This window comes from Anolis sagrei, chromosome 2 (assembly GCF_037176765.1).
Source record: "Anolis sagrei isolate rAnoSag1 chromosome 2, rAnoSag1.mat, whole genome shotgun sequence".
Classification (NCBI taxonomy): domain Eukaryota; kingdom Metazoa; phylum Chordata; class Lepidosauria; order Squamata; family Dactyloidae; genus Anolis; species Anolis sagrei.
The window spans coordinates 127,565,243-127,687,138 of NC_090022.1; the positions used below are offsets into that span (position 1 = coordinate 127,565,243).

At 42.8% G+C, this 121,896-nt stretch overlaps 5 protein-coding genes and 1 long non-coding RNA gene across 12 annotated transcripts; 3 read left to right on the forward strand and 3 right to left on the reverse strand.

Moving 5' to 3' along the window:
• Positions 1-5,246: 5,246 nt before the first annotated feature.
• LOC132766623 (uncharacterized) lies at positions 5,247-8,166 on the reverse strand. Its single transcript, XR_009630520.2, has 3 exons — positions 8,003-8,166; positions 6,895-6,982; positions 5,247-5,956 (listed from the first exon to the last, which is right to left on the reverse strand). It is a non-coding gene; the product is annotated as an uncharacterized lncRNA (long non-coding RNA).
• Positions 8,167-16,105: 7,939 nt separating this feature from the next.
• CAMSAP3 (calmodulin regulated spectrin associated protein family member 3) lies at positions 16,106-66,702 on the forward strand. Of its 6 annotated transcripts, none has more exons than XM_060764406.2 (19): positions 16,106-16,453; positions 38,089-38,354; positions 44,097-44,231; positions 45,506-45,604; positions 46,252-46,284; positions 47,258-47,305; positions 48,956-49,094; positions 49,213-49,352; positions 49,889-49,982; positions 51,279-51,327; positions 53,497-53,573; positions 55,193-55,265; positions 56,471-58,199; positions 59,522-59,658; positions 61,892-62,118; positions 62,565-62,661; positions 62,914-63,032; positions 63,315-63,433; positions 65,028-66,702. In XM_060764406.2, the coding sequence occupies exons 1-19, from the start codon at positions 16,306-16,308 to the stop codon at positions 65,328-65,330; spliced, it is 4,032 nt and encodes a 1,343-aa protein (XP_060620389.2). In that variant the 5' UTR covers positions 16,106-16,305; the 3' UTR covers positions 65,331-66,702. The 6 variants fall into 6 exon arrangements, with proteins under 6 accessions (XP_060620389.2, XP_060620390.2, XP_060620392.2 ...); XM_060764407.2 differs by having other exon boundaries at positions 53,500-53,573; XM_060764409.2 differs by lacking the exon at positions 47,258-47,305.
• Positions 66,703-67,519: 817 nt separating this feature from the next.
• XAB2 (XPA binding protein 2) lies at positions 67,520-85,931 on the reverse strand. Its single transcript, XM_060764412.2, is given in 20 exon segments — positions 67,520-67,763; positions 67,850-67,959; positions 69,366-69,492; positions 69,579-69,750; positions 70,444-70,566; positions 71,298-71,488; positions 71,919-72,081; positions 73,206-73,319; positions 74,794-74,925; positions 75,545-75,676; positions 75,965-76,084; positions 76,673-76,824; positions 77,173-77,317; positions 78,472-78,636; positions 78,777-78,911; positions 80,905-81,102; positions 82,790-82,913; positions 83,490-83,638; positions 85,652-85,876; positions 85,878-85,931. Coding segments are annotated over 20 exon segments (2,793 nt in total). The 3' UTR covers positions 67,520-67,701.
• PET100 (PET100 cytochrome c oxidase chaperone) lies at positions 85,908-89,546 on the forward strand. The gene is made up of 4 exons (XM_060764416.2): positions 85,908-86,037; positions 88,092-88,178; positions 89,048-89,080; positions 89,158-89,546. The coding sequence occupies exons 1-4, from the start codon at positions 86,011-86,013 to the stop codon at positions 89,233-89,235; spliced, it is 225 nt and encodes a 74-aa protein (XP_060620399.1). The 5' UTR covers positions 85,908-86,010; the 3' UTR covers positions 89,236-89,546.
• A 129-nt stretch (positions 89,547-89,675) lies between these two features.
• On the forward strand, positions 89,676-92,109 carry LOC132768487 (jerky protein homolog). The gene has a single exon (XM_060764413.2). It carries the CDS (start codon positions 90,500-90,502, stop codon positions 91,898-91,900), a length of 1,401 nt encoding a protein of 466 aa, XP_060620396.2. The 5' UTR covers positions 89,676-90,499; the 3' UTR covers positions 91,901-92,109.
• A 648-nt stretch (positions 92,110-92,757) lies between these two features.
• Positions 92,758-119,328, reverse strand: PCP2 (Purkinje cell protein 2). Of its 2 annotated transcripts, none has more exons than XM_060764414.2 (4): positions 118,947-119,328; positions 113,190-113,316; positions 111,160-111,323; positions 92,758-93,491 (listed from the first exon to the last, which is right to left on the reverse strand). In XM_060764414.2, the coding sequence occupies exons 1-4, from the start codon at positions 119,103-119,105 to the stop codon at positions 93,303-93,305; spliced, it is 639 nt and encodes a 212-aa protein (XP_060620397.1). In that variant the 5' UTR covers positions 119,106-119,328; the 3' UTR covers positions 92,758-93,302. The 2 variants fall into 2 exon arrangements, with proteins under 2 accessions (XP_060620397.1, XP_060620398.1); XM_060764415.2 differs by lacking the exon at positions 92,758-93,491 and adding an exon at positions 105,341-105,506 and having other exon boundaries at positions 118,947-119,319.
• Between the last annotated feature and the right edge of the window lie 2,568 nt (positions 119,329-121,896).

The following is a 121,896-nucleotide window of genomic DNA, read 5'->3' on the forward strand; positions in this document are numbered from 1 at the left end:
ACGAATGAACAACAGAACAGACTGAATTTAATGGCCTGCATTAATGAGGCCACACTTTCCTTCTCAATTAAAGTGAGATTGTGCAGAGATTGAGTTTTTTTTTGTATTACAGCTCCCAGTATCTACAAGCCAGCTTGGCTAGACTGGCTTCAGTGGCTTGGAAACTCTGGGGGTTATAGTCCTAAAGCAGGTGTAGCAGGAATGGGCAAACTTCGGTCTTCCAGATGTTTTGGATGTCAACACCCACAATTCTTAACAACCTACTAACTGTTAGGAATTGTGGGAATTGAAGTCCAAAACACCTGGAGGGCTGAAGTTTGCCCATGGCTGAGGTATAGGCACCTTTTGGAGGATGCAGAGGGCACAGTAGCCCTCGGGTGAACAAGACCACATTTAAATTTTGGCCACCATTTGGCTCCCTTGAGCCATTTCAAGTTTATCAGAACACCCCCTCCCCATTTTTTTGCATCATCCTAAGGCCAGAGGTCTTTACATTAGGATTTATGCCAAAGCCTCTGAGTTGTCATCTTGGTGAACCTTCCACTTGCTCTCTTTCAAGGCATCAGAAACACATATCCTTTCAACTGCTGTAACATCCCAGTTTCTCTTGCCTTTTCTCACTTTCCTTGTCCTTAGCATACCTGAGTTTTTTTAAAGCCAAGTTCAATGTGCAAAAGTAATCCACTTAACTCAGCAGGGATGGGGATGGGGAGAGGAGAGGAGATTCAAGGGCAGAGACATGCCATTTCCTAGAGATTCAGGCAAAAACATACAGCTGCAGCACCTCCCTTCTTGTGAGTTCGTCCTCATTAACCTCTGTAGTCCTCTTGACCTGGGTTTGCTTGACCACGTGTCCTAGGTCTCATCTCTAAAATTTGGCGGGTATGGCATTTCAATATGACTATTTTAACCATAAGTCTGTTTAAATTAGTATTCAAAATGTTGTGGGACAGTCCACTACTGCAATACTGCCTATAATAAAACTTTATTTATATTCCACTCTATTTCCCTGGAGGGACTCAGGGCGGATTAATGTTTGAACCTTGAACACTACACAATCAGACATTTATCCAACTGGTCACTGCCTCTTCCTTCTGGTGTCAGCATGACATTTCCAGCTAGGATTTTGTTTGATTGATCCTGAGTAGAATAGAGGAGGTTGGACAAGATACTTCCAATTCTATGGAACCAATTTGGGGTTAAGACACTTCCCAGGGACTGGACATTACAACTGTCTCCTGGGAACTGCCATGCAGGGAATATTTAAAACAAATATGACATTTCTGGAAGCACAATTCTGCTTTATAACCATTCAAATGACCTCTGTGCACTTTCCGAATATATTTTCCCAATTATTGATGGAAAATTAGTAGCAGTTGTGAGAAGTAAGATAATAATAAAGAATGAAGTGCATGTGTCCCATTGGACTTGTATAGGCCACCACTATTCAAGGATGAGTTCATCCCTTTATAAGTCTGTTAGTGTTTCCTCCATACCACTTCTGTATGTAGTGTAAACAATGTGCCTGGTTGCAGTTCACAATCTATCTCTGCCTAGACCTAAAAGATCAATTAGGTATATGGTTTATTTGCCATTGCCACCACCACAATCCCATCCACACTGGGAATCCTACTTTCTAATAACGTTCTTGTCTTGCCTCAATATTACCTCAGTTGTAAGCTTGGTTAGCCACTCAAACTGCTTCAATTTATAAAACACGTCCTTAATCGAAATACCTAAGAAAAGATAAATCACAAAACAACCATATTATAATGAAAACTGTATTTAAAAGTTGCATAAACATGTAGACTAGCACAAAATTTTACATTGCTTCAGAATTATGCTACCGTCTTGAAATCTAGGCACTTCTGAAGACTTGAACAAATGTATTTAATGTAGTTTACCCACCACAGTCAACAAACTAGATTCTCTCTTAGTCTGATCTTGCAAGCTAGGCAGGGTCTGTCCTGGTCAGTACATGGATGGGAGACTTCCAACTAAAATCAGGTATTGTAAATTTAGTTATTCCTTCAAAACCCTATGAAAATAATGAGATCATCAGAAGTCTATATGGGACATGGAAGTGTGCATGCAGTTGAGCTGCAAACATTAACAGTTTGTAGCTCAACAGATACATTACCATTTATTTGTTGGAGTTCCTAAATCAGGAACTTCTGCTGAAGACATGGGATAATGTATATCATATCTAGTTCTAGGGGAAATTTAATGTTCTTTCCATATTGTGCTGTGTTGTGATCAAGGCTCAGTTTGGAAAGTGGGATTTTATGGAAGCTAAAGGGAGCTCTCACCAAATCTTTAGGTGGCCTAGCAACCCTTCTTTTAAGCCCGCAGTAGCAGTGTAATAACACAAGCTGGCTTTATGGGGTTCTGGAAGGATGACTGAAATAATGTTTACAAAGCTCTCTGAACACTTACCCTGTGCCTATGTGTTTGTAATATACTCACTGAATGCTCTAACTGAAGGAAAATGCAAATAAGTCCCCAGCCCAGCTCAGTTGAGGGGTTTCTTACTCATTCTGCTGAGTGATGTTCTGGACTTTCACATCCTAAGTCTAAGTTTCCCAAGTCTCTTCACCACCACTGGCTTTCATTTTGGTTCTTGAAACCTGCCCTTCACTTGCACTGAAGGTAAAATTAAGCAAGGACCTTTTCAAGGCCACCCTGAGACCAGGCAGTTTCAGCTCCCATGGGAACCCATTTTTTCCAGGCAGAGGCACTCCCTAGTTTACGTCACTGGAGTGTTCTAGCCTTTGAGAATAGGAACAACCCTCTGCAGCAAGATTACCGCCGACTCCATCCATTATATGAGAACTTCATGTCATGTTACTACACATAAATCATTGAAGATTGTTAGCAGGTCACTCCAGCTAGGCTCCTGGATTTTTGGTAACTTATTGAGTAGTAGTTCCACAGTACTCTCTGTCATAGAAACAGGTTGCATGTCATGGGATATACAGGGATGTGATGGCACACCTTAGCCTTTGGGAAAACTATACTGTCTGGTTTTACTCGGGGGCTATCTGTATACCTTCTGTTAAGAGTAAGACTCTTTAACACAGAGAGGCACTTCAGGCAAGGTGAATAGATAACCAAATGAGTTTACTGCAAACAAGATGAATAAAGGGTTAACTCCACCCAGGACTATCATAAGGCAACTTAAAACAATACATTACAAAAGGAGCCTTTGCTGGCTGCAGTCATCTCTCTGGAGTCTTCTGCCTCTGGTGCAAAGCGATGGTTATAAACTGTCTCAATTGTCTTTTTTGTGAAGCATAAGCTGGTCATAAGCTTCCGTTGTCCTTTGGACTGCTGGTATAAAAATACTGCTGAATGCAGGTGCTAAGGATGCTTGTTTTTGGGTTGCTAGGCCTAGGGTTACCAGACAACCCAAAGCCTAAGTCACAATAGCTCTGCTGTAGAAAGAGGAGGTGTCCAGCAAGAGAGCTCTATACAGGCAAATGGAATCGACCAACTAAATCCTTTGGGGGGATTTAAAGCTCCATTCAAAACTAATACAAAGGAAGGTATCTACACTATTGGGAAAACTTATTAACGGGGAAACTGAAGCAGAGCAGAGGAAAAGGCAGAGCTAAGACTTTACAGAGGAATATGAACCTGCCTAGAGCAGGCCATCCCTTATAGAAACAGCTGGAAAGATTGTGGATCCTGCTGCTGGTCACGAAGTGAGCTATTCTTCTGGATAAAGATGAAGAAGAGGGAGGATGAGCAAAATATCCATGGTTTAGGAATTCTTATAGCCCAGTGAGTAGCCAAGAGTTATGTGTCTAAATCTAGGGCAGTGGTTCTCAACCTGTGGGTCCCCAGATGTTTTGGGCTTCTACTCCCAGAAATCCTAACAGCTGGTAAACTGACTGGGATTTCTGGGAGTTGTAGGCAAAACATCTGGGGACTCACAGGTTGAGAACCACTGATCTAGGGAGTGGTGTGCTTCTTGCTTCAAGTCTAGTTACCAGTGCTCAAAGGCGCTACTTCTGGGGCAGTGTGTGCCTGCTTGTCCTGTTCCCTGCCTCTAGCGTAAAATCTTGTATTTAAAAAGCTGGAAAGAATTACCAGACATTTGCCAACAAAGAGCTTACCTGTATATGGGAGATACTATTAACTGCTGTTGGAGAAAAGTTTTAAGAACAATAATACAGTTCAGACAAGTCACTATATTCACATACAGTAAAAAGGGATGGGATGGGAAGACATGAGAGATGAGCTCACAGCAGTTATACTTGCCAGCAACTGCTGTTCCCTTGTCTTGCTTGGTAGAATTGGGGTTGGGGGGGGGGTGTATCTTGGCACCCACTAATTGGGACATTGTCACAGATGCATGTTTGTGCCAGAGGAGGTCCTGCAAAGTTACCAGGTAAAGGAGCACTCAGGTGTGCTTTCGGAGATAGGCAACCATGCAAGGCATTCTTTTCTAGCGTGAGTCTCAGAATGCAAAAGGAAACATAATAAGGAATAATCCCTACATGGTATTTTTATTTAGGAGTCCAATATCTTAAAATGCAGAGTACAAAATAGTAAGATCTCATTGTTATAAGCTAAACTGGTCCCCCTTCTAAAGGCCTTATCTAGGCTTTACCTCTGTTAAGAGGCAAAGCCTATTTTATTATTTTGGGAACTGACTATAATGAACACACTTAACAGAATGTGGTATTGTTTTTTAAAAACATATTTCCTTTGCCTTTTTAACATATTTTGTTTGGTTTTATTTGTGGTTGATCAAATTTTAATGGTAATTTTTGTATGTTTTTATCTATATTGTTTCTGTTTCAAATTTTAAGTGGCCTTCTGTTCCAATTTGCAAATAGGAAATGAGATATACAGTCAGCCCCCAACATTTGTGGGTTTTGCAGATTTGATTATTCACATATCAGATTACTTTGTTATCACTAAGAATACATCTGCAAATGCAACTCTATTAAAGACATCTGCCAGAAGAGATTCCCAGAGAGATTACTTGTCGAGGTAATCCAGCACAATTCTGTGATCAACTTTTGGTGAACTGACAATACAGTCACACTGAAGAACCGAGAGATTCCTAGAGAGGCTTTCTCTCTGGTAAAAAATACGGTTTTTTAAAATTTGCTATTTTTCCACTTTCACATGGCTTCTCTGCTCCTAACTGCTGTGCAAGCAAAGGGCCTATTGTAAACAAAATCCATGACCAAATTTATAAAATTGAGATAGATTTTACTTCTTTACTACTTCTTCAAAGCCCATCAGCAAATTCCTAGGTCAGATTTCTGGTTCCTCCCTTCATGTTACAGTTAAATATGGGATATCCACATTTACATAAAGCAAGGATGATTAGCTAGAGGAACTGTGAGTAGACAGCAGACAAGATGCCTAGATAGGAAACCGTAATTAGTGTAAGGGATTTATATATCAGGCTGAGAAACTGCAAATGGCTTCTGGTGTGAGAAAATTGGCCGTCTGCAAGGACGTTGCCTAGGAGACACCTGGATGTTTTACCATCCTTCTCTCATGGCTCTCCACGGAAAGCTGGAGCTGACAGACGGGTGCTCACTTCATCTTGCAGATTTGAACTGCTGACCTTCAGAACAGCAGTTCAGCCTGTGCCCATTGTGCCACCGTATAACTTAGTGATTTTGGAGATAGACCTACCTATATGTAGATAACAAGAATTAATTACACTACATTAATTAGGCACTGATAAATAATTAGGCAATCCATCTTCAATCCCATAAAGCATCAAATAAATCTAGAGTTTCATTAACATGTTTCAGAGATTCTGAACTCTCACAATCTCTAAATTTGCCACATCGGAGCCAATAAATATGAAAATCAATCTCAGGAAGTTTCTTGATCTCTTCTCAGATGAAGAACTCCCTCCAAGGCCTCTCTTCTTGTATGTATCTTTGGCCAATCTCATTGCTAATTCTTCTCCCTGGTGCCTTGCCTAGGAGCAAAATTTTGCAAGCTAGTTAAAAATGTCTAAATAGCAAATGGGAAAACTGAAAATGTAAAACAAAAAGTGGGAAATGTTGAGCCCTCTTCATCATGAGGCTTCTGACCAATTGGGACCACAGCCTTCATTATTTCAGTCAGTGTGACTGCCATTGCTCTATATCTGGAGCCCTTCTGCTTTTTCACCCCCAGCTGATGCACAGAACAGTATTTCGGTCATGGGGCAGATCTTGAACTCATCACCCAGGGCACCTGCGCATGGCCTCGGTAGGGATCCTACCCAGGGAAAAGTGAGGCTTCATTCATCAGAGGACTAGTAATCACGACCTTCTTTGCTATGTTGGAACAGTTGAAAGGTATGCAGATATTGTCTCCTTTGATTCTTACAAATTAGAAGGCATAAAACAACCTCCACCCAGTGCCCAGAAGAAGAAAAAGGTTATTAAAGGTAAAATTCAGTGCATACATACATATCAAAAGAAGTACCATTTAACTCAATGGGACCTCCTTTTGAGCAATCATAGGATGACACTGTAAACTACTTTCTTCTGTTGTCCTTACTGCAGTGTCACTTTAAAAGATGGGATATTAATATAAGGCAACATTAGCATTGGAATATATCAATAATCATATTAAGGCAGCATATATCCCTCATTAAAAATAATGATCACAGGGTATGTGTGGATAATACCATGACAGAAGTACAGCACGTAATTTCATTGGGAACTAAGCCACTGAAATGAAGATAAAGTGATAGGGATGACAGATTATCATTTAAAAAAATCTGGAACTGGATTAATAATTACTGGGAGGAAAATTCCCTTGCTTCCTGTGTTTTGTCAACACTGATCTAAACAGCATTCTTCCCTTTCTTTAAGGTGTAGCTGTGCTGATGTTCAGCTACAACATAATAATTTGAGACAGACATACCTTGGCATGTTGTACTTGTCTCTGCAAATGGCTGGCAGTCTTCCACAAGCCAGTTTAATATCCCAGGATAAACAGCTTCATGTCTGAGCTAGTATAAGAGGGAGAAATGTGTGAAGTCTATAAGGGAACTCGATCAACAGGGGGAGCTCTTCTCCCTTGCAGAACTGAACTACCTAGCACTTCTCCTACCTGAGAAAATGAGAGTTGCCTACCTCCACAAAACTATTCTATGCCTGGGTCAATCTTGGTCAGATTTGTTAATGAACTGCAGGTTCAACCCAAACATGCAGGATCCCTACCTTCATAATCAGATTCCCTCTCTCTATCCCAGATTATTTAACAGTCCTTTCAACGGGCTGTTTGTCCAAATGGGTGTTTTTGGAAGCCCATGAACAGGACATGGGTGCCAGAGCTTTCTGCATGTCATGATTGTGTGCCTTTAAGTTATTAATGACTTATGGTGACCCTAAAGTAACCCTATTAGAGAATTCAATTGGCAAGATTTGTTTTCAGTGGGAATGGCTTTGCCTTCCTTTGAATCTGAGGGAACATGATTTCTTCAAGGTCACCCAATAAGTTTCCATAGCTGAGCTGTAGTCCAGTGCTCAAATCACTACACTACGTTGGCTCACTTCTACTCCAACTCTTCAGGAATGGAAACTCTATTCAACGATATACTGTCTCTGATACCAGAGACATCATGACTGGCAACCACAATATCCCCATCCTTCATCCATTAGTCTAAAATGCCTTTATAACCATCCAAATTGTGGCCTTCACTACATCTCACACTAGTAGATTTCATTTTAGTTATGTACTGTAATGAAGTACAGACAGACCTCTATATCCACAAACTGAAAAAATATTCAAAGATTTTCCAAAAGGCCAAAGGCATCATTTTACCATACAAGTTTACATCATGAGACTTGAGCATCCATAGATTTTTATATCCACAAGGGGTCCTATAACCAAACCAGAGCAGCTAACAAGAGCCCACTGTACACCCTTTCCATCCATCCTGAATCTCCCACCTTTCAACTAAATAGGATGACACCGTGTTCTATTTTCAACTTTCAACTCTGTTTGTAGCATTCAAAATTGTGCATACCTCCACCATTTTATCTCCCCTTTGTTCCCCTGTCAGCCAAGGGGATGCAGACAAGCCACATGTGTAGCCTTTTCCCTTTGATGAGCTGTTTCAGTTCCAGTTTTGGCTAACCTTTTCTGCATCTTCCTCTACAATTTGCTTTTCAATAAACAGGCTCTCCTCCACATGTTCCTAGACACTTACTGTGAAGTGTTCCTAAATGCACCTGTGAGAGGGACTGAGTATTGTACTGTTTGCTTTGGCTAATTTCCTTTGACTAATTATTAACTGGCAGGAGCTTTGCACTGCATTTCCCCACAGCAGCAATGTCAAACTTTGCCCTGAAAAATGAAAGCCTCTTCTTCTCTGATTCAGCTAGTGAGGATTTGAAATTTGTTGCCAAGGAGGAGCGGAAGATCTTAGTTCAAATGTCTCCATGAAGGCAAAACAGGTGTAGCATCATTATTTCAGTCCGAGCAAGCTCACCTAAGTGGAAAGACGCAGGTCTGGAAAAGCTGGTGAACCTTTCCACACTCTCCCCCAACACCTGTTTTTCCACTCTCTTATCATATAAGAACTAAGGGTGTTTAGTCTAAGGCTCTAGGAACAGTAATAGACCACAATCCTCTCATCCCTTGTAAAAACGCAATAAATTCTAACTGGTTGAAACAAGTTTGGTAAGTTTTTAACTTGATCAGCCTACACCGGCTGAGTTTTTCTACATTGTGCCTGAATTAGATGGTTCAAACTGATATACAATAGCACTTTCCTCTTTAATATTTATAGAACTTGGCATTGCTCAGTGAAAGTGATTGGAGACAGAAAGTGTATTTATGCTGTAGAATATAAGTTGACACCACATTAACCTGGCTCAGTGCTATGAAATCACAGAAATTAGGCCTGCATCACACACAGTGGTTCTCAACCTGTGGGTCCCCAGGTGTTTTGGCCTACAACTCCCAGAAATCCCAGCCAGTTTACCAGCTGTTAGGATTTCTAGGAGTTGAAGGCCAAAACATTTGGGGACCCACAGGTTGAGAACCACTACACTAGAGTATCTCTCCACTTTAAATCCAGTAGTTGCCTCTTGCAGAATTCTGGGGTTTGTAGTTTAGTGAGGTCCAGGACCTCTCTAACTGAACAGTTTAAAGCAGTGGTTCCCAACCTTTCCTTGACCAGGGACCACTTTGACTTTTCCAACATGAATACCAAAAGGGTTATGAATCAGTTTTTGGTCAACTTTAAATTTGGTTTGGGGTGCTGATTCAAAAAATTGCATTGGATAGATCACATCATCTCTAGTTTCTGATACAGAACACATGCCATGGTCAGCAACAGGGAGGGAGTGGCAGGTGGCATAAAAAGAGCAGAAAATAAATAAATAAAATAAAGAGAAAGGAGGTTCACAGACCAGATTTTAGTCCTCACGGCCCACTGGTGGTCTGTGGCCGACATGTTAAGAACCACTGGTTTAAAGGCCTCTCTCTAAACTACAAACCCCAGAATTTTGCAGGAGGCAGCTACTGAATTTAAAGTGGATAGATGCTCTACTACAGTGGTTCTCAGCCTGTGGGTTTCCAGGTATTTGAATCTACAACTCCCAGAAATCCCAGCCATTTACCAGCTGTTAGGATTTCTGGGAGTTGAAGGCCAAAACATCTGGGGAACCACAGGTTGAGAACCACTGCTGTAGGGGATCAAGCTTGAGATCTTTTTCTCTTGAGCTTTTGGGCATCAGTGGTAATTTGTTAATTAGTGGTAATCTGTTCAACTGGGTGATCTTGGGCAAGTCACATTCTCTCAGCTTCAGAGGAAAACAAAAGTAAAGTTTCTGTGAAGAAATATTTCCAAAAATAACTGGTGGTGAGTAGAAACAACTTGATTAAGTGCAACAACAAAATTGTAAAGAACAGAAATAAAATGGGAAAATTTTCAATCAATCTAGATGAGTTCAAAATATGTTTGAATACTTACAATTAAAAGTGTTGGCTAAACAGATTTATCCAAGCCAATTGCTTAAGCCTGCAATCGTATGCATACTTAAAAGTTCCAGTCCATTCAATATATATTCAATAAATTATATTTAGGACTTGACTGTGGTTAGATGCCTTAATTCTAACGCCCAATGATTTAAAATAAAGCTTTGTCTCAGAAATTTCCCTAAATCCCAGCCATTGCTTTACAACTATATAATATATTGTATGTATATATATCTTGTAAGCCGCTCTGACTCCCCTTCTTGTGTGAGAAGGGTGGCACATAAATGTCATAAATAAATAAACTAATTTTCATGATATTAGTGGGGCAAGAATTTATATTCAGGTTTCAATGAGGAGAGAAGGCATTGTGGGGCTGATTTTAGGTGCTTGTTTTCTCACCTAAAAGTTGTTGAGATGAGATATGATTTCCAGAGTAATAAACAGGACTGTCTATTTCCCAGCCTCCCCCCTGTGGTGAGTGAATTGTACTTTAGGATTCTGACATCTGGAATTTCCCTATAAAAGTATCTGGCAAACACGTTATCAGATGCAAACAAGAACCAAATGCGATTCAGTGGAAATATGGGAGGTCCCAAAATATGTTCCTCATTGAAAAAGCATTTTAAACATCTAGTAGTCAAGGAGTCTTGTGGTGAGCAGGGTAGGTTGCCAGGCCCTACACTGCTCCAGGCAAGGTAGTGGGAAGAAAGGAGGGGTGAAATTGGTGTGTTTGCTCAGATGTCGAGAAATAGTTAATTAAAAATCATGCATAAAATCCATCTACATGTACACACAAGCAGACCAACCCAGACACTTAAATGTTCAAAGTGTCATGACTCAAGCCCCTAAGAGCAACTTCTGCCATTTGCCAACTATGAAAGGATTCTGAGCATACTACAAATTTGAGCAGCTGTCATTATTAGACATTTTAGTAACACCTGGGGCTTCATGGCATACCTTAAGCCAGGCAAACTTCAGCCCTCCAGGTGTTTTGGACTTCAACTCCTAGAAATACCAGCCAGGTTACTGGCTGCTAGGAATTGTGGGAGTTTTAGTCCAAAACACCTGAAGGGACAAAGTTTGTTCATGCCTGGCTTAAGCCATCTACTGACTACTGTTCCGATCAGCTGTGATCTGTTTAAGCCCCTGGCAGAGATGTGCTTAGGATCCCTTTATCCTACTTCTAGTTGTGTATAGATGAGGAGTGACTATTTCATACCTTCCAATTTCCTGGTTTGCTGGGGACTGTTTAATACAATAGTTTATTGTCCCTCATTCTCAGCTGTTTTAAAAATGTCCTGGTTTCTCTTTCCAATCATTCTTCACTGTTGTCTTGTTTCAGTTGCTGAAAACTGAGTTCAGAGTGCAAAATCTGTTTGCAATGAATTAACCAAGTACGAGGAAGGAGTGGAGTTTTCTGTTTCTAAACTCTGTACATAAATTCTATCCTGTCCTATAAAAATTGTAATTGTGTCTGCTCTTATCATTGACTTTTGCCCTCTTTTTGCCTGAGGACACCTTCTTGGCTCCACTCTGATGTGCCTCTGCTTCCTGTGTTCCAGTTTTCTTCTGTGAAATGTTGGAAGGTACACAATTTGGGTACCTTTTTCAGGCTCAAAGATAAAAACCACTAAGACTATCTCCTATTTTCCAGGGTTTGGGTGCTGGCACTGATGGCAGATGATGTACATTTAAAGCCTTCTATTCCATGATTATATAAGAGCTATTTCATAATTTATATTACACTAAAGTGGAAAGCATTTTGTGAAGAAGACAAACTTTTATATTCCATTCACTGCAGGGAACCATTACATGGAAGTACATCCATGTAATGTCCAATGTATATTTTATTGCTCACATAGAACCATGATAAATACAAAGCAGCTTTTGGAGACATTTTATAAAGGAACATGAACCACTCAGGGTAACAGGACGAGATTTCAGCCATAATCTCATCATTTTATTTTGGGAAAATGACTCCTGAACACAGCAGGGTTGGATTTTAAATACATACAAGATTAGCCTGTAAAAGCTTTCTATGGGCCTTCCACACACCCATATAACCCAGAATATGAAGGCAGATGATCCACAATATCTGCTTTGAACTGGGTTATCTGAGTCCACACTGCCATATAATCCAGTTCAATATGGATTTTTATATAACTGAGTTAAAGGGGGCCTTAGTTCATCTTTTCTGAACAGCCAGTTGGAGTCCAGAAAAGAATTGGGGTTACCGTTCCTTGATTCAACTGTTATCACCCAACAATAGCATTCAAAACTTATTTTATCAGAAAAACTTCCAGAAAGAAAGAAAGGGGAATCCAAATCAGAGTCAATTCAAGGAATCTCTTTAAAAAGCTCCCTTTAAAAACAAAATAAAATCAAAGTCAGCAGGGTGCCATACAAATGTCTCAGAGGCTTTGCTTATTTCTTTGAAATAATCAATGAAAACACTGCTGAAGGCCAAAACATGCACTGCATTTCCCATCTCCATGGTGCTTTCATCCTGTGGCTATCCTGAAGCTTGTGGATAAAAACTCTTTATCAAGCAAAACTGTTAAGCACATAAAAGGGGGAAGGGCTGCCTTCCAGTATTGCTGGACTCCACGCTCCATGATTCTCATCCAAGGTCAAGGGTGCAAACTTTGGAGGATGTATCTTACATTATACTAAAACTGCTTGCCTCCTCAAAGGGCAAGGATTGGGACAGAAAATATCCTCTTCTGTGGCGATGACGTCACATGCCTACTCTTCTGAGTCCTGGTTTATTTATTAGTCCACTCATCCAGTCCAACATTATTTTTCCAAAAGTAAGTAGACAGACGTTTCCAGCAAACCCTCAAACAGGTCAAGTAAAGCAACAGTCCTCCCTTGCTCTTTTTGGCTTCCCAAAGACAACTGGTATTCAGGGATATGTGTTTTCTGAACACAGAGGCTCCACTTGAGCTTTCACAGTTGTTGACAGGCCCACTCGCATTCAGGAATGTATCTGGTTCCCCTTTAAGCCACTTTGAGTACCCAACCACATTGGGCACTGGCAGATGCTGGGCGTGGAACTGTTTTCCACTACATTCAGGTCCTTATGAAATGTATGGGATAGACTAGTCAACTGCAATACAACACGTGCGAGTGGAAGTGAAATGATACGACCATAACACCAATATGGACAGCTACAACCAAGAGGAAAAACAAATCACCTTCTGGGTGGAAAAGAAGAAACAAACTGGAGAACTGTTTCCCATTTTAATCCCACCCAACTGGATGGAAATCAGCAGGAATCCAATTGGTCCCTTCCCGATACCAAATTGGCCAGCTTCAGCGAAAGCCTCAGTCATCAGTACACCTTTGGGCACCAAATCCTCTATCATCCATTTGTTGTCAATTATTACCAACCTGCCTTTGAGTTATGGTTAGTTTCTGTGAGAGACCTTCAAAACCTTGTGATTATAAAAAGCCCTGCTAAACACTTGCAAGCTCGGGGTTGTGGCTTCTTTGACTGTTGTAGCCCAGGCATGGGCAAACTTCAGCCCTCCAGGTGTTTTGAACTTCAACTCACGTAATTCCTAAGAGCCTCTTTGTTTCTTTGTCCACTACCCTCAACCTCATTGAACGTTATAGTCTTTATTATGGCAGTCCCATTTCAGCCTTCTAGGGAGACTCCAAGCTTGACTTTATCTTGAACAATTTCAGTCTTTTTGAAATTCTACGAGATCTTTAGAACCCTTTTCCAATAGTGAGTTTCATCTCAGTTGATTCTCTTCCTGTCATCTTGCTTCATCACCTGCCTTTCATAACCATATATAAACATTCCATACATCTCTCCTGTTTTCTCAGATCTGAATCTATCGCTAATCAATTACATTTACCCTAGTGCTATGGCAGAAGATAAGAATTAATTTTTTTCTCACTATGCCTAATCTTATAGATCTTTCAGTGCTGTCCTTCATAAGCTGTTTCAGGGTATGCCTTGGTTACATCCTGTTTGGATGACTGTAACACACTCTACTTGGGGCCGCCTTTGAAGAGCATCCAAAGAGCTGCAGCTGAGACTGGCTACAGGGGTCACAATACTTCCTTGTTACAATAGCTCCACTGGTTGTCAGTTTGTTTCCGGACATGGTTCAAGGTGCTGGTTATGACCTAGAAAGCCCTATATGGCTCAGATCTGGGTTATTTGACAAATTCTCTTTCCCTGTATGAGCTGGCCTGGACTCTGACCCTCATCTACATTGGCCACTGAATGCAGTTCAAAGCTACCTTCAAACTGTGGTGGCCAGAGAACAAACTCCTAGAAAAGCATGCAAAAGAAAGCCCTTAATAGCCATCAGCGCTGTGTGGTTCACATCATTGCCATCCACGCCTCAAACTGATCCTGCATAGCAAAACCACTTCCTTCAATACTGGTTTGAAACTGAATTAGTGTAGAATGGGCCTTTAAGATCGTAAGGAGGTCCTTCTCTTAGGCCTCATCTACACTGACAATTTAATGCAGTTTTGAAACAGTATTTAAGAAAGAGGTTTTGCTGTGATTACATAGGAAAACCTGTTATCAGTATGAGGCCTGGGTGGCAATGACACAAACCAGAGCACTGGTGCACATTAAGAGCTTTGTTTTACACAGTTTTGTGGGACGGATGCCGCAATCTGAACTGCATGAAATGGCCAGAATAGATGGGGCCTCAGGTCCACCACCATCACAACCATGGAAGGAGGGCAAGAGAGGGTCCGCTGGGTGGCTGCCCCAGGCTGGAAGTCCCTCCCCAGGGAAACCAAAATGGTCCCCTCCCTGTTCATCCAGACATCATCACCATCATTTACTGTATTTATATACCACCTTTTTAACCCCTGGTGGGACTCAAGGCGGTTTACAACATACTAATTACAAAAATTCAATGAGAACATGCAATACACAAATAAATCATAATAACTAATAACTATATAGAACCATGCTTTTGATAAAACTGCAAGATTTTAAGAACAGGGTTGGAAGTGTAGACTTGTTTCTGTTGGGATTGTTTTCAACGGCTTTTCCACTCATTTGATCATTGCAAGTTAACTGGATTGTTTTGATCATGAGAACTAGATTAACTCTATTTTAAATGTTTACCTTTTGTAGGCTTTTAACTGTATTGCTTTTAAAGCGGTGAGCTGCTTTGGGTTCCAGCACCGAGAAAAAAAGAGTAGGGTATAAACAAGCACAAGAATACCCCCGAGGTCCCTTCCACACAGCCCTAAATCCCAGAATATCAATGCAGAAAAGCCCACGATATCTGCTTTGAACTGGGTTATCCACACAGCCCTATACCCCAGTTCACAGCAGAAAATGTGGGATTTTCTGCCTTCATATTCAGGGATACAGGGCAGTGTGGAAGGGCCCTGAGTTAAAGCAGGGGGTGCCCCAGACATTTCCCCATCAGGAAGGACTCCCTCCAGCTTCACCATATTCTTGGTTGCGCGCGCACGCCGGTGGATCTTGTCTCTGTATTGGAAGGGGGGGGGCACTCCCAAGGCCTCTCCCGTGATTCATAAAAAGCTCCCCCTTAAAAACAGGCAAGGCTACGAGGCGGGCAGAGGAGTGTGTGTGTGTGTGTGGGGGGGGGGGGTCATGTTCTACTTCATCTTTTCCTTCTCTCCTCCCTCGCCCCCCATCCCTCCTCGCTCCGCCTGCCAACATGGTGGAGGCGTGCCTGCCTGGGGGGAAAGCCAGCACGCGCACAGACACGCGCGCGTCTGCTCCGGCTCGAGCTGCGGCTCCTTTGTGTGCGTGCGCGCGCGCGCTCCAGCCAGCCAGCCTGCCTTTTCTTCCTCCTCTCCCCTTCCCGGAGAAGCCATGAGGAGGGAGCGGAGAAGGAACATCCCAATCTCCTCCTCCTCTGTGCCCTCCCCACCGCCGTGTGTTTCAATGAGGAAGAGCTCAAGCTCGAGAGGCTGGGTTCCTTCGCGCACGCGCCCTTCCTGCTCCCTTGCCCGCCCGCTCGCTCTCTTCTGCGGCTCCATTCCACCCAACCCTCTCTCACCGCTCCTGCCCCCGCCCCTCCTCGGGGCAATTACCTGTCTGCACGCCCCGCCCCCACGCTGATTGACGGCCTGCGTCACGGGGGTGGAGAGTGTGAGGGAGGGAGGGAGGGAGGGGAGTGAGTGTCGGGTGGGGGCTGGAAGAGGCGGGCGCTCGCTCGCTCGCACCTGGAGCTCGCTGGAAGGAAAGAAGGAAGGAAGGGGGATGCGCTCGGCTGGGGCCGCCGCTGCTACCACCGCCACCGCCACCAGCTTGCTTTCGCGGAGCCCCTCCGCCTCGGAAGCCCCCGCGGGCCCACGCCAGCAACCTCAGCGCCCGGCGGAAGGGCCATGGTGGCCGCTGCCCCCGCTGCAGCCGCGGCCATGAGGAAGGGCTTCCTGGTGCCCGAGATCAAGCCTCTGGATCAGTACGACTTCGCCCGGGCGCGCAGCGCGGCTGGCCTGGCCTGGGTGCTGGCCAAGGGATACGGGGGCGCAGGTAGGCAGGCAGGCAGGCAACGGGGAAGAGGGAGGGGGAGGCCAGGCTGGGCTTGGGCTGGCGCCGCGTCCCTTTCTTTCCCTTCCTGATCCCTGAGCTGGGAGGCGAGGCAGGAACCCCTTCTCTTCCCTTCCCCTCCCCTCCTTGGCGCTGGGCTTGGCTTGGGAGCCGCATTCCCTCCCCCTCTCTCTGCGGGCTTCCCTCGCGCTTGGCGCCCAGGGATGCCCTCGACCCGCTTCGTGCAGCAGCAAGAGGAGGAGGAGGAGGAGGAGGAGGAAGAAGGCCCGGGGGGGGGGGCTGCCTGGCAACTCCCCTCCCGCCCCTGGCCCCCCGCGGCGCCAACAATGGGCTTGGCTCCGTCAGCGGCGCCTCCCCGCCCCTCCTCCTCCTCCTCCTCACACCTCTCCCCGCTTTCCCCCAACTGGGATGGCCGAGAAGGGCTACCAGGTGCCTCTTGGCTTAGCCACGGTTGGCAGTACCGGGATGGCTGTGGTCTGCCTTAGTCATCATCTCTGCAGCGCCTTTCTTAAGCCTTATTTTATGCCTGCCTTATTTCCCTCCCCTCCGCCCCCCCCCCCCCTTTCAGCGACTCTCATCTCTCCCTGGCTTTGTCTTGGCTTTTGTTATAATGTCAGCTCTATTATGACTAGGATGCTGCTAGGTGAGATCAGAGGCTCCTCATCCCTGCTTCGCTGATGTCCACTTGGGTCCCCGATGATGATGGCCGAAGGTGTTGTCATCGAAAGTGCTGCCCCACCCTCCTCCACGGCCTTGGCAGATGCTAGGAACAGGATGTTCATACTAATATGTTTACCTTTGTTCAGAGACAGCAGGGACACAAGCATGGCCCTAGCTGCTAAGCTCCCTTCTTTCCCTTAGAAGCAAACCCCAAGATGGGAGGCAGGAAGCTGTGTGCCAGGATGCCATGCGAGGGCTTGATCTTGCCTTGGCGCTGCCAAAAGGCCACTTTCATCCTTGCCTGGGTGCTCTTCAGCCCCCCCCCCCCCCCCCAGTGATGCCAGGCCCAGGAGCACCGTGCACCTTGGCAACCCTGCTCTTGAGCCTCTCTTCCCTTTGTCTCTGCCAGGCCTGGAATTAATGTCCTATGAGGATTTGCGGATTGCCTTTGCTCCCATGCATGATGGAGGCAGGGAAAGGAGGGGTGGCAGACATGTTTGCGGTAGCTTTGTAGACATGGGTGTTGTCTTCCCTGTCTGGTGTCCCTGCTGACCCAGGTCTTGCCTGCTTGGGTGCATCCACACTCTGCTGCCCAAAGGATGGTGACCAGGCCCCTGTGCTCCATATTCTTTCCAGGGCCCGTCCACACAGCCCTATATCCCAGAATATCTGCTTTGAACTGGGTTGTCTTCAGTCCACACTCAGATAATGTGGCATTTTCTGCCTTGATAGTCTGGGATATAGGGCTGTGTGGAAGGGCCCCCAGTCATACTGCTCATAGTGCTGCTGCATAACAGACAGCCATGTGTGGATGTAGAGAGTGGCAAAGGGTTGATACTAGGCATGGTTACCATTATGAACTGCCCATCTCTCTGTGTTGAAGTGGAGGACTCAGACAACGATAGAGCACTTGTTGTTTCTCAAAGCATAAGGGGTTACATGTATAAAGGCTTTCATCAGGCAAGGCAAACTACCAGGTAGAGTTCACAGGCCTCCTTCTCTCTCTGTGTGTATTTGTGTTTGTGTGGAGAGCATTCCTCTGAGACTGCTGACCTGGAAGTAACATAATAGGGTTTGAAGCTTGCTGGGCTGCAAGCCAGCCTGAGAGCTTGGAACAGGGGGATGGCTTGTGAAGTTAAGGGACAATGAACAACTCTTCTTCCTGCCCCATTTCCAGTCTTTTTCTGATCAGAAGCCCTTTCCTCACCACTGCTAAAACATGACTCTGCCACTATAGTGAAATGCAACAGCTGTTCAGTGAAACAACAGAAAAGAAGAAATGGAGTAAACTGGTCGATACTGAAAGTGCACTTTGCCTTTGCTGTGGACTCCCAAGGGTGTAGTTGAGTGTCCAGTTCCTTCCTTGGAAATTAGTGCAAATATGTGATCTGGTCAAATCAAAGGAGAACAGGTTCCTCTTGTCCTTGCCCTTCTGTGTCACACTGATGACACACAAACAGTATTCTGTGATGGAAGGGAGGGAGCCTTGTCATTTGCCTTGGACGGAGGCCAGCATGAGTAGCCCTGTTGAGCTGGTGCTGGGTTTAAAGTCCAGTCAAGTGTGGAGATATTTGCCTGCAAGGCCCACCATAGCTTTGGACTGGAGCGTTAATACCCTTTTTGAGCCTAAAAAATATCTGTTCCTGTACCAGTAAAGTGCACCTGCTACTATTAAGTACCGTTTCGGAAATAAATGGCTGGAGTTGTGGTGAAGAGGAGTCATCAATAGGTCCTAAACTGGGGATTTTGCAGTATTAGTAAAGATACAGAGTGGAAACCATTGATAATAAGTGTGAAACGCACAGAAAGGGTTTAAGTATAAAATAATTGAAGTATACTAAATATTTTCACATTTTTTTGTTATTTTGAAACATGGTTACTGTCCTTGCTGGTCATACCATTGTTTCTGATTAAATTATTAGAAGCCGAGTGGCACTTTGCTTTACTGGGTACACACTACTGCTGACCTTTTTCTTCTTCCACCAGAAGTATTTACTTACTGAAAGTTAAAAATTAAAGAAAGGGGCATGCTACATCCTTGGAGATGTGGCTTGTCTCTGTCAGCTCAGCTTGTGGCTATAGGCTTCAACACTAATGCTGGGCAATGAGGGCTGGGCCATTTGGTTTATGTGTCCACTGTCCAACAACTGGAGCCTTCCGTGTAACTGGATCAGGAAACTAGTAACATTTTGAAAGTGTTTCTGGTCTAACCTTTTGTGTGGGTGCAAGTATGATTACTTACTAATAATTATGTGTATTGTAAGTGAATCCCGAAGTTAATCCTCTATGTGAATTGGATCCCCTGTGGTTTTGGGTAGTCTCAGCCCTTAAGGGTTTGTAGCACAGGGTTGACCAGGAAGTGAGGGACTGGACCAATAGCTCCTGGTCTGGAGTAAGTGCTCAAGCCTGCTACTTTGTCAGGGGTGCATCTACACAGCAGAATTAATGCTGTTTGACAACACTATAACTGTCATAGCTCAATGCGATAGAATCTTGAGGAGTTGTAATTTGGTGAGGCACCAGCCCTCTTCAGCAGGGATCATTAAAGCCTTATAAAACTATAACTCCCATGATTCCATAGCATTGAATCATGGCAGTTGAAGTCACTGTTTCAGTGTCTCTGTTCTATGGGTTGAACAGTCATGGCAATTTAGGCACCTTACCTCAAGTGTGAAGTGTTTACTCCATCAAAAATATCAGAATAAAGCAATTATCTTGACAAAGTGGATCTCAATTTTGGTTCTTAGGGTACTTCAAGTCCCAGAACTCCCATCCAGCTTTGCCACCTGTCAGGAATTCTGGGAGCTAAAGCCCAAAACACCTGAAAACCAAATGTTGGGAACCAATGTTTTAACAGAACAGACAGCCTATTGTTTAGTGCAGAATCACTATCTGTGATATTACCAATCTGACAAAGGGGTAGTCAGGATAAAAGCCTGCCCACATGCACTGTTTGAACTTCAGGGAGATGAGGAAAAGACTGGATGAAAATATAATGAACATGTTGTCTTGCCTCCTTTTCAACAAATTGAACATGATTGCCTTCATCAGTAATTCTGTATATTACATTTTGCTATCTCTGCAGTACATTCCTCTAATCTTGCCTTTGCTATGTTTCCTACATGGTAATCTCTAAGATTACCCAGTGCTATAATGGCGTGCTTTTACTTTTAACTTGTGGCTTCCTTCCAGTAATGACAATAGCATTAACTATCAGCTCTTTCTTGACTTACAGTGATGACAAAAAATCTAAAAAATCTAAAGCCCCCTTTAATGCCTCTAGCAGTTAGCCAGTTACTTGATAGACTTTTATTTTAGTTCAGTAATTTTCTGACTCCGTTCCAGTTGCATGCATACAGCTGCATGGGATGTACATCCACATCAACATCAAAAGCCATATATCAATATGGCCTCTAGTGATGTTTTATTGCTAGCACTTCAGTGCTCCAATTTGTAATTGACATTCATTTGAATTCTACCCTCCGTGGTGTACCAAATCTCAGAACATTTGTGTTACCTAAAACAGGGATGGAGTATGTGTATCCCTTCAGTTATTGTTGTAGTTCAAGTCCCATATCACAATTACTGACTATTCAGGCTAGGGCTGATGGGAGTTGTAGTGCAGTAATATCTGTAGGGCCACATTTTTGCCCATCAGTGCTTACTAAGCTGAAGATATTTTGTAATTTATTTTGTAATTTCAGTGATTAATGAAAATAATGACTTATGCTGCCCCTTATTATTAACCTGATAGGAATATTACATTCTGCTATAATAGTGGTTCTCAACCTCTGGGTCCCCAGGTGTTTTGGCCTACAACTCCGAGAAATCCCAGTCAGTTTACCAGCTGTTAGGATTTCTGGGAGTTGAAGGCCAAAACATCTGGGGATACAGGGATTGAGAACCACTGTAGGATGCCCATTGGGTATGTTGGTAGATAGATGCAGTTAGAGTACCAGATTGAGGATAGCTGGTGTGGAATATTTGAATAGAAGATAAACATACAGCACAGTATAATGCTGTGTTACTCTCTGAAAATCCAGTTGGGTTGCTGCCGATTCCCTTGATTTTGTTTAGATGCTTTTGATTTTTTTTAAGAAGTTGAATGTGACCCAGCAATATTTTATAAGTAGAAATGAAGCCTCTAATTCTTGGGCCCTTCTATGTTCTTCTGCTAAATATAGAAATAATGTATTCCTTTTTTCTAGTATGTTAGAACCTTATCTGTTTTTTAAGATTTGCATTTTTAGTTTCTCCGGTATTTTACGGTATTGTTTGTAAAGCCATGGATACAGATTTGTAGCCAGATTTTCTCTTAACCTCATGGCTGCATTGCTATGTCTTGGATCTAATTAAATGGCAAGAACTATTGTTGGTAAGGAAGATGAGGCAGAGTGAGTACTAAGCAGTTTTGCTTTCTTGTGAGAAAGAAATGTGCGACCTCCCACCGCCCCCTTAATCCTCAATCCTTTGTGGTGAAGTATGATTCTTCTCCGTAACTATGAAGTTGTGACTTGGATTCCATGTCCTGGATGCCTCATCTGATCTCATGCATGTCTTGGTGGGGTATGCCCTGCTATTCTCAGGTTCACACACAATGGGTTGAATCCCCAGTTGAGTACTAGCAAGGCTAACTGAAATAGTGTCACTGTCGTTATAGATAGCAGTGGACCTGTCTGTTTTCTTTAATGCTTTTCTGAGATCTTCTTTGGTCCATTCCACACAGCTTAATCAAGTCCCATATTTTCTGCTTTGAACTGGACTGCTTTGAACAGTGTGGACTCAGATAATCTAGTTCAAAGCAGATATTGTGCAATTTTCAGCCTTGATATTCTGGGTTATATGGCTGTGTGGAAAAGCCCTTAGACTTTCTAACTCATCCAATGACTACCTACTACCAAAAATGAGAATCCAAGAAGTAGATCTTATGGTCATGTGCAAAGATATTAGTCAATAGTCATCCAACACCTTAGATAGGTGTTGGTGACTATTGACTAATATCTTTGCACATGACCATAAGATCTACTTCTTGGATTCTCATTTTTGGTAGTAGGTAGTCATTGGATGAGTAGTACACTTTTGTAAAAGACTCATCTGTTGCTTTATCTATCTTGGCTTAGAGTAGGGATTGGCAGGTCTCCTTCAGTATCTTAAGTATTATGTAATCCTGACTCTCCTGCATGGTCTTGAGTATGTACCTCTGTGTGCAACCCTGGCTATGGATTGCCCCACTGGTATCCTCCTATATTAGACCTAGCAGAATGCCGATACTCATTGTACAGCACTTTCCATCTGACCCTTAGATTGGAATGATCCAGAGATCATAAATAGGGGGAAAGGTTCTGAACCGAGAGGTTTGTAGTTTTCTTTCCTTTCAGGTAGCAATTGGCATAGGTACTCTTCCTTTCCTTTTTCATTTCATGCTTCCTCGCCCTTTGTACTTCAAATGCTTTGGGCTGTATCTCCCATCAGTGCCACCCAAAAAGATCAATGGTAAGGCACTGTGGGAATTATAATCCAAAATTTATGAAGGGACAGTAGTTCTCCAGTCCTGTTGTAGACTTCACAAAATATTATTTTCCTCATGGGATTCTGTGAAGAAGAAGAAGAAAACAGAAGTGGCCAAAACTATCAGAGGATAGGGCAACTCTCCTGTGAAAAATGTTGCAAACTTTGGAATGACCTTATTTAGCAGGGAGGGAAGGCGTATATAGTGGGAATTGATGTCAGGTGTCTACAGTTATGCTTTGTGTTTTGAAAGGGGATAGGGAAAAATGTTTATCCTTTTATCCCATGCTAGAAACTTATGTCATCCACTAAAGCTGCGTGGTGGAAGACAGAATCCAGTCTGGAATTTACTGTCATGGAATGTGGGAATTTCTAGCAATGTAGGAGGCTTTGAAAGGTATTTGAGAAATGTATATGGGGAATAAGGTTATCCCAAACAATTAGAGGGGATAAGTGCCTGTATGCCCTTGAAAACCAATTACTGGAGAACAACACTGAAATGGGCTTTTGCTATTATGTCCATCCTGTGGACATTTTTTGGGCACCTGATTCTTGATAAGATTAGGATTGTGTTTTCTTAAATACTTAAAGAATCGAGGGTTCTGTATATAGTCTTCCTTTGCCTTGCTGTTATCTTGCAATTGACAAACCTTTGGACTTCATAAGGTTGCTGCTGTAACAAGGGTGGGAACTGTCTGGCACTCCAGATATAACCCAGCTGCAATTGCCAGCATTCTTTTTTCTCCTTAGGACTGCTGGGAATTGCAATTCAAAATTACTTGGCGGGCTGCAGGATTTCCATCCTTGCCCTATAGGCATCTTTTTGTGTCCTTCCTTTTTGCTTGGCTGAGGCCCTGCTGTCCAGCCTGAGCAGTGACCTTGGCGGTCCGGGAGGGAGGGGGAGGGGGAGGTGACCGCTGCCCTGCTTGTTTTTCTCTCTAATCCGGCTGCTTGGCTAAGACTCCCACATGTGATTTTTCAAAACAGTTTCCTGGCTTCAGTCAAACCTCTTAGCCTAGGATTCTCAACCACAGTTGGATGATGATTGGAAACAAACACATTTTTGAGCTGCAGATTTAATAATTTTTAATGCAAGGTTTCCCTGAGAGCTGAAAACCTTTTCAAGGATTTTTCCAGCATAAAAATGTTGGGAATGATTGTATTAGCAATGAGGCTTGTATTCTCATCTCTGTTGCATAAAATACTGACCTCTGTTTAACCATACTTTGGCACCTTGTATGAAAATGACTAGCTGTGAATTTCCCAGATGAATCGCAGGAAGAGTGGTTTCAGTCCTCAAGCCGTGGGGTATCGTATATTCCGGCAAATAAGACAACTGGGCGTATAAGACGACCCCCAACTTTTCCAGTTAAAATATAGAGTTTGGGATATGCTCACCGTATAAGACTACCCCTATTCCAACACACATCAAATAAAAAATTTAAAAGCATCAGATTTGATTTCAATATGGTAATTTTTCCTATTACTGTACCTCCTTCTCTGCCTCTCAGATCTCGCACATGCTTCACTGCAGTCTTCAGGAGCGAGATCTGAAAGGCAAAGGAGGAGGCACGGTAATAGGATACAAGGGCAGACCAGACAGGTAAAAGAGTTGTGTTTTTCTGGGCCCAGAGCCACTCTATCTCTTTTTTCCATACCCTGGGCGCCCCGGACGCCTGCAGCTTGCTCCGCCCTTCACTTACACCTTCCCGGTGAGGCGCCCCTTCACCTCACCACCAGGACTGCATTAAGTCCACGAATCCTGATGAATGGATTTTCTTCTACCATACTTGTACAGTGTTGCCCCTAATGCTTTCATACAGTTGCTGCATACGGCAGGGACGTGGCCACTGCCATTTTTGATCTCCCCCACAATATGCAGCAACCACAGATTATCCAATTTGGATTGGAAGTTTCAGCACCCGCTCTATAAGACGGCTCTCAGCGTATAAGACTACTCCCACATATAAGGCTACTCAAGCGTATAAGACGACTCCCGCGTATAAGACGACTCCTGACTTTTGAGAAGATTTTCTTGGGTTAAAAAGTAGTCTTATATGCCAGGATATATGTTATTTCCCATATCAGTAGGATGTGAAAGTTAAAGTATTTCTCTGCTGCCTTGCACTCCCGTCCCTCAATACTCTTATTTGACGTGACCAGTAGTTATCTTAAAAATATGACCCTTCTTTTGGGCCTCAGTAAATATAGGCTCCATCTCCACAGACAGGCAGTCAACTGTGAATCTAAAGTAGGCCAAACTTCTTCAAACTTTAAGTGGGGGGAGTTTGTTCAAGGGAGAGATTTAACCTTGCTGTGTTTTCCTGAGGTCTGTAAGGTGGTACATGCATTGGAGGGGATCTCTCCAGTAGGCACAATATCACATGAAATTCTGAGAGAGGAGAGCATGTTCTTATTTGAAACCCTGGGTAAGAGAGCATCTGAATGGTATTTTTAATCACTGAAAAGGCAAGGAGTTTTTTGTAGCACAAATAGAGATGTTGCAGTGTTAAAAAACAAACAGGATACTCAGGAGAGGGAGACCCAAGAGATTTTAGCCTGCCACGCTACTTACAAGACAGTAGAGGTATTCAAAGATCCAGTTCCCGTGTCCATTCTAAAAGGGTCCACTTAAATAACCCAGAGTTCCATGTCCTACCCTTCTCCCTCTGACAGAGTCCTGCTGGTGTAAGTTACCATCCTTTCTGTTGATCTGTTTGGGCTATGAGGCATCCTTTCCATTGAACACAGGACCCCATGGCCTAGGGCTCTAGAGAGAGAGTATTCACCTTGCCTCTTCCCTCCCCAATCAATTCTGTGGTTGTGATGGCAAGGAGACGGATCCATATTTGTGTACTTCCTGGCGACTGCAGGTTTTGTCTCTTTCCCTCTCAGGTAGCCAAATGCTGTGTTTTGCTTATCTGAGTTTCTGCTTGTTCAAGCCTCTCTTTCCTGCCATTGACTAAGATATGTCAGTATTAGGTTTTGTTTCACTAGTCTGGCTGCTGGATGAGTGATTTAGAAAAGACCTGGGAAACTTGAGTTCCTCCAATTGTTTTGGGATTCCTAATTCCTATAATCTTCTTTATCTTAGACCTTATTGGTTAGCGCTTATGGGATGCAAAGTCCAAAGTTTCTGGGGGTCAACATTTCCACACCTTTGCTTTAGAGCAGGGGTTTGAACCTTTAAAGCTGAGGGCCAGTTCATGGTCCCTCAGACTGTTGGGGGGCCAGCCTATAGTCTGAAAGAAAAAAAACCCAATGAATGAATTCCTATGCACACTCCATATGTTTTATTTATAGTGCAAAAAACAACAACAACAACAAACAAATGAAAGAACCATACAATATTTATAATGAAACACAATTTTAACCAACATAAACTTACCAGTATTTCAGTGGGAAGTGCGGGTCTGCTTTTGGCTGATGAGATAAAGGTAAAGGTTCCCCCTGACATTAAGTCTAGTTGTCTCTGACTCTGGGGGTTGGTACTCATCTCCATTTCTAAGCCGAAGAGCCGGCGTTGTCCTTAGGTGCCTCCGAGGTCATGTGGCCAGCATAACTGCATGGAGTGCCGTTTTTTCCTGCAGAAGCGGTACATATTGATCTTCTCACATTTGCATGTTTTCGAACTGCTAGGTTGGCAGAAGCTGGGGCTAAAAGCGGAAGCTCACTCCACTCCCTGGATTCAAACTACTGACCTTTCAGCCAACAAGTTCAGCAGCATAGCAGTTTAACCCGCTGTACCATCAGGGGCTCCGGTGGCTGATGAGATAGTTGAGTTAATTACTATTGTTGTTGTGTGCTTCAAAGTCATTTCAGACTTAGGGCGACCCTAAGTCTAAAGTTTAAAATGTGAGACCGAGTAAACCTTGGAGGGATGCATCCGGACCCTTGCTTTAGAGGAAGAACCCTCTGCTGGAAAACTGGAATCCTAATAGCATGCTTGAGTGATAACGGGAAGAAAGTTTTATATTACTCAGTTGAAGTCATCTCAGGCCACAGTACTTACACCCTGGGGCTGCTGTTGCACGTTTGGACCTGTTTCCCTGGGAGGTGTGCTAAGCTGAAGTTACAGGTTTTGCCTTCACTCTTTTGGCTTAGTTCCTTGGATGTTTATATCACACGTGGCTTGGAACAAGCCCCTATAATCTCAGGCACTGGCAGACTTGCCGAGGCTTAAGGATGATCCATGATGGGTTGGAGAAGCTGTTGCTTTGTCAGGAGGATGGAACGTTGTTCCTTGGCTTATCTTCTTCCTAGTCATCTCAGCCTGGATAGCCATGCCTATGTGGCACTCAACCAGCTCCTTCTTGCTTGAGTTGCCTCATAACAAATAATTACCTGTCCTGGTGCCCTAGCAAACTGTTCACTTATCTCAGAATTGCCATTCAGCACTTCAGGGCACATCTTCATGCTTAAGTCATGACTTAACATGGATTAGTAACTGCTCAAGGTGTTTTAACCACAATTGTCTTTGCTACCTTAGGTCCAAATTATGCACTGACTTCAAAATGGATGGTGATAGCTCAGCAAACCTTTTAGAATAGAATCAACTGCTCCCAATGGTGGTAGCTGTGAGTAAAAAATAGCAGGATGGAGGGAGCTACCCAGATCTTTTGCCTGATTGTTGCTTCCCACTCCAAATCTCTACTTATCACCCAACGTTTCCTTCTTCTGTGGGGTGATGGTGTTCTAGTCAATAATTTTTAATGCAAATATGACCAACTGATAGAGGAAACATTTTTTTTCCTTTCTGTGATCCTGAGGGAAATCCTGTATGAGAAGTTAGTGTAGGAAAGGGGAATCCCCTCTATTGGCACTATGTGTACTTTGGTTCTGAGAAACACACACTTCTTCCAAAGACCAGATAGAAAAATTGGAGAAGAACAGTGCTGGGCAGGGAAAAGGCCAAGTGCACTTGCTTTATTGCTTCTCTGCATCTCATAATCAGCTACTTGTTCCAGAAGATCTATCTGACTAACTACCCTTATTGTCCATGCTGTATAAGTAGGTCGTTCAGGACTGAACTTAAACTGTGCAGCGTACATGTTTAAGGTTTATTTTTGAAACCTGTTTCTCTATTCTTACCAGTCCTATGTTTGTTCCCATGATCACAAATGCAGATTAGAATGAAATTAGCATTGAGTTAGTAGAAAACCTCCCATGTGGTACCCCACTTTTAAATGAACCTCATCTTTGGAGTAGTCTTAAGTCATCAGTTGAATTAACTCTTCAAATTAATCTTGCAGTTTTAGGGAGGACAGCAGTGCCTGCAGGATTATTGCAGGTGAGCTGAAGTTGAGAGCTCAAACTTCTTTTCCCAGGCCTGGGAGTTCCCCTTCTCTCTGAAACATGCTGAGGTTGACTTTCAAAAGGTATTCACTTTGTAATGTGGCGTGCCCTCCTGTGGTGATGTTTTCTGAAGGGATCAGCAAAATTCCTTTTTTTATTAAATTTTCAACCTGCATTTCCCCCAAAACCTGCAGGGCCCAAAGCTGTGTGTAATGATGGAATTTGAATGCAATATTCCTGCTTCTTGGCAGGGGGTTGGACTGGATGGCCCATGAGGTCTCTTCCAACTCTTTGATTCTATGATTCTATGAATTCCACTGCCTCTCACAGTATTTCAAACATTTTTGTATCCTTTATATTTATAATTTTTAAAACATTTTAATTGCTTTTTAATTGTTTGTTTTTATGCATTAGCCTCATTTTAATTTGTATTGTACCATGTTGTTATAAGCCACCTTGAAATAAAGAAATAAAGAAAATACATTATTATTATTATTATTATTATTATTATTATTATTATTGGTTAGTGGGCTAAAGACTACCTCTAGGAGCTTATATCAAGGTGCTGCCAAGTATCATCTTGCTATACATTGAGTATTAAATGCCATACCAGCTAGTTGTTGACAGGGGAGAGTGACTGTTGTGGATCTTACCGTTGGAATAGCCTGTTTTTTCTATTCTATGTACCTTGTTTAGATTTTTTTGTCAGATGCTCAGAGAGTTGAGTTGACTGCCTTCTGGCATTATGGCTGACTTAAAGAAAATCACATTTTTGCCAGGAGGAAGCAAGTTGGAATGAGACAGTGGCAGAGAAGAGGTACTTCTCTGAGGTCCAGGCTATTTGGCTGACTGCATCCCCTTATATGAACCTGCCCAGGCCCTGAGATCTTCAGGAGAGGTCTTTCTCTTGGTCCCACCTCCATCTCAGGTTCGGTTGATGGGAACGAGAGGATGGGCCTTTTTTCTAGGTAGCTGCCCCTTGACTCTGGAACTCCCTTCTTCCCAGGGAAACCAGAACGGCCCCCTCCCTGCTGTCCTTCTGGAGGCAGGCTAAAACCTTTTTATGTAGACAGGCTTTAAAAGATGGTTTTAAAGATCAATTCAGAAGGTGTTGTGGTTTTTAACTTTGAATTTGATTTAATGATCTTTAACTGGGAATTTTAACATACTGCTCATATTTAATCCTGTTTTAATGTTCAGATATTTGTATATTTTAAATGGTTATACTGATGCTTTTATGTTAAGCCGCTTTGAGTCCCCTTTGGGGGAGATAAATGTAACAACAACAACAACAACACCTCCTCGGATTGCTACTGTCCTGCTTGCAAGCAAACCATATAATCTGCTCTGTTTATTTACTGGTTAAGTTACAATTATTCCCTCTCCGCCGCCCCCCTGAACTCTAGGCAATGTTGTTGGCTATTCAGATCTCCATGTTTGTAAGCTGCCTTGCCCCCCTTGTCAGAAAAAAAGGCAGGATATAAATCAAATAAAAAAAATTATCTCCACAAGCATGATATTAGTCAGGCCAAGAGAGAGATATGCCTACGGCCACCAAGTGATTTTGGGACTCATAGACCTTAATCTCTAAAGTCAAAGTTCAAAACTCCAAACCACCAAATCTTACTGTCTTCTCCTACTTTTCATGGGGAAAAAAACAGACTTGGGTGCCAATTGTCATTTTTCTCATGTTCTAAAAGGAAGGTGTGAGTATTCCTGATTGGTATTGGGAAGGGGGAAAAGAACTCATGCTTATTTTATGCTCATGCAATTCTCCTAGACAGAAAGTAGGACAAGGATCGTATCTTGTGTGGCTCTGCAGGTGATGAGACTTCTCATCAGGCACCCAGACCCTTCTGTTGCAGCATTTCTGTAAGTGTAGGACAGTGGTTCTCAACCTGTGGGTCTCCAGGTGTTTTGACCTACAACTCCCAGAAATCCCAGCCAGTTTACCAGCTGTTCAGATTTCTGGGAGTTGAAAGCCAAAACATCTGGGGACCCACAGGTTGAGAACCACTGGTGGGCCAAGCTTGAGATCTTTTTCTCTTGGGTTTTTGGGCAGCATCAGTGGTAATTTCTACCTAATGTGTAGAAATTAGGTACCCTCCTCGCTTGCTGTATGTTTGATTTGTTGAAAGTTAATTCCTTAAAAGGTCCTGGAGGATTCATAATGCTGAGCCTTGCTTTGGGCTCAGCACTTCTCTTGACAATATTCCTCCTTCACCATCTGTGCTCATGTGATCAGACTTGTCTATTGTATTTCCAAAGTTCCTGCAGTGGACATTATTTAGTTTTGCATATGGAGCACATTGCCACCCTTTTAAAATTTCCAGTGTCTTCCTAATTGGGAGTATGGACATCCCTTCCTGTCTTGTATGTAGGAAGGGAATGACTGTTTCCTCCTCACTCAGCTTTTGACGGCTTTAAGAGGATCCAGTAAAAGCAGCAGTGTAAACACCGTTGCCACATATGTTTGCACATAGATACATTATAATCATGTATCTCCAAATGGCTGGGGCCTGACACTAGTTTATTTGCCATTATGACTAATCCGGCATGGATAAAGGGAAGAAGACAAAGCTGGGAAAAGCTCACTTTGGAACTTGGCCACCTCAAGGGAGCTCTTCTTTCAGAAGGCCTTCGGAGTCATATATGAAAGACCAAGAGAAAAAAATTCCCTCTTATGGCAAACCTGGACTAAAGAAAGGAAACTGTTCACACTGTTGTTCTTACCCTAGAGAAGAACACACATTTCTCCAGGATTGAAGAGTCCATGCTAAGGCACAAGTATCTATTGGAATGTCCAATCTTCAAGGGTTAGCTGCACTTCCAGCCCTGGGATATGAGTTTGATTTGATACACTAGGACTTTAGTAAGAGTTAACTTCTGTCAGCTCGTATTAAATTAAATGAGGTTGGGTTCAGGGCAAGGCTTTGGCAGCAGTTCTACACCAAGACCTTTCCTGTTTGGCCTGCTGAGTTAAATAAATTGGACTGCTGGCAGGATTTAGCTTCCTGAGCTCAGGTGGGTGGACTACAGACTTGCTAGATCAACGGGCTTCTCTTACTTCAACCCTGAGGCCCAGCAGGTAGAACAGGGAGGAGCAGCAGAATAAGCTTGCAGCTGAGGAACAGGCTTCTGAATGCATGTCTAGTCCATGAATTTCTTTTAATATCAAAGTTGTGTAACCTTTCTTTATTAAATAATAAGTCCAAAACCATGCCAATTTCCTTTGAATCAGTGAGATTTATCAGTAAATTCCAGTCTATCTTTTATCCACTTTTGACCTGAGCCAGTTTACATAGACCATCTTTTTTCTGTTACATCTGGAATGGGAGAAGAAGGGGCTGTTATAAGGGCAGAGAACAAAGAGCAGTGTGTAGAAGGTCTCTAAATAGGACACACGTTCTGCCTTCCAAAGGTCCAGCACTAACTACTGCACCATATCATCTTTTCTTTTTAAAAAGAGAGGGTAAATTAGTTTGGAAAATCTTGAAGGCAGCATTGTTAGTTTGCCTCATTGACTTTGGTGACTATGTAGAGCAGGGGTCCTCAAACGTTTTAAACTGGGGGCCAGTTCACTGTCCCTCAGACCATTGGAGAGCCAGATTATAGGGTTTTTTTAAAAAAAAATCAATAAAAAAATTCTTATGCACATTGCACATGTCTTATTTTGCTGTGTGGAAGGGCCCTTAGAGGGGGTTCTTTCTAGCCCTCTTTAGGCAGTAATTCCAGGAGCAGAGAATGGGAAATCTTCCTATTTCTAGTCTGAACAAGTTGAAGAGCCGGCGTTGTCCATAGACACCTCCAAGGTCATGTGGCAGGCATGACTGCATGGAGCGCCAGGGCAGCCTCCCTTGGCTGGCTCACACTGCCCATCGGGCCTGACGGATAGCGTGAGTCAGCCAAGGGAGGGGCACTGTGTGGGGGGGGCACTCCTCCTCCGCGGGCTGGATAAGTGCCCTTGGCGAGTTGGAAGTGGCCCGCGGGCCGTAGTTTGGGGACCCCTGATGTAGAGCAATGTGCCCACCATCTTGGTTATAGCGAGGGGAGGGGAGTCACAAGAATATATTTCTAGCCACATAATTTTTGAGATATTGTTGATGCTGGTTGTGGAAGAGGGAGAAACACAATGTATAATATTCATCTTGGAATTGGCATTTCTGCACAAAATCTGGGCATTCCGTGGCATGCTTGCCTCAGCAAGGATCTGTCTAATTATGCTGTTAGTATGAAGGAGCTTCATCTCAGTCTAGCCCTGAGGCAGCTGTTGTTTTCTGTCTGCTCTGTCTAAATTTCTCAGTTATATCTGGCTGAGATGGTACGTGGGAGCTGTAGTATTTGTAAGGTAAGTGTAGCAGGCTCCAACCCCCAACAATGAACACCCTGTGGACTTGCAAAGGTGGGTGTGATGGGCTCTCAGCCAGGGTGGGTGGACGGGTTTGTTTGGACTTGGAGCCATGGGGCGGGAAGGAGCTAGAGCTGTAGCCACAAGTCTGGTCTCGTGCAGTTGTGGTTGTGATCAGGTGATGCTGAATCAGCTGGTGAAGCCGCACCACCTGTTTCCCTTGCACCCTCCTTCCTCCTCACCCTCTCTCTCAGGAATGTCCTGGCCCTCCCAGCCAACTCACTGGCATGAGCTGACACGTAGACCTTGAATCTCGTGGCCTTGCCTTTTGAGGAAATGGGCCGCCATAGAGCATGCATGTGAGCCTTGGCAGTACCTTTACCTCCCCTCTCCTTTCCCCACTATTTGCAGCCCACATGTCAGAGATCTGATGGGAAAGGACTGTTGTTCACCTGCCCCCAAGCAAAAGAAGTTTTTTATTCCTGAGCCTGTGGGAGGGCCAGCTCTCACAAATACCCATTTCTTGTCAAAACAAATGGTGAAATTCAGAAGCACTGTCTCCTTATCTAAATTTTCTCCTTGAAAGTCAGGGGATTGGGCACAGGACCCCTACCACCTTTCCTCCATCCTCCTTTGAGCAAATGAATGTCAGATTCTGGATCCCGTTTTCTCTTGGAGCAGGGCTGAGGGAGAACTACTTTTGGACAACATCCCTCATAAGTTTGCAACCAACGTGTTAGTTGCTTTTTGGGAGCTGTAGTCAAAGTAATTTTTCCAGGCTTTGACTGGTCAGACAGGCCTGAAGCATATCAATCATGTTGCCAGGGTAGTTAATTAAGGTCTTTCTCTGGTGGCTGGATGCCAACTTGGGCAGTAGTATCCCTAAGCTGTCAGTTTGTGTGTACCATACTGATGTTTATGTTGGAGTACCACCACCCTAATTAATTAATGAACTTCGAGCGTACTCTTGTGGGGCTTTGCTTTTGGCTTCTGCCCCACGTATCTGTAACACCTCTTGAAGTATTCCTTTTTAATCGAATGCCCCACCATATAGCCCTACAGGTGGGACTAGTTGGTCTTAGTACCCTCTGAGCTATGTCTCTGTTAGCCTTCATCCTTCCTTCATCCTGGAGGAGAAACGTGCTAAATAGGGCAGAATTTCTGGAGATGAAGGTAAAAGAATAGGGGAACCCTCCATCTCTTTATTGTAGGTATTGCCAAATCCTTTGGAATGGATATGTTATGCCACTATGTGTTTTCCTGTATACTTGTGATGCCACTATCCCTGTATGTGGAAGGAAAGCAGGGATTGGCCCCTTGGATGTCTCTCTGTGCCCAGAGTGGACAACTGTCAAGGAAGAGGGACACTTGCCATGATTCTCTTATGACAAATCCTGACAAGTCATGTTATGTTATTGCCAATTCTGGAATCTGACAGAAATACGGTAAATATTTGGATTATGGGAATAATAGGGCCCAAGCTGCCATAAAGTTTTAATGGCTGTTTCTGTGCTTTCTGATTTTTTGTCTCAAATTATGTATAAACATCTTCATGCTTTTTGAACCTTTGTGGGGCTCTAGGGAATACACAAAAGGTTCTCAGGAATAGACCGTGATCTACAGGATGCATGTGCCATACTTTTGATCTGCTTTAGGATCCCAACTGGGGATATCCAGCAGCAACTCATGGCAGTCAAGGCTCTGACCATGTAGAGTCCGTCTGGTGAAAGAGTACATGCTCAGGAGCCCTTTCACATTAGAAAGTTATAGGACTTTTATACCATTTTAATTGCCATGGTAATATCCTATGGAATCCTGGGATTTGTAGTTTAATGAGGTAGCAGATCTGTCTGGCTGAGAATTCTAAACTACAAATCCCAGAATTCCATAGGACATTTTGGAGCTATTTATTTATTTATTTATTTATTTTAACATACAGGTATATGTGCAACTAAAGACAAACTATGATACACAGTAAGGTAAAGGTTTTCCCTTGACATTAAGTCTAGTCATGTCTGACTCTGGGTGGTGGTGCTCATCTCCATTTTTTAAGCTGAAAAGCCAGCGTTGTCTGTAGACACTTCCAAGGTCATATGGCTAGCATGACTGCATGGAGTGCTGTTACCTTTCCATCGGAGCAGTACCTATTGATCTACTCACATTTGCTTGTTTTCGAGCTGCTAGGTTGGCAGATGCTAGGGCTAACAGCAGGAGCTCACCCCGCTCCCCGGATTCGAACCGCCGAACTTTCAGTCAGCAAGCTTAGCAGCTCAGCAGTTTAACCTGCTGTGCCACTGGGGGCATAATACACAATACTAAACACCAATTAACTAAATCATCGAATGCTAACTAGACCTCACTATAACTCTGACCCCTCCAAATCCAAGCAGTAATGAAATAAGAAAAAAAATAGAAAGGAAAAGTATATTTTTCTACAATTATAGATTCAAATAAGTAATCGTAGTAGAGTTGCTATTGCCCACAACCACAGATTATTACATTGCTAACTTTCTTATTTTAAAAGTGCACAAATTATTGGTTTGGTTTATCATTTAAAACCCATGTTAGTTTGGCAATTTGAGCTAACTCGGCAACTTAACAGTCCATTCTTGTGTCATCAGTGCTTGGGTTCATTTCCAAGTCTGAGCACACAAGGATCTTGCTGCTGTTATCATATATTGGAGAAATGGTATTTACATATGTACCAGCCAGTTCTTAATCCGTAACACCCAACAAAAACATCTCAAATCTATCTTTATAATTTTTGAATTAACATGGAAATCTTAGGTTTGCTTTCCTACAAGTCCACCACATATTGAAAAAGGAGTCCTTATCTCGACAGTTCCAGCATTTATTTGAAACACTCTTGATAGCTAACACCTGCACGTCATTTTATACATGTTTTCTTTTTCATTACTAGACAAAGTGACATTTCTATTTTTAATCTACATTTCCTCTATATATCCTTTTGATTTTTGTGTCCAAAATCTGGTGCCAATCTTATCATACAATCTTTTGCTGGTTTATCTTTGTCTCTAGTTTCGCAAGTTATTTATACACTTTTAAAATTGCCATCAACCTTACACAATTCTGAATGAAACTCATTTTCTTCAAACTGTATTGCTAAATCTCTTCTGCCCTGATTAAGACTATCCTTAAGTTGCATGTAAGCAAACAATTAAAATATTTTCCTTCCTTGAGCAGCTGCTCTTGAGCTGTCTTTTCAAGCTATAGAACATCACAATAGAACAACTGTTTCTGATTTTGAACTTATTCTTTCCTTTAAAGAAGTTTCCTGCTAATATGCTTCTGGAACATGGCCATACAGCCCAGAAAACTCACAACAGCCCTTCTATGAGTTTGGCATAAATAGAGACTTTTTTCCCCTAAGTTACCATTCTAAGCTGAAAAGCCAGTGTTGTCTGTAGACACTTCCAAGATCATGGTATCTTAGGAAAAAAGTCCCTTCTTTATTTATGCCAAACTCATAGAAGGGCTGTTGTGAGTTTTCTGGGCTGTATGGCCATGTTCTGGAAGCATTCTCACCTGACGTTTCGCCTGCATCTATGGCAGGCATCCTCAGAGGTTGTGAGGTCTGTTGGAAACTAGGAAAATGTCCTGTGGAATGTCCAGGGTGGGAGAAAGAACTCGTCTGTTCGAGGTAGGTGTGAATGTTTCAATTGGCCACCTTGATTAGCATTTAATGGCCTAGCAGTTTCAAGGTCTGGCTTCTTACTGCCTGGGGAAATCCTTTCAAGGAAGAAACCATGAAAATGAACAAAACACTCAAAAACAAGGGAATTCCAGACAAGAAAAAACCAGGGGCAGCTAATCACCTCATAACCAGGGGCAGCTAATCATTAAGAAGCCAGACCTTGAAATTGCTGGGCCATTAAATGCTAATCAAGGTAGCCAATTGAAACATTCACACTTCCCTCGAACAGACTTTTTTCTCCCCCCCCCCACCCCCCTGGAGATTCCACAGATATATAAACCTCCTTTTCCTAGTTTCCAACAGACCTTACAACCTCCGAGGATGCCTGCCACAGATGCAGGTGAAACATCAGGAGAGAATGCTTCTGGAACATGGCCATACGGCCCAGAAAAAATCACAACAACCCAGTGATTCTGGCCATGATAGCCTTCGAAAATTCATAGAAGGGCCTTTCTAATACAGTAAATTCCCAATTATCCAACATCTGTGGGATTGGTAGGTGCCAGATAAATGTAGTTTCTGGTTGCTTGAGAGCCACTATTAAAGATAAGCCTAACTATACCCCATACCATATCATATCATAATTTCTGTATTGACTTGATATTAATATTGAACTATAGTAATTAAAAGCAAATAAAGACAAAGACAAACTTATTTCCACTAAAATTGTTTTATTAATTTAAATAATTAATTCTTTGATTTTTTGTCACTTGCTTGAGAGGTCCAGTTGCTTGAGTTCCAATTAATTGAGAGTCTATTGTACAATGCTTTTTAAATTCAGCATAAGCTTTAACTTTATCCTACCAAAATTAATTGTGCCACGCAAATCCTAAATCATGACCTCCAAGTTCCAAGAATCTCTCACCTTTAAACAAAATCATTTCGTACAGCCACACAAAACAATGGCCTCACAATATTGGGAAATCCCAGATCTCCCCTCTCTTTAGCGTCATACAATCTTTTCCATTTTATTCTCAGTTTCTTTGCCAAAATTCCCATGGGATGTTGTGGCCAAATGACATCATAACACTGTTTAGTAACTGTATACTGTGACCCAGATTCCTGAGATTTTCTCTCTCCTAAGATTAGTCTCATATAGACAGACAACTAATAGATTATGAAAAGAATATTAATTCGTATTGCATCAGCATATCTTTCTGGTTAAGTGTTCAGGTGCCTTCAAATAACCTTCTTGTTGGTATGTGAAAGAAGCATCTGGAACAGATCACTTTGTCACAACACATTTGTGAATACTGAAAATGGTTGAATGTTAAAATAGGTGTGTTCATCATAGCGTATCAAGTGGCATGTGTAGCTACAACAGCATGGCAGATTCCAACTTAGAGGGCCAAACTTCCCTGTAATGCATTTCTCTGCTCATGTCAGGGCTTTCCATTCTTGCTTGTCTACCCAGTTGTGTGTTTACATGGCCCTGCTGTTTTGGGGGACCTACCTATCATGTATTCATTTCCACAGTGTTCCAAGTAACTGTTTTGGACAGTGTGAGAGAACCAGAATTATGGCTAGTTTTCCTGACAGATTTGTTGCCAGCCCTGAAGTGGGAAATGTCAACCAGGCCAGCAGAGCACCCTTATTATACAGCTGCTGTGCCTTTTTGCAAATGCCCATTCCCAGATGGCCTTCTCTTGACAGCTTCCCAGCTGCTGCCATTGTTGCTACAGTACTGGGAAGAAAAGGCCAAGTGAGCCAGACAGCAGCAAATTTGTAGCATTACCTCTCCTGGCATTGGGTTATTTTTCATTGCAAGTATGTCTACTCTTCTTCCAAGGAGAGCAGGCAGGATTGTATGTTGGGCATCTCATTTTATTCACGCGGTACTCTTACGGCTTGAGATTAGACTGGTTGACATGCCTACTGAGTTCCATGGCCGAGTGGGGGTTTGTACCTGTGCTTCCAGCATTGAAAGCCAGTGTTCTGATCAATGGCTTGAAACAGAGATAATGACTAAAAAGCAATTGAGAAAGCTCTGGAATTTCCTATGTTAAAGACCTGGCTTGACTAGATGTGATATGTCTGAGAAGCTGAATGGACACAAGGAATAGTATAAATGTTTTATCTCCCTTTTAACAGAGCATGTCCCAGCTGAGTTACGTGAACCCTTCTACACAGACCAGTATGAACAGGAGCACATGAAACCTCCCCTCATCCGCCTCTTGCTTTCATCTGATATCTACTGCCGTGCCTGGCGCCAGGTCTTGCCCCCGGGCCCCGATGGCAACCCATCTCCCAAGGATAACGCTGCTTTGCTGCAACTTTTGACCCGTCGTGGCTTGGTGCCCACCTTCCAAGACAAGCCTGTAAAGGAAGCAGACCTACATCACAAACCAATCAGGCTGGTAAGTCTGCAAACAGAAAAACAAGAGACGTTCTTCAGGTTGCTCAAAAGATTATTGTTTATTGAAGAACACAGAGTAGTTGTTTGAAAATAGTTGTGGTGTGGAAAAAGAAAGGGCAGGTTGTTTTGTCAACATCCCTACCCTCCATTTTTAAATGAGAGGGAGATGCATCCAAGGAGTAAGAAAGGACAACAACATAAAATAATTTGTCTCATAGACAAAGCATTTAGAATAATTTATGGTATCGGACAGTTAGTGCGCTGAATGTATCTTTGTAATGTTTTCAAAATTATCAGCTAAAGCAGCAATAAAACTGAGGGCACAGTAACATCTTTCTTGGAATTACAGGGGTAGGTCCCTCCTAAATTTATTATAGGACCCTGGGGAATAATGCATGCGGGATCAAAAAGCTGGTGTCTTCCAGACATTTTGGACTATGACTTCACAAACATCAGTCCACATTGTCCAAAGGTCAAGAATAGCAGGAGTTCTGTTCTTGAGGACAACATGTTTTCTACTTTCTTGGGTGAAAGACATTGTCTCTTCAAAAATTCTGAGTTCTCTAGAAGTGGGATGAGCAACTTTAAGAAATTTAGGGGAGGCCTCACTAGTCTTCCTGAAAGCCTCTGATTTTTTAAAAACTCAGTAACGTCTGTAGTCTCCTCTGGGGTTGTTGGGGAATAGGGAAGCAATTTTGTAAAATTACCATGCTGTTTTAGAATTGGTGGCTTTTAAAAAAAAACTAGTTTCTAGTCCTTTGAGGACCCCATTTCAGGGGGAAGAACAGCTTTAAGAAAAACACATAAAATAAAAACATGCACTTATCAAGTCCCTTGTGCAGGTGCCAAAAAGCCCCAAGAGGGCTTATGCATGACACATAGGCTGCATCTGCCCACCTCTTCTCTAGAGCTACGTTCTGTGTATTTGGCCTTCCCACGATTACAACCAGCTCTACTTAACACTGTTCTAAAACCTAGCCTACAAAATCCAAATGTTTAAGCTATGAAAATATGGGAGCATCTTTCTCCTCTTCGAGTTGCTGGTTCTGGTAGGTCTATCATGCAGGTTGCAATAATAGTGAGGTTTCTGTCAACAGAGAAGTGTTGGTTGTCCCAATGTTGTGAATTGGGAGAAAGAAGTTTTCTTATGTAATGTTTCTTCTCTCCATCTCTTCTGCCGTGGAATTTTGTAAGAGCTATAGTTGATGAGGAGGATCAAAATCTAAAACCCTTCTTTCTGATTTTTGTGTAGGTATGACATTTGTCAGGAGTGTAGCGGACAAGAAGGGGATTGGTGGATGCCCTAAGGGCGATACTGTAGTGCCCAAACCTTCTGTCTTACTTGTCTCTAGCTTCTCTTAATAGTAGGAGTGCCATGTGGCGCCGCAGGTTCAGGGTTGGGCTTTTACAAGTTTTAAGATCCCAGCCACCCCGTGGGAACCCTGTTCCCTCATTTTCTCTTTCTCTCTTTCTCTCTCTCTGTGGGAAGGGCCTGGGGTGTGGTTGAAGTCACCCCAAGAATAGCTTTTCCCAGGGCTTTATATTATCTGTCAGGAGAGACTGGAGTCTGCTTCTGCTCTGTTGATGCACCGAGATGTTCTGAGGAGGTGGAATGATGTGTGCTACGTGTCACATGTCATCTGTTACCAGGACTGTGCCAGTTGTTGTAAACTTGTTCACAGTTGAAAAGAGATGAGACTTCTACCCAGTGGTCCCCAAACACCAGAAAAATTCAAGCTTACTTTCACTTTCATGGCAGGATTGTAGTTCCTCGTGGATCGGGGAGGTTAAAACAAGAGCATGACTTGTGCTGAAGATTTCTTAATACACCCTGTGCTTCATTTTACCTTGCTGCCATTGTTACTTTAAAGCAGGGGCAAACGAAAGGGCTGCATATCCTTCTGTCTTTAGAAATATTCATATACCAGGCCGGGGGGGGGGGGGGGGGGGGCTGTTTTCTTTTCTCACAATTACAATTCCATCACATCTGTGTTGAGTGCAGGCAGGTAGCAGACTGTAAGTGGAGTGGCATGGAAAAGGTTGAGTTCTTTGGGCAGGAATTCACAAGGCAATAAACAGGAAGAAGGGATGCAGGTATATTTGAGTGACAAGTTGGTGCGTTAGCGGCTGGAATTCCTTCATTCTCCTCTATGAAAAACAGAAACTTTGAGGTTAAAGTCCAAAATAACACAGCAACATCGCTGAAGCAGTGAATTTCCTGCTGTGATGAGGTCTGGTTCAGAAAGTGCCACATTAACCAGAGTTACATCTGCTTTCCTGAGGTCTTCCTGGCCTGTGCTGGGAATACTTAATGCACCTCATGTTGGGATTTCTGCTTTCAGTTCTCTGTAGTGCAGCAATTGCTGTTCTTCTGTCAATTGTGTGTATGTGTATGTGTGTGTGTCTGTCTGTCTGTCTGTCTGGCTATCGGTCTAGTGGGAGGAAGCAGGAGCCAGTGGGAATCCCAGCTGCTGTAGCAGCTCTGCCAACAGGTACCTGACAGGATTGATTTGTTCTGAGTGGGTTTCTCTGGTTGCTATTAATTTTGCTTTGCTGAGTCTGCCAGGGTTGAGAGGAAGGATGAGAGCTCTGGTTGGCTGCAGGGAGGGATGCCCTTTCCCCCTTTGCTTCCTGTTGTGCTGGGATATACTGTCCTTTGAGGATGTTGGAAAGGAAGGATTTAATCTGAGTCAGGGGGAAATGATGGTGGTGACGCTCTTGGTTCTGGTATAATTTCAGGAAGCCTCCCTTATGCCCTTATTGTAGGAAAGCATAGACTCATAGAGTTGGAAGAGACCACATGGATCATCTAGCCCAACCCCTTCCATGCAGTAAAAGAGTGTCTATGGACACTCTTTACTTGGGCCCTGAAGGAGGTGTGCCCAATAGAGCCATACCGCCTGCTTTGTGGCATACTCTGATAGACTAGCTATCAACTCTGTCATTATGTCTGGGATTGCTCCAAAACAGAAAGCCTTTGAATTTAGAATTCCACCACATAAGCAAAATCAATTGTAAAAAAAAATTGGCAGGAAGATTTCGCCCCTTCCCCTGCCAGCGGGGTCCTGTTCTTAAGCACACTTAAGCACAGCGGTAGACCCGGCACTGGTTGTGGGGCAAGATGCCTAGAGATTGTAGAAGGCTCTCTGCTGAGAGGGCAGCTGCATTGGAGCCGCCGACCCCCAGATGAAAGGATGGGAGAGCAAAGCTGTGGATTAGTTACTCTGTGGAGGGAGCTGGTAGTGGCAGCCACGTTGGCCCATTGCCAGCAGTAATATTGGAAAGCAGAACTCAGCCAGAGTGGAGCAGTGGCCATTATCCGACTCTCCTGGCCTTATCTGACACAGCCTGGATGTATTTATCCCAGAGAGCTTTTATTTATGTCCGTGCAATTTGGCTGGGTGTAGGATTATGGGGTGATGGCTGGGAGCCTTTATGCCTGTTTCTTAGTGGGAGTGGGCCTGTCCTTTGAAGCAATAAAGCAGCAGCAAGGAGCAGAGCTTTGTTAAGAGAGACCATCTCAGGGCTTGTCTTCATCGCTTTGCATGTCCCTGCATTCTCCTCAACCTCCCATTTAGGGAACAAGATGTTAAGGAAGAAGGAACTCACCAATAAGCATCCCACAGTCTCTATTCACAGCTGAATAGACACCTTTTTGCTGCTGCAGCTCCTTTTGCTGTGGTGTGGAATATCAAATTGCCAGGAAAGCCTGGGTGTGGTGCAGTAGTACCCAGAAACCTGCATCAGATTTCCTTGCTGGTCTTTCTGTCTCTGCATACAGGTCCTGGTTTGTGTTCCAGTTCTCACTGGAACCACTTGCTCTGGTCTAGTGCTTCCTGATGCATTGATGCTATGTGCTATTTGAATAATGGTCTCTCCCAGCCCCCTCACTATCAATATACATATATGGTAGTCGTGTAAAAAGATATAGACATACTGGGTGCAAATACATCTGGTTCTAGAATAAATGGTTGAAGTTAAATTTGAGATGAAACCTGAACTCCATTTGGTAGGGTTGTTAGATGATCAACTTGATAGAAAATGTGAACGACTAATGAGAATTAGTCATGGCAGTGATATTATATTTAAAGATGGAAAGAATCAACTACCTCGATGCGAGAAGGTTGGCTTACAAGTTTGGACTTTCTTCCCAGAGATTGTTCAGGGGTTTTAGCAGGAATTCATGACATGTTCTAAGTCATGCAACCCCCAGTACTAAAAGGTAAAGAAATTTTATTGGCTAGCGTTCTCATATCTTCTGCATGGAAAAAGCAAGGATTTGAAGGAGAGGAATTTAGCTTAAGTTTTGTTTCACCCTGCTCCCATCTAGTAAAGTCTAGACTGGGTGAGATTTACTATTTCATTCTTCCGGTTGAACTGGCTTTTCAGATAAATATGGGATGCTTTAGCCCTCTGCAGATATATTTAAAAAGGCTACACTTCTATTTAGGGAATCCACTCAGTGTTCTTGTTAGAAACATTAAGATGCTAGGTTATACCTTACTGCAGGCAATCAGGCTTGAATCTTATTTTTCTGTGTAAGTATTATTGCTGACCTTTAACATCCTGAATACTTGGTGCTGCTTTGCTAGATGTATTGTCTTTGATTGTGATTTTAGTGACTTTTTTCTATAATCAGAGAATAGGTTGCTTGCTAACCGAGGGAGATGTTCCTGCTTCAACAAGATGCCCTCCAGATACAAATCCAAAAATTTCAGAGCATTGTTCATGTTGTTTGCAGCTGATGAGAGTTCAAGTTAGAAACTTTGGGGGTGACATCAGCCTGGACTAGATTAGATTGTCTAGGTTTTGCTTGACCAGAATCTGTCGATAAAATATGAGCAGCAAATAATCTTCTATCGCCGCCCTCAGCCACTTTTTGATACCTGTATATCCTTAGTACAGACTACTATGCCAGAGTCCTCCCAGATATAATTGGCTTGTCGACTATCCTATTAGATCTGTCCAGGAGCTGAGGAGGCTGCAGATCTTGGCTGAGATGTTCTTGGGTCTGTCTGGATATTTTGTGTCTGCACTAAGAGAGTTTTCATGCAAAATTCGGAGTGGTGGAATAGACAGGCAATCTCCATACATTATGGTTAATCTGGTAATAAAAAATTGCCTTATATTGACAACAAGAGCTGGTTGCCTTTGAAGCTTTCATCCAGGTTCATCTTAACAGCATTAAAAGCTTATATCCACTAATCCAGCTCTCTTGTAGTATAAGACTGGGTTAAGGTGGGACGGAGCTTGCTTGGTTGTGCAAAAGGAGAATATTGTTGTGAACACAAGTAGATCCTGAGAGAGTGTCAGTTGTTGAGGGTGTCATATCTTCCTCTCTTCCAATGCTTCATCCAGTGTAAATTGCATCAGTCATTTCTTTTGATCACCCAGGACTGAGCCCATTGAGCACATGCTTTGGAGCTCTGCTTTGCCTGGGGAAAGGGGATATACCAAAGTGGGGCTAGCTGTATCACATTACTCACATAGTTGCAATGTAAGAGAGCAGTATGAAATACCAAATGTAACTTGGTAATCCTTAGGAGTGAAGGAATCAACGGGTTTCATCTGCCTCTATATTAGTGGGCAGATATATCTCCTTTCTCTTGTACTTTTCTGTACTGCTGGATATATTGTGTGTGAGAGAGACACTCCATTTAGTGAAAAAGGAAATCTTCTTGGCTGCTATAGTTTCTCTAACTTACCTCTCATTATATTTCATTCCTTCCTGCCACACCAATAGGGTGCACACTTGGCACTAATTGACTCACTGATGACCGCGTATGCTGTGGAAGCCACCAGCTCCTTGAGTGTTGCACCGGGTACTGATCCAGCTGCCATCTCCTGGGACCAGAAACTTCTGCATTGGATAGATGTGGTAATGTACTGATTTGCTTTATCATATGCATACCTTAAGCCCTTCCAGCAAGGAGTTCAGAGTGTGACATCTTGGAGTCCTTGTGGACAACAAGTTAAACATGAGCCAACAATGTGATACAGTGGCTAAAAAACCCAATGGGATTTTAGCCTGCATAAATAGGCATGTAGTGTCTAGATCCAGGGAAGTCATTCTACCCCTCCGTTCTAACTTGGTCAGACCACACCTGGAATATTGGTGTGCAATTCTGGGCACTGCAGTTCAAGGGAGATGTTGACAAGCTGGAATGTGTCCAGAGGAGGGCAACTAAAATTATCAATGGTCTGGAGAACAAGCCTTATGAAGAGCTCGGCATGTTTAGCCTGAAAAAGAGAAGGCGAGAGGAGATATGATGACTATGTATAAATATGTGAAGGGAAGTCATAGGGAGTAGGGAGCAAGCTTGTTTTCTGCTGCTCTGGAGACAAGGATGTGGAGCAATAGCTTCAAACTACAGGAAAGGAGATTCCACCTGAACATGAGAAATAACTTCCTGAATATGAGAGCTTTTCAACTGTGGAACTCTCTGCCCCAGAGTGTGGTAGAGGCTCCTTCTTTGGAGGCTTTTAAGTAGAGATTGGATGGCCATCTATCAGGGGTGATTTTCCTGCTTCTTGGCAGGGGCTTGGACTGGATGGCCCATGAGGTCTCTTCCAACTAACTCTGTGATTCTATGATATATAGGATTATCCCAAATTCCCTGTTCCCCTGACTTATGTGAGTGAGATTAAGACCAAGAGACTTCTAGACAGCCAATTCCAGCCTCAGGCATGCGAAGCGTGAGCTGCTCAGAAGATTGATGGGTTAAATAGCTTGTGAGGCCTTCAGATAGTGATGAAAATACAAGTTGCCCTAGGTTACCAGAATAGTTAGAGCAGTGGTTCTCAACTTGTGCATCCCCAGATGTTTTGGCCTTCAACTTCCAGAAGTCCTTATAGCTGGTAAACTGGCTGGGATTTCTGGGAGTTGTAGGCCAAAACACCTGGGGACCCACAGGTTGAGAACCACTGTTATAGAGTATAAATATGAAAATTTTTAACCATTATGAATATGACCTTACAATAATGGGATAACAGATATGTTTGAATAAGAGGACACCCGGGTTGTTGTTCTGTGACGTGTTTGTGGGTGAGAGGAGAGGAGAGAAGGATGCTTCATCTGTACAGGAATTTGTGAGGATTGAAAAGGTGTTGATATTGCCTGTTCACCACATTTCCTTGGTTGCCTCCCTGCAGATCATCCACAAGATACAACAACATGTTGAACAGGAATGTTCCCAGCGATCTGCTCCTGGGACAGATGGCCAGAGCCAGGCATGCACTAGCGGTCCCAAGGTGCGTGTGCCTTGCCACTAGGGCTTCCACCTGAGTGGAGTGAGGTGGGGCATTGGGATGGTGTTGGGTGGGACCAGTATCTGGAGGAGATGTTGGAGGTTGTTTCCAGGCCTTGCCACATTAACCAAAGTGGGATTGTGGGGAGGCCAGGAAAAGGGGTGGCTTTTTCCACACTGGCTTTATTCTGTGGACAAGCTTCATCCTTTTTCTTCTTCCTGTGCCTTAGAAAACATTGCTTCCTCTCTCCTAATCCTGAGGCTCAAGGTTGGGGGTTCACCTCTCCCACCCACCATTTGTCCAACCGTATGCCACCCTCACCTTCTTGTGAGATGGCTTTTGTTTTCTTTCTTTCTCCTGGCCAGGCCTGTGAACATTTGTTCATTCTCAAAGCTATTCTGTGGGGCTGGGCTTGTTGAATGTCTGGGTGAGGGGTGGGGTGAAGTGGGTTGGCTACCTGGATTGGCTACCTGGGAAGCCATCTCATTGCCATCTCTGATGGGCACGATGGCCTCTTCACAGCCCAAGGTGCCTCCCTGGCTGCCTATGCTGTGAGTGCTATACAGTCAAGGTGTGCTTTATGACAGAGCTGTCTTTTTCTGCATCTCTTTCCTCTTCTCCCCATGGCCTTTCTCCTTCCTCTGCTTCAGTGTCCCACAAGGTGGTACTGGAAACTGGTTCCTGTAAGTGGGTGGCTTTACTTATTATCTCCTTGCTGCCTCGGCACCTGTGCTGCATGCCAGGGAGACCCAGAGCAAAGGATGCTGGGGGTTTAGGACCGTGGAGCAGAGATGCATGCTGGTGCAGTGAGGGGCTCCCCTTGAGGAATGGATTGGGTGGCAATCCTATGAAATAACTGCCCCTGAACTGGGAGACTCTGGGGGTAGAGGGGGCTCCTGTCCTGCCCTTAGGAGTGGTACCCCTATGAGACACCAGCTGCTGGGATGCTGGTATATCCCAGCATCCTTTGTTCTCATCTCCCTTTCCTCCACAATCTGTGCCTGCTTTGGTCTCTCTTAGCTCCACAACTCCTCCTACAAGGGCAGTTGAGGGGCAGGTTGCTAGTTGTGTGGGGTGGTGAGGTTAATGTGTGTCTTTCTCCTCCTCAGATAAAAGGGCCTCCTTCAGGATTACACATTTGCCTTGGGGTCTGATGGCCAGGCTGCCTTGGGAGAGCTATGGGAAGCCCCATTTGTCTTTTGCGTGGAGGGGTTAAGAGACAGCCAGAGCAGGGCAGCTCATGCCTAGAGCTGCCGAGTAGGAACAGCATGCTAGTTTACATGACATGCCGTTATCCCCTTTCCCCCATGTGTTGCCTTCCATCCCCTTTTCCCTATGCTTGCTGCCCTGCAGTACTTGGTGCAGTCAAGGATGAGACCGAAGGATACTTTGTCCAGAAATTCTGGATGGGGCCCATGTGTTGGTGCTTACAGATGTGGGGGTCTTCCAGAAGAGAGAGGGTCTCTCAGGGGTCCAAGTGCATGCTCGAAGGCATTCATCAAGTTAGGCTATGAGGTCAACGCAGGGTCCCCCAGTGCCCCTTTAAATATTGTGCCCCCTTTCCCCAGTCTTGCAAGGCAGCACCCCTTCCGTCCTTTCTCCCCCTCTTGCGGGTGCATTGATCAGGCTCTCTCTTTTCTTTGCTATTGCATCCAGCATGCCATCGCTTTTTGTTTGAAGGAGTCGGGGAATAAGCCTCCTGTGGTAATGTATCCCATCGGCGCGCGCACTCGCCCGCCCGCCCACCTGCACCACCTTGCTATCCACTTGGGTTGCTGTTCTAGAACATCCAGCTGTTCCTGCTGCAATGGGCCTGCCCCAACCTTGCCAGTCCTCTTGGAGCTTCAAGTGAAAAACTCCTGTCCCCTTTGACATTTTCTCTGCCCCCTTCCCCAGCCTATTTGCATGTTTACATCACCCAGCAGTGTGAAAGTCCTATTGCCTTGAGAGAGCACCATGCTGTCCCTAGAACCCTGAAGGTGTCTGGACCCATTGAGTCAGTCATTGCCTTTTCAGACACTCAGGAAATCTCAGATTGCATTTCCCCTGTCTGTTAAACACCCTGTTTTTTCCAGATTTATGTTTGTCTGAGCTTCTGTTCGCTTTTCTTTTCAGAACTTTTAGTTTTGTCCATGTTTTCTCTTTCTGAACAGGTGGATATGGACAGACATAGATTAATGCATGTTCACCTTCAAATGCTCCTTTGTGTTGGCAGTGGGGACTTTTTGGTCTCTACAGCTCTCTCTCTCTTTCTCTTTGTTTGGGGACTTCCCTCATTTCATTTCCAGCTATCAATTGGGGAGCGGAAAAAATTACTGGGGGCCAAAATTTGCTGTGCAGTCCTTGCTGCGTATGGCAAAGTATTTTGTGCTCTGCACAGAGGTGCAACATTTCCCCTCTGATCCTCCCTCCAGCTCATTGCAGCAGGAATGGAGGTGCCACATTTGCCTCCTCTTGTTTTTTTCTTTCCTTGTTCTTTTTTCTTTTTTGCTGGCCTTCTGGTTGTTGGTGTTTGCGTGTGTGTGTGTTTGCGTGTACCTTTTCCTTTCCTTCCCCTTTGCCCTACGCACGGCCTGCCCTGCTCTGTGTGTGTCTCTCTAATGCGGGGGCTGCCTTTGTTGTCTTGTCTGCTGTGTCCTGGGGTGAGGACAAGCATGTCTGGAGGGGAAATAATAACATGCAGTGATTGCCTAGTGCTGGGGCAGGAGAAGTCATGGACAGCACCTTTGCTCTCTCTACTGTCGAGGGCATATTCTCCCCCTCTCATTAAACACCCCTCCCCATCACAGCCATTGTGGTGCCTATTGCCCCAAACTAAGTCTGAGGTCAGGGCCTCTTTTGGAACAGGGGTCGAGAGGAACTTCTGCTCTTTTTTGGGTCTCGGGGGGGGGGGGGGGGATATAGAAGGGAGAATGTCTCCTTTGCTATTCCTGTCATGGCTGCTTCCTTCACCCCCCTCTCCTGCTCCCCTTTCTTCTTGGCTGCTTCACCAAGGGCTCCTGCTGAGGCTCTGGCTTGCCTCCCTCCTCCCTGCTTTATACCCCTTTCCCCTCCCAGCATGCACTCTGCTCTTGGGGTCAGTGTGGGGAAGGGCGGGAGAGAGGGGCCACATTGCATATGCACATTGGTTTTCTTATTTAATTGGGGAGGACCCTATTCCCTGCTGGTCCTTGCTCCACCAGGCATCCATTCTCAGGAAGGGCTGCTGCATAATGAGTTTGGTTAAGGGCAGAGGAGTTGAATTTGGGGAACCACGGATGAGAGCTGGTTCATTTTTTTTAGATGCCCCCTATATGTGGGGCTTGCTTCTGCCAGTGTTGTATTGATACCTTCCTTTCCTTCTGTTCTGCTCAGATCCGCTATCGGAAAGACAAAGCCCTGCCCAAACAGACTCCCTGTTTCCCCCCCATTGCGGGCATGAAGGACCTCTCCAGCGGAGGCGCTGTTGCAGCCACTATCCACTACTACTGTCCTCAAGTCATACGCCTTGAGGGTGAGTCAACTTTGGATAGGAGCATCTATATGTGTTGGAGGAGAATAGAACCACCATTTTTGCCTCCCTCTTCTTGGTCACCATTAACAGCCATTGTGCCCTTCTCCCTGCTTGACAGATGTATGCCTGAAGGAAACAATGTCTGTGGCAGACAGCCTATATAACCTGCAGCTAATCCAAGGCTTCTCTTCAGACTACTTGGGTGGTGCCTGTTTCCTCTCTTTGGAAGACTTGCTCTACATGCCGCCTGCACTGAGGGTGAGTTCTGCAACTTGAGGAGAAATGTAGAGACTGAGTCTCCCAATGGAGAGGAACACCGATGCTGGGCCTGCAGTGAAGGAGATGGCCAGGATTCAGGCGGCAGCATCCACCTGGAAGCAAGAATATGTCAAGCCTTGCTGAAAGTCTGTGCCCCTGCCCCACACTGCTGCTCATGTGGAGCGAGTGGGGATTAGCACTTGGTGCCAGAGCCCAGCCTGCCGTGGCCCTAATGAGCTTTGGCTGGGTCCTCTAGCTGCACTAATTAGAGCCTGAGACAATGGCTCCTTCTGTGGTGGGTGGTAGAGTGACGCTGGCAATTCAGGGAGTGGTGTCGGTGGGAAAAGGTTCAGGCAGTAGGAAGGAGGTGTTATCCTCTGTGGCGGCTGCAACGAGGGAGAGACATGATTCAGGGTCCTATGGCTGGTGGAGGAGAAACCGCTAAAGAGCAGGGGAGAGAAGGGCCACCTCTGGCCCAGGAAAAGGCGTCTTCTCTCCCCAAAGTGGATGTCTAACAAAGTTTTCTGCTTCTCCAGATAAATGTGGGAGTGTTCTTGGCAGAGTTGTTTCTCTGCTTCGAGGTACTTAAGCCAGACTTCGTGCGCCCAAAGGAACTGCCTGGACTTCAAGGTAAGGAAATATCTCTGCATGGTCTAGTTTTGGTACTGACGAGGTGAACAGCAGATTTCCCTCAGCATGAGGAAAAGGCAGTCTATTCCCAGCAAGGGAGGCTATCATACTTTTACTATCTTTGCTATACAACAAGGAAGAAACATGTTAATGCAGTTATTAGGCACAGAGTTAGGTTCATTGTGCACTAGTAATTCCCAATAAGTGCATTAAGCATTTGATAGAATGTAGCTAGTGCACATCTTTTATTGGTATGATTCTTAATATGAGAATTTGGATTTCTAAAGCATTTGGAGTGTTGTAGAGGAAAAAAATATGGCATGGGAAGAGAGTGCAAACACCAGGGAAATAATCAGTGTTGTTGTTTGACATCATTAGTAGTTACATGTTTTTCAGATATTTGGTAACCTGGAGATCCAGTTCCTGTTTTTTAAAAAAGCAAACAATTTTTTTAAAAAATCTACGTTTCTCAGGCCTGAGGGGGTGTAAAGTGTCAGACTTGCACAGGAGATTAGATCCGGTTTCTCCAGATTTCTGGAGTTGATGATCAGAAATGTGGTATCCTGCTCTCACTAACAAGAAGGTGGAGAGTGGGATATTTTGTTGTTTAAACCAAACACTTTCAGATATGTCAAGTGTGAAGCGAATGGACCACAAAACACCTATTTTAGCATGACCGGACCAAGGGTTTCTTCAGCTTCCTTCATTTGTCTGTGGATTCTGTCAGTAGAGCTGCATTGCACTCACGTTTCTTTTTATCAAGTTCTGGATTAATAGGTTCATGTTGCTCAATCTTTCACAAATAGCATTTCTTAAATTTTTGGCCTTTCTTTGAATTTTTATAGTCTTGCCTTATGAATAGAGTACATCTTCTTGTGCATTCTGTATGTTTGGTTGGGACTTTTTATGCATCCTCTTTTACATCTTCTAATTTGTAATGAAGGAGCAGAGTGTGTATTTAGCTACCATTCATATAGCTTATATGTGCACGTACATACATTCATAATAATGGAGCTTTATTTTTGATAGCAAGCTTTCACAGCCACTACTTCCCCCAAATCAGTGCCTCCCTGTGTAAATGGAGCCGCAGCAAAGCCTGCTGGGATCTAGCATGTGCCAGTCCAGGAACAATGAGCTCCTGTGTGAGTGGAGATTGGAGCAGGTTTCTCTCCTCCACCTTGATACATGTGGCTGGCATTTCCACTCTCTCCTGACCTTTTGTTGGCTTAAGCCTCAGATCTTTTTCCTGCTCTTCCCCCTCCCTGCTTGTCCACTAAAGTAGATGTTCTCTTTCAGATTCCCCTGGGGTGAATGACCCTTTGACGCCAAACAGTGGGAACAACAGGTGAGTGAGCCTCTTGTAGTCTCACCACCACTTTCAGATGGTGCTGGGCCCACCCCCTTTCGCCTGTGCTGGGAGTGAGACACAGTTTCTCTGTACAGGGTTTTGCAAAGGCTGCCGTCCCCCTTGCGATTCCACTTCAACTTTAGTTTGTATAGTGTGGAGATGAAAGATGCTGGTCTACTGGGCTGTTGTATCCTACTGTTGATCTGCCCCCAGATATATTATTATTTTATTATTTATATCCTGCTTTTTCTCTCCATACGGAGACTCAAAAATGGCTTACACCTAAAAGCACTGTAATTCTTGTTCTTGTCCATAACAGTAAATTACTTTATATTGTGCAATTCCAATCTTAATGTTATGCAGGACTTAGTGTGAGGACTCAGATACTTCAGTTGGTATATGCTGAGGGAGTGCCTCCCCCCCCCCCCAAGCTCCTTGCTGTAGAGGAAGTTGTTCTATCACTAGTATTGAAGATTCAAGAGCCAACGTAGTCAGAATTTTTGTATGAGACAAGCATGTTGTCCTTCTGTCCAAGGAACAAAATATCCTGAGTCAGCCTTTCTGGCACATTCCATTAGCAGCTTCTCTGTCTGCCAAGGTTTTCAATGTGGGCCCCTCATACAAATGCTTGGAAGAGTACAGTGCCCAGGCCACAACCTACCGAGTCTGTTGGCCATAGTGATGTTTACTAAAAACATCAAGCCACCTCCAGACCTTTGAAGCTAAGCTGCTGGTGGCTTCATTCTCCTTTTCTAAGTCATCCTCAGATATCTAGAAAATTGACAAATAGGTTTGGGACATACCTGGCATTCCCACGCCTACGTCATTTCGTGACTAAACTGAAGTTGGCATACTTTGGTCATATCATGAGAAGACATGATTCACTAGAAAAGACAAGAATGTTGGTAAGATAGAAGGCAGCAGGAAAAGAGGAGGGCTGCATTCCAAGCATTTATATTCAATCATGAAGGCAATGGCCCTTAATCGGCAAGACCTGAGCAAGGCTGTAGATGACAGGGTGACTTAGAGGTCTCTTACTCATATGTTGCCATAAGTTAAAGATGAATTGATGGCATTGAACAACAGCTATAATGATGCACTCTACTTGGGGTTGGCTTAGAAGACTTTGGACACTTCAGCTGGTCCAATGAGCTGCAGCCACACTGTTGATGGAGTAGGTTACGGAGCTAAACATTCCTTAAAGGCCCTTCTTTTCCTATTTATGAACGTTATAATCTCTGGTCTCCTAAATAAGATATATGCCCTGCCACACCACACCGGCTGCAGGACTCTACTCGATGGCTGTGGTTGCTTCTTAGTTGCCTAAGGGCTCCTTTGCACTTTAGAAATGGTTTGGTGCAACCTGATCTGGAAGGAGTTATTCCTGCTATCAGGGTGGATAAAGCTCCTTGTATTTTTGAGGTGGCTTAGTTAGCGCTTCCTTATGATCCTCCTCTGCTCCAGGGGGAAAAAAAACTGGAGTCCTGTCTCTCCTAGAATGGGAGAGAGGCACTCCCTTTCCTGATCAGCTGTAGCTGTTGATCAAGAGAAACCCCTTGAGGTACCTGGATTGAGTTTCACTCAGCGGGAAAGAGGAAGGCGCCTCTGGATAGAGCTGTGGCTCTCAGATTGCCCTGGGACAGTTGAGAGCATGGTTCTTTATGGGGGGACAGGGGAAGCTTCGGATCTTAAGATTGGCACACATCTTGTTCCATTTGCAAGTTATGGGAATGCCTTTAGGCAGCACATTAGCGGAATGTGTTCATGCAAGTCTGTAAGCAGATGCGCATTTTATTTGCCAAATGAACAAATAGATTGACACTTTCGTCTTCACACAAACATATAGGTACGCCCATCCCCCATTTAATATTGTGCAGTAATTCTAGTGTGTAAATTCATCCCAAAATCTTCTGACTACCCCCACCCAACAAGTATTCCTTTTTGCTTAGGGTTGGCTTTAGTACTTACTTGTTCTTTGCAAGCACCTTTTATGTATTTGAAGGCTTGCTATATCTTTCTGGGGCAAAGCTTATGTGTGTGATCTCAGGGCTTAGCTTGTACCCCCCCCCCCCAACCACTTAGCTACCGTCTTCTTGTATGTGCCTACAAGTTTTGTAACTGTGTCCCTGTCTGGACCTGATTTCTGCTTGTCTCTTGTTCTCCTAGCAGCTCCCCAGTGTTCAACTTCCGTCACCCACTTCTTCCTGGGGGACAGGCGCAGTCTCCACTCTGTGGGTCTTTAGGTGAGACGTTTCACCTTCTGTTTTCCCCAGCATCTGCCAGTATGATGTAGAAGAAGGATTTACTTGATTCTGTTAGAGAACAAAGTTAGGCAAAGCCATTAAAACCCCTTGAGGCATTTTGATCCTATCAGCATCTCTTGTAGGTCTTATTTTGACTAAACTGGTGGTGTTTGTGGACTGGTGCCAATTCTTGAGCCATCAGCTGCTGGTCCCTGGCATGTTTCTAGGGGGGGGGGGGGAAGAAGTGAATGCAACCAATAAGCATAAATATGTTACTGGTTCTTTGTTTAGCTGGAGAGAAGAGTTCTCCACATTAGGGAGTCTGAGAGGCAGTGGACCAGACCTTCACTTGTTCCCTGGAATGTTAGTAGGAAAGGTAGCAGCAAGTCTGCTTCAAAAGGCATAAGATAAAGGGAAAGGTTTTCCCTTGACATTAAATCTAGTTGTGTCCAACTCTGGTGGGTGGTGCTCATCTTCATTTCTAATCCGAATAACCGGTGTTGTTCATAGACACCGCCGAGGTCATGTGGCTGGCATTACTGCATGGAGCAGTTATCTCCCCACAGAAGCAGTAGCTATTGATCTATTCACATTTGCATGTTTTCGAACTGCTAGGTTGGCAGAACTTGGGGCTTAACAGCAGGAGCTCAACCTGCTCCCTGGATTTGAACCACTAACCTTTGGGTCAGCAAGTTCAGCAGCTCAGTAGTTTAACTTGCTGTGCCACCAGGGGTTCCTGGTGTACTTATGGGAGGCATAGTTTTTATAAAATTCTTTCAAAAATGTGTGTTTTTGTTTGTGGCTCTTGACAAGGGATTGTGGTAATTGTGGGTCTTGGGGGATGCCATGTTTCCTATCAATTTATTAGAGAGTAGTCAGCCCCAAAAGGGCTCAATATCAGTTTCCTTCACAGCCTCCCTGAGTAATGCCAGTTCTGGATTTGGCTATTTTGCTCATAGACCAATGTATTTCATTTTACAGAGTTTCAGTAGATGGCCGGGGGGGGGGGGGGGGGGGGGACGGGACAGAGAGAGATTCCAACTATCATGTTTATGTAGGAGATTGATAGGTTTGAGCTGAAAAATTATCCAAAAAATGTAGGAGGCTGGAAGAAACTGTCAAGGAAGTTGTTGGGAATTAATTAACATGAACAAAATCAGCCTGAGAAACTAGATTTTAATAAAAATCTGATTTCAAAAGATTGTTCTTCAGTAAAAGCCAAAAGATTTATACAATCTGAAGAGAAACGAGAGTATTGTTCTGATATTAGTTTGAAATACAAAAAAGAATTGTAGTTTGTGTTCTTTGTTTGTGTGCTTGCAGCCAAAAATGTGGTTGCCTTCAATGTTGTATTTTTTCTTGCAAATGTATGCTTTGCTAAAAACTGCTTTTGCCAAAGTGGTGCACTTCTGAAGTCGAGTATTGTTTCACCTCTTATTTTCCTCCCCCCCCCCCCCAAGTATATTCACTTCCTTATTTTGATCTAATATGGGATGTCACTACGTTTAAATAGTGATCCGTATGAGTTGTCTACCCGCAGGCCTTGAATGTTGCTCACCTGCCTCTAAGAGTCGCCCTGCATAACCTCCTTTGTGCCTTTTTGTCTCTCTTGCCCATAGGCTCCTTGCATCATTCCACCTCCATGTCCCATGTGGAAGGCTTTGGTAAAGCATGGACCAAGAAGCAGCTCAGGTGAGGAGGTGTCAGGGGATCATGGGGATGGTTTGTGTGGGAAGACAAGAAGGAAGATCCTGAACTTCTTAGCGAGAGTATAGCATCCTTGGCGAGTTCTACATAATTAAAGAGAAGTGTTTAGGATAATGGTGAGCTCTTGGCTATAATTTGTGCACTGGTAAATTTAAATAATATTCCAAGCCAGTCTGCCCTCCTCTGAGTAGGAGGTGAAGGAAGAGAAAGAGGCAAGGAATGACTGTTCCAGGTTCAGCCATCCCATTCCACTGGCTCTTGACATATGATTAATTGATGCCTGCACCTCCCACATTCACTTTCACCCCCAGTGGTGCAGTGGGTTAAACTGCTGAGCATCTGAACTTGCTGACCTGATCTGAAAGGTCGTAGGTTCAGATCTGCAGAATGGGGTGAGCTCCTGCTGTTAGCCCTAGCAGGAGCTTACCCCAGTCTTTTAACCTAGCAGTTCAAAAACATGGAAATGTGAATAGATAAATAGGTACCGCTCTGGCAGAAAGGTAACAGCTCTCCATGCAGACATGTTGGCAACATAACCTTGGAGGTGCCCACAGACAACTCCAGCTCTCTGGCTTAGAAATGGAGATGAGCACCAACCCCGCCCAGAGGCAGACATGACTAGATTTAATGTCAAGAGGAAACCTTTCCCTTTACTACACTTCCTACAAGTCAGTTTCCATATATTAGAGCAGAGGTGGATAGCTTAAGAAAGTGTGGAAACTAATTAAAGTAATGAATGATAAAATAAATAATTACACCCCCCCCCCAAAAAAAAACCCTGACCCATAGTTCACTACTGCTTTTTTACAAAATCTGTATAAAAACGTTTTTGAATGGGCATGCAAAACTATGTACACGGGAAATGTACACATTATATAAAGAAGAATTGTGCTTCTTCTCTACCATTCAGGCACAAAAAGTGAGATGGGTGACTTTCAGGATGGAAAAAACAGATGGGAGATGCTTATTCTTTGCCTTTTAATATTAAAACATGAGCCACAATTCTTAGTACGCAAGGAAAGGAATAATAAGTCCAGAGGGGAAGTGTGTATCCCTGTCCATTCATAATTAAAATACATGAGTGTAGGATTGTGGTGGAAGGAAGTAATGTAAGGCTAGTGAGTGGAAAGTGGATGTGGGATACCCAAATGGCTCCTATGTAACCTTCTTCCCCTTTCCTGTCTTTGCAGCCACCCATTATCCCAGGCAGTCTCATTCAGCATCCCCTTTGGCCTGGACAGCGATGTGGACATTGTGATGGGCAATCCTGTGGGCATCCTTCGCTCTGTCAGTTCTGATAGCCTGGCCCCTGCCCTTTACTCCTCTTTGCCTCGCTCCCCTCGCCCACGGGCCAACGAAGTTGCTGAGACTCCCAATGGACTAGTGACCCCATCCCTTCATGGGGCTGGTGGGCACAAGAGCCAAGAGGGGCTTTCCTTGGAGAATGGGCTGACTGACGGGTATTCAGATCTACCCACGATTGAGGAGGCCCTGCAAATCATTCACAGCAGTGAACGCCTGCTCCCCGAGGGAGCGCCTGATGGCTTCTACTTGCACTCGCCAGAGCCACCTAAAGCCTCTGCGCCAGAGAAGGTGCCCATGTCCACAGTCTACCGTTGTCACAATGGACCACCTAATGGTGGAGAGTCAACTCAGGATGGCAGTCTGGATTCTGATGCTGAGGAGGCCTCACGCCCCCCAGGTGCCCCAGATGACTCCACCTCTTGTGTGAGTTCATTAAGCTCACAGCCTGACAGTACGGCATCGTCAACCTCTGGCGTGCGCATGACCAGCTTTGCAGAGCGTAAGAAGAAGTTGGCAGCAACAGACAGCAAGTCCAGTGGAATCAGTTCCGAGGGCTCAGAGACAGGACCAGTGCCACCAGATGAAAGCCCTGCCCAAAGCCCTGCCCTCAGCTCAGAGATGAACCAGTTGGGTGCCCGGCTGGAGGAGAAGCGTCGTGCTATTGAGGCTCAGAAGAAGCGCATTGAAGCCATCTTTACCCGGCACCGCCAGCGTTTGGGCAAGAGTGCCTTCTTACAGCTCCAAAAAGCGCCTGATTCCCAGGCCCAGTCAGAGGACAGCCGACTCACCCTGGAGGAGCGTCTTGCCCAACTGGAGGCGGAGGATGAGGCTGGTAGCCCCCGGACTCGTCTAGAGAATAAGCAGGTGACCTTCTCCCCTGATATCATGAAGGGAGGACTTGATGAGAACCTGGGCGATTACAACCGGGCAGTGGCCAAACTGAACACAGCTCTGAGTTCCTTGCAGATGGACATGCAGCGCCTGAGTGAGCAGCAACAGCGCCTCATGCAAGACAAGAAGCCCAGTGCCCAAGCCTGGGTGATCCCAGCCCCAAGGCCCAGCCGAGAGGGTGCTCCACCTCGTTCCTCTGTGGAGCTGTCTTCGCCTTCGCCTTCACCATCCCCTTCCCGCAAATCTCGTTCACCTCAGCCCACGCCCAAGAAGTCTCCAGCTCCTGCTCCCCCCAAGAGCCCCAAGCACACTCGACCGGTAGAGCTAAAGTTGCCACCCCTCACACGGGTTTTGACGCCTCCGCACAATGTGGATACCCTTCCACACCTCCGCAAATTCTCACCCAGCCAAGTGAACGTGCAGACTCGTTCTTCGATCCATTTTGCTGAGGATGAGGAACTGCCTGTACCAGAAGCAGAGGGTCAGAATAATCTGCGACCTGTGGCTTCAGTGCCTCCCCAGGGGGGTAATCCCCGTGTTTCAGGTGATGGCACCAGTGATGTTTCCTCACCCAGTGACCGCCGGAGTAGCCTGATTGAAATTCCCCTGTCCAGCTTGAAAGGGGAGGAGGAAGATGATGTTGATGGCGATGACTCTCTGGAGGAATCCATTGCTGAGACTCTGGATTCTGAGCCACGTTCTGGTCTCGGCTTCTTCTTCAAGGTGAGAATGAGACTCTTTGGCTATTTTGACCTCTGAGGTGGTTACCTGAGTTTTCCACTTTGGGCAGAATTGCTCCTGAAGAAAGTGAGATTTGGAAATGGTTTTTTCTGTGGGACCAGCCAGCCCTGAACTGGAATGGGGTAACTACAGGAAAGAGGGCTGATTTAGGTCTTAGCAGAAGATGATGGGAATGAAACTGTAGGTATATGTTTGTGTGTATACTAAATTCTTAGGTCCCAGATCTCTGGGGAGCCTGGACAGTGGGAAAAAAATAACCATTTGCAAAATAAATGTGATGTCTTAGCAGCCTAGACACCAGCTTTAGTCTTTTATATGAACCAATATGATGTCTTAGCAGCCCAGGCAGCATATTCAAGTTCTTTATATGGACCATATGTATTAGTATGATTCAGATATGCCGAAGTATACATAACAAACACTCTGAGACAAGAAGTCCTAGACTCCAGTGTAAACCACAAGAATAACAAAGTGTGAGTCACTTCAAAACTTGTTTAAAAAAATAGTCAGATTTGGTTTGTACGAAGATTGAGGAAGAAGGGCCCAATTCAGCATCTCCCCCTGCAGTCCATTTCTCAGCAGCCCTAGATGAGAGTTTGGCATAGGGGAAAGCTTTGAAGTGTACTAGGAAGTCTCCTGGCAGATTACGTGCATGGGTCTGACCAAAAACTACATCTCCTCCTCCCACTTTTTAAATTCTTGGGTTAAGAAAGCAAGGATACATCAGAGGATCTGCCTGTTCTGCCACTGACCGGCTTGGATCCCACCTGGAGAGTCTGCTGCTGCTGCTGCTCTCTAGTGGTGGCACACATTTCTGCAGCATCTTGAGCTAGTTGTAAGAGAGACGCCTGAACTCTGGAGCCAGCGCTGAGCCTGATTACAGAGTTCAATTTCTGGGTGTGCCAACCATTGCTGGGGCTGCTTGGGGGTTGGTTGAAGAATCCAAAGTGGTCACTCCTGAGACTTTGGCCCATTTAATTCTGTTTCAAGTCTTTATAATCCTATGACACCAGATCTTTATTCCTGAAATACTAGCCCCATCTGCAGATGATGCGAGCTACAATTCAATGGGGGCTTATAGCATGCAGGGACAATGCAGACCCAGCAAGAATAGCAGAAGTGGGGTGCAAGGATCCACTGCAAGATGCCATTGTTTAGGACCTTTGCATAAAAGGGAAGACAATGGCTGGTTCCAGCCTGATGCTGATCTGGGAAAGGGGAGTGTCGGCTTTTCTGGGGAATTGAAGATGATACTGTATTTGTCAGGACCTCTTGTTCCATGTTGATCATCTGTGTTTGTGTAGGATGAAGAGAAGCCTGAAGATGAGATGGCACAGAAGCGGGCCACCTTCCTAGAAAGGCAGCAGCGGCGCACTGATGAGGCCCGGCGCAGAAAACAGTGGCAGGAGGAGGAGAAAGAGCAGAAGAAAGAGGAGGCCAGGTGAGGAGAGATGGGGCCAAGTCACTATCCTCCCCATTATTGGCCACCTTAGAATGGCAGCAAAAGGGCAACGAGACTGTTTTGCTATGTTGTAACACTGTCCAGATCTAGCTAGGCTGTGTGCATTGGGACCAAGCAGATATAGTCATGCTGCATGGAACTTTCCATCTTGTAACGGCCCTTCCTCTGGTGTTACTGACAACAGGTTTGGAAAAGTCTGAGTAATTGGCTCTGATTACACAAATTAAGTGCTTGTATGCCTGGCACAGCTGTACATAGTGATACCTTGGAGAAATTGCTCACCTGCCCACATGTGTAGATAGCCTGGTTGGGGTTTCCTCACCATTGCAAAAAAGTGTTTTAGTTAGACTCTACCCATCGACTTAATACAAGCGGCCCTTCAGTAACTTGTGGCAGAGTGGAATGATTCTGTTTGGGGTCACAGCCAAGTCCCCCTCCATGGTACCCTGCCCCCAAAATGAGTTGATATCTCATGCTGATCAGGAGTATTTAGTCTTCCCTGTGTTCATTTGTTGGGTGAGTAGTAATTTCTACCAAAGTGCATTGACATTCATGGATTTGATTTCATCCATTCCATTGCAAGGGGCATATTGAAAGCAATTTTCCAAGTGAATCCTTTTTGATACCTCTGTTTATCATCTTCTCCCTTACCAAGTGCTCCATACCTTCCCTCCTCAGTTGTCAGTATTCCTGCCCCTCTATTAAAAATTCTGTTGAGTTCACAAGGCTGTTTCATTTAATACCCCTCAATTAAAACAAAAAAAAACTTAGGGGAAAGAAAATAAGTGTCTCATTGTGACATCTTTTCAAATATTTAAACATGACAATTTTAACCTTCCCTAAGCTAAACATGCCTAGCTCCTTGAGTTGCTCCTCATTGGGCATGGCTTCCAGACATTTGACCATTTTAGTCACCCTTCACTGTACTCATTTTAGCTTGTCAGTGGTGGTGCCCAGAACTGAACACTGTATCCCAGGTGAAGTCTGACCAAAGCAGAATAGAGTGGGACTATGACTTTCCCCAATCCAGATACTATACTTCTAGCGATGTAGCCTAGAATCACAATGGCTTTTTTAGCTGCTGCATCCCACTGTTTGCTTATGCTCATCTTGTGGTCTGCTAAGACACCTAAATCCTTTTCACATGTACTGTTTTCAAGCCAGATATCACCCATCCTTTATATGTACATTTCATTTTTTTCTGCCTTACGTTTCTCTTTGTTGGAATTCATTTTATTTTTGGACCAGCCCTATAATCTGTTCAAGTCATTTTGGATTATGATCCTAGAATATTAGCTATCCCTCCCAATTGGGGGGGGGGGGGGGGGTCATATGCAAATTTGATCAGCAAGCCTTTAATTCAATTGTCCAAGTAATTGATAAAGTTGCTGAATAGCACTGGGCCCAGGACAGACCCCTTGTGACACTCCACTGGTCATTCTCTCCATAATGAAGAGGAGCCATTGCTGAGCACCTTTTGAGTTCAGCCAGTCAGCCAATTGCCAATCCACCTAATAGTAGCATTGTCTGGCCCACATTTTATTAGCTTCTTTGTGAGAATGTCATGAGGAACCTTGACATTCAGCCTTACTGAAATCAAAATATGTTACATCAATTGCATTCCCGTCATTTACCAAGTTTGTAACTCTTATCAAAAAAGATATAAAGCTAGTCTGGCATGACTTGCTTTTGAGAAACCTGTTTTGACTTTTAGTGAACATGGCATTTCTTCTGAAGATAGACGGCTGAGAAATCCCATAAATCCCTTGTGAAATCTTCATGTATTGGTGAGAGATGCCAGCTGTAGGGCATGTATTCAGTTGATGCAGGGTACTTGCCTGACCTCTTGGGCATTGCTGTTGCCCTGCATGAAATGAAAATTTTGTATTTTGTTGCTTAACGCAGGAATGGACCGCTTTAGTAGAGATGTTTGTCTGTTATAGTTACTGCTGAAATTGCAATTATAACTCTTAATCTTATAAACAACTGATTTTTTTGACTGAGAAATCCTAGAAAGGCTTTTAGATTTCCAGGATTTTTTAAAGAATAGAGTTTGAAAGCTACTTCCTTAAGCTATGACAACAATTCTTGGTCAAAATTTTGATGGCATATTGGCAGGGTGGGGAAGGGCTAGTACAAAGATTCTTGCCCTGGATCAAACGTATATGTCAGTGCTTATAACCCCTGCGTGCATTTGCCTACTTTTCTTAAGGCTGCAGGTGGAGGAGCGTCCACGACAGGAGGAGGAAGTTGGGACACGGCGTGGCGACTTCACCCGCCAGGAGTACCTACGGCGTCACCAGCTCAAGCTGATGGAAGACCTGGACAAGGTGCTGCGGCAGAAGCCCACCACGGTGCGTGCCCTGAAGAAGGGGCGACCCAAGACGGTCTTCTGTGATGACTCTGCTCTTGCCCGCAGCCCAGTGAAAGGACTCCTTGGTAAGGGGCGCATCTGCCTTGCTTGGGAGGTGTGGAGGGAAAGGCAGGACAGGAATGCCCAGTAGACAGGATTTTTATTTTTGTATTTTAACAAGGCTGCACTCTTCTTTAAGAAACAAGAATAGAGGATGTTTTAGAAGTGGAATGGACCAAAGCTCAAGGGCAGAGGAGATGTTGTGATGGTCTTTCATCTCCTTCCTGCAGGACATTGGTGCCAGTGAGGGAATCTTTGATGTCCTCTCTGAGGCTCCAGGGGTAAAGATGGCCCAAATATTCATGGCTGTCCTAGTGACTTCATATCTGTTTCATTTGCTGTCTACTTGTCTGCCAAGATGGGCACATTTTGCACTTGGCTTTTACTGCAGGGCAAATGAATGTTTGTCAATTGAGTTTTATTTCAGGGTGTAGGTGCTAAGTCAACACCTAACTGTCAATATTTTTCTTAGGATCCAAGCTCAGCAAGGTGTACTCCCAGTCAACTCTTTCGCTTTCAACAGTAGCCAATGATCCTGGTAATTCACTTTCCATCAAAAGATCTTCTCGGTGAGTATGCCGTGCTCCTCCACAGCCTTCAGGAATTGTTCCTCTGATGCAAGAAGCCTGCAATGCAACTGGCACTTGGGTGGCTGGTGGATAGCCTTTAGTTCTGAGATCAGGGCCTTCTGCCTGCTTGTATTGTTATTCTTGTTTTTATCTTGCAACTAAGACAAAGTAGTTGAATGCCTTAGAAAATTGGGTTGGTTGTACAGCTGTGGGTTTGTGGAATCAAAGGTGAAATATTGATATTTTCTACAGAGCTGCATCCCCTTCAGGGCCAATGTCCCCCAGTCGGTTGATTTCAAACCAGAGTCGGGAGCGGGACTGGGAGAATGCCTCCACCGCTTCCTCACCCGCTTCCATTCCAGAATACACTGGTAAGTCGCTGTTGTTCCATCCTGCACTTCCCAAACCTCCCTGCTCCCTGGCTTCCCTCCTTTGTCCCTCACACTGCTCAGCTGAATCCCACATTTTCCAGATACCTCAATAAAACCACCTGACATTAGCTACTGTGGTATACCTAGGGGCCTTGGGGGACCTTCAAAACCCATCTTCATGCTGTCCAAGGGATTTGTAAATACACATCGACATATTTTCCTCTGAGTAAGAGGGAAGATTTTTCTTTGTTGCCTCTGCTGATCCTTCCCTTTTCTCTGCAGGGCCAAAGCTGTACAAGGAGCCCAGTGCCAAGTCTAATAAATACATTATCCACAATGCCCTGTCTCACTGCTGCCTTGCTGGCAAAGTCAATGAGCCCCAGAAGAACCGCATCCTGGAGGTAAGCTGGAGGCGATTAGGATGGTGGATATGTTTGAAATGGGGGAGTGGTTCTTAAAAGGGGCCGTGTACATAGCACGTTTGCCTGAAGGTCTGTAAAGGTTTGCTTCAAAGAAACAAATTAGAATTGAAACTCTTGCCATAAAAGAAACATTTTACCAGTGTCTTTGTATATAATGAGAACGCTAGGCAGGTTTGGAAGAGCATTCTCCCTCAAATCTCTGATGTAAAAGAAAGCATTATGAGAAACTATGCATTGTGGAGCCTCCAAGGGTGATTTTAAGAAGAAAGAAGATGACACTCCTTTGAGTAAATTATTTCTAAGCTTTTTGGAGATTTAAAGATTAGCACCATTGCTTGGAATTGGGCCCAGGAACTGAGTAGTAACTGCTGCAGTTAAACAATGCAGGAGGAATGCACTTGATACAACCAGTCTCAGCTGAACAGTCTTGTTGCTCTGTCTTGCAGCAGCTGAAGCATCTGGAATATCTATCTATCTATCTATCTATCTATCTATCTATCTATCTATCTATCTTATCTATCTATCTTATCTATCTATCTTATCTATCTATCTTATCTATCTATCTTATCTATCTATCTTATCTATCTTATCTATCTATCTTATCTTCTCTCTCTCTCTCTCTCTCTCTCTCTCTCTCTCTCTTTAAAGGTAGTTTGCATATACCACATGGGAATTTATCAGTGCATGGAAAACTGCAACCAAGCTATCTCTGACCAGGCCACTGGGGAGCAAGTTGTGATTTTCTAGATGCTGTTGATCTGCAGCTCCCAGATCACAATATGCCCATCCCAGTTTGAGTAGTAGCTGGTAGACCAGCTAAAACTGATGAAACACCATCTCTGCCATGGAGTCCATTTGGATCCATGAGCCCCCCCACCAGGCTACAGATCTTATTCTTTCACAGGACTGCAAACCTGGTTAGAACAAGATAAAACACCACTTAACCCGCAAGACAGACCACCACATCTCAATTACAATGACACTTGTGGTTAACCCTGAGACACTAATCCTGTTATCACTTAAAGAAATGCTGTGTAACTTACAAATCCTTAAATTTCCTAGGTATGATATAAGATGAAAATAAAGGACAGGTGTTTGGGCAGAATGCTGGTTGAGATGTGAAAGCAATTGAACTTTCTGCCAGAAGGGAAGAGATGCCACCTTTGTGGTGGCAGATCCATCATAGCTGAAAGTAGCACACATTTCTCCTTCTATCCATGGATATGAAGAAAACGTTGTTTTGCTTTGTAGTTATCCACAAGAACCTATAACTATTCTTCTAGTACTTGCAGGGCAGATGAGAGTCAGTGTGTGGTAGAGTTTTAAACTAGGACTTGGGAACCCCACATTCAAGTCACGTTGAGCCATTGAACTCCGTGACTCTGGGACAGTCACATGATGTCCTAAGAATAAGGTGGGGAAGCTCCACCTGCCACTTTCAAGCTCATTGGAGGGTACTCAGAATATCAGCGGTAGATAACGACATTTCAAATGCGGCAGGAATGCCTTTATACTTCATTTTGTTCTTACAAAACTGCAAATTACACCTTTCCTCTCTTTTCTGCCATATTAGGAAGTTGAGAAGAGCAAAGCCAATCACTTCCTCATTCTCTTCCGTGATTCAAGCTGCCAGTTCCGCGCACTCTACACGCTCTCAGGGGAGACAGATGAACTCACGCGCTTGGCAGGCTATGGTCCACGAACCATCACTTTGCCCATGATCGAAGGCATCTACAAGTACAGCTCTGATCGCAAGCGCTTTACCCAGATTCCCAGCAAGACCATGTCCATGAGTGTGGATGCCTTCACCATCCAAGGCCATCTCTGGCAGACCAAGAAGCCAGGCACCCCCAAGAAGCCCGGTACTCCAAAATAACCAGCACCTGCCAAGCTTGGTGTCTACTGTCTTCTCTATTTCTACATGAACTTTGGGCTGCTCTTAAGTTGCCAGCCCAGTGTAGATACATGGGGTCTTCCATGATGAGTGGCTTGAGTAGACAGGGCTTCCAAGCATGGGTGTACATTTTGGCATGGACCATTGCTGTCTGGCTGGATCAGAACCAGCTGAGAACCTTTTCTATAGTTCTGATACCTGCACTCAGCATGAGGCAACCATTGACTATCAGCATTGGGGTGGGAGAAAGAAGGAGAGGACAGATGCTCTGGAAACTGCCAAATCCCATGATAAGCTAGCGGCTAAGAGTTGCCATAGTGACGCTGCCCTACATAGGGCTTGGGGGGTGGGTGTGCGCGGTCTGCCTTCCTCCAGCCACCATCTGAATGTCAGGCCACAGCCAGAGAAACCACAGGGCTCTTTTTCTGACTCCTACTTGCCCAGGGACAGGTCCCCAGGCCCTCCCTGGTTCTGTGGTGGATTTCTCATTCCCTGGCTGTCCTTGTTTATATTTTATACATACTATACATATATATATATTGGAGCTATTTAATGATTTTTCAATTATTTGTATATAAAAAGGAGCAAATTGCATTTCGAACAATGGGATTGGGTTAATTTGTATATGAGGTTGGCATGGTGGGGTATCACAGCAGGGTGTGTGTATGTATGTTTCTTCCTTCAGTATCTTTCACTGAATGTCTTTTCCTCTTGAACATTTTTAGTCTCCTCCTTCTTGTGCACAAGGGCTATTTGGAGTAGGGGTGGGGAAAGGGGTAACTTTTTAGCAGGCATTTTGGGAATAAAGAGTCTGTCTTTCTGGTGAAGCCCAGCACGCTTTAGCTGGCCACTTTGCGTTGAATGCCTGGAAGCTGATTGTTGATATAGTCCCAGAGCAGGTCTCTGTGGATCCTAATTTGAGTTGCCAAAAGAAAGAAGACACCTACCACTCTGGGGAACAGTGCGCCCCCAAGTTATCTTCCTTCCCCAGATGCTAGGCACTAGTCTGAAGCATTGGCACCAAGGCTAGAGACAGTGAATGTAGGTTGCTCCTTTAATCCCTTTTAAGAGAGAGGACATTTTGGTCCAGAGTGCTGCTAGGTCCCATCACCACGTCACTCAAGCCCTTCTTTCCCCCATCCACCTCTGCTTAATCTCAAGGCAGAGCGTGTGGTGGGGGGCACAGTCACACAGCTTGGATTCCCTGCCCTGATTCCTGGTCTCTCGTGGTTGTTTGTTGCTGACTGAATGTCATGTAGGTGTTTGGGGGGGTTCAGTATAGTGCAGGGTTGGGTTGGTGTAAAAAGCAGGTGGGGACTTTGCCCTGGCTGCTTAATAAAGTAACTTAAATGAGTTTGTTTCTGGTCATTACTTGGTTAATTTGGGGGGGAAAAGAAGCAAAACACCTAACTTTTAAAAGGGTCCATGGCCCAAGAATGATCGGCAAATGTGATCTGTTCTTTCTGTAATTTGGCATCCAAAGAGAGAAGGAAGGACAGCCATGTCTAAATATTTGTAAGGATGTCATAAGGAAAGGGATTGGACTGGATGGCCCTTAGGGTCTCTTCCAACTCTAGGATTTTAGAATTCTAACACAGCCCTACACACACACTACTGTAATGTTCTTTCCACTTTATAAACTGGTCATAGGTGGCAAGCCTCTTCCTTAACTGAGGGCAAACATAATTTATGCTTCAAGTTGATGCTTATTGACCGCAGTACCTACTGCTCTCTTGTAAAGTCACCAGTGACAACAAAATAAGCTGATGCAGATACAGAAAATCAGTCATGCTAGAACTCCTTCCATCTTCCAGAAACATGGGCATGCTGGTTGCGGATGATGGGAGCTCCACACTTAAGAGACAAAAACTGCTCCAAGATACATAATTATAAGACTATAGCTGTGAAACAAACTCTTAAATATACAAAGTCATTCTATTACGAGAGCTCAACTTCTCACAAAGAGAGTAATTTTCTCATCTTAAGAGTAAGTTTCATATATAGCCTCACTTTCTGTTCCATGTATACTTAGCACCTTCTTTTTGAGGTTATGATTCTCACTGAGAGGCAGCAAAAAATCAGACAGAACTTATTGGCAATTAAGCTTATATATGCAGAGCACAGCAAATGATGTCATTTCCTATCTTTTACCACAAAAAACTACAACACCCTTTTGACAAAATTATTTTATAAATAACATTTTTGGACAGAATAGAGCAGTAGCTTAGGCCATTGCAAGAAAGCAGCTGCTTACATTATGGGCAAGTTTATTCACAGGACATAGTCTGTAGTCTCACTGAAAGCAGTTCATTCACTAAGGACATCCTTAAGACCTCCAAAGATAGCAGGATACTTAGTCATCCTTTAGTCCTCCAAAAACAGCTGAAGGGACGCTTTGCTGCTCCAGCTGAACCTCTGTAAGAAAGAAGAAATGAGAGTTGGTATGGAGGACAAGGAGGAAAAAAAGGATTAAGCCATACCCAGTACCAGCCTTCTCTTACCATCAGGCTCATTGTCCTCACTCTCATCTCCTTCGTCCAAGTCAATGTCAATTTCATCAGGGTTGGCCTGTTTGGTGAGTTCAGCCAATTCACTGCGGGAAGCATCGCTCCTAGAAATAATAAGGGGGAAACTAGTATCTGGCAAAAGGAACAGCTGTATTCTGAGATCCACTCATTCTTAAAGGAAAAAATTCACACATATAGCTTTCGCTAATAAGGCGACCAAGCTATCCACCCAGCTTCCTATCACTCTTCTATACCTCAAAATGTAATAATAATAGTAAGCATTTTTATATCCCACCACCATCTCCCAAAAGGGACTCGGGGCAGCTTACAAGGCACCCCAAGTGCAATATAATAACATAAATAGTACATGAGAATAAAACAATATCACATAAAAATTGCAAAAAACAACCACTATCAACACATAAAATAATTTTGAAATGCAGAGGATCTGTAGTTAAAACTAGCTGCTATCAAATCACAACTAAAGTGCCAGAGTGTAACTCCAAGTTACACTGGATATCAGAACATACAGAATAATTAGTTAAGCATTAACATGACAAGCACAGCTATGTGAGTGACCATAATTAATAAAATAACATTTCCAAGTGGTCTACATAGGCCTACAGCACATGGGAACAAAGGGAAACGAAAGCCTTACTCTTTAATCCAGGGGTCCTCAAACTTTTTAAACAGAGGGCCAAGTCACAGTTCCTCAAACTGTTGGAGGGCCGGATTATAATTTGAAAAAAGCATGAATGAATTCCTATGCACACTGCACATATCTTATTTGTAGTGCAAAAAAACCCACTTAAAACATTACAATAATCCAAGTGAAGAACAATTTAAACAAATATAAACTTATTAGTATTTCAGTGGGAAGTGTGGGCCTGATTTTGGCTGATAAGATAGGATTGTTGTTGTTGTTGTGTGCTTTCAAGTTGTTTCAGACTTAGGTTGACCCTGAGCGAGGGCCGGGTAAATGACCTAGGAGGGCCGTATCCAGCCCTCGGGCCTTAGTTTGAGGACCCCTGCTTTAATCCTTCCCGTATAGCACCTCTTACCAACAGCTTTCCAGTGGTTCTCAACCTTTGGGCCTCCAGGTGTTTTGGACTTCATCTCCCACCGTTCATAAAAGCTGGTAAGCTGGCTAGGATTTCTGGGAGTTAAAGTCCAAAATCTCTGGAGGCCCAAAGGTTGGGAACCACTAAACTATACCACACAGCCTTCACATTTGCAGGACTGATTGATACACATTGGTTTTATTTATCAACTTCCAAAAAAATATGGTCTCTAGGGTAGGTGGACCAGAGGATGAACCCCTGATAAGCTCCTGTGGGGGGCAAGGAAAACCACCAGCTGAGTGAGAGGCTGATCTTGTGATCTTGACCTTTACATCAGCAGATATACCCTGGGCAAGGGGCATTCGGAGGATTTCAGAAGAGCCCAGTTCCTGCCCTGGATGTTTTGCCAAAATAGAGGGAGGGAGTCTTTGGCCGACACTAATATATACCTGACAAACAGGATCTTCTCCTTCGCTCGAGGCTGATCTCTTTCTGCTTCAGCTGCCAGCTGCTCTGCCCGCTGCTCTAAGAGCTTCATGTCATCCATGCCACTCTGTCCAGGTGCCAAGTCAGACACTGAAAGCAGAAGAGAAGCAGAAGGGAGGAGTAGGAAGGAGATACAGCTGCCACTGCCTTCTGTCCAGTAGCACAGCAAAGCTTACCTGTGCCTGTGGCATTGCTGTAAACTTTAAGCATTTGAGAGGCCATGAAATTGACTTGAGTATTGTAGGTCGCCTGCACGCTTCTTTTGATGCGCAGCATCTCCCGAATAGTGTCTTCATTCCCATGTCGGATTTCAAATTCCTTCCATGTCTGCCAGAAGTTGGCAGTGGTCTAGAGAGAGGAAACAGGTCCGTGTTTCAGGAGCAATTAGTGAAGAAGCAGTAATGCTTGAGCAAAACCTTTCATTTCAGCATTTCTGCATTATCATGGCAAGAGCAATACAGGGAAGATGGAGCTAAATGCAGAAATGTAGAGTCAATTGCTGCTGTTCTACATATTCTCTACATCAGATCTGGCCAGTCCTTAAGCAACAGACTATGGAGAGAACAACTCCTCCCCCCCCCCCCTTTAAGTCTTCATCCCCAAATATATGAAAAGTTACAGAATGTTATATATTTGCAAAAATATCACTGTTACCAATCAATATCTGAAGGGTATAAAGAGCTAGGATGTCTAACCTTTGCTGCTGTTGTGTGCCTTCAAGTACTTTCTCATGGGAATCTTAAAATGAACCTATCACAGGGGTTTCTTTACATTTATTCAAAGGGGCCTAATATTTGCCTTCTTCTGCCAATGAGAGAATTTGGCTTCCCAAAGGCCATTTAGCTGGTTTCAATGGCTAAGCAGGAATTCCACCCTGGTCTCCCAGAATCACCATGATGCTGGCACCTATTTCCAACCTGTCTTCATTTGAACCTAGCTCATCCAAAAGAGCATCTATTTTTTTCTTTTTTTCTTGGAAATAAAGAACAATTGTGTGAAGATGCCTAACCAGCTATCTCGTACTTGTAACAGGTCACTTACACGGGGATCAGAAATCTGTGAACAGTAGGAATAAATGGCCCGAGCCCGATCTATTTCACCCAGCTTGCACTCCATATCAGCAAAACGCAGGCACATCTCCCGGGCATGTTCATCTGACAGCACCTGGACGACAAGGTCATTTGTTGACAGTTGTACCCCACCTTTTTCTACTTCCAAAGCAGCTAATAACTAGCAGTAACAGATAAAATGAAAATGCACAAAACAGTAAGACTACAGTATCAGCAGAAAAAAAGTGCCAGTGTTAAGAAATCGGTAAGCTCTTAAGTGACAAAAGAAGCCCAAGTGAGCAAGAAAATGAGCTCCCTGGGCAGACTGCCCAAAGCAAGAGGGTGGGATATCAATACATAAGAAATTCTCCCCGCTGCTCCCACTGCCCTCATCATTGAATGGGCCATAGAAAGGCTCCAAGGAAATGTTCACAGGAAAAGGCAGTCTCAAGTGAACAAGGGTTTATCAAATTGCACTCAACACTTGGAACTGTATTAGACAACAAGAACACATGGCACAATGTCCCCAGGCTGGTTAGTGGTGATGACACAAGGGTTACACTTCTTTTGTTTTAAGGCAAAGTAGGTATCGTGTCCCCAAGTGACATTTTTGGGTGCCTGGTTTTCTCCCAGATACCAACACACATACACAGTTGGGAAAGAACTGCCCCAAATAAAAATATCTGCTTCTGGAAAGCCCCAATTGTTGTTGTTATTTATTCATTTTTATTTATTTATTCTCATCTATTCAAATAGGGAATAAATATGGGACAAATTACTTTCTCTATAAATTGGGGGATGTAATCTGACCTGCAATTAGCATTGTTTGGAGAGGAAAAAACTAACCTCAATTGCCTTCTCATAGATGCTGCGGGTGTGTGTGACACCGTAGATTTCAGCGGCTCTCTTGATGTAGATATTGTACATGTCATACTGCTCTGAAGGTTGCACAGCCTGAGTGGCTCGCTCATACACTGCCATAGCATGGCGGGCCAAGCCATATTCCTCCTCCAGCTTTGCATACAGGAGATAGATAGCTAAGAATAGATAGTCAGATAGATAAGAACAGATAGCTAAGAAAATGCAAGTCATGCTATCTCTCGCTGGCTCTTTGGTCATTCTTTTGTCGCTTATGGGTGTAGAGTTATGGAACTCTTTATATCAGATCAAAAGATATAAACAAACCCTGCCTCCAGGGAGTTAGTCTGACCACATCGCTCTCCTTCAGTGAGGGAGGGGGAGATGGAGAAGCATTTTTTACCTACAGTACTTAAAAGATAAACATTTATTAGGCCCCACGAAAGACTTAATCCCCTCTAACCAGCTACCAAATGAAATTGCTCAGGACAGGATACAACTCTGGCTGCACTTTCACAAGACTCAGCTTCTTTGATCACCTATCAACCTCTGTCCACCCACTTCACTGGGATGGATTAACATCTCCACCCTATTCATAGAATCACATACTTTTAGCATATTTCTGGGGACAGCCATCCAATGCCTGTTCAAAGAGGTCCCGAGCACGCTCCAGCTTCTTGCCAGCATAGCGGTCGATGAATTTTGTTAGGTAGGTATTCCAGATGTCATACACATTTGGCCACTTGAAGAGTGAAATGCCTCTCTCATATGCCTGCCAGAAAGAATAGACAGTGAGAACTGGGAGTTTTGTCTCAGAAAGCTCCTGCCATTCCTTGCATGAATGTATAAAACTGACACACTAAATCAAATCACCATAGCATCTACTTTGACCACTAGCAGCCATCCAAGGTCTCCAGAACAGAGTAGTCCTTTTCTAGTCTTATTAACCAAAGAGGCATTTTAATCAGAGATGCCAGGAACAGTTTGCATGCAAATTGTGTGTTCTAGCACATAACTATGAGCCTCTGTTCTCCTCACTCTACCTCTTTTCCAAAAGTCTCAGCTTGTTCAGCATTTTAGCAACACACTGTAGAATATACCTGTATTTACCCAAGTCTGATGCACCATCAAATCTAATGTGCACCTCAAATTTTCAAAACTCTGAAACCCAAAAAGTATTTGCTGGGAAATGTAATGCACAGCAGCAAAAAGTGCATTGTTTGTAATTTGGCCAAAAAAGTGCATATTACAATCGCTGCCTATTAAGAATTCCTTCTTTAAAAACAAAAATGTTAGCGTACCAACACTTTCAAGAATGGAAAAAATAAGCTTGGGGAGAATCTATACGGCAGAATGAACCCACTTTAACTGGCCAGGTTCAATGCAACTGAGTCATGGGGGCTGCCAGAGAATGCTGATGCCTCATCAAACTACATATCCCAGCACTGAATAGCACCGAGCCATGGCAATTCAAGTACAAATGACGTTCCTTAAAGAGCAGCTCAAAGTGCAAAAGTTTCCTCTTTTGCTTTGGCTCAGTACTAAGAGTACCATAGCACACTAATCTAATGCACACCCTCATTTTGGGAAAGTAATTTAGCCAAAAAAGGAAAGCATTAGGTTCGAGTAAATATGGTAAATCATTCATTTTGTTGCAGTTCTGTTTCACTCAGCCCTTGTTGCATAACCTGATATATATTCCCTTCCCAGTTTGTCCAAAGATGCTAGAGTTGAAGGCTCTGCAGGGTTTTCTTCTGTTATCTAAGCAACAGTGCTAAGCATATTTTAGCTGCTTCAAGTTTGAAGTTTTCTCCTCTGCAACATCAGCAGCTCCAAACCAGGTACAATTCTATTATCCTGGCTGCTATAGAGCGCAGAGGGACACCATCAACTCACCTTGAAGCTCTCCTCAAAGTAGTTGTGCTCTTCCAGGAAGAGGCCATAGTTGATGATGATCTGGGGGGTGGCAATGCGGAGGTCCAGAATGCGGTCATACACAGCTTTAGTAGACTATGGAAGGTAACACAGAAGAAGCTTTGATACTAGGGTCACCGGATCACTACAATATCAGAATTACAGGCATTGCAAGATCCCCTAGTCCTGTTCCTATCTCCCAAGGCAGTGTGGAGACGACAAGGAAAGAATCCCTTATCATATCCTTGTGTCCCTGCTAACAACAGAGCATGTCTTTTCAGTCATAGGTTACTGGCACCAAGTCAAAACAACACACCTCCTTTCTGTTCTATCGGTGTATCATCTATACAAAGCAGCATTGCTGTGTATGTGTACTGTGATTTGCCCTGAGTCCCCTTCGGGGTGAGAAGGGCGAAATATATTATTATTATTATTATTATTATTATTATTATTATTGCCACTCATCACTTGTCAATGTAGGATGCTCCCTAGGCTTGTATGACACAAAAAGGGGGTCCCATAACAGCTCCCAGCTAGATTGTGGGAGCATTTAGAAGCAATGAATGTAAGTGAGGCACAGGCAGACCAATGACCCAAACAAGTGGGCTTCATGTTAAGTAGCTTGATATAATCAGACGTACAAGGGGAAATGGACACCAATTCTCTTTGTCTCACTACTCTCTGAAAGAAGCAGACAGCCTCAGTGTTTTACTGCTATCTCAAAACTACGACCAAAAAGGGATGGGAAGAGGAAAACATCTCTACAATGTTTTAAAGAGGGCAAAGAACTGTGAATGTGTCTTACACTGAATGGCTCAGATGAGCTATATGTCTAGTGGTAACTCACAAATTAAGAATTCACTATAACATCTAAGATTTGACTCAGTACCAGTTAGAAACAAGTTCAAATGCTTAATGCTGCCTTACGCATCCCTTAAAAGACTCTTTCTAGTCTTCAGAATTCTCACGCAGCAAAGGAATTCCCTCGGATGGCAGCTTCTCCCAATAGTAAATTTTTTGCCACTCTAAACCAGAAACAGATTTCTAATTTGTCTTTAATCTAATCTCCAGATGTTTATTCTCCCTTTATTGCCCAGGATTTACTTCCTCTCACAATTCCCAAACACACATAAACAAAAAAAGATTAAATATTATTAAATAATAAATCAGCCATGGAGTAGTGCAGTAATACTGTTAGGAACACACAATGAATGCAGGTTCAGTATCTCTTATCTGAAATGCTTGAGAGCAAAAGTGTTTCATACTGGAAACCCTTTTTCTCCCAAGGTATTGGAATACTTACATATACATATTTATAAATCTTGAAGATGGGACCCAAGTCTAAATACATAGTTAGTTTATGTTTCAAATCCACCTTACATACATGGTCAATATTTCTAATTTTTCATTTTGCATGGAACAATACCTGTATACACTGATCCACTACAAAGCATAGGTTCACTACCTCACCCACACAGGTGGACAGTTTTGGAATGCTAAACATAACTTGTACTTCTGCTGTCTGGACAAGGTGATTAGGAACAAAAGAAACCAAGAAAGCCACAGTTACCTTGAAAGTGCCCAGACTTTCTTCCAAATCAGCCAACATGGACCAAACTTTGAGGGACTTGTATACACGGTTTTGCACAGGTTCTGAGGAATCAAAATACTCTGCTTTCTTAGCTGGGATGGCTGTAGCTTTCTGACGGGACAAGGAAACATTGATGTTGGCAAAAGTGCAAGAAACAGTCTGTGATACAACAATTCCTAAAAGCACATGGTGAAGACTAAGAACTGGGCTCATTTAGAAAACACACTCAGAACTTGTGGACCCACACATTTGCCTTCCAACAGGAGGAAGACTAGGCTGCTTGCTTTATCCTTCTGGACAGAAAAATTCACGGGTCTTGGTGTCTGCATTTTTGTATCTATAATGTGCTATTTTGCTCGTGGGGCAATGGAGAGGCTTTTTCCATTCCAGTCACTAAATCCTTCTCTCTCTAGGACAGTGGTTGTCAACCTGTGGGTCCCCAGGTGTTTTGGCCCACAACTCCCAGAAATCCCAGCCAGTTTTCCAGCTATTAGGATTTCTGGGGGTTTAAGGCCAAAACATCTGGGTAACCACAGGTTGAGAACCATTGCTCTAGGAAGATATGCACAGAATAGAGATGACCTGTGCATGAATTTGAAAACGTAAATAGCTCTTCAATAAAAAAACAAAACAACAAACCAAACTCTAACCCTGTGAAGAGCTTAAAGAACCTCTCCTACTTTATTATCAGATCCTTTGGGCTGTTTCCATTGTTCACTGTTTTTCTTACCCGTAGGATGCGTAGCGCTTGGTCATAGTTCTCATGCCGCAACTCCATCTCTCCATACTCACACCACACACTGGCAAGTTCGTCTACTTGCTTGTAATTCACCTTGGTGGCCTTTTCAAAGATGGTTCTGGCCTGGGACAAGTGAGGCAGGCAAGGTTAGGATGTAATCCAGCCCTGAAAAGCCCCCTGCCCACCAGTTACAGCTTTTCTTTTATTTGGGCTAAGTTACGCATGAAAGGTAATGCTCTTTATTGGAGCAATGCCGCATCGCTAAGAACCATTCCCCTTTCCACAGCCCCAATGGTCTTATTAAGGGTTGTACAGATTAGCCTGTGGAGTATTAACTGCCTAGAATCCACTCCTTTCTGTTGTGAATGTAGGCAACAGCTGAAAAAAGGGCAAATGGAAGGCACCACTCACATCTTCTATCTGTCCATTGACCTCATAGAACTTGGCAAAAGAAACCCACAGTGTGTGGGTCTTCCCAGTGGCTTTAAATGGGTCAACCGTCTGCACTGCTTCTGTGTACGTGTTGATGATCTGGAAAGAGAAGGCAGAAGGCAGTAAAAGAAAATAAGCATTCATCTTCACATTTCTTCCTGCACAGCTCAATGGGCCTTGCTGTGAAGCACAGTAGATTAGTATTAAGAGAGATCATCTCATGTAACCAATTCTTTCTTCCAGGTATGAGTTTGCTTCTTTGTAGACAGAGACTCCCACTCCCCCATGTCATGGATCACAGAACAGCAACAAATAGGGAGAAAAGGTTCATTATATGTTTAGCTCATCACAACATGGTTGCCTAGCCTTCAAGCTAAAATCCCCTGTACAGCTATGTTCCACCTCTCTTTCTCCTCTTCTTTCACAGATACAAATGCTGAGCAAATACTTCTATCAGTCTGGTTGTAGTTGGGTTGTAGCAGTTCCCAGTTCAGGGATGGAACTCAGATCAACACCAAGACCTGAATTTCATTGTTCATGCCAGTCTCAGAAACATAACTTGTTATACAAGTACTAAGTCCCAGTACTTAACAGGGCTGTGTACTCCAACCTTGGCTATCCTAAGGATTCTGTAGTTTTCCCCTCCTGGATCCGAGAACGGGTCCTTCTTGCTAAGAGTTTTCTTACCTCTCGAGGCTTGCCTTCATACAGCTTCACTCGCTTGTGCCATTCATGCACATTGTGAGGATTCTGGCGCAGAAGGACACTGTTGAGAAGCAGAGGCCGGCGTGTGATAAGCTGCTCAAAGCGTGCCAGGCGCAGCTCCAGGTCGACATCATCTGTTTCCCCATGGAAAAAAGGAACAGGAATGAAGAAGGGTAGGAAGGCATCAATGTTCTTACCAAAATATTCTAGTGATCCCAAGTTCCATGTATCCATCTAGGATGTAGGGAACTAGGAATTGTCATAGTTGTTGGGGTGTGGTGGAGTTTTCCCTGTTAAACAGAAAGTTCTCTCAATGATGGCACCATCACAAGAAACATTCACTATAAAGTAAATGGTTTGGCAAGGCTCATGGATAACTTCAAGATATCTCACTGGTCCTGGCATATGTTCTCACTCCCTAAAGTGAGACATGCTTCTCTTCCTAAAGGAAAGGAGCAGCATCAACCTCCATCCATCCTTACCCTCCTCCTCACGCCCCATCTCTGATGTGGTCTCCATCTTTGCAGCAATCATACTCTCTTCAAACTGGGCATAGCTGTCAAAAACTTGAGTGAAATCCCGCACCGTCATCACTGTCTGAATAGCTTCTTCATACACATCACGAGCCTAAGAGAGACAGCATGAAGAGGTCACTGCCACTGGTCCAGCTCACAAAGGTGGGCTTGTTAGGTGCCTCTGTTCTCAGCAGCAACCATCCAGCAGCTTTTATTTGTCCAATAACTTTAAAAGAAACTGGGTTTAAGGAAGCAAAGTCAACAACCCACCTTTTGCAGTAAAGGAGGAATCAATGGTCCAAGGGTGCATCTACACTGAACAATTAATGCAGTTTGACACTACTTTAACTGCCATGGCTCAATACTATTTGTTGTTTGGAAAGGCACCAGCCCCCTTTGGCAGAGAAGGCTAAATACCTTGTAAAACTTCAACTTCCACGATTCCATAGCATTGAGCAATGGCAGTTAAGTGGTGTCAAACCACATCAATTCTAGTGTTGATTCACTCAAAGAGGAAGCTGCCTCTTGGTTGAGACTGAACAACGCTGATAGGTCACCCATCTCTTCCCAAAGCGATCACTGCCTGAGCTCAGAGCTCAAACAATTAAAAAGGGGGAAATAATGGGATTAATTCATGCCTCAAATTCAACATCCCCTGATTAAAACTGTATTTTTGATCCTCATTTCAACAGGAATTGCAGGATCACCTGAAGCTTCAACTGGAAGGCTTGGAGTTTTGTCCATATATCAACAAAAGAGAGACTCTATTACTGAGTACCAATTCTCGGCAGCCTTCTCCTGCTTATCTGTTATGGTTTTCCCTACCCTTTTGATGATCTCAGCATCAAACAAAACCCAAGAACTTAAAAAAATCACTGGACATTCCACTTATACCCAAGCTGGAGGTTTAAAAAACAAAACAAAAAAACCCCTAATGTGGCCATTAGCACAATTGCTGCACTTTAAACCTCTTCCTTGACTCTTCTTAGTTCATTAGTTTCTCTCATTTTAAAGTTTTTTCAGTAACCTCTCAAGTTTTTTACAATTCCTTCTCTTGTGTAGATTATTTTGTCCCACTCCCATGTTTCCCTGTTCTAATCACTGAAAAAGACCTTGGTCAGACCAGATAGATCAGGAATTCAAAGATACTGCTCAAGTGTCTGAAAGCTGTATAGTATGATCTGTGCCATTATGAATTTCCCAGCAAGTTCTGTCTCCAACTATGTCTTGGGCATATATTGGAAAACTCTTGATACAGATTCCTACCTTCTCAAAATGACCACTGCGGATATAGTAGTCAGCCAGGGAACACCACAGCTTGCCCAGCTGGTCAGTGAAACGGGTCAGACCACCCCGGATGATGGCTCCCACATTAAGAGATTTCACCTTATCTGGATTCTGTGAGATGAGGTCACAGAGCTCGTGCCATAGCTGTAAAGAAGAGAACAAAGTGTCAAAAACCACGAGAAGCCCTGAGATGCAGGAAAAGCAGATATCACAGGAGGTATCTTGAGATGGAGGAAAGGAGAGATGCCCCATACATTTTTGGAGGCTAAAATAATATGCCTCACCTGATAATTGGATTTGCCCTCCTTGGAAACAAAGCGTTCATCATTCACAATGGCAGCAAGGCGGACAGCAGCCTCATCTAGGCGATCAATGGAACGCAGATACTCAATATACTCTTCAGCATTCTCTGGACTCAGCTACAACAGAAATGCATCCAAGCATCAGAACCCTTGGTATACCAATGCAATAGCACATAGCAGACTGATTAAAGTGCTGATTCTGGAAATATATGAAACACTTTGCATATAGCAGATGGATTTTGGCCTATAAATGAAGGGGAACCCAAGAACATGCACGTTTCCTGATCCATGGCAACGGAGCATCCGCACCTCCTCGGAAAAGACTGATCATCTTTGCCGGAGCAGGCCTGTGTGTGAGTGAGTATGCGTGAATGTGTGTGTGCATGAGAGCTCTCCCTTGATGTGATTCTGATATGATTCTGTGATGATTGTATTTCAATAAATGTTATATGAATAGTGTTAAAGCCAAATTTAGTCCCCAAAGTGTCTCATTGGTCTAAACTGCCTTACTATTCCTTGAACACTCTGCACAAAAGAACAGGAACATCTTTGGATTCATAACATAGACTAGTCAAACAGACTACGGCTATTCCATGGGAGAACCTATATTTTGCCAACAGTAAATAACAGATTAAGGACAAGTCAAGAAAAGAACTAGGGAGTTCTTGCTCTCGGCTATTCCCAGATTTTATGCAGTTCTAATCCCAACAGTGTTTTTTTAAAAAAAACAAAAACAAAGCAATCATAATTAGGAAAGTCACTGGACTTCAAACCCATTTACAAACAATATTTTCATTTCTTTTTTTACAAAATGAAATTGTATCCTAACTATTCTAAACAAAAATTGGTAGGCAATGTGTGAAAGATCCAACCATTAACCTGGTTCCAAGTGCTGCATCTGTCAGAATTCTCACAGCCATTGACAGTGAGTCACTCAAAGTTAATTAAGCATAGATGGGAACGTTAAGTTGTCGTGTTTTTAGTTCAATAATAACTAGATTTGTGCCAACTGAAAGAGTCACAAGAAAAAAGACAGCCAACTACAGGTTTATAGTAGCCATTTTTCATAGAGTGGTGCATTCAACCAAGATTCTGAAACTAAGAAGCAACTTGTAATCTCAAGCTACAAAAGAGGAGCTGTTTATCTAGTAAAATATTACTTCCATGTCTCCTCTCTTTAAGACAGGGGAAGGGATTATTTACAATGTAGAGTTTATTGGATTGCAATCCTCATCATTAATCACTACTGGTCATATTGGTTAGAGCTATTGGGACTTATACTCCTACAACATCTGGAGGACAATATAATTCCCTATCTTTATCTTTAATATCTGTACCTGAAAGGGAATTACGGAAGATGAAGCTCTTCATGAAGGACTACAAAAGCCTGCTCTCTGTAAGACTTATTCAATCTGAAAAAAATCAGGAACTCTCACCTCCTCTGCATCTCATCCCCCAGTGTCTTAAAGTATGTACATACAGAGAAAGAATAGAAAACTAGGGGATGCTATTAGTACAAACCAATTCAGGAATGGTAAAACTAATCTGTGAATCCTAGGCTACAGTTGGAAGTCCAATGTTTCATTTCAGCAAAATTATTTCATTTAACCAGTTCTAAAGATTTCTGGGTCACATTTGATGTTAAAACCCTCACAAATCTGCTTATATAAAAATGATGGCAGTCCAACTTTAAAAAAACAAAAATTTGTAAATTTACATTCTTATCTGAGAGAATTAGAAATGTGTCAAATAGACTGTTGTCACACTTCCTGCAAGTAAAGACTTTGATTTGGAACGATCATTCCATTTTACTTTTAGAAGCTAAGTGAGTCATATATTCAGTCTCAATACAGGAAGTCATTTTCTTCTGATCTTCCAATATCCCTGCATAAATACAATACTCCATTAAGAGTGTCAAACTACAAACTGAAATAAATTTTCTGACTCCACACCAATGCCAGTTAAGGAACATAGTCTAACAAAACAAAACATAACAAAATGTTGGCGATAGCACAAAGAATACAAGGCTTACATGAGGAGTGTAACTACGTAACACAGAGGTGAAAATCCCCAGATAAGATTAGCATCTTTAAACAGGATGGTCCTATACCTTCAAATATCTGCGGTAGACTCGTACAGCTGTTTCAGGTAATGGATACAAGCGCACAAATTTCAGGTAAAGTGGCCAGATACGATGGTGCTGTGTGATGGGTAGGGCCCGGAGTGCCCGGTCAAAGGTCCTGCGTGTACGAGTGATCCGACATTGGTCCATGAGGAACTGGCAGTAATCAAGCCATATGCGAGGCATCTATGGGCACACAGGATAATTAGAATGAAACAGCATCCTTCTTTGATCTGACTGAAAGTCCATATTGCCCTTTGAGAAGTTCACAGCAAGCAGTAATCAAGAAAGAACTGCTTGTGAATACACAGATCCCATTCTTTGCTGTTTTGCATAATGGGCACTCACACGTCTGTCTTCCACTCATTTATCTAATTCTAAGTCCAAAAACCCAGTTAGCTTTATCACCATTAACCCTACACAATTCTGTCAGTCATTACATGTTCCATTAATTCTTTTGCTATCCTAAGCCTACTGCTTTAAATGGGCTTCAATTGATGACTTCATTTTTTAATAGTACTTTCATTTTGCATTCCTGGGTGGCAAAACTTGGTATATAGCTCTTCTGGGCTCTTTTATGCTTGTGTTAACTTAAAAACCATTCAATTAATTTTTCTCTAATGTACCATATTTGTTTAATTTAAATGCCGCCTTTCTCCCAGTACAGAAAAAAAACCTTAAAAACAAGACAAACTAAAACTTGATAATAAAAAAGTGAAAACACATTTAAATGATCTGCCCATTAAAACACCATTAATTTTTAAAAATACATTCAGTTAAAAATACAACACATACACACACCATAAATAATTCCATGCAACCAACTAAAAGCCTGTTTAAATAATTTTTAAAAAGCGAGTGAAAGGATTACAGAGTGAACTGGCCTAGTGAGAACACTAGCTGGGAACAGCCAGTGAGAAGCTTCTGAGTCCTTAACCAGGTGGGCCTGTAGTAGTAGCAGGACTCAGGGCCCATTTAGGCAGCACCTAAAACACAGGATTTCTCGAGGTAAATCAGCGCAGTAAATCTGCGCTGATTTGCTGCAACTGATGAAAAACATGAGTAAATAGGTCCCCCTTTATCCTGATTCTGGCCAGAATATGCGCATATTTGCATCACTGCACTTGCAAAAAACATGTGCTTTCCTTCCCTCCTCCCTGTAGAGACTACTTCAGCGCATGCCCCCTTCTAAAAAGCCCCAAACAGCTGATCGGCTTATTTGGCTATGAAACGGCACACACAGTTGATTTAAAGGAATTACAAACAGACAGCAATTACAATTCTCCGAAACTCTTTATTTTAAACTTTATAATATTAAACAGAGCTTGAATAAACACTTGGGGAAAAGGAAAAATCCCCTCAGTATCCACTGAACCTCATATGCGCACATGCAAATCTGCTGTATTTTTGTTAAGATATTCGCATGTGTGCATATATGGTCTAGTGCATAATGGAGTGATTTTTAAGAAACAAAACCTTCTGCTGGATGTCCTCTATCCAGCCTCCATCTTGTTCCAATACAGAGGAAGTCTGTAAGGACAGAGGGGGAAGAAATCCCAGGACCCACAGGTCTGTGTTCTCAGGCCCTGGGTTTTTTTTTTTTTTGTTCTCCATTTAAAAACCCGTATTTTTATGCTGTCTGGAAACGCCCTTAGAGAAAGCCTTCCTAGTGGCATATTAACACAGGGAGACTGGATCTTTTGGAAGGTCTGGACCTGAGAAATATTGGGCTTATAGATCATAAAGTGTCTTGTATTGTGCCCTAAAAAATCTCAGCCTCCTACTAAATAACATAACCACAAGCAAAGCATAATTATTCTGCTGCTCCTCCAAAGCTTTACTGCCTCTCTAGGCTTAACCCACACTACTGTACCTTGTGCATGAAGACAAGGGCGCGCTCATGACAGTTGTTCACCTCTTCATAGCTCGGATCTGTTACACACCTGCTTTTCACCTGTTTCCGTCGCTGCTTAAGATAATTATACCATAGCTTGTAGCTGCAAAATGCAATGGAAGAAAGACTCTTTTAACATCTGAGTATCCTCTAGCTCGGTTTGGTTGTTTCTACTATCTTTATGCAAATCTTATTAGGACAGCAAAGGGGATCCATCTCCCAAAGTTTTGTCAACCACCTTCCAAAAATATATATAATTAGATTATGGTTAAGTAATTTCAGACTACTGAAGATTAACCCCTTTATTTGTCCCCCCCCCCCCCCATCATAATAATTATTCTTCAAATAAAATTAAACAGGGAAGTTTATCCTGCCATAGGTGTGGGAAACCTTTTTGTCTCCTGAGGGGCCAAGTTATCAGATCTGACCAATTCTGAAACAAATACCATAGCTTGATTACATGCATGTTTATTCAGAAGGAAGCCCCAATGAATAGCTCTATCTGGATGCTTGGGCCCTACACAGAACACTTAAAACTTAAATACTCACTACTGGACAAGTCCTGGCCTTATGCTTACACCATGATCATGGAAAGTAAGAGCTGCATCCACTAGAGAGCAAAGGTTTCCAATCCCTGTATATAATATGCACATTTTTATTTGATGAAACTACTGTTTACCTCCCTGGCAATTCTTTAAGAGCTCTCTCATAAATCAGATTCAGAATATGCTTTGGGGCATTCTGTTTGAATTCAATGTAACGAATCCAGCATTTGACAGAAAAAGGATTACGCAGGATTTCCTCCTCATACTGTAGGTCTTCCTCCTCCTGCATGTGCAAAGAATGCGGGGGGGGGGGGGGCGGGGGAAGAGGAAACATCATTAGATTTGAAAAGAAAAAACAGCTTTGATACATCAATAGAGCTACATCCAGACTAGGAAATGGGAAGAATTCATAACTCAACATGCATGTAGCTAAGAATGTCAAGACTGCATTTTTCCAATCTTACCCCAATCACAAACTTATTAGGTTGACTTTAGTAAGCCTTTGTAAGTCACCAACTTTAACTATAATTTGAAACAATGATACCAATTCAGTTTAGAGAACCATTGCTAGTGTTACTAAGCACCAAATTAATTTTTAAGTGGTCCGAACCTGCTGTCAAATAATTTGCAATGACACAGTGACAAATTCCTATCTGACAGGAGCCAGAGGCCTTTAACATGCTGCCATCGCCATAGCACTCATTGGTCATGTTACGGTATATGTTCCATGAGGACATCTTGCAACAAAACAAGCTTGCAGAGAACAGGTAGTTCCACCTCTTTTGATACAAAGTCTTGAAGGTGTTTATACAATCATTGAATTGGAAGAGACCTTGTGAGCCATTCAGTCCAACCCCTTGCCAAGAAGGAAAATTGCATTCAAAGGACTCCTGACAGATGGCCATCCAAACTCTGCTTAAAAATCTAAAAAGAAGGAGCCTCCACCACACTCTTGGGCAGAGAGTTCCACTGCTGAACAGCTCTCACAGTCAGGAAGTTCTTCCTCATGTATTGTCGAAGGCTTTCATGGCCGGAATCACTGGGTTGTTGTAGGTTTTTTCAGGCTGTATGGCCATGGTGTAGAGAGAATGCTTCTAGACCATGGCCATACAGCCCGAAAAAACCTACAACAACCCAGTTCTTCCTCATGTTCAGATGGAATCTTCTTTCCTGTAGTTTGAAGCCATTATTCTGCATCCTAGTTTGCAGGGCAGCAGAAAGCAAGCTTGCTCCCTCCTCGCTATGACTTCCTCTCACATATTTATACATGGCCCTCATCATGTCTTCTTCTTCTGTAGGCTAAACTGGCAGGCTCTTTAAGCCGCTCCTCATAGGGCTTGTTCTCCAGACCTTTGATCATTTTAGTCGCCCTCCTCTGGACATATTCCAGCTTGTCAACCTCTCCCTTCAACTGGCTATATCATGATTAGCCTTTTTATGGTTAAGTCACTCAGCTGCTTGCCATTTAGCAGGGCTATAATTGACCCTCTTCGTCCACGGATTCAACCACCCATGGTTTGAAATATTCCAAAGAATTCCAAAAGGAAACCTTGGTTTTGCCATTTTAAACATGGGACCCCGTTTTATAACGTTGTTGTATCGAATGGACCTTGAGCACCCACTGATGTTGGGATCCAGGGAGCTGGAGCAAAATCCCAGCGGATACCGAGTTTACGTAATGATTTCGTGCTTCAGAAGGCCACGGGATGTGTCCAGAGGAGGGCGACTAAAATGATCAAGGGTCTGGAGAACAAGCCCTATGAGGAGCGGCTTAAGGAGCTGGGCATGTTTAGCCTGAAGAAGAAAAGGATGAGAGGAGATATGATAGCCATGTATAAATATGTGAGAGGAAGCCACAGGGAGGAGGGAGCAAGCTTGTTTACTGCTTCCATGGAGATTAGGACAAGGAACAATGGCTTCAAACTACAAGAGAGGAGATTCCATCTGAACATAAGGAAGAACTTCCTAACTGTGAGAGCCGTTCAGCAGTGGAACTCTCTGCCCCGGAGTATGGTGGAGGCTGCTTCACTGGAAGCTCTTAAACAGAGGCTGGATGGCCATCTGTCAGGGGTGATTTGAATGCAATATTCCTGCTTCTTGGCAGGGGGTTGGACTGGATGGCCCATGAGGTCTCTTCCAACTCTTTGATTCTATGATTCTATGAAAGGCCATCAGCCTCCTCCTCGCGCAGTCCAATCTGCTTCATAACTAGAAGGCAACACTCTGTACGCGGGCACTAGGCAGTGATAAAACCCGAGCACGCCGCCCCCTCGCAGCTTCCCCGCGGCCCACTCACGAAGAAAAGATCCCGCTTCCCCAGCACGGTCTCCAGCTCCGGCATCGCGGCCTCTTCCTGCTCAGTCCAAACACGGCGCGCAAAAATGACGTCGAGGTGTTGGCCATCAACCTTCCAGCTCTCTCTCTCTCTCTCTCCCCCCCCCCCCCCCCCCCGTTTGGCTGCGCGGCGTTCTCCCTGATCCGATTGGCTGCCCTTGAGCGGGGGGCGTGTCCTCCGCAGCTCTCGCCCCTCCTCTTTCTCTTCCTCCTTCGGCCGCCATGTTAGTCCCGCCCGCCATCTTGGACAGGGTTTCGGGGCGGAGTCAATGGAGTCTGGGGGCGTGAGCGGGTCAGGGACCGTCTGTCGCTGCCGCCGCGATGGGAGTGAAGCTGGAGGTGTTCCGGGTGTGTAGCCCAGGTTTCCCGGGGAATGGGGGAGGGAGGAGGGGCCCGCCGGACTTCGCAGAGAGGGGTGTGAATGTAACCGTGAGCCCCTTTGGACGCCAGGGATTGAGGCGGGTGGGAAGTTGGCTCATGATGACAATAAATATATTAAAATAATACTGGCGATAATGTGATAATTTCGTAATTATCACAGTCATCTTGCTTTCTCCAAAACATTAGGCTCGAAATGGACTTACAATTAAAAAGCCCTCAATTCTACCATAGCCATTCATTGTCTATGGGGTGATATGTTTTTAATTGCACTTTAAAAAAAGTTAAGTTGTTTTGAGAGTAAAGTGGGATACGGTACTATCCCATTATCCGGGTGGAGGCCACAAAGGGGCGCTAGAGAGAGGGTGCTCCATTTTATTGGGGGGGGGAGTTGAAGGAGGAAAACCGTTTTCTCTGTTTTCACTGTTTATTCCCCCTCCCCATGTCATACAACAGAGCAGCGGTGGCGCAAAGCGTTAAACTCTTCTGCCGGTTGAATTGCTGACTTGAAAGACCTGAAGGTCAGCAGTTTAAATCCGTGAGACAGGGTGAGCTCCCATCTGTCAGCCCCAGATCCCCATGCAGGGACATGAGAGAAGTCTCCCACAGGATGGTAACACATCAGGGCGTTCCCAGGGTAACGTCCTTGCAGACGGCCAATTCTGTCACACCAGAAGCAACTTGCAGTATTCAGTGTTCCCTCTCTTATTGCGGAAGTTCCGTTCCAGGACCCCCCCCCCCCCCCCGCAATAAGTGAAAATCCGTGAAGTAGGGACGCCATATTAATTTCAATATGTATACATTATTTTATATATTATTTGCTTACCTGCACTTACTTACTTGCCTCCCGGCCCATCCCAAGGGCGCCTGCCTGCCTCGCTGGCCTCCACAGACCCCTGCAGAGCACTTTGGAGCCACACAGGCAGTGGCAGGCCAGAGAGGCAGGCCTTCCCCACCACACCTCAGGCCGCCACACTTCCGGGGTCTGTGGAGGCCAGGGAGGCAGGTCTTTCCTGTCGCGACTCAGGCCAGGGTCCCTGGCCTCCAGTGGATGTAAATATTTTATATTTTATATTAATATTTTCAAAATCCACAAAACAGCGAGTCCGCTAAAAGCAAACCGTGAAGTAGCAAGGGAACACTATATTCCCAAGCTGCTTCTGACATGATTAAAAAAAAACACCACACCCTCCTTCTCTCTCTGTAGCACCCCCTTTTGGCCTCCACCTAGATAACGGGAGAATAATTGTAGGAGCTTGTGTCGTGTCTATTCCTTGCTTCAGCTCTAGGATGATATGATTTTTTTATTGTAATTTCTTTTGTAATTATGAACCCCAGTTTTGGAGAGAAAACTGGATATTATTATTGTTGTGTTTTCCTTTTAAATGCCTATATATCCATGATTTAGGACAAATAATAATAATAATAATAATATAATCAAATTTTATTTGTATACCGCCCTATCTCCCCAAAGGGACTCAGGGTGGTTTCCAACATATAAGGCAAATATTCAATTCAATAATCTTGATTTAGTGCCGGGGATGGTATTATCACCTGTCTTGCTGTCTTGTTGTGCACAGTGCTTTCTACTGCTCTTGGTTGCTTGGTTCTCCTTGTTACAAAGGTCATGCTAAATGAATGGCTGTTCCCAAGTGCAGTAGACCCTTTGAATGAATTGCCAAATGATAACACACAGTTATTTAAATTTTATTGCTTAAAAGGGCACCTCCTGGGATAATGCAAATTGGATTCAGGCCCCAGTGTTTAAGATTTGTGGCATCAGATGGTGGTTTTTTTAATGCAGAAACAATTGCATCTTTAGAAGTTTAGTTTAGGAATATTGGCAGGTCCCCCCCCCCCCCTTCCATGGGGGTTTAAGTAGTCTCTTTAGCAGAAGAGGAGAGATGGGAGAGACTTTGTCCTCATGGAACAAGTTGGATGCTGTCTATTGAAACTGCGTGTTAACCCTTGATGGGCTGATATAACCAGTGTATCACCTTCTGACTTGTCTCCTTCTTCTCTAGATGATGCTGTATCTGACATTCCCTGTTGCTATGTTCTGGATTTCAAACCAGGCAGAATATTTTGAAGAATATGTAGTCAAACGGAAGGTTAGTATTCACTTACAGTTATAAATTGAGTAAAGGTATGGTCTAGAATAGTCCTTTCCAGGGACTTTTTCTTTCTTTCCTAAGGTAGTGCTGTTGCCTTCAGCTTTGTGCTTGGAATGCGAAAAAAAACACACCTGCTGTTATTTTACTGTATTGTCATTGAAACCCTTGCTTGGATTCTAGCTCTGACAAGGCAGATGCGTTGAACTGTGCCATTGCCCACAAGATAGTTTTGATCTTGTTTTTGAGTCACTTTTGGTCTGTTATGTCAGAAAAAGCAAGAGATTAAGTAATAACAGGAAGTGGAATCTGCATCAAAATGCTTTTTCAAACAGCATGCTCCTCTTCAGGATTACAGCTATCCTTTTCAGGCAGCGGATTCAATTTGTGCTTTTCATTCATATTCCAACTGCCATTCACACTTCTGAGACTATGAAAAATGCTCAGCTCTTTGTGCTGGGTTTGTTTTGGTTTTTTTTCTTCTTGTTGTACTTCCAGAGATTTTTTTTCTTGTTTATTTAAAAATATATGTTGCACTAATGCAAACTGGATGGGATAAGAATATTGTTTTAGCATGAGAGTCAGAATGTCTATTCTATCTCAGAAAATAGTTCATATAACCTGTTCGGCTTTACACCTGAGCACTGCATTTTGTCATTTGTACTTCCTTTCTTAGGTGGGACAGTGACAGACTGAGGAAGTTTAGGGAACCTGTTCATTTCCTCTAACATTCTGACTTTCCTACCCTTCTTCTATTTGAGATAATCCAGAGTGGATAGTTTTGGATTAATTTGTGAAATGTAAAACAAGGCTATCAATGTACTCTTGTACGTAAATGATTTTCTTCTTTCTTGCTTTTCTTCCCACAGAGGGAGATCTATCCACCTGAAAATGATTACCAGGTAAATGTGCCTCAGCAATGAATTGTGTTATCTACATAACGGATTTCTGGTGGAACTGACACTTCTCTCTTTGGCAGAGAAAAGAGCTAGAAGACTTCAAAGAGCGGATGCGGAAGAAGCGGGAGGAGCGGCTGCTGCAAATGGCAAAGGAGTAATGGCGTGGCTTGTTATATCTCAAATGTGAAGCACTTTCAAGAAATTTGCCATCACTATAGTCCTTTTCAGTTTAAACTGATTGTGTTCTTCCTAAAGACTCTGTGATGACAGAATGAAGAGACTTGCAATACAGATCTACATGGTATTCCCCAGTAATGATTCTGTATGTACCTAATAGAGCCTTTGAGGCTAATATTGGAGAGTGAGAAGAGGACACAGATTATGGTCAGCTGTTTCTGTCATTTTTCCTGCCTCTTGATGTACACAGCTTTTGACATTTTAGCTTCACTTTGACTCTTCTCTCATTTGAGTGACTTTGAATAAAAACACTATACAAGAAGACTGAACAGTGCATATCCTGGTATTTTATGAGGTACACTTGGATTACTAGATGAGAAATAGTTTACCAGCAATGCAGCCATTATTAGGACAACTGCCACAACTCTGGCTGCCTCCACCACCCCAACGAAGTCAATTGCCAGCATAGCAACCAGAAACCAAGCCTTGGCTCTGTTTTGGACCTCATAATTGAAACAGTGGGTTTGGCTGAAATTGAATGAATTAAGCATATTTGGAAAAAATCTCCCATGGTACTGGTGATTTTTAACGTGTCATAAACTGTCTGGGGTTGTGGGTGAATAATAACATGACCAAGATTGATGGCACAATGCTGTTTAATATATTTACAGCAGTACAGAATTTCAACTAGTTCTAAAAAAAATCTCTCTGAAGTGGGAGAATTGGCATTAAAATAGCAAACGAGATTCAGATTCAGTCAGCAAATGTAAAATGATGCAAATTTGAAAGAAAAACAGTCTGACTGATCAAGAGAAAGCGTTCTACAAGATAGCTTCATGAAAGTATCAACCCAGTGTATAGTTGCTATAAAAATAGTCACAGACATAATTAGAATAGAACTTAAAATCATAGTCTAAGCATCCCAATCAAAACTCTTCCAAAATCCCACTCCTTCAAGGCAACGGCTGTGGTTCTGCAGGTTTGTAGGCTTAATGTGGGTGTCTGACAAGTTCCAAGGAAGAGACTGGAGAAAGACACTAAGCTGGGTAGAGATCCAAGGCTAGAACAAAATGTGAGAATCTAAAATAATGAGAGGTATAGATTTACACTACGCATTTTGCTTGGATTCTGACTGTCTTACAGATTTTCATTCTCCACCCTCACATCTCACCCAGAACACAAGTAGTGAACAAACAAGACACGAATCTGGAGAGGGACGGAAGTACACTCGCAACGTGTAATAAAATGGCACATGTGCAGACCAGCAGGACTTTCTGCACAAATCAAAAGAGGAAGCGTTTGTGTTTATCCATAGCTCAGAAAGTCAAGCTGTTGGAGAAATTGGACAGTGGTGTAAGTGTGAAACATCTTACACAAGAGTATGGTGTTGGAATGACCACTATATATGATCTAAAGAAACAGAAGGATAAACTGTTGAAATTCTATGCTGAAAGTGATGAAGAAAAGTTAATGAAAAATAGAAAAACACTGCATAAAGCTAAAAATGAAGATCTCGATCGTGTATTGAAAGAGTGGATCTGTCAGCGTCGCACCGAACACCTGCCACTTAATGGTATGCTCATCATGAAACAAGCAAAGATCTATCACAATGAATTGAAAATTGAAGGAAACTGTGAATATTCAAAGGGTTGGTTGCAGAAGTTTAAGAAACGGCATGGCATTACATTTTTAAAGATTCGGGGTGGTAAAGCATCTGATCACAAAGCTCCGGAGAAACTCATTGACAAGTTTGTCAAAGTCCTCTCTGATAAAACTCTGACCCCAGAACAAGTCCATAATGCTGATGAAACATCACGGTTTGGGCATTATTGCCCCAGAAAGACACTGACAACAGCTGATGAGGTAGGAATTAGGGATGTCAAGGACAAAATAACTGTGCTGGGTCTTGCTAATGCAAAAGGCAGACACAAGTGTAAACTTGTGATAGGCAAAAACTTGCATCCTCACTGTTTTAAAGGAGTAACTTACTTACCAATCCGTGACTATGCTAACCCAAAGGCATGGATCAGCAATTATATTTTTTCTGATTGGTTTCACAAACATTGTGTACCTGCAGATCAATCTCACTGCAGGGAAACTGGACTGGATGATGACGGTAAGATTTTGTTATTCCTTAACAGCTGTTCTGCTCATCCTCTGGTTGATATTCTAATACATAACAATGTTCATGCCATGTCACCCCCAAATGTGACTTCATTAATTCAGCCATGCAGTCAGAGTATCCTTAGATCAGTGAAGACTAAATATAAACCCCTTCTCTTGAACAGCCTGCTAGCAGCAGTGAACAAAGGCATGGGTGTGGAAGGTTTTCAGAGGGAGTTTAACATGAAGGATATTGTATATGTTGTTGCCAATGCTTGGAACACTGCAACTAGAAACACAGTTATGCAGGCCTGGTACAACCTCTGGCCTGTGACTATCTTCCGTGATGATGATGAAAAAGATGATGAATTTGAAGGATGCTGTATATCAAGTGAGAAAACGGTAACTTCTGGCCTCCTCACATATGCAAAAAACATACCTGCAAAGCCCATTAGTAAGCTGGAAGAAATGGATAATGAAGTTTTTAACATTGATAATGAGACTCCCATTGTTTATTCATTGGCTGACAGTGACGTGAAATAGTTGAATTAGGGCAGTTGTAATTGTGATTATGAAAATGACATTGTGAACACTGCATAAAAAGTACCTATAGATGACATGGTGAAAATGTGTGATGATCCAAGAGCAGCATGCATTTGTGAAAACAAAAAAGCACCTACGTTTATAAAACTCAAAAGAGTTCTAAGACAACATAAATGAGGCAGATACTTTTGGGGGGGGGGGGGGGGGGGAGGGGGAGGTGTTTAAAAAAGTTATCCAGAAGAATACCTCCTCATCCCTAGAGGACCTACTTCCAGGTTACTTAACTGATTTTGATATTCCTTCTCACCTTAATAAAATTGTTCAGTAAACTTTTAATCAAAACATTGTAGGTTGAGACTGAAATCCTATCATTGTTTTTTTGTTACTGTTTAAAAGGTGTTCTAGGAATGCTACTGTGCTGCATAGTTACTGGACACTTTCTTTTTCACCGAGCTAATTGTGTCTCATTTTTTATTGTTAAGTAATGATGTGTGTATAAGTGTAAGAATTGATTTCTTACCTGGTAGCACATAAATTCAGAGTCAGAAATGATGGTGATGCCACATAGCCACAGATTATCTACATGTGTGGCTGAGATGGTGGCACCTTTGTTTTCTAATAATCCAGTGAAACAAACTTTTGTTCATGCACAAAATTATTGAAAATATTACTGTCAGGCTATGTGTATAAGGTGCATATGAAACATAAAGGAATGTTGTGTTTAGATTAGGATTCCAGCTCATTCTTAATGCAAAGCATGGAAGATCTGAGATTCATAATGTTCATGATAGACCAATATTTCATGGAGTTCTGTTCAGATGTCATCTTATTACATATATAACCACCCACTACACATATAAGAAAAGTTTTTTTATTTCAATTACATATTGAAATAGAGCTTATCAAGGGGGAGTCCTTAGGAAAGGTAAAAGTACAGGCCTTTTATAGTACAAGTACATATATTCAATGGGAAGTCAATACTACATTAGATAGATCAGAGAACAAGATGCATGCTTATTTCTAAGGACAACACATCTTGAAGAGAAGACATAATTTCAGTTCAGAGCTTTGGATAGTTGGTTTTTCGACTTACTCCCAGAATCCTGTAGGCAACACATTTTCCATGGAATTTTGGGAGTTTTAGTCCCAAAAATAACACTTCTGAGAAGGCTTTGAGAGTGATCTATTACTTTGTTGTTGCTTTATTTTAGATCAGAATTGCTAACTTCCCCAGACATCACTCTTACCAGGAAATTCTGGGAGTTGGGGTCCGGAGAAGTCTATATAGAAAATACGTTTGCAAATCTGAGGTGGAGAAAATCTGGTCCCTAGCACTGGGGTGCAGAAAGGTTGGAGCCAAGCATGGTAGATTTGGTGGAGATGGTCTTTCAGATCTAGGTATTTAGGAAGAGGTGCTAGGGTCCCGAGTATTGGCTTGTTTGGAAGTTGGGCTTTTTAATTGGCCAGTAACAGCTTCCAAATGCTTCTCATGGATGCGGTTGATGAAAGAGAAATAATCATCCATTGGTGTGATGTTGACAGATAGATTATCCGAAGCAGCACCTTCCGATAAAGCCAAGGTCATGCTTTCCTGGGAAAGCAAACAGAAAGGTCAGTTCTTTGTGCACTTTCATTTTCTGGAATAACATTGCTGAATAGTAAGGAGGTATTCACCTTTTTTAGCCATTTGCCTGTGATCATACTTGGGAACAGATTATTCCAGTCTGGTATGTAATTAGGGAAATATGAGATAATTGTTTGCAATGCCTGTAAACAATACCAACATGAAGATTTAATGTACCTAAATTATTTGCTCATTTGTAAAGTGAATTGTTGTTAATTTGTGTTGGCTATAGGTATGGAGAAAGTTAATGTTTCCTTGTCAATCTCTGCCTCATAAAATGAATCTGCATCTCATCTATGTATAAATTTGAATGTTTCTCCCAGATGTTAATTATATTCTTTTATTTCCAGAGCTATAATTTTAATGAATGTTTTAATTCAATAAATTTGTTGCTTATGGCAACCCCAACACTAGCCTATCATGCATTTTTCTTGGCATGATTTGTTCAGAGAGAGTTTGCTTTTGCTTCCCCTAAAGCTGAGAGAGTGACTTTCTTGACATCATCCAGTGGGTTTCCAAGGCTGAACAGGGATTTGAACTTTCTGACATCAAGAGCAGTGGAATATGCTACCTTGGAGCATGGTAGAGTCTCTCTTCCTGGAGGTTTTAAAGCAGAGGCTGGAAGGACCTCTGTTGGGGGTGGTTTGATTCCGTGTTCCTACATGGCAGGGGTTGGACTGGATGGTCTTTATGGTCTCTTCCTGCTATGATTCTATGCTCTGATACTTCATGGGGCGAAAATAAGACAATCTGTTGTAGGAAGGCTCTTTCCTAATAACCTCAAATTTTATTTTCCAGATAATTATAATTTTATTTCTTTTCTGCAGGAGGAAAATACATCAGCACTTCCAAATGTTCCTGGAATGGTTTGTGATCCTGTTTTCAGACCTGGAAGGTGCTGACTTGTGGCAGATATTCACATAAATGCTTTAATTTATGTTGTGAAAGGATTCACCATTTATTCCATGGTTCTTTAAAATGTATTCAAGTTGTGTTGTTGAGTGGAGGAAGAGGTTAACTTCACTTTTCCAGGAAGTGATAAAATCTTCCTTAGGAAAAGGTAAACACTTGTAAAATAAAGGAAGGGCAACTTGTGTGCTTTCTTTTAGTGTCTAAGAATAGCACCATCAGAAAGTCCATCCAGATTAACAATCTGCATTTGCATTGTTTTATGTAACATATATATGTAATTTTAGTTTCATGCTATTGTGACAAATAAGCAATTAATGTAAAACATTTTTTTATAATTCTGTAGTAATTATGAAGAACCAATTAAAGAATCGTATAATAACCATTAGGAAAAAGATTATAGCCCTGCCATATAATCCAGTTTTGGAATGCAGATAAATGGCATTGAACCAGATTATACGGCAGTATAGCTTTATATAATACAGTTCAATATGGTTCAGTCTATGTTATATGAGTCTACATTCACCATTATAATGTAGTTCAAACTGGATTATATGGCAGTCTAAATGTGATTAAAAATGACTACAGTTTCCTGTGACTTTTAAGTCATTTTGGATATGGTGACACTAAGGGCGGACCTTGCTAAGTTTAATTCAGTGGAAGTTTGTCATTTCATTCCTCTGAGGCTGAGAGTGTGACTTGCCCAATGTCACCTAGTAGATTTCTGTGACAGCAGAGATTCAGGCTCTGGTCTCCTGGAGTCTTTGGGTGCATGTACACTAGAATTAAAGCATTTTGACACCACTTTAACTGTCATGGCACAATGGTATTGAATTCTGGGAGCTATAGTTTGGTGAGGCACCAGGACTCTGGCAGAGAAAACTAAAGACCTTGTAAAACTACAGGTCCCACGATTCCATAGCACTGAAACATGGCAGTTAAAATAGTAGCAGGAGTGGAGTGGGCTGAGCACCAGGGCCGTCACCAACTGCATTAACAGTACAGTGTATTCTTCACTCTGATGGCTCTCAACATGGCTCTTTGTTTCCCTTCCAGCTTGGAGAATTTCCTTCTTAAACCTACAAGAGCCTCTTTTAAAACACAAAAATAACAGCCAACAAATCAGTACACTGAGAAATGCACAGAGAAGAAGTGCTGAGAACAAACAACAGATGCAGCATTTTCAGAGAAGGATGGGGAGTTTAATATACAGTACAACCCCTTGTAGTTAAAGCAAATGTGTCCCGGATTTCTCATGGATACATGAACTGGTGGATAATCCTAGTGGAATAACCCTATTGAAGTCCATCATTTCAATAGGGTGGATAACCCTTCTAAAATGAAGGAATACTTATGATATTCCCAAACCCCAAAATGCCATAGAGTCATACTAGCAGAGAAAAAGCTTAGAGAGATTGTATTTTATTGGAAGTGGATAAATAAAAGCATGGGTACCACTTATATGGAAGTTGTAGTGTGTTTCACATGGAGAAGGCTGAGAGTAACATGATAAGCATTTTAAAATAACATCTGAAGGGATGTCATGTAGAAGACAGATGTTCCACTGTGCTTTTGACTAGACAGTTCCCTAAATAATTCTGGCCCCCAGTTTGATCCAAAACCACCTCTTGCACTTTACCACTATTACCTAACTTTACATTACCCATCCCCCCAGTTCCTAATCTTGTCATCTGGCTTCAGCACTTTATCCATCAGCTCTGTCCTTTGCAAATGATTTGCACTAGCAAGCCTGCCCGAGGTCAGAACTGTGCACTACTCAGACCACTGATATTGGTTAGATGTTTGCTATATATTACTAGCTGTCCCCTGCCACGTATTGCTGTGGCCCAGTCTGTGTATATGTGTTTTGTGTGTGTATATGTGTGTTTGTGTACTTACTTAGGCGATGCCTCGTTGTCCAAGTAAGATTGTCCTCCAAGTTCGGTTTTTGTGTATATGTGTATATATGTGAGTTTGTGTATATATGTGGTTTTGTACATGCGTTGTAATACTTTTTTTTGTTTTTGGCTTTTTATGTCTCTTCTACTGTGTTTTTCAGTGTTTTTATGAGTGATGGTCACTTGTTGGCCTGATAGGTGTATTGTGTCTGAATTTGGTCTCAATTAGTCCAGTGGTTTTTGAGTTATGGTAATCACACAAACGAACATTACATTTTTATTTATATAGATGTGTGTTGTTTCATACTGCTGAAATTGTTTTTATGAATTCTGCTGTGTTATATTTTAACTATGTTGAACTCGGGCTTGTCCCCAAGTAAGCCGCCCCTATTCCTTTGGGGAGATGGAGGCGGGGTTCAAAAATGAAGTTGCTGTTGTTGTTGTTATTATTATTATTATTATTATTATTATTATTATTATTATTGAAATGGTTAATTATCAGAAACAGCATTTAAAAATACACATTGCAAATCATATGTGCTGTAAGCAGCACACTGATGAGTGCACTAGGAAGAAGCAGCTCACCACCACCATTTCTGCTCCAGAGAAGAAAGGTCTACAGCTATTATCACCTGCTTGCTGTGGGCGTGGCTTGTCTTCTCTGAGACCTGCTGCCTGCCTGATGAGAAGGCCATTTACTTACCTGCAAGAGAAGCCTGAACCAGTGGCTGAAGAACTAAAGAAGAAGGGACATAAGAGGCTGACTGGGAGGTGGATCCACACCAAAAGGGAGTTGACCCCTGTGGGAGAAACTGTTTCATGGGCAGAGAAAAGAAAACACTAAACATGGAGTATTTAGAGAGCATGAGGAATGAGGAGCACCCAGGGGAGTAGCCATTGCAACTTTAATAACTGGAAGAGTTGTGTGGGGAGATGGAGTTAACACTAAGGCTTTGGTGCAACAAATGGGGGAGAGACTAGAGCAATGATGGCAGAAGCCTCTAAGCAAGTCCGGCTGGAATTGGGCTGGAGCTTAATGGAAAGCCTACACCAGGGCTGGTAGTGATGGTAGTGCATTCCCTTGGCATTGCCCAACAGAGCTGTCTCAGGCAATCCATGGGGTTTTTACATGGGCAGCCTGTAAACCATTCAGTAACCCGATGTGAGGAATTTGCACAGCAGTTGTAAATAAAATAGCTGAGATCTGCTCTGACCTGGACTATGTGGTTAACACAAATCTGGATAGATGTAACTTTGGTCCCTCTTGTCTAGTGTTGATGACTATTTTTCAGTTTGTACACCCAGAGGATGTGAGCAGGATACTTGGAGTACTGAAAGATGTCACATGCATACTGGCTCCAAATGTAGCCCAAGGGAGGCTTGAGAGTGCTCTCCAGAAGAAGTGAATGCCTCACTACTGAAAGCCAGTTTTCCATCTTGCCTAAAAGAGACTATTGAGACTACTATTTTAAAAAATTCTCCCTGGAGCCCACCATATAGGAGAATGGTCAACCAATATCCTTTTTTGAGGGGGAAGTCTTGTGATCCCCCAGTTCCAGGGGTTTCTGGATGAAATGGATGATCCTAGGGCCCTTCCACAGTCAGATAACCCAGAATATCAAGGCAGAAAATGCCACAATATCTGCTTTTTACTGGGTTATCTGAGTTCACACTGCGATATATTCCAGTTCAAAGCAGACAGTGTGGGATTTTATTCAGCTGTGTGGAAGGGCCCCCAGATCCATTTCAATCTGACTTCAGACCTGGCTCAGGGACAGAGACAGCTTTTGTCAACTGGAATGACTTACACAGAAACTAGATAGGGGTAGTGTGTTCATGTTGGTTCTGCTGGATCCTCAGAAGCTCTTGTTACAATTGACCATGGCATTGTTCTGGAGCCCCTTCCACACAGCTGTATAAAATACACATTGAACTTGATTATATGGCTGTGTGGAAGGGCCCCGAGCTGCTTCTCTGGGAAGGGACTTGGGAGCACTGTTCTACAATGGTTTCAATGCTTTTTGGAGGAGCGGACTCAGAAGGTGGTGTTGGGGGATTCCTAAACACCATGGCCACTGGCTTGTGGTGTCCCTCAGGGCTCAGGTCCGTTCCTCATTCTGTTTGATATTTACATGAAACCACTGGGGGAAGTCATTTGGATCTTGAGTTCTGTGTTACCAGTAAGTTGATGAAACCCAACTCTACCTCTCCTTTAAATGTAATACCAAGTATGCCATTTCTGTACTAAACCAATGTCAGGTGACTGTAATGGCCTGGATAAGGGTGAACAAATCAAAACATAATCCCGATAACACAGATGTACTTCTGGTCAGTTGTAAGACAGATCAGGGAACAGGGATTTAGCTCATGCTGGATGAGGCTAGAGCAGGCATGGTCAAACTTCAATCTTCCAGGTGTTTTGGATTTCAACTCCTGGTAGGCTGTTAGGAATCCAGAATACTTGGAGGACTGAAGTTTGCCCATGCCTGGGCTATACTCCACCTGAAACCTCAGATTTTCAGCTTGGACTTATTCATGTACTTGAAACTGAGCCTGAATTTCCAGTTTTGGTGATGGCCACAAGTGTGTTTGCATAGTTAAAAGTAGTGCTCCAGCTTTGTCAGTTTCTTGAGAAGTCAGGTAACAGGTTCCTCAATTACTTCTTGTTTGGTCTATGTTGGGGTGGCCTTTGAAAATTAGAAACTTCAGTGATCTCAAAATACTGTGTACAGGCTTCTGATTGGTTCTGGTAAGAGGAAACATTTTTCCAGGGACAGGGCTCATTCACTCTATTGGAAACTGCATTATATGATATAATAATGTGATGAATTCCCTACCTTTGTGGGCCAGGGAAAGCTCAGGAAGTAGGCCCAGGAAGTTCGGCAGCCATTTTATCAGGTGGTGCATGGAGGCAGCCATCTTAAAGTACCCATTCCCTAGAGGGGGCAGAGCTTAGGAGCAGCCTGGAGGGAAATGTGGAGAGCTTTGTAATTGGCTGGGAGAGAGTAGGTGGAGCTTAGCTTAAGGGCAGAGGAAAAAAAGCTTTGAAGGAGGTGCATTTTAAAATCTGTCAGCTCAGTTAGGGTATGGTGTTTAAAGAAGCGGCCAGGGTCTGGTGTTTGAAGAGTGGAGAGGGTTTGTGTGTTACGAGGAGAGAAGTCAGAGAAGCCAAGAGTGGAGAGTTGTTTTGAAACTAAGCCTTGAACTATTTTTGAAAGTTACCATACGCTTTTACTCATCTTTGCAACCGTTAAGATTAAGTGCCTGTATTGTCAAAGTTCTCTCAAATAAACAACTTTGTTCTTTGTTATAACATCACCTGTCTCAAGAGTGCCTCTATGTGAAATAGTTCCATAGCAGTTTAGAGAAACAGAATTTTAAGAATGGTGGCAGTGTTTATTTAAAAAGAATCTCAGCGCTATTTTACCTCAGAGTTCAGAGTCTGAGTGCGAATCCAGCACATTCAAGCTACTAAAGACCTCTCCAAACCAGAAACTAAATATTCCTTTGAGTGGGGTGGTTGCACATTATCACAAAACTTTACCTCAGAAAATAGGGTGCTGGTGGCATAGTCTCAGCAGCCTCCAAACACTTAATTGAATTTATATAAGAATCTTCTACATTTTTGGTGGTACAGAGTTGGGATCTGCAAAAGAGGGTTTTCTCTCAACCCCACTATTATTTTCAGACACATTTAGTGAAGGCATGAGAGAGAATCCTCTCAGTTGCTGCTCCCAACCATGAAACTCCCTTCCTTTAGAGGTCCAATCGATCTCCGCCCTGATCTCTTTCCATCTGTAAAGAAGGCGTTTAACTGTAGCATGGGTGTTGCATTTTATTTAAGACCAGTTCATTTTACATCTGTTTTAACTGTTTGCCAGTTTTATGAATATATGATTTAATTATTTTAAAAAGCTTTAAAATGTTGATTTAAAAATAATTGTATGGTCATTTAATTGAATATTGTTTTAAACTTCTGGAAGTTATCTTGGATCCTACCCAGGAAGAAAGGCAGGTACCTTAAGTAAACAAATTATTTACACTCTGTTGCTCAACGCTTCTTTTCCTTGTGTTTATTGTAAAGTACTGGTTGATTCACTCTCATATTTGTGCTTCCAAACCAGCTCTAGTAGGTTGAAGATTGAGGCTCTCCTGGCTGGAAAGAAAAAGAATGGAGGTCGATGTAGCTATGAATAGGATTTAATCACTAGCAGTTGTTTGTTCAGTACCAAAGAAGTAGATCTTGGCATGTATGGTCTGATCTTGCAAGTGGTGTCTGTGGCATTTGTTTCAGGTTCACAGGACCATTACTGACCTGACAATTGGGTCGTTTCCTTGAATACAAGTTTCTTGAGGCCACAAGCCAGAACCTGAACCCAGTGGGGCTGCACATATACTGCAGAATTAGTGGAATTGACCTCACTTTAACTGGGATGGCACAATGCTATGGAACCATGGAAATTGTAGTTTGGTGAGGCACCATCACTCTTTTGGCAGAGAAGGCTAAAGCCTTATAAAACTATTCCTATGATTCCATAGCATTGAGCTATGGTTGTTAAAGTGGTATCAACCTACATTAATTCTTCAGTGCAGATGGACCCCAAGAAGTCCATAATTGAGAACAGATACAATCTAACAAAAAGTTACATATACTGAAACCCCTTGATCTTAGTGGGTGGCTATGTGTGCTGGACTGGGACTAATACATGTATGGCTGTTCCAGGAGGCATGTCAGCACAATCACTTTATGGTCATATGTGAGTATTCACTCTCCTTATTCCCACATGTAGTCCCTTCTCCAGTGTCCAGGAACACCAGAGCTGCTTCTTAGCCATGCTTAAGAGTGAGTCCCCATATTTTTAGAGGCAAAACAACAGGAGCCCTGCTCAGCTATGAGAGGTAGGTATGTCTGCACCTCCCATAATCCCATTTCTTCTCAATTAATATTTTTATTCCAAGGAATTAAATCCATGAGCAACTCAGATGTTTAATTCTGTTGGTATATATAGTGTCTTTGTGCGTTTTGTGAGTTGTGAAAGAAGGAGAAAGGAAAACATGAAACAGCTGGAAACTGATTTTCCTCCTGCTGGCTCATCTACTTGTAATGCAAACCAGGAGTCCCACTGGCCTGTATGTGAGACGTAAATAGCTCTAGCATAGAGATCAAGTGTGATCTGAGATGTGTGTGTGTGTGTGAGTTATTGCAATCAAGCAAATTGTCTGCCTCCAATGAAATTCCAGACCAAGAAGCTGTTAGTTGGTCATTTATTTTCATCTCACCTTGTATCTTCTTGCTGTTCAAACAAAAATTGTAGACCTTCCTGCCCTATCGCATGGGCAGAAAACAAGCTGCTTGAGAGGAAAGCAAGAAGGTATTGGATAGGTATTTCAACAGATTATCTGAAAAGCTGGTCTAAAATCTGTAGAAGGTCGCAACTCAGCTTGATAATTAAAGGATCAAAAAGATTGGATTTATAATATTATTGAACAAAGAGTGCCCTGATCCTTTATCATCCCAGTGGCTTTAGGAGTAAGTCTCACTCTCCACAGTTTTCGGTGGCTGATTGCAAATAATACATTGCTCATAGGACTTCTCTGGTCATATAGAATGCAATAACATAGCTAAAAATCTGGCCTTTGTCTCACAGATCCTAGTCTGCAGATGTGTTTGGATAGTAAGCTTTCCTTTTGTTGAGTATTTAAATGTTATTTTCATTAATAGTTATCCTTTTAAAAGGATGAGGCATTTAATTCCTTTGATCTCTTCCCCCACACCTTTAGCCATTGGAGGATGACATTCATCACATTTATGACGTTGTGTTGGGTGATTCGCCAGTCTCTGTGGCGAATCGACGGGGCAGTGGGGTAATCCTGGCGCCCTGCCTCATCTGCAGTGACGCATCCCTTTCACACATGGGGAAACTTCACCACATGGCTTTCCCACCGCTAGCCCTGTTGTTCCAAACAGAACACAGGAAGCCTCCCATGTTCTGGGCATAGCATTGTAGGATGCTTGTGCCCCAGTTCATCAATGGAGCCTTGCCAGAAGTGAGCGTGCATCGTGTGAGGGGTGGCATGGGGTTTTGCCAATTAACTGGGGTGGAAGCATCCTATGATGCTTGTGGCCTCCAGTGTGATGAAGTCCCTAAGTGAGCACAAGAGCAGGTCACTTTGGGTAACAAATGAGACATTGAATTGTGAGGGAGTTGTGAACTTGGCTAAATGGTATTTTGTCTATCCCTTGACCCGTACACAGCCTGAGAGGCACTAAAGGTATTTGAATCCCTGTATTCTTTGCTGTTCATTTGGTCAGGATGTGTTACAACTTTTTTAAGAGCATGGAATAGTGTATTTTTAAAAACCAAATCAATCTATCATTGTGTGAATAGTTTATCTTTACGATCTGGCACATTTCACCTGATCATGTTCTTTTATTCTGTTTTATTACATCTAATACCAACCACAGCTGATTGCGTGTCAACAAGATCTGAAGCTGAAAGCAAGCCAAAGAGGCATTCTCTCTGTTAGATAGAAATGCCTGAGCATTTAATCCATGTATTTTCAATGGTTTTGTTGTAACAAATGTTGCCTATTGCTCCTGTTTTCAGCTTTAATTGCTCTATTCTGTTCAAATCTTATGCATTAACCACAGCAACATGTTGTCTTTATATGCTAACAGATCCAACTTCTTGTACGTGTGTGTATATTCTCTGTTTTATACAACACTAGTTTGTGCTGCACTTTTCCAAATAGGGCAATTCTCTATATTTTTGCATTATACATTAACATTTGGACTGTCTGCTTGGGCTGGATAAATATAATTCCAGTGGCGTTTCCTTCTGTCATTTCCAACACCAGGATAAAAAAAATTTGATAAAAGTATTACAATTCAAAATGTGAATTATGTAGAATATATTCAAATTATTGTACAGTTTCCCCATATGTAAACTATGTACATGCTGATGCAGTGCATTTCATAACTATTTCTGAATGAACTTTAAATGTACACAGCAAAGTAACTGATGTGTCCCTAAAAATATTTAAAATGGTATGTAATAGACTATGTAGGTGAACACTGCTCCTCAACAATAGGAATCATTTGCACATAGTGGTAGCCAGCTTATTTCTTTCTGTGTTTCCAAAAAGTGTGTGTGATAAAATGATCTTGGCAGGATCCTTCAGCCTGGATGTTACAAAGACGAATTTAAATCCACTCATAGCTCTGAAGCTTCCTGCTCTCCTTTTGAGATGGCACTCTCTCACAAGTTAATGAGTTGGAGAGGACTCCCAATGATTTGGGAGAGGACTCAGAAGATAAGCAGCCCGGCTCAGAAGGAAAAGGTGAAGAAAAAGAGCAGATGAAGTAATAGTCTAGTAAACAAAAAAGGACGAGTTGAGGAGAGAAGGGACTCGAATGAGAGAAGTGCAAAGACCAACAAAAAGTCTTCTATAGGTCTTTGGGATAGGATGGGCTTGTTTTTTGGCAGAAGGTAACAGGCAAAAAGGATTTTAGGAATCAGGGGAAGTTTGGGCCAGATAAATGGAAATGATAGTTGTTAGAGAGTTCAAAAACAAAATTCAACTAGTCACTCGGACTCTGGATATTTCTTCTGATCTTGGTATATTTTATTTTTGACATGCATGTTCGATATTGTTTGTCTGCAACCTGTGGATGTGTGCCTTTCAGTATTGGCTGCAATAAGTGAATTATAAAAATATTTAATATGAAGTTGTGAAAAGCAGTCTTTCGTTCACGTCTGATATTGCTTGTTCAGTTGTGCTTTGATTCCCACTGCTGTACTTTATTCCATGGAACTGCAATATTAGGCATATTAGTCCAAGTTATGATTTTTTATTGTGTCAGAAGAAACTTGAAAAACAGCAAATTATGATAAACTTGGAAGTGTTCAAATCCAACTTATGATAAATCTAAGTTATGATAAAATGGGAAGTGTTGAAATGTCGGAATACCTTTTGATTTGCCTTTGTCTTAAAATCAATCTTGCGTTATATGAACTTTCAATGTATTTCCATATGTCTTCCTTCTGCTTATCTTTCTTCTCACATAGTTTTATTGCAAGAAAACAGACATCACTATAAAAACTTACATTGTGTAGAGAGGGATTGTATTGTATCTCTCCAAAGCTTGACTGCAACCCACATGATTATTCACATTGACTCAACCAGATAGGGTTCATGGGACTTGCAAACCAGTACCCGGAGAGCCATATAGTCCATGCCCCTGCTTTAGAGCATGTAAAGACTGGACCAGGAATTGACTGTTGGGGGTGAGAAGTGCAGGGAAACGCTGGAGGAGAAAGATGCCTTGCAACCATAACCGTGCATGATGTCCTTGGTTGTGTGGTGGCATCCGCTGTGCCATTGTTCCTTTTAAAATAAGATTCAACTATCACACAATTTGAGTTCACTGTAATTGTGTACAATTGTGTGTGCATGTGCCACTTTAACCTTTGCATCCATTTGTTTTTATTTATTTATTTACTTTATTTATACTCCACCTTTCTCCCAGTGAGGACTCAAAGCAGCTAACAATCACACACTTTGGTCACTATCCATGGGTAGATGAGTCCCAATTTTGATTTCCTGACAGTCGTGTGGTTTCTTCATATTCAGAAAAGAAGCCCTGTGTGCACTGTATGTGAGTTACAATTACTGAGGAGAGTATGGACCAAATGTGTGCTTGTGAATTACGTTTCCAGAACATGGCTTTGTTTTCTGTACAGTGTACAACAATGCTTACCCAAACCAAGATTTCTAAGAGCACCTGCACCTTTCTTAACTTCTTCATGAGGTGTGGGTGCATCTTAGCTGATGCAATTGTTATATGTCACTTTGCCCTCCTGTCTGTTTGCTTTGGCAATCTTTCCCCGCTCCGTAACATGATATAATGCTACTAGCAATGACCATTCAGTGTAGCAGTAGTAGTGTACCACAGCTGTCCACAGTTTATTGTTAAGGGTCATTTGCTAATGAAATTAACGAGGAGAAAAACATCTGAGCCTTTATTGAAGTGGCAGGACATTTACAGAGAATGTGTGGGGCAGGTATTGCAGTGAGGGGATGCTATTGGGCAAGTGCTGGAGTGCTGTGCTTGGTGGCATCAGGCCCATGTCTGTCTGTGCCTTCCCTGACCCGGGTTGGGAAGTATTCATTTCTGCAAAGAAGAACACACAAACAATGGTGCGTGGTTGGAGAGCAGCCAAGGTGGGAGTGTTTTTCTTCCCGATGGAGCTGCTCCACTACACAAGGAGAGAGAGAAAGACAAGCACATATACAAATGTACTGACATAACACAGTGAAAAAGACTCACATCAAGACTACAAGACATGGGCAGCACATAGGAACTATTGCTCTCATATTTATTTTGAAATTCCCAGTATGAACTGTGAATGGCTATTGCTACTACAGAGAACTGCAAACACTAGTTGTAGCCCATGACTTGTGAGATAGGCAGGCATTACTTTCCTAAAGGAACGTTTACTCTAGTTAAAAGTGCACTTTTCTAATGGCATAACTTACCTTTGTCAGTGTGTCTGATACTCACCTCTGGAAAACCTAAAGGACTATAATGCATTAATGCATTATTTGTAACTCTACATTGTGTATGTTAAGGTAAATGGCAGTGTTTGACAAAGGTTTTAGTTCACCCAATCCTGCTTTTTAAAGTGATGTGATCTACTAGGTTCCAAGCTTGGCACCAGCCATCCATTACTCAGGTGAGGAGACAGGGAGCAGCTGAGGAGTTGTCACTTGAGGAGCTCTAATTATGAGGCTGGGGCATTATAAACGACCTCTAAACCTTCCTTATACTGCAAATCAGAAACTGGACTAAGGACATCTTCTCTTCCTATATCAGGTTGGGAGGAAGAAACCAGGACATGGACAAGAAAATGCTGTTTCTTCCATAATATTAGTGGGCAGTCATGGAGACTCTTCTATGGAGGATGTTGGATCCATCCATGAAGACTCCATGCCGCCCAGTAGCTCATCTGGCCCTGGAAATACTTCCTGTGATGCATAACTCATAAGACCCTAGTACCCCCAATACACAGGCAGGGAATTCCCCCCACCCAAAGTATCTGAGCATATTAATTGGCTCAGCTCAAGCAAGGGAATGAGAACATGATAATCCAAAATTCATGGCCTGTTTTCCTGCCATAATGATAGTAAAATACGCAGGAAAAGAGGGTGGTGGTAGTGTTGCCTCTGTATTTCCCTTTATAGAATCTAGTCCCACCTTTCAATATCAACAAAATTGCCCCCCAACCTAATTTCTCTGTTTGATGGGCATCAAGACAGTAATCAGGGTAATGGCTGGAAATACCCAATCTCCCTCTGTCCTTTTGGACTCATGTTCAGCTGTTGATCTAGTCGCTTTTCTAAACCTCAAGTTCATCCTTCTTTGGTTGTCCCTAAAAAGTGCTCCTAGATTTTTAGGGGCTTCATGCAGCTGTCTCATGCTCACTTCACATGGAAGTTTTGTAGATATTCATCCCAGCCTGGAGCAGACTCTTTAGGATATGATCAGGGTCAAGGGAGGTTCACCCAGTACATTGGTTTGGGGATTGGAGAGCCAAGGAGGGGCCCATGAATTTCCTAAAAAAAAACCCCCACAACTCCACAATCCCCTTCCATTGCATTATGTTTGCAAGCAAGTTGCTCTTTAGATATTTTCTTGGCTATTTCCCCCTATAAAATGAATTAATCATTCTAGCATTCACTTGTTCTTTTGAATTCTGGTTATTGATCATAGCTCACATTCACATGGTAATCAGGAAGCCACCCCTCTTATAGACTCCTATTTGTACCTTAAATCCTCTAATTCAGTGGTTCTCAACCTTCCCAATGCCACGACCCCTTCATGCAGTTTTGTATGTTGTGGTGACCTCCAACCATAAAATGAGTTTTGTTGCTATTTCATAACTCATTTTGCTACTATTATGAATTGTAATGTAAATATCTGATATGCAGGACATATCTTCATTCACTGGACCAAGTTTGGCACAAATATCCAATACACCCAAATTGGTGGGGATGGGGAAGGATTGATTTTGTCATTTGGGAGTCGTAGTTCCTGGGATGTATAGTTCTCCTACAATCAAACTCCACCATGATGGAATTAAACCAAACTTGGCACACAGGACTCCCATGACCAAGAGAAAATACTGGAAGGGTTTGGTGGACATTGACCTTGGGTTTTGGAGCTGTTGTTCACTTACATTCAGAGAGAACTTTGGACTCAAACAATGATGGATCTAGCTCAAACTTGGCACAAATACTCAATATACCCAAATGTGAACACAGGTGGAATTTGGGAAAAATAGACTTGGCATATGGGAGTTGTAGTTGCTGGGATTTATAGTTCACCTACCTACAATCAAAGAGCATTCTGAACCCCATCAACTATAGAATTGGGCCAAACTTCCCACACAGAACCCCCATGTTTCCTGATGGTTTTTAATGACCCCTTTGACACCCTTCACAACCCCCCCCCCCGGGATACTGACCCCTAGGTTGAGAAACTCTGCTCTATTTTGAGAGCACCCCCCCCCCCCCAACGCACACTCCAAATCCTCCATTCTGAAAGCAGTCTTGTTCTGCCTTGCCAAATTTCTCTCGAAGACCCTAAACATGAAACAGTCAAAGCACAAACAAGTCCTTAGGTTAATCTGGTTAGAAAACACAGGAAAGGAAAGAAACAGAAAGTTAATTTGTTGAATCATGAAGACCTCTATCAGGGGAAAGTTAGTAACAGTCTGTCGAAGAGACAACAAGTAAGATTAATAATTTCCATCAAGACAGGGAGAAAAGGGGTTCGTCATAAACATGATATTTATATGTGTGGACCTGTAAGTGGGAATGTGCTCTGCTCTGTGGAATGTGTGCTTCGTGGTCTTATCAGTTCCTTCTTCCGTATTGGAAGACGTTGGTGATTATTTTGCTAGAGAGGATTGGAAAATATAGATAAGGAAATAGAGGAGGAGTTGATCTAAAATATTTCAAAAGTGGAAGTAATCCATAGCTGCAATGCATATCCTGAATGATCAAGATTGCTGGTTTTTCATTGTTGCTTTTAATATAACTCTTGCAAGCAAAAGTGTGGTAATTCCCATCACTCCTAGATTATAAAGCATTTTTGCCATGCCTCTTGAGTTCTTTCTATTACACCGGGATGCAGCAAAGTGAGTAGTAATTAGGAAGAAACATATATTTCGAACAAGGAAGCTTTTACATTCATGTTAGGAGTTAAAGGTGGGAAAGATTATTTAAGTCCACATATAAAAACAAATGGTTACTGGTGTGGAAAATGAGATTTTTGTCTTTGTTATATGATATTGTTATTTTTCTTGTGTGCCCTCAAGTCAGTTTTGCCTTCAGATCTACAGAGATACTCACAGGAACACCTCAGCAAGCGAGCGTCCAAAAGTGGCAGGCTAAGACCTGGAACCTCAGTCAGTGGCTGATACCAAATGAGAGACTCTCCCTGGGCACGCAGAAGACTGGGCGACTTGGAAGGCGCGGAACAGACTGTGCTCTGACACCACGAGGTGCAGAGCCAACCTTAAGAAATGGGGCCACAAAGTTGAGTCCACGGCATGTGAGTATGGAGTAGAGCAAACTACAGACCACCTATTACAATGCAGTCTGAGTCCTGCCAAATGCACAATGGAGGATCTTCTTATAGCAACACCAGAGGCACTCCAAGTGGGCAGCTATCGGTCAAAGGACGTTTAGTTTTTAAACTTTGTGTTTTTAAAATTCATTACAACTGTACCCCTGATACAATAAATAAATAGCTTTGATGGGACACCAAAAGGACCCTATTGACGGTATTTCTTGGCAAAATTTATTCAGAGGGGTTTTTTCTTTGTTTTCCCTTGAGGCCAAGACAGTACGACTTTCTAGGGACACCCAGTTGGTTTCCATGGCTGAGCGAAGATTTGAATCCAGTTCTCCAATGTCATAACCCAACGTTCAAACCACTACACAACATTGGCTCTAGTTAATAAGTAGTGGCTTCAAAAACCTGTGTTATTGCAGGAAAAGAAGGCATGGGGACCATAGATCTTGACATGTAGCCAGGTAATTGTTGGCACATGAACGAGGATGGGGATCTCTAGACACGGTTTCATAGTTTGTTGCAAGCATTTACCTTTTAAACTGTAACTCGTGAAAACTATAATGTACGGTTTGTCTTGGGAGATGACAATTCGCACCCAGTCTTGTCATGTCCTGAGTGGTCTTTATAGCAATTATTGTTTTGGTCTTTTAAATGAAAATAGTAGTGATCTTCATGATAAGACCATGGACAGAAACACTAAAACAAACAAGTTAGGCTGTCCTTCAGAGATCAATGGGACGTAATCCCCAAGTTTCCAGATCGATGAATAGATCTTCCCAGGTTGGTATCATAGGAGTTCTTTTGTGGTGCTTAGGCAGAGAAGGCAAGCAACACTGCCCTCTAGTGGTAACACACCAAAGAATTACTTTTTAGTTTTGACTGCGGTGCAGATGAAATGATTGTCTCTCATGCTTGAGACAACACTCTTTCAGGGTATTGAAATGGCTATAGCTTTTGAAATTCATACACATTTTGTTATTGTCTCCAAGGAAGAAGGTTTGCAGGTTTCTGTAATGCTCGCAAAATAGCTTGTTGGTGGTGTCAGCGAGGTAGGAAAAGGTAGTGAATGTTTATATGGCTTGTGGGATTTACCGTATATACTCGAGTATAAGCCATCTCGAATATAAGCCGAGGCACCTAATTTTACCACAAAAAACTGGGAAAATGTATTGACTCAAGTATAAGCCGAGGGTGGGAAATGCAGCAGCTGGTAAATTTCAGAATAAAAATAGATATCAATAAAGTGACATTAATTGAGGCATCAGTAGGTTCAATGTTTTTGAATATTTACATAAAACTATAACTTAAGATAAGACTGGCCAACTCTGATTAAATCATTATTCTAACTTTCTTCAATGTAAATTTGCTCACGTATCCTTCCAATAATAATAAAGAATACACCAACACATGTAATAATAATAATAATAGAGTAAAATAATGGAAATGTAATAACAGTAATAATAGAGTAAAATAATAAATGTAATAATAATAATAAACTAATAAATGTAATAATAATAGAGTAAAATAACAAATGTAATAATAACAATAATAGAGTAAACTAATAAATATAATAATAACAATAATAGAGTAAAATAATAAATGTAATAAAATAAATAATAATGAAGTAAAATAATGTAAATGTAATAATAATAAATAGAATAAAATAATAAATTTAATAATAATAACAGAGTAAAATAATTAATAACATTGACTCGAGTATAAGCTGGGGGGGGGGGGGGGCAGCTTTTTCAGCCTAAAAAAAAGGGCTGAAAAACTCGGCTACAACTCAAGCATACAGAGTATTTACAGTTTTATTTTTATGTCAATTTGAAAATGTGAGTATACTTTTAATTTTAATATTTTCTAAATATTTCAAAAGCATTTTGTATGTTTTTTATTCATGCATGTAAGCCTCTTGTTGGGTTTATAGAGGAAGTGTAGTGCAAATGTTTCAAAATGATACAACCAAAAGCGCAGTACTATAGTGTTTATACATTTCAAATGTTTCCAGCCTTTGAAGGTGTGTGAGGAGGTTGTGACCAATATAACACACTGGGGATTTTGGATTAAAGCTCGCTGATCCAGGTGCAAGTTCCTGGAAGTTCTGTTCTAAAGAGATAACTCCGCTAAACTCTGAAGTATAAGAATTTCATCTCTCCCTTCACATCTTTTCATCTTCCCTCACCTTTGTGGTTCCAGAGGCTGGTTTGTTGCTGTTATTGCGGTCAGTGTTTTGGAAGCCTGGGAGGTAGTTAAAGTTGGCGCGTTGATCATCCATCCGCCGGCTCTGTGTTTGTGCCAGCATTTCCATAAAGTTGTCCATCTCTGGTGGTGGGCTGGGGCTGTCCTCTGTAAGGAAGAAGCAACGTGGCCTTGAGAAAAAAGGATGCACTAGGACCCGTTACTAAAAGAAAGGGCTAGGAAATGACCCCCCCCCCCCCAGATATCATGGACTTGTGGTGCAACAAGCTTAGTGTTATCAGTCACGTTGAAATCACTGAGAAACCAGTATTTAACGATTTATCAGAATAGTGCATAGTTCTCATATAGCGAGCACCTTGTTCTTAGCCTAACATTGTTCTATGAAGTCACTTTTCCTTCATGCAATAAGTTGGTTGTGTAAAAGCCCAGAAGAAAGTCTCACAGACCACATTTTCAGAACTGCCAGAATGCATCCCACTCCATTACGATAGCTGTATACATCTTCTATGTTAAAGATATAAAGATGTTCTACATACACAACAAACTATCCATCTGATAAAATGGTAATCAAAATTTTCTACAATAGCATGTTGGAAGTCCAACAATGTTTAACACTGAAGATTGAAGAATATCTAACAACAGGAAGTAGTAATACGGCTGGATCAGGCATGGGCAAACTTGAGCCCTTCAGGTGTTTTGGACTTCAACTCCCACAATTCCTAACAGCCAGTAGGCTGTTAGGAATTGTGGGAGTTGAAGTCCAAAACATCTGGAGGGCCCAAGTTTGCCCATGCTTGAGCTAGTTAGTTTGAGTGACCTGAAGTGTCGTTCTCCATCTATTATCAACCTATCTTGACTCATATGTGATTTAAATGGATACTCTTAAGCCCCATCGACATTGCTATACAATGTAGTTTGAACTGCCTTGACTTAGGTTATATGAGTTCACACTTCAATATAATCCAGTTCAATTTGCATTATAATGGTATTGTAGATGGGGGTCTAAATGATATTTGTTCATCTTCCCATAAGTCCTCTCTTGATCTTCCAAGATGTTGCTCGGTTTGATCAGCATCCTGAGTAACTTTCCCATTGGAATTCCTATAATGAAACTTAGTTCCTTTCCCCAAGCCATTGGCATGTTTGCTACTTAAATCCAGATATCAAATCACTGCATGCACTCTTTTTATAGGGTTATATCCTTCAGTGAACTGGTTCTTCCCTCATATCTTCTAGAAATAGTTATCCTACTCTCTTCTTAGGGCTAGTGTATTAAAATATCCCCCAAGGCTTCTTAAAGTTAAACCTTTGGAAAAATAACTGGGAACTTTAGTTCATATTTCAACTCCACATACAAAAGAAATGCATCACAACAAAAACCAAGTCTTAGCTCTGAACAAATATCACAATAACTTCCCCAAATTTGTGCTTCCATATTTTACCCATCCCTTTCTAGATGTAGGGCCTCTCTGCTCCACCAGAATGGGTTCCTTTTATAGTAGATTTCATGCGTCAGGATGAAGATATATTTCTTACATTAGCCTATTAATTTTACTTACTGAAATATTACCACAGCCATGTGCTCAGTACTCAACACAGAGTCATTTGGATGATGTTCTTGGTTATCACATATTTTTCATCTACTTTAGCATCTTTTATTATTTGTCCAGTTAATTTTTGAAACAAACTCCATTAACAAACTAAGCCATGGCTGTGCTATAAAAAAGTGCTAAGGGAAAATATTGCTTATGAAAAGGTTTCTGTGGGCTACTGAATTTGGACAAATGAATCAATACAGACTTTGGAAAACATTATGACCAGCATGTAAAACTCCTATACTTTACTTCACCAGCTTTCTTGGATTTTCAAAGGCAGGTGAGCTTCCTATAATCTGGGGTTGAGGTAGGATCAAGAGTTTTGCTCACTCTCTTACAAAGATGCATTCTCCAAGCAAGATGTCCCTGGACTTCTCCCCTTACACAGCCCTCTCATCCCAGTAAATGTTGAACTTACTCTTCTCAGGATCTGAGCCACTCTTGCTGCTGTGCACGATCTGAATGTTGCAGCGTTGCTCATCTATGCGTCCTCCTTGTACATGGCTCAACAGATTGAAGAACCCTTCTTGTTCTGGGGAGCCCGTCTACAAAACAAGAACAGTAATTGAGCCAGGCTTGATACCATCTTCCCAGTGTCCTCAATATTCTTACTGCTCCAGACAACACTTGTCAGCAGTTTCAGAAAACAAAGCTGTGTGAATCTCTCTGGTCTGGCAAGCAATTTGGCAAAATGCTGGGAGAAGAGAGGCACATGTTGAGACTTCAGTGGGCTTTTCTTTGCTCTTTGTATAAGTAGAAGTTAGAAATACTGGCCTAAATTTAATCGTTAGTCCCAACTGTAACTTTACAAAATTGAAAATGTCCATGGATTCAACAGGACTATTTTGATTGGGAAATCTTGTAGCACCTTTGAGATAATAACAACAAGAACAACAACAACAACAATAATGACAAAATCATGATCTGTCAACTGCAAAAGGCCACCTTACTTGAACCTGCGCGAATAATTCGAAAATACATCACACAGTCCTAGACGCCTGGGAAGTGTTCGACTTGTGATTTTGTGATACGAAATCCAGCATATATATCTCGTTTCCTGTGACATACTGTGGTTTTGTGTCAGAATAATAATAATAATAATAATAATAATAATAACAACAACTTTATTTATACCCCACCACCCTCCCCCCTAGGGACTTAAGCTGCTCACAAAATAGCACACGGTGGTGCCGTACAGCACATAAAATGCATATAAATTCTATAACACATTTACGTAGAACCAGACATATAAAATTGAGAAAGGCAACATCTAGTGGAGAGAAGGGAACATATTCAGGTAGCAAAATACACCTGGTTGCCTTAGGTTTACAGCAAGGCAACCTTCTGAACTTAAAAGCAATGCAAGAACACGAGACGAGGGTGGACAATAAAGGCAATATTCACTAGAAGTATTTTCATACACTAAGGTCTGAAATTCAGATTCAGATTATCCAAATAACAAAATAACAACAAAAAACATAGGCAATCCCTTCCACTAGGGAGCAGAAGGCCACCACATTCAAGGCAGGCTATTTAAGAGACTCAAGACAGATTGAGTGCCTTCTACTCAATAGAAGAACAACAAAATAAATAAAAACAGATCAAGGGGTTGAAAAGGAATAGATGGCTGCTTCTGCTGTCTGAGGTAGTTGTGCACATTATTCTATTACCAGTGTCCAAGTAAGAGTCAGTTGCTAGTCTGCTAGTTTCCGTATATGGATTGGGGAGGAGGTACCATCGTGGCCTTCATTAGGGAAAGTTAAAATGTCCGGGGCAGTTTTGACACTGTTCTGCTTATTTTTAGGATTGATAACAACATACCTGTATCTGTTTATAGCTAGCTTCACAGCTCTCTTTTCTTTTATTAATTCAAAGCTTATTACAATTTGCTCTCTTATTAGGAGAGCCTTTTTAATATGTCTCCATTTCAACATTGTAGTAAATTATATATATATATATATATATATATATATATCTCACAATCACATTGTATTGCTCACTTATATAAACAGGTAGACAGGAATTAAGTGTTTTTATACAAGCATGCGGAGATTACCCACCATTGCTTTTTATAAACCATTACTACAAATACTGAAGATTTCCTGATACCAGTATAATATTCTCAGCTCTCCACTTTAAAGTAGTTTCGATCCTCTTCCCATCTGCTCTTCCAAGCTTTCGGAGGAAAGCGCAGGATTCAAGAAAGCACTGAACCTGTGTGTCTTTATTTCCATGTTAGTAAAAACCTTTATACTTCCTGCACTTAAGAAACAAACATTATCACCATGTTTTTTCCTAGTTCTCCAGAATAATTCGGCTAGTCTCTGACTGTAATGTATGCTGCAGAAGTATTAAAGTATTTACCAGTTCACAGACGAGTGCGGAGGGAGATTATCTTGGCAAACATAAGCCAATAGATAAGATTCAAAGTCAGAGGGCACTAGATCAGCAGATTCTGCTCCAACAAGAGGTACAGTTGACTTGGCAACATTAGGTAGGGGCATTTGTTTTAGTGACTAAACAAAATGGCAAAATAACTTGCAGGTATTTCTAGCTGATTTTGATCACCAGAATTTAGTTTTTAAACAGGCCTATCTATACAAGCAATCAGGTTGTTTTTCTGAACCAGAAGTATCACATATGCAAGAGAGGAGCCTGTCTAGTAGAAGTAATAGCTAGCCTTGCCCCTCTGGCCAAGCGATTTGGTCCTCCTCCCTTGTCAGTCCCAACATGACAAAACACTATCATTAAAGGCTGAAATATGCCCACAACATCACCAGCCATTTCACATTAAAACCTAATGCCTCAGTTTGCACTCTCCACAAATTGTTTCTCCAGCCTTTCCCATTTTTGTGTGTGATGATTATATGTATGTAGCCCATGGCAGAGGCCTTTTTGAGAAGCAAGTTACATATCCTTCATATACATGAATACAGTAAGAAATATTTCTACTCTGAAGCTCAAATATCCTTGGTCCTTTCCAGATCTTAACTTCCACACACTCTGTAAATTCCTGCAGTCAATTTGAGAAAAGTATGTGAACAAATAGCTGAGTAAAAAAACATGAAGGGGTGTATTTGGGATACTAATGGGACAGAGTCTGGGAAAAGAGAGCTTTGGGTATTATACAATGAGATCATATTCCATAAAAATGGAAGGAGGGAAAAGGTTGTAGAAGAGACAAGAGGGGTGGGAATCAATATATGATAATCAAATCATGATGGAGGGTTAAAGAAGCTGTCCTCACTGGATCTGGTTGGCAAAATTTCCCCAGGGTTTCCTGTAGGCTTTCCCCAGAATTACATGGGGGAATTTGGCATGTAAAGCAACAACATATTGGGCACAGTGCTAAAGTAGTCCATTAAAAATATATCATGGCAACATTTTCATAACTAAATTCCCTCCCAGTCATGCTTTCATCTTGAGCAGAAAATATATATGTAAAGTTAAATTTTAGCCTAGGAATTAAGTAGCATAGTGCTACTTTTTTATGTTAGGAGCGACTTGAGAAACTGCAAATTTCTTCTGGTGTGAGAGAATTGGCCATCTGTGAGGATGTTGCCCAGGGGATGTCCGGGTGTTTTGATGTTTTACCATCCTTGTGGGAGGCTTCTATTATGTCCCTATATGAGGAGCTGGAGCTGACAGAGGGACCTCATCCATGCTCTCCCCAGATTCGAACCGGCAACTTTCAAGTCAGTGACCCAACCCTCAGGTCAGCAGTCCTGCCGGCACAAGGGTTTAACCATTACGCCACTGGGAGCTCCATAGTGCTACTCAAAGAGATGGTTCATGAGCCATCAGCTGCCAGACCTTGGAGAGTTTCCAGGAAAGAAAGCATTTGCAGCCTATAGGTACAAGTATGGTACCAATCCCTGGCACACATTGGAAGGAAAAACTGCTAATCCCCACATCAGGTAAATCAAGAAGCAATGACAGAGCAGATAAAGGAGAATTCATTGTAAATCCTGAGATGTGCGTCTGTATTTTACTGAGGCTGAATTGAAGAACACTTCTGTTGAAATTGAAAACACTTCTATTGGAAATCAGAAACTCAGAATTGACTCTGATAAACATTTGCAGAAAGGATTGTGGTTTGTGGGGAGGAAGTGATAGAACTTGGGAGGGAAGGAGGGAGAGAGGGAGGGATGTCCCTCAGGATGGAGGGAAGCCAGGAAGCGTCTAGATTTAAGGCATTAATCTCCTCTGGGCAAGGCTAGTAGTCAGTGTGGTTTAGTCTGCTGCTGCTGCAGAGAAGGAAAGGCAGTGATAGGGAATCCAAGCCTAATAAACACAAAGCTTTTGGATGCAGATAGCTGAATGACTTATCTGCAAAGTTACACACAATATCCAGCGGTGGCATGCAGGGCCACCCCTTCCCATTAGGCAGATTGAGGCAACTGTCTCAGGCAACAGATGCTGACAACCTTTGGCTATTCCTCTTTTGATGGAAAAGGGCAGCTATTTAATATTTGTCTCAAGTGTCCTAACCTGATGTTTGTTCTTTAAGTAACTTACTTTATTTAAAATGTTCTTCTTTATCTAAATATTTATTAATTTTTTTCAGCAATGTAAGTATCATTATACAATAATTTTCTAGTACATCACTTATACCACCAATGCATCCATTAAAACTAATTTTCCCCAACCCTCCTCCACCTAAACACAATAATCATAAAATAAAAAGTTAAAATGGATTTCTCACCTTCCAACTTAAAAACACGCATATTACTATCATTTGGCTAACTTCCTATCTTAAGCAATATATTCTTCCACACTATCCCAATATTTTATGAAATCTTCAAAAGATTATTGCATTTTCTTTTTTCCTCATAAATTATTCAAATGGTTCCCATTCTTCTATGAACTGAAATGTTCTTACCAAAGAATCTTTATTTAGTTTCTCAATATCAGGTTTGCTTATTTTCTAATCCTAAAACAATTGAGAAAAGATGGCTGGAGCAAAGGACAAGCATTAATTAATTTCCGAAGGACATAAAGGAATAGGATGGTGTTTTCCGTATTTGCTTAGTAGCTAATTAATGTATAATTTTTGAAATATTTAAAATGAATGCCTCAGTTCATCAAGGTGATGTCTCTGAAAACATGCATGAATAAGTCTGTTAGTGTCACACAAGAAGACATGGACATTAATGAAACAAATGCATTAGGGCTGCTAGAGAGAAAACCGGAAAAGGTTCTTCAACCTTTGGTTGTTGTGTAGAAAAGGGATTTTCAGCAGCTGTTGGTTCTTCTCTTGTTCCATGACTTCCAACTCCTGATGAAATTTCCTCTTCCACATAACTTTTGAAGGTATCAGAGGCAATTAAGTTTTTGATTTGGCAACTCTATTACTGACCAATAGATGCTGCTGATGTATTAATGAACATAACATACTGAAAATACTCCACATAATATGGTAGGAACGTTGGAGCCACCCAGGCAGCCCAAGACACTTTGAAATGGTAAATGTGCCCTCATTCCAGCTGTAAAAAAAATAAGCTTCATAGTATCTCAAAGCTGACCAAGTAATTTTGGTTCTTGTGGTGTAAAACTTTAGAAGTCTTTCTCAGTGAGAGCACAAGTACAGTAATAATAAACACGGAATGATTTGTTCCTCTTTCAAGACATTTCAAATCCACCCTATGTGGCATCCAACTTACTCTGTCCAGTAGTAAAGGAAGCCCTTGCTAAGCAATGAAGAAACAGACAGAGCAGAACAGGCATTGAAAATTAAATAAATGCCAGAAGGTGATACCAGAATGCTAAATAAAAAGTCCAGAAGAGAGGTGGCAGAAGAGGACCCATGAGAGTGATGACGGATTTTCCTATCAAGAGGTATACACTACAGCAATCTTAGGTATCACCTCTTTCCATATAACTTCCAACCTTTTGCATCCACTTGCTTCCATATATCTCCCAGCCTTTTGAATTCTACCTCCCAACCAATCCTGTCTCAGAATTATAGGAAATACCACTAATATTCTCTTAATCTAATGGATTTTCTTATCCTGCCTGACTCTACTTTCCTTACTCTTGTGGATATGAGGCCCAAAAGTGATGGATACTGAAGATACCAGCCCCAACGGCACAATAGTAGAAGTTCTAGAGCCATTCAAACTGGAAGCCCCGCACTAAGGTTCCCTCACGTCTTGCCCCCTTGAACCGGTCTTACCCCGCTAGATGGGTTAGAAGCTGGTGCATCTGGTGCTGCTTCTGAAGCTGCAACTGGTGCCGCCTCTGGAGGAGCGCCTTCTGAAACTGGAGCAGGTGCAGGCTCTGAATCGGGCTCTTTTTTCTCCTCCTCTTCAGCTTTGGCTTCCACCGTTGTCATTGTGAGATGCTTTTTTGGTACTCACACTGCTCAGAATCGGTCCCTTCGCCTTGCCCCAGTGACAAAACAGTTTATCCCCCTCAAGTGGGTTGCCCAGGACCTCTCTCAGAGCTGTGCACTTTGCACGCCCTCTGGCTACTATGACAGCCCTGATGCCCTGATGCTGCTCTTAGTGATTTATACAGACTTGCTACGACACTAAGCGTGCGCTCCCCCTTCTCCGGCTCAGTGCCACCCCTCCCCCGCACAGCCTCAGTCTCCGCACAGGGATCAAAATTCATATTTTAATAAACACAGGCGTCCAATCTGCTCTGTCCATTGGATCCCCATAATCTGCATAAAGATTATCCCGGATAATTGTATCAGAAGAGCCAACACACACTTCATTAGTGGGTATGTGTGCATGTATGTGTATGCGTGCCAGGCATTTATCACATGTGTGTGTCTGTTCGTGTGTATGTACAGAGGTGGTACTGCAGGAGTACTGCAGGGGAAGTGGACTCCCCCCCCCCCCCCAAGTTTACTTGTACATAGACACAGTGTGGCACTCCATATATCATTGAATTGAAACTCCCTGTGGCCCTAAGAAACATAATCATGCTGGGGGATGCTAGGAACTGTATTTCAACAACATATGGAGAAACACATTTCATCTTTCCCTGTTGTATATAGGCATTCTTTGGATCTGTCCTCTTCCTAAAAGGGTTATGTAGCATTTGTTTCCTTGTCCTAATCCAGCAATGATCAAATGTCCCATGGGTTTGGAAGATCACCATCCTCCATTGCAAGTTGGCTATTACACTACAAACAACATACCTTGGGTGTGGAACTTTTGGCTTTTTTGACATCAACCCCCCAAAACTCTTTGTTGTAGACTTGGATGACTAAGGCCTGGCACTGTAAAATATCTGGAGGGCCAGAGATTCTCCACTTCTCCACTGCACTCTTCACACTTGGATCTAGTTGCTGCCTCAGCTCTGGCTCTCAAATCAGCCAGAAATGGTCAATTGTGGCTCTGAAGGAGCCTCTCAGCTCTTTTGTTGAAGCAGGTGAGATGACTACCTCCAAGCTTAGGCTCGTCAGAAATATACTGCTATCTATATTACAGCAGCTATGGCCTTCCAGATGTTTGAATTGCATCAGATTCAGTCTACATAGCCAGCGGTGAGAGAACATAGGAGGTAAAATTAATCAACTTCTAGAGACCCATAGTTACCTAAACTTACTGTAAACAGTTCCCTACCAACAACTTTTGCTGGTTTCACAGAGCATCCTTGACTAATACATGCTAATTTTTCTCCACAAACACTTTCAAAACATGTTTTTTTAAACATTTTTTGTAGTTCTAACTGATGCACAACAAAGTATACCCAAGATTTAAAATCAAGTGTAGAATGAATATGTTTTACAGCAAGCATCAGAAGTACTGGATAGACACCTTCTAGGTCGGTGGTTCTCAGCCTGTGGGTCCCCAAATGTTTTGGCTTACAACTCCCAGAACTCCCAGTCAGTGTATCAGCCAGGATTTATGGGAGTTAAAGGCCAAAACATTTGGGGACCCAAGGTTGAGAACCACTGTTCTAGATGTTATCTTAGGAATGGGAAATCTTTGTCCTCCCTACACAACTCATAACCCCATCAATTGTCATGCTGATTGAGTTTTTCTGAGAGGTGAAATTAAAAACATCTGGAGCATCAAATGTTCCTCACTCCACTGACATATAGAAATTATATGGTTTAAAAAGCACCTGGAGAACCTTTGATTGTGCAGCAATTAAAGTAGGGATTGTTAACAACAACTCTTACTAGTTGTTACAGTGATTATGAGAAAAGATGGACATTATTATGAGGGTTGGAACTTTAATAGTGGCAACTATTTACATATAATACAAAAGTGATACATGCCACCAATTTTTACAGTCCTTCAGTATAGTTGCCAGTATTGTGTACAACCTGTTTCCAACAATGTGGAAGTCGTAAGACACCTGTTGCAGCGCCTGTTCTGTTAATAGTTCAAATGGTGCGGTCTACTGCCACAAGAATCTCTGGAACAGTTCTGAAGCGAATGCCATGAAGTGGTTCCTTCATCTTAGGAACTATCCATAAGTCAAAGTCACAAGGGCTTAAGTTTGGGGAGTATGGTGGATGGTACAGCACTTCCCAGCCCCATCGATTGAGCAAATCAGCCACAGCTTGCACTGCAAGTGGCCGAGCATTGTCGTGCAAAATGATAGGGGCGTTCTGCAGAAAGTGTCACTGTTTTTTTTTCTCAAAGCTGGACTGACATGGTGTTCTAAAAATAATGTGGGGGAACGGTATGCATTAGGATGACCCCATCACAGTTGTACACAAGAATCACCATAACTTTCACATTGCTGGGGTTCTGACGAAATTTCGAACTTCATGGTGACCCATAATGATGCCATTCATTCGATTGGCATTTCAGTTCTGGCTGGTACGATCTGATGCAAGTCGCATCCAGCATAATGATACGGTGTAAGCAAGCCTCTCCTTCACGCTCATAGTGCTCCAAGTGGGTACGAGCAGCATCGTATTGTAGCCATTTCCATATTTCTGTCAAATGATGTGGAACCCATTGTGAAGCAATTTTTCTCATGTCCAGGCGTTCCTTCAGAATGTGGAGCACAGTCATATGCGCAAATCCTGTGTTTCGGGCCAGCTCATGAATCGTATGGTGTCGATCACTGTCTATTAGTGCAGCAACAACATTCACTTCCACTTCGCTGACACTAGGATGATCTGGCTGATGCATTTCTGCTACATTTTGGCA

Excerpts from the sequence above, each read along its gene's own strand:
- CAMSAP3 (XM_060764406.2), top strand. The coding sequence starts at position 16,306 with ATGGTGGCCGCTGCCCCCGCTGCAGCCGCGGCCATGAGGAAGGGCTTC. Across the intron at positions 38,355-44,096 it reads ATCACAAACCAATCAGGCTG|GGTGCACACTTGGCACTAAT; the intron begins GTAAGTCTGCAA and ends CCACACCAATAG. Across the intron at positions 59,659-61,891 it reads CAGAAGAAAGAGGAGGCCAG|GCTGCAGGTGGAGGAGCGTC; the intron begins GTGAGGAGAGAT and ends ACTTTTCTTAAG.
- PET100 (XM_060764416.2), top strand. The coding sequence starts at position 86,011 with ATGGGAGTGAAGCTGGAGGTGTTCCGG. Across the intron at positions 88,179-89,047 it reads AATATGTAGTCAAACGGAAG|AGGGAGATCTATCCACCTGA; the intron begins GTTAGTATTCAC and ends TTCTTCCCACAG. Across the intron at positions 89,081-89,157 it reads CACCTGAAAATGATTACCAG|AGAAAAGAGCTAGAAGACTT; the intron begins GTAAATGTGCCT and ends TCTCTTTGGCAG.
- LOC132768487 (XM_060764413.2), top strand. The coding sequence starts at position 90,500 with ATGGCACATGTGCAGACCAGCAGGACTTTCTGCACAAATCAAAAGAGG.
- PCP2 (XM_060764414.2), bottom strand. The coding sequence starts at position 119,105 with ATGACAACGGTGGAAGCCAAAGCTGAAGAGGAGGAGAAAAAAGAGCCC. Across the intron at positions 113,317-118,946 it reads CTTCTAACCCATCTAGCGGG|ACGGGCTCCCCAGAACAAGA; the intron begins GTAAGACCGGTT and ends CTTGTTTTGTAG. Across the intron at positions 93,492-111,159 it reads CAGCCTCTGGAACCACAAAG|GAAAGCATGACCTTGGCTTT; the intron begins GTGAGGGAAGAT and ends TTGCTTTCCCAG.